The 132,746-nt window shown below is 42.2% G+C and overlaps 2 protein-coding genes and 1 non-coding gene across 11 annotated transcripts; 2 read left to right on the top strand and 1 right to left on the bottom strand.

Moving 5' to 3' along the window:
• Nucleotides 1-62,751: 62,751 nt before the first annotated feature.
• On the bottom strand, nt 62,752-117,670 carry ZFX (zinc finger protein X-linked). 9 transcript variants are annotated; one of them, XM_042973714.1, is made up of 9 exons: nt 117,600-117,670; nt 100,177-100,328; nt 94,179-94,267; nt 90,735-91,304; nt 69,228-69,377; nt 68,865-69,008; nt 68,344-68,493; nt 67,669-67,809; nt 62,752-66,824 (listed from the first exon to the last, which is right to left on the bottom strand). In XM_042973714.1, exons 3-9 carry the CDS (start codon nt 94,237-94,239, stop codon nt 65,641-65,643), a joined length of 2,400 nt encoding a protein of 799 aa, XP_042829648.1. In that variant the 5' UTR covers nt 94,240-94,267; nt 100,177-100,328; nt 117,600-117,670; the 3' UTR covers nt 62,752-65,640. The 9 variants fall into 9 exon arrangements, with proteins under 9 accessions (XP_042829648.1, XP_042829646.1, XP_042829652.1 ...); XM_042973712.1 differs by lacking the exon at nt 117,600-117,670 and adding an exon at nt 117,047-117,412; XM_042973718.1 differs by lacking the exon at nt 100,177-100,328 and having other exon boundaries at nt 117,600-117,622.
• Nucleotides 116,154-117,014, top strand: LOC122235254 (basic salivary proline-rich protein 3-like). The gene has a single exon (XM_042973931.1). It carries the CDS (start codon nt 116,154-116,156, stop codon nt 117,012-117,014), a length of 861 nt encoding a protein of 286 aa, XP_042829865.1.
• A 12,568-nt stretch (nt 117,671-130,238) lies between the features above and the next one.
• On the top strand, nt 130,239-130,340 carry LOC122235576. The gene has a single exon (XR_006213628.1). It is a non-coding gene; the product is annotated as a U6 spliceosomal RNA (small nuclear RNA).
• Nucleotides 130,341-132,746: the final 2,406 nt, after the last annotated feature.

The following is a 132,746-nucleotide window of genomic DNA, read 5'->3' as shown; positions in this document are numbered from 1 at the left end:
CAAAAATGATTGACATGAGATCAAGAAACAAAAAGAAGATAATAGCAAGGAAGTGTGATGTAAAGAAGAGAATATCAATGTGATGGGACAGGGAAGACGTTGGACATTTTCTCTGCTTGATTTCCTCTACTATCACTTCTGGCCAGCCCTCCCCACTGCTCAAGCTGCTCTGTAACCAGGGTAATTTATGGTCTCCTTTCACAAAACAACCGTCTCAAGGATGTCGGCAGTGAGCAAGACCAGCTAAGACTTTCCTGTGTTTGAAGTTGAGAGATAAGCAGTTGGCTCCAAATGAGATCTCATTTGTAAACATAAAATAGACTCTGCATACGGTCCACGGTTCCTACTGAACCCAACGTCATCCTTTATCACTCTCAAGAAGAAGCTTTAAAGATCTGAGCATTTTGAGAGCCTCCACCCCTGCTGTCCTCCCAAAGTCAAAAAATTCCCAGGCTATCAAATGCAGGGTGTGGTAAATTACGCAGAGGGCCCAATTCTTCATCCCTCCCCATGTCCATATCCTTTGCCACGTCATCCTGTAGGGCCCTCCGGCTATAGCAGTCAGCCAGGTACGGAGCCTGGGATCGTGGGGACCAGTGCAAAACAAAACTGCGGGACCCCTCGTTCAAAAAGTAGCAAGTGAGGGCCATTACAGCTGCTGAAATATATAGCTTTTTCGTTTCTTCCACAGTCCGTCTTTCTCTTTCAACATGTCATGGCATTCTTTGCTATTTCATGTCATTCTAAATAAAGAAGAAATTTTAATTATTAGCATGAATTTTACAGTTCATCTTTATATTTTGCAAGAAGGGACACTTGAGGCTGGGACATCCGCGCAAAGGGCGTGAGGCAGGCACCCCTGTGCAAAAATAAATGTGCTGCGTCTCCCCTAGGCTGAGAATTTCTAGAGTATGGACACAGTGGCGTATTTACCTTTGAACTCCCAGAGGTGGGCATGGTGCCCGGTAAACAGTAAGCGGTCAAAATGTATTTAGGAAAGAAAGAGGAGGAAGAAGAAAATGAGTTTGAAAATCAGTTTTGCTTGGGAAAATGTCAAGAAATTGGCACAAATATCACTAGTGAGAATATAAAATGGTGCACCCACTTTGGAAACCAGTTTGGCGGGTCCTCAAAGAGTTAAACATAAAGTCCCCATAAAACCCAGCAGCTCCACTAGGTACACACCCAAGAGAACTGAAAGCACATGTCCACATAGAAATTCGTACATGAATGTTCACAGCAGCGTTATTCGTAATGGCCACAAAGTGAAAACAATTCAAACATCCATCAACTAATGAAGGGATAAACAATGTGGGTTCTATCCATAAAATGGAATATTATTTAGCTATAAAAAGGAATGAAGGGGGGCGCCTGGGTGGCTCAGTCAGTTAAGCGTCCGACTTCAGCTCAGGTCATGATCTTGCAGCCGGGGAGTTAGAATCCCGCACCGGGCTCTGTGCTGACAGCTTGGAGCCTGGAGCCTGCCTCCGATTCTGTGTCTCCCTCTCTCTCTGCCCCACCCCTCTCGTGTTCTGTCTCTCAAAAATGAATAAACATTAAAAATTTTTTTTAAAAAAGGAATGAAGCTTTGACACCTGGTACAACATGGATGACCCTTGAAAACACTACCCTAAGTGAAAGGAGCCAGTCACAAAAGATTATATATTGCATGATTTGGGGACACCTGGGTGGCTCAGTCGGTGAAGCATCCAACTTCGCCTCAGGTCATGATCTCGAGGTCTGTGAGTTCGAGCCCTGCATTGGGTTCTGTGCTGACAGCTCAGAGACTGGAGCCTGCTTTGGATTCTGTGTTTCCTTCTCTCTATGCCCATCCCCCGCTCATGCTCTGTCTCTACCTCTCTCTCTCAAAAATAAATAAAACATTAAAAAAATAAAAGATTACATATTACATGAAATGTCCAGAATAGGTGAATCCATAAAGACAGAAAGCAGATTGGTGGTTCACAGGGGATCGGCAGAGGGGGGAATAGGACTGACGGTTAAGGGGTAGAGAAGAGAGTTCCTTATTAGGGGGATGAAAATGTTTTGGAATGAGATAGTGATGATGGTTGCACAACTTTGTGAATACACCAAAACCCACTGAATTTCAGAAGTTTTATGGTACGTGAAATATATCTCAAATTTAAAACCACAGTTCTGGGGCGCCTGAGCAGCTCAGTCAGTTGAGCGTCCAGCTCTTGATTTCCCCTCAGGTCATGATCTCAAAGTTTGTGAGATCGAGCCCCGCACCGGGCTCTGCGCTGACAGTGCGGAGCCTGCTTGGGATTCTCTCTCTCCCTCTCTCTCTCTGCCTCTCTCCTGCTCGTGCTCTCTCTCTCTCAAAATAGGTAAACATGAAAAATATTTTAAAAAACACAGTTCTGCTTGGGGGGGGGTCCATTTCTTTTTTAAAATTGCTTATTTATTTATTTTGAGACAGAGAGAGCAAGCAGGGGAGGGGCAGAGAGAGAGGGAGACAGAATCCCAAGCAGGCTCCATTCTGGCAGCACAGAGCCCCATGCGGGGCTCCATCTTGTGAACCGTGAGATCATGACCTGAGAGGAAATCAAGAGTCAGACACTGAACCGACTGAGCCACCCAGGCGCCCCAGGGTCCATTTCTTACTTAGTGGTGTGACCTTTGAAAACTTATGTAACCTTTCTGAACTTCAGGTTCCTCAACTATAAAGTAGGAAAAAATAATACTTAACACAGAACTGTTAGTGGAGATCTAGTTAGCTATTAAAGGGAAAGCAGTTTGCACCAGTCTTCAGGCTCTGCTCTTACCTGCTGCCCTCAGTATCTGGTGGGGTTGTGTGTGTGTGTGGGGGGGGTCTCTGGTGAGATTCAGGACAAAAGCATACAGTGGAGTCCCTCACTCACCCTCTATCCTCAGGGGAGTAGAATGTGAAGGAACATTGAGCCAGGGAGTGGAGTGGTGAAAGTTATCCTCCTCCTCCTGTAAGCTGGACACCACTCCTTGGGAGGGACTCTCTGCCTTAGGGGGACCAGGTGAGACCCCAGGGGAAAAAAGGTAGGACAATGCGTCCCCAATTTTGGCTGGTCGCTAGGCTGTAAGGGGCAGAGTAATGGGGTTTCTGGGGATTTCCGCTTGGTCTAGCGCCTTAATGGGAAATTGTGTGAACAGCGTGCCTGATTTCTTGCTGGACCCAGCCATTCAGCAGGAATACAGTTTCAGGGAGGAGAGGGAAGCCTCAATGTCTGGCACATCCAGGGCTAAAGAGATCCCTGCGGCACTCCAGGCAGCAAGGAATACCTGCTCAAACAGAACGATCTTGAATTGTATTTGTTCAAAATAATTTAGTGAGGGTGGGTGGTATTGACAAGGAGTGCTTTCATATTTCCACCAGGGGGCGCTGTCTGCCTCCTTGGTGGCCACGTCCGTGTTGTAAAGGAAACAGACGTGGAGTTAACTTGTACCATAGGACCAATTTTTTTTAAGTTTTAACACCATGAAAGTGACTCCCCAGTCTACACTTCTAATCCTGAACTTCCCTCCAAACACTGGTCCTACATTTTCAGCTTTCTGCTTCCTATTTCCACCCGGATGTCCTGCTGACACGGAACTCGCTATGCCCCAAACCCAGCTCACCAGCCTCTCTCTCAAATTGAGCTTCTTATCGTGGTGTGTGGACCGAGGACAGCTAATTCTGTTCTGCAGAATGTGAACTGCAACAGGATCTCTGGCTGAAACCTGGTCACACTGTGCCTACCGCGTCAGGCACTCAGGAGAAAGCGGTGTCTTTTTCCACTGTGCGCAGAGGCACCGGAATGGCTTGCGGCGGTCCCGGACACCACAGGCACCTCTCGTGCTCAGCCTGGCCGTTTGCGTGTACGCGCTTCTCTCTGTTCCACGTCTGCCGCCATCCCTGAATGTCAAAATCATAGTTTTGTCCCTGAAGAGCCATCACGATTGTTGCCACTGCCATAAAACCTTCTCTGGACTACTTCCTCTCCTGCACTCCCACCACCCTTAGGTCAACTCTTCTCCCTCTGAATTTTCAAGGCACCTTACTATACTTTCACTGTGGCATGTGCCCTTTCTGCCTGGGAGTCAGCTATTGTGTTTTATTGTGGTAAAAGCCGCTTCACATTAACCATCGTAACCATTTTAAGTGCACCGTTCAGGACTGTTAAGTATATTCACACCGTTGTGCAACAGATCTCTAGAACTTTTTCATCCTTTGATACTGAAACGTCATATATATGTTAACCACCAATTCTTCCAGCCCCTGGTAACCACCTTTCTACTTTGTGTTTCTATGATTTTGGCTACTTTAGATACTTCATGTAAGGGGAATCATACGGTTTTTGTCCTCTTGTGACTGGTATCTTTCCCTTAGGATAATGTCCTCGAGGTTCATCCGTGTCGTAGCATATGACTGCATTAACTTGTTTTTAATTAATTTTAATATTCCATCATAGGCATAGACCACATTTTCTTTATCCATTCATCTGTCCGTGGACATTTGAGTGTATTATTTCTGCCTCTTTGCTACCACGAATAATGCAGTGATAAAGACGGGTGTGCAAACAGCTCTTCGAGATTCTGCTTTGGATTCTTTTGGATAGGTAGCCAGAAGTGGGATTGCTAGCTCATAGGGTAGACTTATTTTTAATTTTCGAGGACCCTTCATACTGTTTTCCATAGCAACTGGACCATTTTACATTCCCACCAACAGTGCATGAGGGTTCCCACTTCTTCATGCCCTCATCAACAGTTGTTATTTTCCATCGTTCTTTTGATAATGGCGCTCAGCCATTTCAGTACAGGTGGCTGGGTTAGTTTCCTAGGGCAGCTGTAACAAACGGTCACAAACTGAGCAGCTTAAAGCAACAGAAATGTATTCTCCCATAGTTTTTGGAGCCTAGAGTCCCAAATCAAAGTGTGAGCAGGGCTGTTTCCCCCCTATCGTCTCCCAGGGAGAATCCGTTCCGTGCTGTGCTGCTGCCTTAGCTTCTGGCGACTGCCAGAGGCACTTGGCAATCCTTCGTTTGTCGCTGCATGAGTTCAGTCTCTCTCCACTCCCATCTTCATATGACCATCTTCTCTGTCATCTCCTTTTCTCTTACAGACACGGTCCCTGGATTGAGGGTTCACCCTGATGGGGCAGGGGACACAATTCAACCCACTACAGTTGTCATAATACACTGAGCGCCTTGAGATCAGGATATGATCAGGATCATATGTCTTGCCCACATTTGTTTACACCCAAGTGTCCAGCACAGTGCCCTAAACACAGTGCTCAATATGCTCATGGAGTTCACAGTTGGCTGCACTGGTGCTCAGTCAGGTGATGGATGCCGTCTAACCTGTTGGAATGACACCTAAGGTGGTCAGAATGCAGTCAGAATTGGGAACTGCACATCAGGGATTCGCACACCCCACAGGAACTCGATCATCATCACCCCAGATAGGACTTTTAAAATATAGTGCAGAGGGTGGCTCAGTCGGTTAAGCGTCTGGCTCTTGATTTCAGCTCAGGTCATGATCTCATGGTTCGTGAGGTTGAGCCCTGCATCGGGCTCTGCGCTGACAGAGTGGAGCCTCTTTGGGATTCTCTTCCTCCCTCTCTCTCTGCACACCCCTCCCTGTCTCTCAAAATAAATAAATACACTTTAAAAATAAATAAAATGGGCACTTAAAACAAATAAAATAAAATATAGTGCAGAGAACTCAATGAAAAACCACTCATGGCTTCATAGCCACAGAGCTTAAGTGAAAAACTTCTCCCCATTCTTGCAAATAAATCCCAGATGAAGCCTGGCTGGCCTTGGGAGATTAAGGTAAACTTGGCCAAAACCCCAAGTTTCACAGTGAGAGTCCACAGCCCTCCCCCCAAGTCCTGCAAATTCTCAACTCCCTCCTTCATGGTTCTGACTTGTCGTTCCTGTGTGAGTGTGTGTGTGCGCGCGTGTGTGTGTGTGTGTGTGTGTGTGTGTGTGTGACTCCTTTCCTTTCTAAGATTCAGACGCTTTGCCAGAAGCTGTGCAAGATCCCCAACCACCTCCCCCACCCAAGCGGCTCATAGGTTTAGAACTGGGCCGAAGGTTTGGGGGTTACACACTGCACCCCCAGTCTTGGGCCATCTTGCTCATTCCACTTTCTCCTTGTTTTACTTTGCTCTGTCCCTTCCCTGTCTGGTTCGAAACACAAACTCCTTTCCGGTCTCATCCAGGCAGTTTTGCTCACACTCCCTCCCCCTGACATCTCGGCTTTACTCTAAACAGGCTTATTTTTGTAATTGAAGGAAGGCAAAAAAAATTTTCTTAAGGCAGGCAAGCAGGCAGAAAATAAAAGGTGGGGAGGGAGGGACTGGGACCTTCTAAGAGGAATTCTCATACCAGCCATTAAAATAATATTATTTTTTCTTGCGCCTTATAAATATTAATAATAAGTAAAAATTGGAAGTTCTTGGAAGAGGGAGGGAAATTTAACAACAGGCTGTGGTCCACTTGCTGTAGACTTCCCCCAAACCTTGGCCTTCTTGCCAGAGTGAAGCAATTCTCTTCTTAAGTTTACATTTAATTATAATTGCAACTGTCATGATGATTAAGCCTCTCCCTTTGTCATTGTCTTTTCTTGGCATCATTTCTTTGGCTCAGTTTGCATGCTATAGACCGTATGAATCACAGCGAATCTGTGCTTTTTAACTGTGGCGAAACCAGAGGCAGCTTTTTGTTTATTCCCAGAATCCGTTCCAAAACAGCTGTTAAATGTTCATCCTTGGTTTTGTCATCTTATTTCAGGGAATCGTAACAGCGGCATCTTCTGTTTCCAATTCTCCTGAAGAAAGAAGCAAGTTGGTGTGCAGTGCGTAGGTGCTAGTTAATGCCTTATTTCCTCTCATTTCCTTAATCAGGAAATTTCATAGTTCAGCAGGGGCAAGGTTCCCAGGAATGTGGTTCTGACCTCAACCAAGCTGTGTGAAACACTTGACCGTGAAAACAGCTTGCTCTGCAAGCCTCTGGGTGTTCCAAACCGAGAACGACCAGAAGCTTCCATTTGACAAAGTAGTGAGGAAAGTTTGTAAATTTTTCATGGTTAGTGATGGTTCCATCTCCAGGAGAATCAATCAGCTGAAAAGCAATACATTAAGTCATAAATCAACTGGTAGTCTGGACACAAATTGGCTGGTGGGTTTCACTTTAGGGAGATTTTCTTCTGAAAAACTGCAGTTGAATGATGGACTCAATACCATGTGGTATGAAAAAGCACTCAGAAAAATCAAGACAAATTGTGCCTTATCTGGGTGCCAGACGTTGCTTAGTTTGGGGTCATTGCTTGAAGGCTAACAGCTTACCAAAATGGCCATTTTTAAAATGTGACGAGCCATGGTTAAATTGCTTTTTACCAATGGTTTTCACCCCATAGCTATACATTGGAATTACCCAAGGGGAGTTTTAAACATATACTGAGAACTGTTCCCTACCCCAAAGATTTTGAATCACTGGTCTTGAATGAAAACTAGACAGACATTGGTCTTTTTAAACTGCTCTCCAGGAGATCTCTAGCGTGCAGCCAGGACTAGAGCCAGTGCTTTCTGAACCACAAACACCTTTGAAACCTGTATGTTGTGTATGGGGTGGGCACAGTGCAACTGCGCACACTGCCGGAAGTCAACTGGCTTTACACTTGCCTGTCTTTTATGTAGAACGTGTTCTCCTTCCATCAGAGATAACTTAGCCCGTGACAAATAGCCTTTGGCAAGCCTCACATTCATTTCTGTGTGATTTCATGTGTGTGTGTCTCTCTCCCCGCCCCGCCCCACCCTTCTACACCCCCCTCCCCGGAGGTGCAAACCTAATTTTCAGCCCAAACCGTCTTTTAGAGACTGAAAACCTCCCAAGCCAGTTCAGACTGCCCTGGCGGACTGGCTTCTAGAACAACATACATTATCCCCTGTTCCAGTGAGTATGATTCTCTTCCCCTCCTCAACCTCCAGAAGGGAGGAATCACCAAAATGTGAGCCCTTGCTAAAAACAAAACAAACCAGGGGTGCCTGAGTGGCTCAGTCGGTTAAGCTTCCGACTTCAGCTCAGGTCATGATCTCAAGGTTTGTGAGTTCGAGCCCCGCGTCGGGCTCTGTGCTGACAGCTCAGAGCCTGGAGCCTGCTTCCGATTCTGTGTCTCCCTCTCTCTCTCTGCCCCTCCCCTGCTCACACTCTGTCTCTCTCTCTCTCTCAAAAATAAATAATAAACATTAAAAAAAATTAAAAAAACAAAAAAACAAACCAACCTCTGAATATACCAATTTTCCAAACTGGTCCTTGTCCAGTATCCTCCATTTCAGGAAATGGCCCCTCCACTCTACTCTCTTTTTGAACCAATAAGTGAGACTCAGACTTGATTCTTGCCTTCCCATCTTCCCTCACATCTGATCCCTTGCACTCCCCCCTCCCATTCAATCAGCTCAGTCTCCAAGACAACTCAAATTTATCAGCTTTTCACCACGCCCACTTCACTGCGGGTCTAGCCACACCCATGGCCACGCCCTCAGCTACCTGCTAGTATCACACCAAGTCACAGTCCCACCTCCGCACTGCATGGCCTCCCACCTACGTTAGCTTCTGTCTCTGCTTTCAGCCCTTCAAGCCATTCCAGCAGCCACAGTAATGTTTTCATACGGTGGTTTACAAACCACTTGTCTGCCGAAAGCCGTTCTCAGGCGCTGTGCATCTCAAGTGGAGTAAAATCCAGACTCCTCACCATCACCATGGGATCTGGCCACTGCTGCTGTGTCCCCACCATGAGTTGGGTCCCTCTCCCTCTCCTCACTGGATCCAGTCACGCTGGTTTCTACCCATTCCTGGAGCATAACAGGTTCTGTCCTTTCTCTGGTGCCTTGCCTGGCTGCCTCAGTATCCCGTCAGTCGCCCTTTAAGCGACCGTCTTCAAAAAGGCCTTCCCTGCCGATTTTATCTCTGTCTTAGTATCTGACGTATTTCCTTGCTAGCAATTATTTACCTGTTGGTCTGTCTTCTCTCTCCCCTGACTAGAACTGAAGCTCCATGAGGAAAAGGACTTTCTCTGATTCACAAGTGTGTGCCCAGCCCCATACACCATGCCTGGCACACAGTGGGAACACTTCCGATATTTGTGGAACCATTTGATGAACGACTGGAAAGAGGAGAAGGAAGGGACTGGGCAGTACACGTATCGGAAGCAACGTACCTCAGCATGATTAACACTTGATTGCGGCTTTTGAGAAAAGGAATGTCAGCTTTTACTTAATGTGCCCACTCTGGCCATTAGCTCTTGTCGACACAAGTATCACTCAAGTCATTCTTGTAATTTGCACCAATTAGGGTTCTAGTTGCAAGTACAGAAACCAACTTCAGCTAACCTAACCAAAACCACGAATCCATTACAGGGCTTGTGGCCTGCCTTATGGAGCCTGAGCACTGGCGACAGAAAGGGACTAAGATCAGGAAACAAATTCCTGGAAAGCTACGGATATTTCTCCTTCTCTTTCTTCTCTCTCTCTCTTTCCCCCTCTCCTGCTTTTCTCTGCACAATGTCGTCTTTCTTGTTTCTCTGCAGGTCAGCTTTCGGTGGTTTCTGAGCTTGTGCCTCTCTCCTGTCCTAGCGCCCAGGTGGAGCTGGGGTCTCATGGAATCGCACCTCCGAATTTCCTGAGAGAGAGATTCTGAGTGCCCCAGCCCGGGTGAGGTGCTCAACCCCAGACAGTTGCCAGTAGCCAATGAGATAGGAATCCATATGCAAGGGCTCCCGCCACGGGTGTTGCCTTGAAATGCCCCAGGGGGTGAGGGAGTTTCAAGGGACAGCTCCTGGTGGAAAGGGGGAATCGCCGGCTTTCGGGCCTCAAGTGGTCTTCAGGGCCCCGCTCATCCTCAACTCCTCCTGGCTGTCTCTCCACAAGCTCCTTACAAGCAGGCTGCCTCTGGAGCTGGTTCTTTAATGCCTGGCATAGTACGGGGGAGAAGGAAGGGAAGAAGAGAAGCATTTTCATGCCACAGAAAGAGGAGACTTCAATCAGGAAAAGAGTATTTTAAGCATCAAAGCATGACATGTTGTTTCTAAGAGGAGAATTAGGTTAAGAGAAGAACACGTGCATATGAAGTATGAAAGCTTGGTGGATTATTTTCAGTTGTTGCCTTTGAGTTATTTGTTCAAGCCTAATGACTCAGCCAGTGAGAGAGTCTTTTTTTATAGGATCAATCTTACCTTATTGCTCAAAAGGCAAGTCCAAATGATAATATATTTCTGCGTAAATGTTGCGTTGACGAAGCAGCCTGTGTCCCTGTCCTTATGCTCCCTTTTATGAAGCATCGTCTTTCAACACTGACACTTGAATCTATAGAAACAGACCCATCAATATATTTGAATAAAACATAAGTGGTTGACTTTGGGTGTGAGAGTTTAAGGTCTTATGGAAGAATGCCATGCAAGATAGAACAAGAGACGTATTGAGGAAAAGTCTTCCTTAAAGGCCACATGGTATATTGCTCAACATTCCAGCTTTGTGGCCTAAGGATTCAAACCCTGGTTTCTGCCCATTTTCTAGTTGTGTGGTCCTCAACAAAGTATTTCATTCCTTATCGTAAAACAGGAGGAGTAACAGCACTTGCCTCTGAAGAGTTGGGTGAGGTTTACTTGTATGAATGGATCGTATCACTTAGGGATTGTGCTGGACTGCAAACGATAAAAGCCCTGACTAAATAGTAGTGTCTGCAGCATTATATTGTATACCTGATTAATTATATGGGAAAATAAATAAGTAAATAGTAGCTTCAGCAGACCATTCATTTTTCCCACTCACTAGGAAGCTTAGGGATAGGGACTTGGGTAAGGGGCTGACAGATTTCCAAGCTGAGGTCTTTGCAGCTCCTGTGATCTTTCTTGCACGATCCCAAGATGGCTGCCATGGCCTCAGCCATCATGTCCATATTCCTAACAGCACAAAGGAGGAAGGGGTAGTGATTGAATCAAGAGAACAAAAACTTTCCCAGATGTCGAAGTCAGCACAGGCTAAGTGCTGTGACAAAAAAGGCCACTGATCAAGGGATCGACATGATAGATATTTACTTCTCACTCTTGCCAAGGTCAGTTGGTAGCAGAGGGTAGGGGCTAGGGGTGAAGGATAGGATGTAGCTTGGCTCAGTCCAGTCATGCAAGAACCCATTTAGACTACAGGGCTTCCAGGGTCCTAGTAGGCATGAATGTCCTTCCAGCAGACAGAGGAAGACAGAGCGTGGGGAAGTGTGTAGAAAGGTTCATGGGTCAGGTCTAGACTGAGGTACTAGATTTTTGTTCACATTTGATTGGCCAGATTTCAGTTATGTGGGTCCACATGAATATAAAGGGAGCCAGAAAATACAGTCCCAGAATGAACACTTCTTCCCAGCAACATCTCCGTGCCATGGACGGGGAGCACGGATCTCTGGAGGAAGGGCCGTCTCTGCCACATTGGAGATCCATAGCAACTTCTACATAGATTGTATTGCCTAAAATTATGGTACTTGATCACCACTGCCTGCAACAAAGCCTGGGAAATGTAGCTTTCAGCCAGTACGATTATAACCTCGGATAGCTTGAGTTTCTTTTGATAAGAAAATAGTGGGTAGGCAACTAGCAATGTCTGCCTCATGTGAGGAAAATTCTTAACACAATGCCTGGCACTTAAATGTTCAGTAAATGCTAGCTATCGTCACTGCTAGGATAGCTTTCTTGGGGACAGATGTACTATCTGGCATAGCTGTATTTCCTGCTGTAAATACTTTGCTTGACATTCTGGTTTATTGAGTGCAGAAACTAGGGTCAGAAAATCTGGATTTAAATCCTGGCTCGGTCCCTTACTATCTTCTCTGAGCCTCGGCTTTTTGATTGAAAAAATGGAAGGGTTTAGACGTGCCCCACAAACTTGCTGTGTGGATTAGCTTAGACAATGAGCTCAAATGGGCCAAGAGCATCCTTTTGTACATATTATGTACACAATATTACAACTGAATCTCAAGTGGAAGCAACCCAAATGCCCGCTGCATTAGCTTCCTAGGGCTTCCATAACAAAGTGCCACAAACTGCGTGGCTTAAAACAAAGGGACTTATTCTCTCCTGGTTCTGGACGCTAAAAGTCTGAAATCAAGGGGTAGCAAGACCAGGCTCCCTCCCGAGGCCCTACAGGAGAATCCTTCCTTGCCTCTTCCATTTTCTGATGATGGCATGGTGATCCTTGGCTTTCCATTGCATGACTGCCCTTCTGCCTCTGTTCCCCGTGGTATTCTCCTTGGCATGCCTGTGTGTCCCTACTCTGCTTATAAGGACACTAGTCATATTGGATTAAGGGCCCACCCTACTCCAGTATGACCTCATTTTTTTTTTTAGTGTTTTTTCATTTTTGAGAGAGAGAGAGCATGAGTGGGGATGGGGCAGACAGAGTGGGAGACACAGACTCCGAAGCAGGCTCCAGGCTCCGAGCTGTCAGCATAGAACCTGACACGGAGCTCAAACCCATGAACCGTGAGATCATGACCTGAGCAGAAGTCAGACGCTCAACCGACCGAGTCACCCAGGTGCCCCCACTATGACCTCATCTTAACTAATTACATCTGCCATGACCCTGTTTCCACATAAGGCCACATTGTGAGGTACTGGGGGTTAGGATGTCAACATGTCATGGTGGGGGAAGGGGGCCACAACTCAATGCACACATAATATTCATTATATAATGAATGAATGAAGAAAATGTGGTATATCCACATAATGGAATATTCTTCAGCCATAAAAAGGAATGAAGTACTAATCATGCTACAATGTGTGAAAACATAATGCTAAGTGAAAGTAGCCAGACACAGAAGGTCATACCTTGTATCATTCCATGTGCACGAAATGTCCACCATGGGCAAATCTATGAGACAGAGAGCAGGTTAGTGATTGCTCAGGGCTGGGGGAGGGGCACTGGAGAGTGACCGCCAAAGAGTATGGGTGGGGTTTCTTTCAGTGGGGGGACAAAAATGTCCTCAAATCATCGGTGGTGACAGTCATGCGATGAAAATGCACAAATGAAATGCCGCCATTTTAAGTAAGTTTGGGCCTCTACCTTCAATACATTACATTTCCAGGGTCCGGAAAGAACCTATACATGTCATCCGACAAATGCTGCTGGAAAGCTGAAAGGAATCCTAGGTTAGGGAGGGAGAACACAAGACTTTGGGGGAAGGAGAAGGAGATTTAGCTGGCCAAGGGATTGGGGACAATGGACATCCACTGTCCTCTAATTTCAATGCTCTTTGCTCAGCATCTGGGAGTCTTGCTAATTAGGAATGCCATGAGTTCCTTGATCCGTAGCAAGTCCACACCCTGTACCTTGGCTCAGCCTGTAGCCCTGTCATCACTGACAGAAGTAAACCCACTATTCTGTCTTCCCTAAATTTACACCTAACGTTCTCTTCACAGGTCACCTTTGGCAGGCCATTCAAGGCCCTGTTGTAAGAATGTCCATGAAATTATCCCTGCAAGGCCACAAAATGATGCTAAAATTTGAGATCTCTATCCATATTCCCCATAGCACCTAAATATTCCAACTCTATTTCATCCTCCAGACAGGCGGGGGGGGGGCAGAAACTCCTTTTACACAGAGAGAGAAGGCAACTGAGAGCTGCTATGTTGATGTTGCATGCTGCCACATTCCTGGCCCAGGGCCAGGCGCTGCTGGAGATACAAAGAGGAATAAGACCCAGAACTTCCTCTCAGGGGTCTTTGAATCTGGTTGTTGACAGCGGTGGAGGTGGGTGAGGTAGAAAGAACTGGCCGGAACCAAGGTCTGTGACTCCAACTGTGTCCCTAACTACTCCTTGAGTGTCAGCCCTAAGGCCCTCTGCGGGTCTTGAAAGATTTCCCCACTTTCTCTATGTGCATTATTCCAAAGAAGTTTCTCTGGCTCTCTCTTCTCCATCCCTCCACCTCCACCTTTCAGTAAGTAATATTTCTTTTTGAGGTGACTCTTACCTGCCTCCCTCTAGCCCCCAAATCAGCAGGCCATTTCTTCTGTTTCCAGTCACCCCAAGGTTAAATACAAATGTCTGTTGCATTAACAGGAAGAAAATGGAACTGAAAGAAAGTTTGCCTAATTTGTAAAATAAAAATGAGTTTCGATCCCGGTAGCTTATGTATTATTCTTGTAAGGACTGGGTTTACATCGATCAGCTTTTCCATGGCAGTCGTGTGGAATGTGGTAAAGTTAGAAATGTAATTGTGTAGACATAAAAAATTGCATCTCTATAACCATCATCGGGACACTTTTCTCAAGACGCTATCTCGGTGTCCTTCAGAGCAATAACTATATCAATTGAGAATGTAACAGAAGCAACTTAAATGTTATGCCTCGTTTACTTCTGGTAGGGCTAATGTGCTTCAGAGCAAGACTATTACTCATGACATAAGGTACTCTCAGACAGGCTGGAAACGCTTCAAGACCATTAAAATAAAATGCCAGCCATTCCTGCTGTTCAAATATTCTTCAACTTCTAATTTAAGGCACCAACACCTAAGAATGTAATTGTGTTATTCTCTCTGATAGCTGGAATCTATCTAAGCCAAATGCCGGGGAATTATGGACTATTGGGGCTACGGGAGTCCAGAAGACAAATGAGGTGGGGAAAATGTGTTATTTTGTACCGGCACGTTCAACGTTTGTGCTCCGTTATCGTTTATGTGTTAAAATGTATTCAAAGACAAAAGCGCCTGAATTGTCTTTCTTCAGCTGAATTGAAGAAGAGGTTGGGGAAATGCATAAACCACCTCGAGATCTGAACTCAGAAGTCAGAAAGAGAAAGACTCACACACCTGTACTCAGAATTACTTTTTCCACTAAATTTTCTCTAGACTTGATTGTTCATTTTTGAAGCAGGAAGTTGTCTTCTTGATAAAGCAGTCCCACGCATCACCCCCTTCCTGGCCCCAGAAGAATTCACAATTCTCTCCCTGATGAGCAAGTGGACCACAGTTTGAAAAAGGCACACCAGATCAGAAAAAGGGCAATTTTAAAAGCTGATGCCGGGAAAGGTGATGCTTCCCCATCACATGTGGAAATTACTTCTGTTTAATGCCTGCCTTGGGAGGGGCACACGTTAGGCGCAGGGACCCCATCGGCACATCAGGGCTTTGACTGGGACACGATGCCAATTCAAACTGTCACACAGTGCAGGGAGGGAAAAAGCCTAAATCAGTTTCTATTCTTTAATAGAAAGCAATACTGTAGTTTAAATTAGCAAGGCACGGCTGAACCACTATTTAAAATGCGTTTGCACTGACATCCCAAGAAAGGGTTTTTTTTTTTCTTGTTTAATTGCACTGTCAGTGTGGAACGCTTTCACTTAAAACCATTCTGAGGTAGACCTTTTAATAGAAAGTGACAATTTAAATTGCCATGATAGCAGCGTAAATGGTGCTTAAAGTCATTACTAAACTCACGTCGCACTTGGCTCCACACCCGGCTTGGTAAAGCTGAAGGAAAGGTGGGGGGGGGGGCAGGGAAGCAAGTCACTAAGTGGTGAATCATTAATTCCTTTTATATTCTTTGTAATAACATCAGCTGTGATGAAGTCATCTGGCTCCCACTGGATGTGAGTACGTTTCTACTGAATTCCACATCGTTCCATTCTAACGTTGTCCCAAGAAGCGCCTATTACTGAAGAACTGCTGTAGTCACGGGCGCTCACTTCCCGGCTGTTACTTTGCTTTCTTGTCTTCAGGCCCACGGTCTGGAAGAGGGGCTGTGGTTTCCATTTGCTGGTTGGAATGGAGAAGTGAAGGTGTTAGATCTATTTCCTTTCTTTACTCTGCCTTGAGTCAGTCAGCTTCTCCAGGTAGTCCTTGGAAACAAGAGCTTTCGAGGGGCACTGTCCCCAGAGCCCAAGGTGTCATCGCGAGTTGAGGTCAAGGCCCTCTGAGTGGTGCCATTGGTCAACTGGTGCCATTCGATTGGTTTAACCACAACAACTGGGTGGCCAAACCCATGAGGCCATATCTGGGACCACAGGGGTGGCAGCACCATAGAATCTACTGGAGCCATGCACCTGGAAAGGAGCTCACTAGCAGGTTAAGGTTGAGTTTAAAGGACCGGGGACAACGGAAGGGATAGACGAGGAACAGAGAAGCCTGTGCGCGGGATTGAGAACCACTCGGTCACCTCAAGTCTCTCACTCAGTTTTCTCCAGTCTGAAAAAGAAGCCCCTAAAAGCGAATTCATCATTTGGTTGTCGGGCACAATAGTTCAACTAGTTTATCACAGAGTTACCGTGTAAAAATATGGTGTGCGTTCCTTTTTATCACGTAAACATTACCTCAAAGAGCTAACAACTGTAACTGGGCTCCCAGTAGGGAAATGTGCTTCACATTTTAAACATCAAACACTCTATCTAGGACAGGGTTTCTGAGTAGTTTCCTGAAGTCATACAATTTAAGGGCTCTGGGAATGACTGTACACCTTTCAAATTTATCTTAAATCAGACATTTAACGTTTCTGAAATTTCCATCACTCAAAATGGGAAGTGACCCTGGTGATCCTCGGGGGCATGACATTAGGGTCTTAATTTCAGGGGGCTGGGGATGGGTTATAGAGAGTCCGTGAAAACCATACACAGATTTGCGGGGGGGGGGGGTGCTTTACTAAGTTCATTTCTTTCATCACATTTCAAAGAACTTTATGAAGCGAAGACAAAGCAAAACAAAACAAAAACCTTAAGAACCATTAATGCAATCTTCACGAAAAACGAAAAAAGCAGAGAGGTGGTTGACTTCCAGGGGTCACACTGATAGCCACTGGCCAGGCTGCACAATCCCAGCCTCCGATTCCCAGCCCGACACTGCCTTTTTCGTTTTTTACAATTTCTCTTCCTTTTGCAGAAAGCTGCTTTCTTGGCAACCTCCACTCCCCGGAACACAACTGTCCCTGGCAGAGGCAAGAGGGGCCTCAGAGCCCCTGAAATTACTGTCGCAATGTTCACGCCTGTCGGCCCATGAAAGGAGGACCCGAGAGATCATGGATTTATTTACACCATGTATTCATTCATTTAACAAAGATTTATCCAGCTCAATATTTCTCAGTGCTCTATTCGTACCTAATTCTGACAAATTTTGTTATCCACCTTCAGAGAAAATAGCAGGAAGTTAGCTGGAAGAGGACCGCAAAAGGCAGAGAAATTGATCCGCAATTAGGAGCTACTCGCCCACAGCCTGACAGCAAAGAGAAAGCAAACATCCACGGTCGTGCTGGGAAGGCTCTGAGCCCTGAAGCGGACGGTAAATGGCTTCTCACACAGTCTGATCGCGAATGTAGGACTGGGCAGAGTTCGCTTTACAAAACTCTTTATGTAAAGGGTTAAAATGTATGCCGTGTGATGAAAACACACATCTACACAAAAACCTGTACACAAATGGTCACAGCAGCGCAATTCAGAATAGCCAGAGGGGAGAAAACAACGCAGATATCTGTCCGCAGATGAATGTGCTCTATCTATACAGCGAAATATTATGTGGCCATAAAAAGGAACGAACTACTGACACCCATTACGACGAGAATGAACCGTGAAAACATTACGATGAGTGAAAGACACCAGTCACAAAGGGCCACGTAGTCTATGATGGCATTTATATCAAATGTCCAGAACAGGCAAATCTATCGAGGCAGAAAGCTTAATTGTTGCTTAGGGCTGGGAAGGATGGGCGGTGGGCGATAACCAGAGGATACACGGGTCCTTGGTGAGGTGATTTACATGTTCTAAAATTGACTGGTGATGCTTGCACGCATCTGAATATGTTTTAAAACTATTGACTTGTACACTGTGAATGGGTAAATTGTATGCTGCATGAATTATATCTCAATAAAGCTGCTGGGTTTTTTTTTGTTTGTTTTTTTTTTCAGTGCACACCATACGAAGGCTTAAAACCTAAGCTCTAGCCTTGTGGAAAATCGCTTCTCCCTTTGGAGCCAAACTTGGAAATGTCACTGGTCTTAGGGAAGGGGTAACACATGAGGCTAATTCACAGCAGGTTCTTAATGACGTCCGCTTTTTTTATAGTAACAAAGGCAGCAGAAAAACCCATAGAACACAGGATGTGTTCACTTCACAGAAGAAGTATCAAAGAAGGGAGGAAAGAGAAGAGTTAGAAGGGAAAATACACACGATACACATACAGCACAATGTTCTGCCAGAGAATAAACTTGAGTTTTGGACTCAGTCAGCTAGTCACCTTAGCCACCTTAGGGAAGATGATACTCAGAAGAGGGAGGGGGGAATCTAGGATATAAGTAAGTTTACTATGTTTTGAAAGGCCAAGTCTTGTTGGAGGAAACTAACTGCTGATATCCAGAAAATGGAGCAGTTGGTCTCTTGTGTTTAAAGGGTCAAAGGAGACAAAGTGCCTGGTGCAACAGGGGATAAGGCAGAAGACAATCTAAAAGCCTCGAGAGAAGCGATGGCCCCTCTGTTGTCTTTGGGGACACTGGAGGAGCCCTTTGGCACCAGTGCCATCCCCAAGACTAGATAAAGGCCAATAACTGTGAGTGCCACAAAGCAGGGACACCTGGGCCAGCCTCGGGTATCAGGGCACCGCAGGGGACCAACTTGTGCGGCTGAGAGGACCGGATGCTAAGAACTGTGACCTACGGAAATCTATATGGCACGAGCGGAGTACCCTGGGGTGAGCCAATCACTGAGGAAGCACGACACCCCCAAGCCGGGCCCGGTAAACGTCACAGCAGTGAGGCCAACAGCAGCCATACAGGACTGGTGTTGCTTGTGACACCGGGAGGCAGCAAGAACCCCGGCAGCAATGCCAGCACAAGGCGACAGTCAGCTGGGATCTTCCGTGTGCAGTGAGAGGCCTGCAATGTTCTCGGACCACCTGCAGGGGCGAGGGGGAGCCAGAGAGCGTGATGGTGGACTTCTGGGCCACCTGACCCATGTGGTCCTGAATCCATCTTAACTGAACGTGGAAAAAAAAGAGACGGGACATGCTCAAACCCTTCAGTTTACGGACAAGTTCGTGCTGGTTACGACAGAATAATATGCCCTGGAAGCAGTACGGAAGTCTGGAATTATGATGTGTTTCCCCAAGCGTTATCTCACATCGTCCTCATGAAGTCCTGTGAGCAGGTAGGTGGCTGACATTATTCTCCCCAAGTGTCAGATGAAGAGATTGACGCTTGCCGAAGCCAAAAGAATTGCCCCGCATCGCATAATGAGTAAGCACCGAAGCTCTGGCTTCCACAAGGTATTCTGACCCTTAGTCCAGTGGGCCTCCCGTTACTCCATGATGCCCTCCAAAAAGGGGGGAATACATAAGCCCCCCACAACTTCAGGATCTTCCTGGCTCCGGACTGGAAGCAATGATCATAGTCCAGGGCCATCATTCCTAAGTGACCTCACTTTGGCCGCGGCTGCTTCTCTTGCTTCAGTCCACGGCACTCGCTCTAAGAAAACCTTCCTCCATGAGTGAGGCAGGCCCGGGCCTGTGCCCGGATCCACACACCCTGACCAAATCCTGCCACGTCTGCCTACCACTCCAATCGCTTGTGAACTCACCATGTGACGGACAAGTGGCCCCTAGGCTTTGTTTGTCAGCACGTCTCCGACATCAGTGCTGCCTCGGCCTGTTAAGAATGTGGGTCTTCCTAACTCGAGTGGAAGCTCTTTGACACTGGGGCCTTGTTTCACCTGCTTGTGACTCTCAGCAGCATCTAGCGCATAGAAGGAGCCCATAAACCGCTTTGAACTGTGCCTATTCCTTTCAAACACACAGTGGGTGCTTGGCAAATCCCTGTTAATTGCCTGGTTGGCAAATTGACTATTCTCCAGTCCAGTCCTGTGCAAAACAACAACGATCCTCAGCGCCTCCGCCCACGCTGATCCTTACAGACCTGTTTCCTCAGCCAGTGACACACAGATGACACCCTCTTCCTACAGAGTCACGGTTAAGAGCAGGGGTCCTGGGACCGCCTCGGTTCAATCCCCTATCAGTAGTGGTTGTGTGCCCTCCAACAAGCTCTGGGCGTGTTGCTTCCTGCCTGTGAACTGGGGACGAGGAGGATGATAATGGTTTCTTATCACTTAGGGTTGTTATGGGAATGAAGTCGGGGAGTCTGTGCTCAGAACTGTGACGGAGCACAGATGAGCACGGATATGCGCCGGATAAACACAGCCAGTTAAGCTTACGAGTTGGAATTGCACGGGCCCTGCCCAGACGGCGTATCCAGTAACCAACACCGGGGGCTTCTCTCACCCCCCTCAGCTGAGCTGCAAGTAGATAAAAAGCAGATTCTAAAACCGCCCCCCCAAAAAGAGGAAAGGAGGGTTTAACAACCGTTTTTCTGGGAATACCCCCCTCCCTCTTTAGATGGGGAGTACTCAGGGAGTACTGTGTGACTCGGTGGAGCCGTTAGAGTCACAGTGGGTCGTCGCATGCTTCGTCTCGGGGCAGCAGGGCACGTGAGCCTGGCAACGGCACTGGGAATTCCGTCACGTCGCCCAACTGCTCAAAGAGGCATAGGCTTGGGTGCGTGTCATTTCAGGGGTCCCGTCACTATTAGCCACCCATTCAATCAGTCATTCATACATTGATTCATTCACTTATTCATCTAGCAAATACTTATTTAGCACCACGTGGAAGACATATGATAAAATGTAACTGCTATGTTCATCATATACCCTTGATCCTCTGGAGTCCCCAAACGGATTGACCGACACATAGTTCACATCCTAGTCATTTACAAACAATAGATAAGATAAATGAGTAAAATGTGTGGTATTTTAAGACAGTGATATGCTAAGAAGAAAACATAAAACAGGGAAAAGGATACCGAAATGTCAGGGGATGAGTGCTGAAACTCTAGATAAGTTGGCCAGGAAACCAAAATCAGTATCCTTCCCGGTTCTCCAGAGAAACAGAACCAACAGGATGGAGACAGAAAGCATGGGAGATTTTAAGGAACTGGCTCACGAGAGTGTAGGGCTGGCAGGTCTGAAATCCGCAGGGCAGGCCAGCAGGCTGGAGTCCCAGGGAAGGGTCGATGTTGCAGTTTTGAGTCCAAAAGCGGTCTGGAGGCCGCGTTCCTTTTCCTGGGAGGACCTCAGGCTTTTTCACTTAAGGCCTTCAGTTGATTGCCCGAGGCCCACCCTGTTGGGGGAGGTCATCCAGAGGACATAACCGCCAGTTGACCCTTAAGCTGGACCTTGGCAGTCAGAGGCTCCCTCCCCTGTCCTTGGAATGTTTCTTCGGCTTACCGGTCCCACACTAGGAACCGGTTTCAAGGACACAGCCTTGAGAGTGTAAGGTGTTTCTGAGCCCATCTGGACTGGATGTGTGGCAGAATCCTGTTAGAGCCCCTATATAAACTTTTAACATTCTGGCAGGGGGTGTGGAGATCTTGTCCCATGGTGCCCAAGACAAGCCTGACAAGTTCCCTTGCTTATTAAACCTGCCACCCAAATGTAGAGTGGCCTGCCTCTTTCCTCAGTCTCTCCTTGCCCTCCTCATCCGGGGGCCAGTTCACAAACCAACGACACCCACATTGTGGAGGGTAATCTGCTTTCCTCAAAGTCTACTGAGAAGGGGACTTTTGAGAAAAAAATAATCAGAAAATGAGAGAGTGAGCCACACAATACCCGGGAAGGAGAAAAACAGGTAGAGTGAGCAGAACAGGGCACAAAGGCCTTGAAGTGGGAAAATGCCAGGAGGCGAGTGAACAAGGGGAAGACGACTGGAGAGGAGACCAGACTTGCAGAGGGCAGACCGCGCGGGGCCTTGTGGGTCTTTGGAAGCACTTCGGCGTTACTCTGAGTAAAATGGAGGGGAGGGTTTCAACGAAGGAATGATGGCTCTGACTTGGGCTCTGACAAGATTACTGGCTGCTGTGTGGAAAACGGGCCGCAGGTGGGCAAGAACGGCGGCAGAGAGCCCAGGCGTGAGGCTGTGCTGGTAACCCAGGACAGATGATGGGGGGGCTCGCGTCAGCGTGGTGGCAGTTAGGGCTCGGGAGAAAGGTCGAGGAGAAGTCCTTGAATTCTGGATGTAGTTTGAAGGTGGAGCCAGGAAGACTTGCTGGCAGACTGGACATGGGTTGGGAGCGAAAGAAAGGAATCAAGGAAGACACTAAGGATTTTAGCTCCAACCATTGGAGCTGCCATTACCCGGGGTGGTGACGTTCGCGGCAGTAGCTTGGAGTGCAGTTGTGTATAGCAAAGACTCTGGGCCACATAACGGGTTACCTAACACACAGCAAAGCGGAGGTGTCATACAGGCGGTTGGGTGTGCAGGTCTGGAGTGTGGGAGTGAGGCCCGTGTTGGGGATATAAATCAGCGATTAGCAGCATGCAGATGGTGTTTACAGCTCCGGGGCATTCCATGAAATCACCCAGAAAGTGAGAGCAGATACAAAAGAGCTCCCAGGAGTGAACCGCGGGCCACGTCGACACTTGGAAGTTGGGAAGCTAAGGAGAAGCCGACAAAAGGGATGAGAAAGCGTGATCAGAAAGAGAAGACCAGGGGCACCTGCGTGGTTCAGTCGGTTGAGCCTCTGACTCTTGATTTCGACTCAAGTCTCCATCTCACAGTTCCTGGGATCCAGACCCGCGTCGGGCTCTGCGCCGACAGTGCGGAGCCTGTCTGGGATTGTCTCTCTCCCTCTCTCTGCCCCTCCCCTGCTTGTGCTCTCTCTTCTCTCTCAGAATAAATAAATGAACATAAAAGAAGACAAAAGAGGTGAGTGGGGTATTGTGGGAGCCAAGGAAGAAAGTGTTTCAAGGAGAAAGTGACCAACATGTCAAATGCTACCGCTGAGGACTGCGAAGTGACCACTGGCCTTAGCAATGTGGGGTCGTTTGTGATTGGGGCAGTTTTGGTGGACAGATGGGGACAAGGCCTGATTGGGTGGGATCTTGGAAGAAGAGAAGCAGAGATCTCAGGGACTGGGGACGGATGCCACTGTAGTAGTTAATATAGAAGAAATAAGGGCACATGTATATGCTGATGGGAGACGTCCAGGAAGAGGAGAAAATTGGAGATGCAGTGAGAGAGAAGACTGCCGCGGCCATGGCCTTGGGAGGGACGGAATCTAACGCACAGGTGGAGGGTCTGTTCCCGGCCAGGAGCACAAACCAGTTATCCATGTTATCGGAGTGGAAGTAGATGTGGGGGGAGGATGGCCGTGTTGCCTGGACCATGCACTTCTCTTCTAATCCTGGCCATTTTCTTAGTGGAAGAGGGAGCTAGGTCAAGCTCAGGTCAAAGTGAACACGGAGGGCAGGGGGAGAAAAGAGGTCGAGAGTTTGAAGCACATTTTTTTTTTTTTAAACCCAATGCTGAATTTTGCTTCCATTTCTGTGAGTTGGAGGCAGGCTGTCTATCCAAGAGTCAGAGCACAGGACACATAGAGCCTGGAGCGAGCCAACCCAAAGGCTTAGGTCCATAGAAGCATCAGTGTCCACAGAAGGGAGGGGGAGGAGAGCAGAAAGGACCCCAAGATGCCTGCGGCAAGATGGGAGGCACCCCAGAAAGGACAAAGGGTACATCAGGTAGGAACTGGGGATACCAGTGTTTAGCCACGTCGACTAGTGTTAGAGCCCATTGTGAGGTCTGTCGGTGCCTCCAGAAAACAGCAGATGAAGAGCACTCCCTGCTCGTGAACATTTGCCGCCTTCAAATGGAAGATGGGACGTAGAGGGTCAAGTAGGGCCTCCCTTCCCCCACCGCTGAGTAGCAGCCCAGCTCCTCTGTTGACACTGAACGTGGCAGTGGGGCGGGCCAGGGGGCTGTTAGGAGGAAGGAGAGGGGAGGGCCCCGTTCCAACTCCTACACTCCAGTTCACCAGCGTGGTCCCTGGACCAGCGGCACGCATTTCACCTGGGAAACTGAGGAATGCAAAGTCTCGGGCCCCACCCGCTACGTGGGAGCCTCTGAGGGGAGGGCCCAGCGGGCTGTGTTTTACCCAGCTCCTCTGCTGTCCACCCGAGTTTGAGAAACATTGCTCCAAGGCAGCCGGGAAAAGTCTCTCTCTGCTCTTATCCAGTACTGCCACCTATTGGGCAAGCTCTCCAGGCGCTGGGAGGTTCATCTAAACTCGAGGGTTTCCTTTAACAGACTTAACTTTACAAAGCAAAACCAGAGAGCCGCCTTCTCGCGGCCCCTCACATTAGGTAAACACTAAGTTCACACGGCTGTGACAAATATATTGAAACTCCTATTTTTTGGGTTTTTAAAAAATAAAACATTTTGCGTTCACTTTCCACGGCGCAGTAGAACACATAGTCCTTCCTTTTCTCGTACTGTGCCATCATAATACAATTGCGAAGTCACGGTGACCACATTTTTCGAATGTGATAAACTAGACATATGGTGCGACTGAGCATAAATCGACAGATGGAGACAACATGACCTAATATTTGGAATTAATACCATCCTGGGAAATCTTAGAAGTTTGTTATTGTATCACAAATGAGGCCATCATTTCTGTGGTTTTGAGCACTCGAGCTCTTTACGGTTTTCAGTAGTTACAAAGAATAAAGCAGTAAGCACCTTCGCATAATAAACTGGTTTTTAAAGGTGATTTCTTTAGGATTACAATAAGAAAGTAAACTTTCTAGCCCAAATGGTATAACATCACAATGGTACCTAAAGAAAGTTGAAAGAAAAACTAGAAGGAACGCAAACATGTTAACAAAAGAATCAGTCAATTGTGGCGCCTTCATCACACGCTGCTCGGCAGCTGCCGTAAATCACATTTACAACAAGCTTATACCATCGTGTCAGGGAATCTGGTCCACGTTCCGGCCTCCAGTTATCTTGGGAACACCCTTCCCCTGTCGGTCCTGCCTCCCTGGTAGAAGCCAGAAATCTTGCTTTCTCAGCTCACGTGCAGATAGGTTCACACGTGATGTAGGAGTCATCCGTCACACGGACAGAAGTGAGACTTCGATTCAGAAGTGAGCATCGTGAACGGTCAAGAGACACGTGGCATGTGGCGCCGGCAGCCGAGGGTCCAGCTCCTGCTCCCCAGCCCTGAAGGTGCAGGCCGTGGCGCCGTGGCCGTGGTACTCACGGACCCCCGGTGGGACGGTTTCACCGCCACTCCCGGCTGAGAGGCCTGGAAGCCGGACACTCTGGCCCTCTCACAGGTTTGCAGACTCCGTGATTTTAACAAATCCCCTCTCTGCTTGTGTGCTGGCTCTAGTACTTCTGCTATAGAGCAAATCACCCCAAGGCTCAGTGGATTGTGTGGCTTAACGCAGAATTTCTCAATCTCAGCACAAACAACATTTGGGGCCAGATAATTCTTTGTTGTGAGGGGCTGTTCTGTGTGCTGTACAATGTTCAGCAGCACTCCGGGTCTCTACCCGCTGGATGCCAGGAACTGTCCCCTCCTCCCAAGTTGTGACAACGAAGCATAAGGTCTCCAGACATTGCCAAACGTCCCCTGGGGGGAAATCCCCTCCAGCTAAGATCGACTAGCTTCAAACAACAACGTATTGGAGAATGTCTTGGCTGGAAGGTTCTGGCTTGGGGTATCTAATGCGGTTGCAGTCAGATGGTAGTTAGAGCTAGGGGCTGGCTGGTAATGTTTGTCTTCTCATGGAGTCTCAGGGACCCTCCACATGGTTTCTCTATGTAGGCTAGTTTGGGCTTTTTCACCACATGATGACCTCAAAGGAGTTGAAGTGCTTACGTGGAAACTCAGCGCTCCAAGAGGACTGGTACCCAAAAGAACTGGGTAACGCCTTTTAGGCTCTAGCCTCAGAAGTCACACGGTTCCACTTCCAACATAGTCACAAGATTCGAGGGGAGGGGACAGAGACTCTGCCTCCGGATGGGAAGAGTGTCAGAGTTACACTGTAAGATCCTGTGGGATGGGAGATGGTGTTTGAAAACGATCTGAAAACTGAAAAACTACCTGAAAATCTGTCACGGTGCTCTACAACGTTACTCATCAGAGAAGTGCAAAGCACAATGAGACCCCCACTGCATACCCACCAGAATGGCTAAAAACAAAAAGATCGACAGCACTAGGTTCAGACAAGGATGTGGAGCAACTGGGACGATATTACTGACAGAATGTAACTCGGTATCACCAACCTTGGAAAAACTGTTATCGGCTGAAGCCAAACCTACGCCTAGTCTATGACCCAGCGATCACTTTCCTGGGCTCGGAACCCAAGGGAAATGAATGCGTATGTTCAACCAAAGGCACAAACAAGGATGTTCATAAAAGCTTTATTCGGCGTAATCAAAAACTGGGGGGGGAGACACGCGCATTGGGGCGCCTGGGTGGCTCAGACAGTTAAGCGTCCGACTTCAGCTTAGGTGACGATCTCGCTGTTTGTGGGTTCGAGCCCCGCGTTGGGCTCTGTGCTGACAGCTCAGAGCCTGGAGCCTGTTTCAGATTCTGTGTCTCCCTCTCTCTCTGCCCCTCCCCCACCACTGCCTCCCTCTCTCTCTCTCTCTCTCTCTCTCTCTCTGTGACTGTCTCTCTCTCTGCCTCTCTGTCTCTCTCCTTCAGAAATAAACATTAAAAAAAAATGTCTGTCTGTAGTGAGAGGTCTGAGAAAACTAAAACTTAAAAGCTTAAGTTACGGGAAACTGAAACCTAACCAAGCTTAACCAGCTTGTTCCGCTTCTGTACAATTGCTTGGCGCGCCCATGTATTCCTGATCAATCATTGTTGCCTGGCACATCCGTATATTCCTGATCAACCATTGTTACTGGCACATCCGTGTACTCTTGATCAATCATTGTTGCCTGGCACATCCGTGTATTCCTGATCAATCATTGTGATACCCGTACCCCCGGTTGTGGTCTGACCTAAAGGCAGGAACCAATCGAATACTGTTAAGTGTCCAACTTTAAACACCAACCAATCGCAGCTCTGTAACTGTGGAAAATTGCTGATTTCCCCATGACTTGTTTGTACCTGTCTATAAAAGGGGTGTAAAAACCTCTCTCAGGGCCTCTTGGCGTCACCGGCAACGGGGGCGCAGAGGTCCAGGTTCGAACCTGCAATAAATGACCCTTGCCGCTTGGCTTTGACTTACGACTCTGGTGGTCTTTTGTGGGAGGTTTCAGAACTTCGGGCATAACAGTAGGAGAAGACATGTATAAATTGGGATCTTCTCAAGGGGCTCCTGGGTGGCTCAGTTGGTTGAGAGTCTGACCTCAGCTCAGGTATGTCACGGAGCCCACTACAAATACTCTGTCCCCCTCTCTCGCTGCCGCTCCCCCAACTCACTCTCTCTCTCTCGAAAAAGAAATAAAACAAATAAATAAATAAATAAATTGTGATTTTTCTCATCCAAGAGAATGTTACACTGCAGGGGGCACCTTGGGTGCCTCTGTCGATTAAAGGGCCGATTCTTGATTTCGGCTCAGATCATGATCTCTCCGTTCGTGAATTCGAGCTCCGCACAGGGCTCTGTGCTCACAGCGTGCAGCCTCCTTCAGAACCTCTGTCTCCCTCTCTCTCGGCCCCTCCCTCACTCGCATACATGCTCTCTCTCTCAAAAAAAAAATAGATGTTTTAAAAAAGAATGTTATGCTGCAATATTAAAGGAGAAACAACTTATACACTGAACAAGGATGAATTTCAGAGACACTGTGCTCAGCAAAGGAAGTCAGACATACACATGGTGTAATTCCATTTAGATAATGTTCAAAAACAGGAAAAACTAATCAGTGGTGATGGAAATCAGAGGAAATGGTTACCTGTAGTGGGGGAAAGGGATGAATACCAACTGCAAAGAGACACAGAGAACTTCTGGAAGGCTGGGGATAATCTATATTTTGATCTGGGTGGTGATGACACAAGTGTATATATATGTAACAGGTAATTGGGACACTTCAATTCGTGTGTTAGTGCCCTGTAGGCACTTTATTTTATCCCTCAATAAAAAGTAGAAATAAAATTCCTTTTCTGCTTCAAGTAGCTACTGGATTCTGTCAGTTACAACCGAGACCCTCACCACTGGAAGGCCGGGTCTCCCGCCAGAGCCACCAAGTTCCTGTGTGACTGGATCCTCTGCAAATTAAGCCCTCTAGAAAACTATCTCCGCTCAGGATGCACCCAGGGGAATTTTCCTACAGAAGAGAGGTCCACAACCAAGCATTGTAACCCTAAAATATTAAAAACTGATGAACAAAACCATGTAGCTGTTGACTATCAGTCAGGAACATCCTACGCACAGCTGAAAGATAAATTAGGGTACAGAGAACTTCCATTGAGAAGCTTTCCCAGAACACAGTGCAAAGAGATAAAGGGAGGAAAGGAACAGAGGATGTAAAGACACATGGAGGAAAGATTCAGTAGTTACAATGTTCTCTTAAAGTTATTTCCAAAAGGAGATAATCGAAGCAACGTTCAAAAAATGGTAATAGTCAAGAAATTCCCAGAACCCAAACACAAGTCCTTAGATTGAGAGAGACACAGAGTGCCAATCGATGTTAAAAAAAGAACAACAACCACCCACATCTAGACAATGTGGCAAATTTTCAGAACAAGAAGGACAAAGCGATTGAGAGGGACAGCGAGTGCCAGTCAGCGTTTAAAAAATAACAACAACCACCCACGTCTTGACAATGTGGCAAATTCTCAGAACAACAAGGACCGAAAGATACTAGAACAAAATGACCTGAACAAAATAAGAATGAAATTGACATAGACTTTTCCATCAGCAAAACACATGCAGAACTTCGTGATAAATTGCTGATATGAAGTGATAGATACTTGGGAGTTCATTATATTATTCCCTCTACTTTTCTGTAAGATTAGACTTTTTCGCAGTGCAAAGATTTCTTCCGTTGTTTTTCCTTTTGTTGTCTACTGGAGGGTAAATATATTGGAACTTTGAATTCTGTATCCATTCATTATGTGAAAGATGAAGACAAAATGAGAACATTTTCAGATTATAAGGACTCAACTATTATCACACCAGATGCTCCAAGAGAACTTCAACGAGGAAAAAAGTGCAACTAAAACAAGTAAATGGGATGAAAGTGAATACGAAAAGGGTTAACATTAGGCAGGGAGAGATGAGGGACCTTCAGGGAGGCAGGCTGCAGCTGCAGGGGGAGGCTGAGGAAGCGGCAAGGGCAGCGGGAGTTTGGGGAAAGGAGGATGAGATCAACCTGTTCCGGACCCGCCCGGGCTGGATGCCGTGCATGGAGTCTCACGAACCCTCTGGTAAGGCCCCAGTAAAAAGTCAAGGACAGAATCCCTCAGCGGCTACCCCCTCAGGACCCTCTCACTCTTGGGCACTTTGTATTTTCCCTCAAGAAACTCGCTCGCTTTGCTCACTCTCTGTTGTCCGTGAGATTCATTCTTCCACTCCATGAGACAAGGACCAGCGTCTCCCCCACCCTCCTGTAACAAAAGGGGCAACGGAAGGCAAAGAAGTCCGTAAAATACGTGGTAAAACTAAATTATGATCGCTTATGAAAATGATGGTCTTTAACACCAAACCGTAACTAAATTCAAGATACATCAGCATGGAAGTCCTAGGAGAGTGAGGAAGGGGTGGAGTTGAGGGCAGTAAAAGCTTCTAAGGGTCCAACTGTGTCCAGCTCAGTCATACAGAAGAAAAGTGGCCTTTAGCCGAGTTCGCCTCACACTTGGATATGTACATGAATCACCGGGGCCCTTTGTTAAAGAGCATTTTCTCTTTTTTCCTTATTTGTTTGTTTGTTTTAGTTTAGAAAGACGGAATCCCAGGCAGGCTCCGCACTGTCAGCACAGAACCTGATGCGGAGCTCAAACCCATGAACCCCGAGATCTTGACCTGAGCTGAAGTCGGGACACTTAACTGACTGAGCTACCCGGGCGTCCCTAAAGAGCGTTTTCTGATTCAGCAGGGTTCAGGTAGGCCTGGGATTCTGCATTTAAAACATACTGCACAGACCACATTTTGAGCAGCAAGTCTTTAGGCTGTATTGTGGTTAAGGATTGTGCTGACTCAGGGCGAATAAATAGCTACACTTCCCTCGTTCTGTTTCAAAAATGTAAAAATGATAAACACAGTGTTTCAGAAAGTATTCCGGGACACGATTTGTAAAAATCACAGACCAGAAGCGAAGTGGAAACCCACGGCTGTTTAAGTGTGGGCCCTTAGAGACCAGGAAGGACCTGACCCAGGCAGTAAAGTCTGGAATTTCAACTCCAGCCGAGGAATAAGGAACCGCCGCATCCTCTCCCCCCACCCACAGTAGGGGAACAGATGCACTGAGCTCATGGTCCACCAGCCCTATCTGCAGGCTTACCAAATTCCACGTATCTGCTTCGGAGCAGAACTCGAAACAAACTGCACATATTGTGTGAGCTCCTGGTTTGGAACTGTGATATATGCCTGCAGGGCAAAAGCCCTGAGCCCCTGGTTTCTGTCCTCAAGACACTGGGCTGAAGCAATCTTAAAACCACTTTTCAGGGACACTGAGTGGGAAAGAAAACAAAACCAAAAAAAGCCTCCGTAAAGATGAACGTTCACAAAAATTTTTACAGGGGCACCTGGGTGACTCCGTCAGTTAAGTGTCTGGCTTCGGCTCAGGTCATGACCTTGTGGTTCATAGGTTCGAGCCCCCTGTTGGGCTCTGTGCTGACAGCGCAGAGCCTGGAGCCTGCCGGATTCTGTGTCTCCCTCTCTCTCTGCCCCTACCCTGCTCATTCTTTCTCTCTCTCTCTCTCTCCCCCTCAAGATAAACATTAAATTTTTTAATTTTTTACAAAGGCCACAATGAAACCCAGCACTGCAAAAGGAGGCCACATGTAAGAAGAGTCACATAAAATAAAGTAGAAATAATAGAACAATCTGGAAAGGATTTTAAAATGTGTATTTAAAATCAACAAAAGCAGGAGGTTATGAATCAAGAACAGATGAAAATCTTGAAAATTAAAAAACAAACAAACACTGACACCATTTTTGGAGGGTAGATTAGCCAAAGTCCAGTCAGGAAAAGAAAAATCTCTCTAGATACTTCCAACAGAGGGAACTTGATACAAGGAGTGTATCACACAGGTAATAGAGGAACCGAGAAGCTGAGAGGGGACAGTGAGGCATCCCAGAGATCAAAATCAGCAAGAGGCTGCTACCACGCCTGTGGCTGAAGGGACAGCAGAGAAGGCTGTGCTGTCAGAACCCAGCATTTAGAGCCACGTGACAGGAACTAGAGCCATAGCAGGAGCTGCCACAGTGGAAGGTGCAGCTTTCCGACAGATAAGACGGAGGCACAGAGGAGACACAGTCCCTTCTGGAAACACTGCCCAACACCCAAACAGGAGGGAAATTCCTCTCCCCGGAGGCATCTGCCAATACCTCCCATTGGCCAAAACTGCCCAGAAGGGATCATGGGATACATAGGTCCCTGCAATATGGAACAGGACAGAGTAGGGTGGGGAATGAATCAGAGAAAAACCGACAAATGACCAACGTAATGAGATCAACAGGAATGGGCGCAAAAAGGGGATTCGTCATTCAGAAGACAGAGCTGAGGAAATCACTCAGAGGCGGCGCAGTAATAAAAAGATTTAAAATATGAAAAAGTAATTTTCATTGAGGGGGATAGATTGAGAGGCACCAAAACCTATTTAATGAAAGTTCCAGAGAGTGAAACTAGAAAGAATCAGGAAGTAGCAATATTTAAGGAGGTAATGTCTGAGAATTTTCCAGAACTGCAGAAAGACAGCCCCTAGATTGAAAAAGCTATTTCCAGGGAAGATCAGCTGTATTCATGATACCATGAATCCCCATGAAAATAACTAAAGCTATGGGTAAAAATTTTTAAATCTTAGCGTTAAAGAAAACTAATAAAAAAGCAAGCAAATACCAGGCCAAAATTCAAGAGAAACCAGGAGCCTGTAGAAAGAAACAGAATTTCAAAGCACAGACTTACTTTTACCCCCAAGGGATTTGCTAATAAGGAACACTTGTGCTTCAATTTTAGCCGCTTAATGGGAAAATTTGGACATAAAACAACACCAGGGCCGGCCGAAGGTAGAGAAAGTAACAGGAGGCCTTTCCCATGTTAAACTGGGACCCCATTGGCTTGGAGATATTTAAGAGCAGAGAAAAAAAATCCTTCCCTGTGAGGTTGTGACCATGAACTTGCAGCTCAGGTTCACACTGCCTGAGTGGTTCTGGGAATTTAAAGCTATGTACCTGATTTAAAGCGGTTGCAGATTGGGGCTAAGCCAAGAAGAAAAAGCAAATGCAAAACTTTATTTTTTTAAGACAAGCAACTTCATCCTAGGCTTCAGTGAATCTCCAGCAAAATAATTTTTCAAGTACAATAAACCAGCATCAAGTAAAAAATAACCAAACATATAAGAGAACGAGTCACCATGAGTGGGAACCAGATAAAACAACAGAGTGCAGAATCAAACTTAGCAAAACATCAGACACAGATTAATTGGAAAAAAAGTCCTTACTGCATTTAAAGAAATAAAATACATGATTAAAAATATCTGCAAGAAGAAAAAACTACAAAAAGCGATCCTTACTGGTTTCTAGTGCTATTCTCCAATAAAAGGCATCAGGGCTCCTTGGAGAAACGATTGTTTCTAGAACTGGAGCAGGAAAAATACACAGTGAGCCCGGAGCACCTTGAAGTGCCAGAAAATAAGGAAGTGCTCAAGAAACGAAATGTTAAGAGTATCTCAAAGGAGCACAGGAGACAACCCGAAGGAGCCACGAACAGCCAAAGCTGGGACAATTGGGGCAAGAGAAACAAAATACAAAAAGTAGTATTGCATTATAAACTAAAGTTATATTTACGAAATAAATATCTATGAGTCCATAATGATACAAACAAAGAAAAAGTAATGGGGGAGAATAGACAAATCACAGAATTCCAAACAGTTTATGTAGATACTCACCCTCAAGGAGGTGAAGCTTAACTTTCTACCTCCTCTTTGTGGGCTCTGCTTTGAGCCTTGCTTCCACAAAGTACAGCATCGAAAGGAAGGAAAGGAACTTAACAGTGGAGCGATCTGGCAGGTGCTACCTCAGCCAGGTGACCAAGGTCAACGTGGCCAGAGAAATTGCGGAAACATATATTAACTACAAAGAAGAAACAGACAGTGGACTTTGCGACAAAAAGAACAGAGGCCAGAAGAAAATAAAGAGATAATTTCAGTGAGCTGAAAGAAAATAACAGCCAACCGAACAATCCATACTCAGTGAAAAAATATCCTTCGAGCGTAAATGTGAAAGAAGAGAAGCAGAACCAGGGCAATCCGGACAATGAAGTTTTTAGAGAGAGACACAGACACAGAATCGGAAGCAGGCTCCAGGCTCTGAGCTGTCAGCACGGAGCCCGATGCAGGGCTTGAACCCACAAACCACGAGATCATGACCTGAGTCAAAGCCGGCTGCTCAACCGACTGAGCCACGCAGGTGCCTCAAAAGAGAAGATTTAAAACTCTGGCAACAAAATTCGAAAGCGTAAAGAGGGGTGCCTAGGTGGCTCAGTCAGTTAAGCGTCTGACTCTTGATTGCGGCCCAGGTGATGATCTCACGGTTTGTGGGATCGAGCCCCACATTGGACTTCGAGCTGACAGCGCAGAGCCTGCTTGGGATTCTCTCTCTCCTTCTCTCTCTGCCTCTCTCTCTTTCTCTCTAAATAAATAAATAAACTTTTAAAAAAGTGTAAATAGAATCAAATGGGAATCCAGAACAAAAAAAAATAGTCATTGAAATTAATAACTTGAGTGACAGGTTTAACAGCATTATTATACACAGCTAAAGAGAATTGATGAACTGGAAGATAAGCCAGGAGAAAAAATATCCGTGACAAAGTAGAAGGGGAAAAAAGGAAAATATAGAAAACAGTGTAAGAGACATATAGGTTATGATGAAAAGACCTAACAAAAGGGTCGTAGAAGCCCCAGAAAGAACAAAGAGGCAAAATGGGACAGAAACAATATTTGAAAAGACAATAGCTGGCAATTTTCCAAAACTAATGAAACATACAAGCCATATATTCACGAAGCGCTGTTAATCTGAAGAGGGCTAAATACAAAGAAAACCACACATAGGCACATCATAGTCAAACTGCTGAAAACAAAAGCCAAAAAAAAAAAATCTTAAAAGAAAACACGCAAAAAAGACAAGTACCTTCAAAGGAGCAATTATGACACTGACAAATAATTTTTAACACAACAAGCGAGAGGAAAATGAAATGATATCTTCACAGTGTTGAGGGTCATTAGCTGCCCGTCCCGAATTATGTATTCAGTGAAAATACCCTTCGAAAATGATGGTGAAAAAAAAATATTTTCAGACAAGAGACTGATGGAAATCCTCACCAGTAGAATTTCCTTAAAGGAAATAGTAAAGAGTGTCATTCAAGCTGAAGGAAAATGATGCCAGATGGAAATTCGGATTTGCAGGAAGGAATGAAGTACAAGTAAAAGTGTAAATATGTGGGCAGTTCTAATATTGACTGTTCAATACAATAACAATAATTGTGGGGAGGCTTAGCATACACAACTGCAATGGCCTACGGGTCAGGGGCGGGGGTATGAATGGAATGTTCGAGGTCCTTGCATGGTCCCGGAAGTAGGCAAAAATACTGTTTAACATTAGATCTTAATCGATCAAAGACACCTGTTTAATCTCTATTACAACTACTGCCCAGCAATCGTACTCCTGGGTATAGGCCCCAAAGAGATGTGTAGACACGTGCACCACAGGAGAAGGGTAAGAATGTTCACAGTAGCCGTATTTGAGACAGCCCCAGATGTTGATGGAGAAAGGATCAATAAATTGAAGTCTGTTCATCCAGGGGAACAAAACAGAACGAGGGAGGGAGTTCCAGAGAGACTCTGACTGGAGGAGCTTGACAATCTCTCCCGGCATAGCCACCGGAATGAATGAATTGATTTGCTTCACTCCGTTTAGGATTAAAGGATTAAAAGTTCCAGGAGAATGAGTCAGCCTCACATACTTTACACAACACGCTGACACTTTGGCTCTACTGCAGTCATTAGAGGAAGAATCTGGCAGATGGAGCCTTCAGGGGCCTCTTTAGTTTCTGTAGCAGGAGTTCTGCCAGATCCTCAAGTTATCATTCCACCAGAGATGGTGCACACCTAGGGAATTGCCCAGAAGTAACCGTCCTTGCTGTTATAGGAAGGGATGGATCGCTGTGGGCTGGTGCCCCCTCCCCTCACAAAACAATCCATCCTTTCGGTCGCTCATTATTCATATAACCCATCTGCCCCTAGAGACGCTTCCCAAAATGCTGGGGTCTAAAGTAATGTGATTTTCTCCCTTGCAACATAGAACGCGCTCACTCTTCCCAAAGAGAGGCACACCGAAGTCTCCTCGGTTTCCGTATCCAGCTGCAAGAGAAAGATCTCTGGATCAAATCTGTTCCTCTTCTAATTCCACCACAGTTCTATGTTGAGAAAGGAGTGAGTCACAGATATGAGGAATTCTTTAAAATTCATAAATATACATATTTGGCAAGGAAGAAACTTTGAGGATCAGAAATGGTCTTGTTTTTGCAACTAGTTCTGTGGTTTCCCTCCTCCATCATGCAACCCTAATTCTTCCTGCCTTGCTGGCGTGAGATGTCCCAAACTTGAATTTCTCAGAGTCTATGCCCCTGTCAGTCCTGCCGGGTCAGGTGCCCAGTAGTCTTGCCCAGGGGGGCCCGAGTTCCATCCGTCCCCTGCCCTGCCCCCATAGCAACCTATTTTGTATGAATCAGAGGCGGTGGATTAAGCCAATATCATAAGCCCTTTGTTTTGCCTTCTCACAGCAATATGGGGACGAGGCAAGAAGTTTCTGCACCAGATAAGCCCAGAGGCTCTCTAGATTAACATCCCAGCTGAAACCAGTCGCCCTTCCTTCCCACAAAGGGAGAGGATGCGCGTGATCTCAATTTCTCACAGGCTCTCCCAGTGCTATCAGCAACGGGCAGCTGATGTTCTCAGAACTGATATGCGACCCCCCCCCCCCGGGGTAGCTGGCATCCAACTTCAAATCCGCACCCTCCTCACCTCCCCCAACCTCCCTCCCACACAACTGTTCTCCTAGAAGCCCTGTAAAAAAAAGGGGAAAAACCTGCCAATAAATATACAAAAGGATTTTCAACCTCGCCGATAACCAAGGGAATGCAAACTAAAACAACAAGAAGTCATTTTTCACCCATCAGAAGGGAAGATACGACATTTGGGCAAAGTTTAGGGCAAAGAGGCACTTTCATTACTGCAGGAAGTCTAACTTGGCACAGCCACTTTGTCGAGGAATATGGTGGTGTCAGTAAGTCTAAACATGCACGTATTATATGATTCAGCATCTGCCCTTTTAAGTATCTGCTCTAGAAAACACACTCTGGAATAGATAGACAGGAGATGTTCACCTTGGCATTGTGTATAAAAGTGAAAATCTGGAAACAACCTAAAGGTCATCAGTACAAGGTAAGTAAAATGTGGTCTTTTCATCACATAGCTAAGAATGAACTAGATGCCCAAGTATCAACAGGGATTTCAGAACTGGATGAGATGGTTGAGAGAAAAAAAAAAAAGCAAGGAGGAGTGAAAAAAGTGAACGATACCGATAGCAGTGTATCATTTTTGCAAAAACAGGCACATGTGTGTTTATGCATATACTTTTTAAGTTCTGGAAAGATTTACTCCAGATTCATAATAAAGAGTGGAGAGGTAGGGAACAGAGGGACTTAGATCAGGTTATTTTCAAAGGTGACTTAATCTTTATTTATTTATTTATTTATTTAACGTTTGTTTATTTTTGAGACAGAGAGAGACAGAGCATGAACAGGGGAGGGGCAGAGAGAGAGGGAGACACAGAATCTGAAACAGGCTCCAGGCTCTGAGCTGTCAGCACAGAGCCCGACGCGGGGTTCGAACTCACGGACCGTGAGATCATGACCTGAGCCGAAGTCGGACGCTTAACCGACCAAGCCACCCAGGTGCCCCAATCTTTATTTATAACATACTTATTTTCACCAGGAGAATGGGTTCATGTTTTATTCTTACAAGTGAAAATTAATAATAAAAATAACGCATGTTACTCTGGAAAGTCTACTTACCTTAAAATGCTCACTCGCTTGGTGTATGATGAAGACCCGCCTTTGGTGACATCTTTTATGCAGGACCATAGACCAAGGGGCCCTAGAAGCTTCCAGGAGTACTCCCTCGGAGATACAAGGTCTAACAGGCAAACCAGGCAGGCACAGCAGAATGTCTCCATGAGCTTTAAGCCAAATTTAAACAGGAAGCTTCTAAAGCTTTTGAAAATCCACCAAAATTAGTGAGCTAACAGTGGCCCTTAAATGACTTATCGACTGCTGCATAAGAAATTATCCCAAAACATCATGGCTCAAAACGACACTTATTACTACACAGTTTTTGTGGGTCAGGAACCAGGGACTCTCACAGTGCTGCAATCAAGGTGTTGACCGGGGCTGCAGTCTCATCTGAAGGCTCCGTGGAGGGAGGCTCCACTTCCAAACTTGTTCAGGCAGTTTGTTGGCAGGACTGTGTTCTTCACAAGCTGTTGATTGAGAATCTTGGTTTCAGTGAAGGCCTAAGTTTCTGATTGGTTGTTGGCCAGAGACTGCCCTCAGTTCCTTGACATATGGACCTCTCCGTGGTGTCGATCACAACATGGCAGCTGGCTTCATCAGAAAAAGCAAGCAAGACACATCAGACAGAGAGAGAGAGCTGTGACCAAGACAGAGGTCATAGTCTTTTGTGGCCCAATCTTAAAAGGGACAACTCATTGCTTTTGTCATATTCTATTCATTAGAAGCAAGTGACTGGAGTGGCATACTCAAGGAGAGACAAGCATCATTAGGATCCAGATCAGAAGCTGCTACCATCACCACATGGGAATTCTGTGTTGTGTTTATGCTGTGTTATAATGGGGCCAATAAGGGGGAAGGGGGTGCCCCAAGCATGGAGGAAATATTAGTATCCAAGAGTCCTGAAAGAGAATTCCTAGTGTTCGAGAGAATACTAGTAAATCCAGTAGATGGCACCCTTCACTATGAGCTGGTACATACTCCCTTGAGAACAGCATCTTCTGACACAGCCTACCCTGGAAATAAAGAGATTTAAGCATCCAACTAAATATTCTTATTAATAGGGATTATGATATATACCTATTGATGACCAATTTTCAAAGAAAAATAATACAATTCTGCTACATTTCAAATTGATTTCTATGATTATCTTTTTAAAATTCTGTTGCAGATTTTGGCATGTATGGTGACAAATTCTATCATAATGACATGTAAATTTTTTGTGTGTAAGCCAGGATCTGACTACGACTAAGTGAGCAGTCTTTTTAAACTACAAGTACCTCAATTCAGCATCACAACTGATAAACTCAACATCATGTGGTCGTTTGTGCCTAACAAAATATTGTACTTCCAGAAAAATGGCCATACCATCAATTAACTTTTAAGCCTTTCTTCACATGGTTAAAGTCTCTGGGTAACTATAAACATTAAGGGTCATCCAGCAGTGATTTTCAATCTATAGTATGTGACTTACTAGTGCATCAGAAGGGACATTCCCATGGGGGCTGAGCAGTCTTCTCGGTGGTTAATTTGACAACTACATGTGGAGTGCTCTCTCTCTCTCTCTCTCTCTCTCATACCATGTTCTCCAGGAGCTCGTGCTGAGCAGCGAACAGCAACAACGTGTACTCTCTGCATAAAACTCCCCTGGTAAGCCAGCGAGCCCCAGCAGAGACGCAGGCAGCCAAGCTTCCCCCACTCTGCTCCAGCCCTATAATCCTTGAAACAAACTTCGTATCAGACCAAGCATCACAGCCACACGAGCAGGAATTCTCAAACACAAACACAAACATGCAAAACTCAGAGAACGTTTGAGGGAATCCATTGCCATGAAGGACAGGCACCAAGCTCACCCAACACAAGAAACACCAGAGTTGCCTCTTGTATTTATGGCGGGATGGTTGTGTGTGTGTGTGTGTGTGTGTGTGTGTGTGTCTTTTTCCCACTCCATTTTGAGGAGTCTGAAACATCTCAAAGCTGAAATAATAGGAGGAGGCTTTTTTTTTTAAATGTAATTAAAACCTGAGAAGGAGTCACAAGCTCTTTCAGCATATTTAGGCTCAAGATATACACCAACAGGAAGTTGTCCTCCACAGAAATGTCTGATCGGTTTGTAACTATCTCTCCCGAGGGTCACCTCACCCCCATGAACTCTTCCGCTGTCCATGTCCACCCGCAGGACCTGAAACTTTCTCCTCCTCCCTCCAGGAGGGGAACTGGGTGGGGTACAGTATAACTGGCGGCCAATAATAGACTAATAGAAAGATCAAGGTATGTGGGAAAGAAGCGAAGATGTTGAAATGGTTCAAGGAAGTCGCTCTCTACTAGCGAAGAAGCGGACGCAGGCCCACAAGATGGGTGAACGGATGAGGACAAGCCACCGAGTTCTTCTTTAGACTCCATACGGCCTGGATTGTGAGGTGAAGAGTTCATCGTGTGTGTCTGGTTGGCTGAGGTGTGGGTATGCTGCATCTCTTCTCTCTCAGTCACTTACCAAGCTTTGCTTTCTCCTAAGGAGAAGACGAAGAGAGGAAAAGGTCGTGCACAGGGTCCTTATTGACCATCCCATCCCTTCCCCAACAAAGCAAAAGTCCTTAAGCCCAGACCGCATTTTGAGGTACTCTAAAGCCATCTTGGTGTTTCAAGGTGTGATATTCAGCTGGACTTCAGATTAAAACTTTTGTGTTAAACAAGAAAACATTTCCACCATAAATGTCAGACTATAGAAACAATGATGTTAAAGAACGGGAGTTGCCCGGATGCAAACTGCAATGGCTCTGACATTCACCCCAGATAGCCCAAAAAGTGGGGGGGATGGAAATTGTGAGACAAAGCGGCAAATGTCACAATTTGGTGAGGCGGATTTCTTAAGGTACCAGATCGGAAGACTTTGATCTGTGATTAGAGATGCCAATGAAATGGGACAAGAGCAGAAGCCACAAGAGCAGAGGGACTATGAGGTGATTGCCATGTTACGGGCGTTCATGGCCTCTAGGTCACCAAACTGGGTTTTTGTTTGTTTTTGAGGGAACAGGAGAATGGACGACGGCTGCAATCCATAGGCCCAGTTGATTAGCACAAGTTGGTGAGAAGGGGGACAGGCACCGCCTGCTCCTCCAGACCCTCTACAGCAGGGACCTCCTGGGAGAGAAGACAGCAAGGCAGGAAGGGCCAGAAGCACCAAGAGCAGAGCTTCTCAACCTTGGCTGCACGTTGGGTCACCTAGGGAGCTTTCAGAAAATACCAGTACCTTACTCCTCCTCAGAGATGCGCATCCTACCTGCTTGGGCCGAGTCCTGTGCAGAGAAACTTTTTCAGAGGATCCCAGGGGAGTCTAATGTGCAGCTAGAGTTGAGAACTTCTGACCCAGATTAAAAGCCTGTAATCCTAACGTATAGTCGAGATTTATTCAGCCATCTTCGTCTTCAGCTTAATCTTCAGAATTCTCACCACGGGTGAAGCTAGTCTGAGGAAGGGGAAAAGGTCATCATATCTGTTCTCCAAAAGCAAGATTAAATGACCAAGCTCTCACTGATCCAAGGGACAGAAGCGATCCAAAATACAAAAGTGGACCTGAGATCAGTAAGATCCCCAGGGTTTAGACAAAGCAGGATCCGGAGTCTGAGTAGGGCCCCTTCCCAAAAGTTCAGCTGGGAGACTCCACAGACTGATTTGACTTCAGTTGAACAGGATGAATCACGAAGGGACTGGCAGTGAGTTTTTAGCCACTCATACCCCAGCATTCGGGAAACCCAGACACACGGAGATGAAACCTGAAGTGCCACCTCCAAACATCGGGAGGATCTACATGGCCTGGGTTTGTTTCAAGTTGTTAGGGAAGACCGCCAGCAGCGAGCGGCCCGCAAACATAAAGATACCTCCTTGGAGAACGTCTTCTCGTTTTCACACAATATAGGGCAGAAACGGCGGGATGTGCTGCGCTCTGGCTCTAAAGTACGGGCAAAGAAATCATGACGAACTTGGGGTGAGGGGGTGGCTCAGTCGGTTGAGTGTCCGACTTTGGCTCATATGATTTCTCAGTCCGTGGGTTCGAGCCCCGTGTCCGGCTCTGTGCTGACAGCTCAGAGCCTGGAGCCTGCTTTGGATTCTGTGTCTCCCTCTTGCTCTCTGCCCCTCCCTAGCTTGTGCTCTCTCTCTCTCTCTCTCTCTTTCTCTCTCTCTCTCTCTCAGAAATAATAAACGAGGAAACTTAAAGAAAGAAAGAAAGAAAGAAAGAAAGAAAGAAAGAATGATGAACTCAGTCAAGCTCAGCATGGCCTGGCCTCCACAAGGCCAAAAAAGGAGTTCAAGTCACGTGAGCAGCAGAAGGATGGAGACTGAACTGGAGAAGTAGTCTTTGGATGCCACTCTCAAATACTGGGATTCTCTCTGCAGAAACTTGCAAATACTTCCTCGGGAAAAGCACTAACAGGGACAACAATTCTATAGAATAAGCACACACGGTCCTCCCTCACTGTGTTCAGTTTCTAAGGAGAAAGAGTCTTTTTCACGTTGCAGGTCTTGGGTTTTCTTTTGTTGTGGAGAATCCACAGGTAATGCACATAGAGATTTTTAAAAATATAAAGAACACGGAGATTCCAAGTTGGAAGAAGAAGAGCAATGCGTTGGGGGGGGGGCGGGATAAGAAGCTTTGTGGACTAGATATTTGAGGGGATTTGAGAGGGTTGGAAGAGATTTTCAGAGATCTCTTACCAGCAGTGTAAAGTTTATTGGGGAAGCAGCAGTAGGGAGGAGGAATATTTAAGATGTTAGGTAGGCATTAAAAACACATTTCCTCTTTGGTTTTTCTCAAGAGACCCAGTAAAGCTGTAAATTACTCATCATGAATGTTGGCTGCTGACCTAGATTTCTTTGGATAGATTCCTTGCAATAAATGGATCACATAAAGTCCCGCAAATTAAAATTATTAAGAGTAGATGTAGCACACAGAAAATGACTTAGAATTAATTAGTAATATCAGGAGAAAGATTAGAGAGGCTATCACATTCGTAAAACAAGAATTGGCTCTTCCGAAATAAACGAGTTAAAGATTGGAAAACAAAAAATTGAATATCAAAAAATACTCTAGCTGAAGAACATGTTTTTCTGAGTGACATTCTCAGAACACGGTACAAAAGGGGGAACAAAAGAGGTAAAAATGTGAAAGAAAAGTTAAGAGAACAAGGACAAATGTAGAAGAATCAGCACTGATCTAATGCAAATTCCAGAATAGCCAAAGGGAATAGAAGGGAGAATATAGTAAAAGAACTGAGGTAGAGATCCCCCAGATGTGAAAAAGAGACATGAGCTTTCATATTTAAAAAGCCAATCAAATGCCAAGTAAGATAATTTTTAAAATCTTTATCTGGATCTACTATGATGAAATATCAGAACACCAAGAATAAAGAAAAAACCCTTTAAATTCCCAAAGAGGAAAAACATATTGCCTTCAAAAGAATTGGGTAAAATGGTGGCAGAGGAACATCAACGATAAACTGAGAATTAACACTAAACTAGAAGTTATGTTTATAGAATGGAATGTGAATTTCAAACACCTTGATGAAGTACAATAAAGTAACTCATAAAACATGGAATGTACATTTTCTATTTCTGGTGATTGTAGATTAATTTTGTTGCATACAAACTCTTTCACAAAGTACAAGCAGAAACACCAGGTTAGATATTTTTCAAAATCTGTTTGAAGGTATCAGAGCCAATGCAGTGAGGACTTGAGAGCCAAGATAAAAGAGATGAGAAACATACAAAGATGAGACCAACATTCGCTGCTGACTTCTTTTCCCTTCGAGGCCTTTACTGATTCTAAAAAAGCAGCTGAAAGGCTGAGAAGCTTAGCAAAAGCAATGACTCATAGACTGAGGAACTGAGCGCTGCTTCCAATAGTCTCAAAGGGATAGGGGGGAAATTAAAGAGTTTAGGGTCCACTAAGGAAAAGGGACACTGATAAACACTCCATGTTTTCAGCTGAAATCTCTGAAGGGCCATATATTAGGAATAAGAATGAATCAGAAATGAAAAAGCCCTCAAAAAGACTTACTCCCAGCTTCAAATCAGTTTAATCCCTGATTATATTAAGGAGAATTGCCTCTCTTTCAGCTTCCAGCCTGAAGCTAAAATAAAACTATCCTGTAAGAAAATAACTCTACAGTGAATCAAATTATCCCTCTCTTTTTTTTATATACACAATGCCAAACATTCCATCAACAATTATTAGAAGGATTCTGGCCAAGATGGAGTAAGGGGATCGAATGTGCCTTCCTATCTGAAACAACCAAAAGATGGGGAAAAAAAAAAAAAAAAAGGAAAAACTAGGTTACAAGACGCTGAACTTTAGGCAACAAATGACAGTGATGGGGAGAACTGAGAAACAAGGTGATCGCTACAACTGCCCCATGTTACTCCCTTGAGTTTCGAGCTCCCAGTGCAGGAAAGGAGAATTCAGGCACAGCCTGGCAACCTCGCCACGTTGAAGAGACAGAGCTGGAAATCCAGGGAGATCCACATGGCGAGAATCTGCAGGAATGAGTTTCAGAGAGGAAACAACTGAAAACACCGAGAACTCCAGCTATCTACAGAGAGAGCCCCCTTGAGTATTCAGCAGAGTGCTAATCAGCACAAGCATGTTAGCAAGCTGCCCAAAGCCAGGGAAAAAGCTAAATGAAGAGGGACAGTACTTAAGCTTACACCAGGCCAACAACACTGCGTGTTCCCACCAACCAGACTGGACAACCTCAAAATTCACAGGAAATTTGGCAGAGTACTCAGAAGAATCTTAGGTCAGTTGTGGAGATAATTAACCCTAGACTAAACACTGTTCTGGTCCTGTCTAACAAATCTTAAAAGCAATACCTGAGAGGATCAAATTGTTTCCAAGTGACTTAACTGTGTCACAGAATAAAACTCAAGAATGTTTATAGGAATACAGAATTACCTGGCATTCAACAAGGTAAAATTCACAATGGCTGGTGTCCAATTAAGAAATTACTAGGCATGCAAAGAGACAGGAAAATACAACCCAAAATGAGAGCAGGGGCGGGGGGGATAAATCAACCAAACCAACCCAAAATGACACAGATGTAAGAATTAGTAGACATTAAAAGACTTATAACAGTATTTCATATGATCAGAAAGTTAAGACATGGAAGATATATATTTTTTAAAAGACCCAAATCAGCCTTCAAGAGATGAAAACTACGATGTCTGAGAGGAGCTTACACTGGATAAGATTAATAACTGATTAATAATAGCCAAAAATTTTCCAAATATGATGAAAACTATAAATTCACAGATCCAAGAAGCTCAATGACTCCCAGGCACGAAAAAAAACCCATGAAGAAAACCATTACAAGGCACATCATAATCATAGTGCTCAAAACCAGTGATAAAGAGAAAATCTTAAAAGCAGCCAGATAATTAAAACACATGTCACACAGCATATTTCTCTTTGGAACAATGCAAGGAAGAAGACAGTGAAGAAACATCTTTAGTGTATTAAAAGAATAAAAGTCCACCTAGAATTCTATGCCAAGTGGAAATTTTCAAAAATTAAGGGAAATAAAGACTTTTTCAAACTTACAAAAGCTGAAAGAAGTCATCACACAGTAGGGAAAGGAGAGTCTGTCCATAAATGATGTTGGGAAAACTGAATCTCAAAGAGATACCTGCACTCCCACATTCGCTGCAGCGCTATTCACAATAGTCAAGATATGGAAACAATCTAAGTGCCTGTAATGAATTAATGGATAAAGAAATTGTGGCACATGCACACACACACACACACACACACACACACACACTGGAACATTATTCAGCCTTAAAAAAAAAAAAAAAAAAGAAATCCTGCCATTTGCAACAACACGGATGAACCTGGAGGACATTAAGCTAAGTGAAATAAACCAGACACAGAAAAACAAATACTGCATGATCTCACCTACATGTGCGATCTAAAAAAGTTGAACTCATAAAAGCAGAGTAGAATGGCTGTTGTCAGGGCCTGAGGTTTGGTGAAGGAAATAGGAAGATTTTGGTCATAGGATACAAAGTTTCAGTTATGCAGGATGAATAAGTTCTGAAGATTTAATGTACAACATAATGACTATAATTAATAATACTGTATTGGGGTACTGAGCCTGAGTGGCTCAGTCAGTTAAGCATCCGACTGTTGACCTCAGCTCAGGTCTTGATCTCAGGGTTGTAGTTCAAGCCCCACATTGGGCTCCACACTGAACGTGGAGCCTACTTAAAAAAAAAAAAATACTGTCATCGAACACTTGAACTTTACTAAGAGAGTAGATCCTAAGTGTTTTCACCACACGCACACACACAAAGGTAACTGCGTGAAGTGATGGATATGTTAATTAGCTTGATTGTGGTAATCATTTCACAATGTACATGTAGATCAAAACATTACAGTTTCAACCTTAAATATGTACAATCTTTATTTGTCAGTTACACCTCAATAAAGCTGGGGGTGGAGAACAAAGGGAACAAAGAACAGATGGGACAAACAGAAAACTAGCAAAAGATACAGACTTAAACCTAAACATCTCAATATGCACATTGAATGTAAATGGTCTAAACACCCCAATGAAAAGGAAGAGATTGTCAACTGAGATTACCAACAAGACCCAACTATATGTTGCCTATAAGAAAGGGAGCTTAAGATATACCAGTCTTATAGTAATAAGAAAGCTGGAGTGGCTATATTAATTTCAAACAAAGCCTATTTCAGAACAAAGACCATTATGAAGAACAAAGAAGAGCATTTAATAATGATAAAGGGGTGAGTTAATCAAAATGGCATGCAAGTCCTAAACATTTCTGCATCTAATAACAGAACTCCATAATACATGAAGCAAAAACTAATAGAACTGCAAGGAGAAAAAGACAAATCCACAAATGTGGTCAGAGATTTCAATACCCCTCTCAATAATTTATAGAAGTAGGAAAGTCAGGAAGGATATGGAAAACTTGAACAAAACTACCAACCACCTAGACCTAATTAATTGACATTTACAGAACACTCCTCCAACAACAGCAGAACACACACTCTTTTCAAATATTTGGTAATTAAATAACACACTTCTATATAACTCATGGGTCAATAAAGAAATCACTGAGGGGGGCACCTGGGTGGCTCAGTTGGTTAATTGTCCAACTTCTGCTCAGGTCATGATCTCATGGTTTGTGGGTTTGGGCCCTGCATCGGGATCTGTGTTGACAGCTCCGAGCCTGGAGCCTGCTTTGAGTCCTGTGTCTCCCTCTCTCTCTGTCCCTCCCTGGCTCATGCTCTGTCTCTCTCTCAAGAATAAATAAACATTTAAAATAATAATAATAATAATAATAATAATAAAATCAATGGGGTGCCTGGGGACTCGGTCAACTGAGTGTTCGACTCTTGATTTCAGCTCTGGTCATGATTCCAGTGTCATGGGATCAAGCCTTACATCGAGCTGCTGGCTGAGTGTGGAGTCTGCTTAAGATTCTCCCCCTACTCTCTTCCTCTGCCCCTCTCCCCCAAGGTCTCTTACTAAAAAGTAAATAAATAAACGAGGGAATTAGAAAGCAAACTGAGCTATCTGAAAAAGGAAACACAGCATTTCAAAATTTGTAAGAGGACACTAAAATCATATTAAGAGAAGAAATGTTCAGGACTACATGCCCAAATTAGAAAAGAAGTAGGACTCAAATAAATGACTTTATTTTCCACCTTCAGAAACTAGAAAAAGTGGGGCACCTGGCTGGCTCAGTCGGTAGAGCATACGACTCCTGATCTCAGGGTTGTAAGTTGGAGTCCCACTTCGGATGAAGAGATTACTTAAAAAAATTTCTTTTAATATCAAAAAAAGAAACTAAAAATAGAAGAGAAAATTAAACCCAAATTAATGAGAAGAAAGATGATACACAGATCAGAGCAGAAATGAATGAAGTAGAAAAAAAACAAGAAAATAAACGAAACCAAATGCTGGTCTTCGGAGAATTTTAATAAATCTGATAAACCACTAGCCAGACTGATCAAGGGAAAGAAAAAGAAATCATCACAAGATATGGAAACCACAAGCCAACATCTGCCATGAACATAGATACAAAAATTCTCACCATCCCTCAAACCAACTTCTCCTCCCCACGTCTCTGCCATTGTTCATGCATCACCATTCAAGTCATCCCCAAATCCCGTTTTCTACTTCTCTTTTGCTCTGCTCCCATATGCAATCAGTCAACTTGTCTTCAATTTTCCTTCCGCACTCAGTGGTTTCCAGGCTGCCCCTCTTTCCCTTCTACCATCCCTGCTGTGGCTCAGGTCCTTCCTATCTCACAGCTGGGCTCTTGCGGTAGCCCTCGAACGGCATCCCCATCCGAATCCAGTCCGTCCAGGACACCTGTACACTGCCACAAACCAGCTCGACCTTCCTCGAGCACCATTTTGGTCACCACCTTGAACTGAGTGCCTTATGTCAACAAGCACTAACCACAGTGTATTGTACATCATCAGCACTCAAACATTATTTACTGAATGAAACGAACAACGAGTTCCTCGGGGCAGGGACCGTGTTGTTGTTTACCACTGGATACTCATGATCCAGCACAGTGTAGATAGCAGCACTCAATCAGTGTTTCAGTGAGTGAATAAACCAAAGGTTGCCACTGACCTACTCAAAGCTTTTCCAGGGCTCCCTCTCCCTATCGAATCAATGCTCAAACTGCTTAGTCTGGCATTCAATACACTTTATAAAATATTTCTGTGTTAGCCAAGGCCCTTTATGTTTTGAGAGATTAAAAATACAATTCTAAAGAATTTGCGCATGAGAAAGGGAATTTACTGGGGCACCTGGGTGGTTCAGCCAGTTAAGCGTCCAACTTCGGCTCAGGTCACCATCTCCCGGTTCATGAGTTCAAGCCCCGCATCAGGTTCTCTGATGTCAGCACAGAGCCCGCTCCAGATCCTCTGTCCCCCTCTCTCTTTGCCCCTTCCCTGTTCGTGCTCGTGCGCACGCTCTCTCTCCTGCTCTCTCAAAAATAAACATATTTTTTAAAAGTTGGTTTATTGGCTTGTGTAACTAGGAAGTCTAAATATCAAGAACAGGATCAGCGGAGCCGCTGGGTTCACAGTGGGCTATGGCATCCCACGATGTCTGAGGCAAGATCTTGGGGGAAAGTCTGCACAAAGTTAAGTGGAGGCTGAAGAGACAGAGAAGATGGGGAGCAGCGGGGGAGTGACTGATAGGTGCTTGAGGCAGATCCTGGAGTCTGCAATCCTGGGTCATTTGTGTGAACAGAGCAGGTCCACTTAAAGCAGCTTCGGTGGGTAATCCGCTGGTGGGTGTGAAGGACGAAAGGCCAGGACTGCTCGACCTGGGGGTGCGGGTGGAGCGAGGTGCTCAATGATGTCACACGGGGGGTACAGTTAGTCAGGAACTTCTACCCGGTAAGAAAGACATTTTCACCTGAGAATACATACCCGTCTCCCCACCCAAGTGAAAATTATTTCCTTCCTGTCAAAGAAGAATATCAGGGTTGCTGATGGCCCTGGATAACTTCCACACTCATATGCCTAAAATCAGGCACCCACACCAGAGGATTGCTCCCTGTGCCTTTCACTGCTCCGATTTCCTAGCTGTTTGCTTTTGTCAATAACATGGGGTTTCCCCAAATTCAGAGAAGAGCTGATGGAAGTCAGTCATATATATATATATATATATATATATATATATATATATATATTTGGAAATGTACGTGTCCCCAGGACCCAAAGCTAGACTCTGGGATTAGAAAACCAAGGCAATGAGGTTAACTGTAAACACTCCAGGAGTTTCTTCATAAACATGACGGGGTACTGCAGTTCAAAAGAAAATCCTATATAAATAAACATCACACCTTGTACAAAAATTAACTCAAAACGGATCATAAATCTAAATTGAAATTGTAAAACCATAAACAAAATAGGAGAAAAATCATCTTGACCTAGGGTTAGATAGAGTTCTTAGGTATGATAGGAAAAGCATAATCTATAAAAAGAAAAAACCCTGAAATATTGGACTTTAAAAATTTTTAAACTTCTGATCTGCGAAAGATGATGTTATTACAATCAAAAGATAAGCTATAGACCAGAAGAAAATATCTGAAAGTCACATGCCCAACAAAGGCCTGATACCCAGAATACATAAAGAAACTCAACAGTAAGAAAACAACAATTCCATTAAAAGTGGACAAAATGCATTAATTGATGCTAAAAGAAAGATACATGGAGAGTAGACATATTGTAAAATTCCATTTCTTTGAAATGACCAGAAGAGCAAATCTGTAGAGATGGAAAGTAGATTAGTGGTTGCCAGAGGCTGGGGGAGGCGGGGGGTAGAGGAAGCCATAAGGATGAGATTTCTTTTGGAGAGATAAAATACTCTAAACTTACATCACGGTGATGGTTGCACAACCCTTTGATGACACTGAAAGTATTGAATTGTATACTTTTTTGAGAGAGAGAGAGCACAAGCGAGCGAGGGGCAGAGAGAGAGGGAGAGAGAGAGAGAGAGAGAAGCGGGGCTCACCCGATGTGGGGCTCAAACTCACAATCCGTAAGATCATGACCTGAGCAGAAGTCAGAGGTTTAACCCACTGAGTCACCCAAGTGCCCTGAACTGTATACTTTAAATGGGTAGATTTTATGGCATGTGAATTATATTTCAATAAAGATGTTTTTAGAAAAATGTAGTATATTTGCAGAAAAAGACAAATGACAAGGACAGACAACAAAACAGAGAAATAGACCCGCATACGTAGGAATATCGTATTCTACATATTAGCCAGCTTCGCAAGTCAGGGAGCAGAGTATTGGTTTTTTGATGGGGTTCAACTTGTACCAGTTTGAAACAAACAAACAACAAAAAAAAACCCCTTAAACTGGATGCCTAACGCATACATATCCTAAAACCAGCTGGATTAAAGGCTCGAGTAAGGAAAGTCAAACCATAGAGCTTTTAGAAGATAACATGAGAGAATATCTTCTTCATAGTAGGGAAGGGAGGTCCTTCCTAAGACATAGAAAGCACTAATCATAATGAAAATACCTGTTTTACTACTTTATTTTTTTTAAGATTTTATTTTTAAGTCATCTCTACACCTAACATTGGGGCCCTAACTCACAACCCCGAAATCAAGAGTCTCACGCCCCACCAACTGAGCCGGCCAGATGCCCCTCAATTTTACTACTTTAAAAAATTGGGGGTACCTGGGTGACTCAGTCGGCTGAGCATCCAACTCTTGATTTCAGCTCGGATCATGGTCTCATGGTTCATTTGTTCAAGCCCCACATCAGGCTCTGTGCTGACAATGCAGAGCCTACTTGGGATTCTCTCTCTCTCTCTCTCTCTCTCTCTCAATAAATAAATAAACCTAAAAAAGTTTTTTAAATGAAGAACTGTTCTTCAAAAACACAATAGAAAGAGGTGAATGGCAAGCCACAGATCAAGAGAAAATATTTGCAGGGATTGTTAAATATCAAGGACTAATACTAAGAATATATAAAGGACGTTTGTGAATCAACAAGGAAAAGGCAAACAATCGAACAGAAAATGGACAAAAAAACCCCACCCTATACACCCTATACGTCACAAAAGAGGAACCACAAATAATTAATAAACATGTGAGAAGATACTCAGTATTATTCATTAGAAATATGCTAATTAAAGCCTCAATGAAATATTTTTTTTAACATGCACAAAATTGGCAAACTAAAGTCTGAAAATATCATGCTTTGGTGAGAATGCATAGCAATGAGAATTCTCATATAATGCTGCACATCTTTGCCAAAACTGTGTTTTCAGATTTTGCTGGTGCGAGTGTAAATTGGTCCATTTGGAAACAAAGCTTGGCATTGCATGTTAAATTTGAATAAGGTGAGATAAGATAATTGGGGACAATGGCAATGTCTGCTCTCATAATGCTCTAATTATTTTCTTTAATTATTATTATTATTATTTTTTTTTTGGAGAGAGTCTGAGTGGGTGAGAGGGGCAGAGGGAGAGAGAGAATCTTTTTTTAAAGTTTATTTATTTATTTTTTAGAGAGAGAGAGAGAGAGAGAGAGAGAGAGCATGCAAACAAGGGGAGGGACAGAGAGAGGGAGAGTGAGAATCCCAAGCAGAACCCGACGCAGGGGTTCCAGCCCACGGACCATGAGATCATGACCTGAGCCAAAATCAAGAGTCGGATGCTTAAATGAATAAGCCACGCAGCCACACTGAGAGAGATTTTTTTTTAATTTTATTTTTTATTTTTTAAAATTTACATCCAAATTAGTTAGCATATAGTGCAACAGTGATTTCAGGAGTAGATTCCTTAGTGCCCCTTACCCATTGAGCCCATCCCCCCTCCCACACCCCCTCCAGCAACCCTCAGTTTGTTCTCCGTATTTATGACTCTCTTCTGTTGTGTCCCCCTCCCTGTTTTTATATTATTTTTGTTTCCCTTCCCTTATGTTCATCTGTTTTGTCTCTTAAAGTCCTCATATGAGTGAAGTCATATGATTTTTGTCTTTCTCTGACTGATTTCACTTAGCATAATACCCTCCAGTTCCATCCACGTAGTCGCAAATGGCAAGATTTCATTCTTTTTGATTGCCGAGTAATACTCCGTTATATATATATATATACCACATCTTCTTTATCCACTCATCCATCAGTGGACATTTGGGCTCTTTCCATACTTTGGCTATTGTGGATAGTGCTGCTCTAAACATGGGGGTGCATGTGTCCCTTCGAAACAGCACACCTGAATCCCGTGTATAAATGCCTAGTAGTGCCATTGCTGGGTCGTAGGGTAGTTCTATTTTTAGTTTTTGGAGGAAGCTCCACACTGTTTTCCAGAGTGGCTGCACCAGCTTGCATTCCCAGAGATTTTTAAAAAAATTTTGTTTTAAGTTTATATCTTGAGAGAGAGAGAGCAAGCGGAGCAGAGAGAGAGGGGAGAGGGAGAATCCCACTGTCAGCTCAAAGCGTGATGCAGGGCTCCAAATGACAAACCGTGAGATCATGACGTGAGCCCAAATCAAAAGCCAGATGCTTAACCAACTGAGCCCCCCAGGCGCCCCAGGAAGGACACAAAATCTTAAGCAGGCTCCATACCCAGCTCCGAGCCCAACAAGGGGCTGGATCCCATGACCCTGGGATCATGACCTGAGCCAAAATCAAGAGTTAGAGGCTCAACTGGCTGAGCCACCCAGGCGCCCCGATAATGCTCCCCTTCTTGCTAGCTTAACAAGACTTAGAGCATTCCAGGAAGGAAAGATATGGGGAACGCTTATCCAGCACTAACTATATGCTAAGCATTAAGTTAAGACCTTTTCACATGCTTCTTTGAAGTTGAGGCAAAAGGGGTGTCCAGAATGCTGTCATTCTATGACACGAAACTTCTGGCTGAAGTTCCTTCTACTAAAGAGAAATATCTCAGGAGCACTCTTACTCCATCAGGACAAGCTACACATTTACAAAGATTACCATTCTCTGGCTTCTTTCTTCAAGAGACATTGGTTTCAAACATTTCATTTTTTCAGTACAATCACGATCACACACTAGGGTGTGAGAATAAAGGGATTTTTCTCGTCGGTGCCATTTTATGATGATGAGACAAATCCAGGAGATCTTATTTGTGAATCACAGGAATGCCCAAAGAAGCAAGATGCCAATCAGAGAAGTAATAAATACAAACATAAGAAAATTTCCTTCAGCTGAATAGGGACTTGAGTCATCCGGAAGAAAGGGCTCAACAAATAAACTCCAGACACGGTTAGGACACACGTGCGCACGCACACGCAAACGATAGATCCTGGTGAACCTTCTGAATTCCAAAGATAAAGAAAAAAATCATATATATACCCTTCAGGCAACAAAGGAACAGGCAACATATAAACAACAACAACAACAACAACAACAACTACACTAGCATCAGACTTCTCCGAACACTGAAGGTGGAAAACAGTGAAACATCTATGAACTCTCAGAGAAAAGGGACCGTGACCCGAAGTTCTAACCTCTCAACTAAGATATCATTTGTTAAGGCAAAGGAGGTATTTGGGGGTAGTCAAGGCCTCAGAAAGAATATACACCCACACAGCAGACATGAGGGAACAAACATGAAGTATACATCAATCCAATGACAATTTATTCAGCATAGAGATGTCACATGGGGAAAGATAAAATGACTAAGAAACAGCAGTAACAATAAATCCTGTGGTGTATTGTACACTTACATCTAAGTAGATTATGAGAACATGACTGAGATTTGTAATGTAAGAGATTAAAAAAAAAGATTGTTGAAATAGAAAACACATCAGATAAAACAGAATTCAAGATCAAATATGTTAAAGAGGACAAAAATGATGTTCTGTAAAAGGCACAGTCACGAAGATTACGTGTATGTAACAAAAATCTATATAGACACCAAATACATAAAGCAAAACTTGAAATCCAAGGAAACTGCATAAAACACCCTTATGGGGGTTGATTTTAATATTTTTTGAAACTTAAAAAATTAAGTAGTCAAAAATTACCAAGGATATAGAGGATTTGAAAATACAATCAACAAGCCCAATTTTACTTATAGATTTATACCAGATATGGAAAAGTAAACAGTATACTAATACAAAACCTATTATACCTCACCGAAAAAGAAAACTTGAAACATTCCCCCAAAATGTAGAGGTTATACACACCATAGTTTGAACCCAAACCAATAAGACTAGAGATCAACACTAAAGAAATTAATAAAAACTTTTGCTATTTAGAAGTTAAACACTATTGGGGCGCCTGGGTGGCTCAGTCGGTTAAGCGGCCGACTTCGGCTCAGGGCATGATCTCGCGGTCCGTGAGTTCAAGCCCCGCATCGGGCTCTGCGCTGACAGCTCAGAGCCTGGAGCCTGTTTCAGATTCTGTGTCTCCCTCTCTCTGACCCTCCCCTGTTCATGCTCTGTCTCTCCCTCTCTCAAAAATAAATAAAACGTTAAAAAAAAAGAAAGAAAGAAAGAAGTTAAACACTATTGTAAAGAGGAAACCAAAACTGACGTGTAGAGCTGTCTTGAAAAGTATGAAAAAGAACAATTAATATGCAATGGGACACAGCTAAAGTCATATACCAAATAAAACGTACAGCTTTCAAAAAGTTCATTTAATAAGCAGTGAAAATAAGTGAAATACGAAACATGAGACATTTTAACTAGATAACAAAATAAACTAGAAGAAAACAGGAAAAGAAAACTAACAACAATGCAAGAGGAGATTAAATAGAAAACCAAAACATACAAGGAAAAAACAAAATTAAGAGCCCTTTCTTTGATAATATCTGTAAACAGCTAAAACTCTGAAAACCTGTTTAAAGAAACAGAGAGAAAGGGTGCCCGGTCGGCTGTGTCAGTGGAGCGTGTGACTCTTGGTCTCAGGGTTGTGAGTACGAGCTCCACATCGGGTATAAAGATTACTTAAAAATAAAGTCTTAAAAAAAATAGAGAAAACAAAATATACAACATTCGGGGTGCAAAAGGAGATAAAACCAGAAGTGCAAGAGAATAAAATAATTATGAGAGACTATTGTGTATGTCTTTAGGATAATAAATTGAAAATCTAGAAGACTAGTTCTCAACCTTGGCTGCACATTGTAATCGCCTGACGAGCTTAGAAAATTCCTGATGCCTGAGCCTCACTCCCAGAGATTCTAATTTTGTTGGTCTGGGGTGTGGCCTGGGCCTGGGGGAGACAAAGGCTGTGCCAAGTGATTCTGATGTCCAACCAAAATCTAGAACCACTAAGTCTTTACAGGGCTTGGGCCATGTGGTCCGTGAACCAGCAGCATCAGCACCTCCAGAGACCTTGTGAGAAATGCGGAATCCCAGCCCCACCCCCCAGACCTACAGAATCAGGATGAGCATTTTCATGACATCTCCCAGGTAATGTATATGCACGTTAATATATGAGATGTACTGATCTAGAGAAAATGGAAAATTTCCAAGGGAAATACAGATACTAACATTTATTTAAGAAGAAAAGCTGATGGATTAATTAGTCAATTAACTAATGTAGAAGAGATCAGAAAAGTAAACACCTACCATTTATAATAAGGCATCAGACTCAAATGCTTTCACAATTGAGTTCTAATCCTTAACAATCAGATAATGCCTCCAGTTTTTAAACCATTCGTAACTATAGCGAAGTTTCCAAGTTCATCTCATGCAGCTAGTATTACATTCACATTCAAACCTGATGCCGTAGTGCAAAACAAGAAAACACCACAATTATGAACACAGATACAAAAATTCTAAATAACATATTACCCAATTTAAGCAACACTATATTTACAGAACAATAAACATTGCCTAAGTAGGGTACTTTTATCCTAGAAATTCGAGCATGGTTTAACTTTAAAAAATCTATCAGTGTAACCCAGTATACTGTATGACATTAACAAATACAAAATGAAAATCAAGTAACTATGTCAATCGGCGGCGAAAAGGCACGTGATAGTATTAGCAGTTCCTAATAAAATCTCTAAGTAAAAGAATAATGGAAAGAAATTATCTAGCCTTGGTAAATGCTACATTCCAAAACCGACATTATACTAAGTGGTTCAGTACTCAAGTATGGCCCTCCAAAGGAGCAATACAGAAATGACTGCTATACTATACATTATTCAGCATTGTTTTAGAAGTTCTAGCTATGATAAGACACAAAAAGGAAATAATTGACATCTTTTTGTGGTGACCACACGCACAGAAATTCAAGAGGCTAGTAAAGTGCAATTGGAATCGGGTGGATTCCAAGTATGGTGGATTCGCTGGGTACCTAAAAGTAGATAGGGGCACCCAGGTGGCTCAGTCAGTTGGGCGTCCGACTTCGGCTCAGGTCATGATCTCACGGTTTGTGAGTTCGAGCCCCGCATTGTGCTCTGTGCCGACAGCTCAGAGCCTGGAGCCTGCTTCGGATTCTGGGTCTCCCTCTCTCTCTCTGCCCCTTCCCCACTCACACTCTGTCTCTCTCTGTCTCAAAAATAAATCAACGTTAAATTTTTTTTTAAATTTATAAAAACCAATAGTTTTTCGCTAGACACGAGCAGTGTCTAGGTAGCCAAAAAATTATAACGTACTCATGACAAATATGACCTATATGAAGAAAGCAGTAGTACTTTATTAAAGAAGGCAAAACAAAACCAGAATAAATGGAGGAACATGGATGTGAAGACAGTGTGATACAAATATTAGGCTCAATTTAATACTAAAAATTCATGCAATTTGGAGCAAAAAAACCCAATTCAATAGGTCTTCTAAGGGAAGCTAGGTAAAATGACCTCAATGTTCCTTCGGAAGAATAAATGTCGACAGAACAGTGAAAAAGAAAAGGACTTGCCTTTTGATATTAGAGCTCAGCATAGAGTGCTGTGAGTAAAACAACATGCCAATGGTACAAGAATAACAAACAGATGAATAAAACAGAACGCACCTCATAAATAAATCCAACGTTATACATGAACTTGGTACGTACAATGTCATTTCAGTTCACCGGGGTCAAGGATGACCTACTATAATAATTCGCTCTCTAACCAAGAGAAAAGGGAAACTAGGCCCCTTACCAAATAACATATACCAAAATAACTTTAACTGTAGAGAAGCCCAAACGAAATTAAAACATCACAAGAAAATCTAGGTGTGTATTTGCAGAACCTTGGGGTAGAAAAGAACTTTTTAAGTAGGACAAGAAACCCTAGGAATCATAAAAGGGGGAAAATAAATATATCTGATTACACAAATATTACAGATAGCAGGATAAGCCATAGACTGAAAAATTGTGCAGCAAGTGTATCAAAAAGCTAACAGGCCCCATGTTCAAAGGACTAAATAGGAAATGGGGCACAGCATTTGAACAGGTGATTCATAAAACTCAAAGGGCTATTAGCCATGTGCAAGTCTTACTTAGCTCCACCAGGAAATCAGGTCAAGGCTTACTGAAACAAGGATGGCATCTAGGCAGAGAGATTATTTTTGTATCCATGATACTGGCCCAAACAGCCAGTGTTTGTGAGACTGAGGTGAGCGGCTACAGCCTGGAAAACCTGAACATCCAGCAAGGATTTCTTTAGCATTTGCTACATGCCATGTTGTTCTAGGTGAACAACAATGAACAAAACAGACAAAAGTCCCTGCACTCCTGGAAATTACATTCTAACCAAAAATAATTTGCCGATATCTAGTAACATTTTCAGGGGTGCCTGGGTGGCTCAGTCGGTTAAGCATCCGACTCTTAATTTGGGCCCAGGTCATGATCTCACGGTTCGTGAGTTCAAGCCCCAGCGTCGGGCTCTGCGCTCACAGTGCAGAGCCTGCTTGGGATTCTCTCTCTCTCTCTCTGCCTCTCTCTGTGCACCTCCCCCCTCACAATAAATAAATAAACTTAAAAAAGAGCACATACCCTCTCACTTAGTAATCACATCATGGGGGAATCCACCCTACAGATATTGAAACACAAGTATGTAAGGATTATATGTACAAGGACAATTATTCCAGCATTCTTGTAGTGGCAGAAAACTGGAAACAACCTAAATGTCCATTAAAGGGGAATGGTTGACCAAATTATGGTGGGTTCGATCTCTGGAGAGTTATTCAGCTATTAAAGAGAATGAGATAGAGTTCAGTCCAGTGTCCCAGAGAGATGGACATGATATGTTAAGTGACATGCAAAGATATGCAATCTGACTTTGGTCAAAGTGTGAAATCTCTGCTTCACCTGCTCTCCCAGCTTCCTCATACTCCCTTTACGTTATCCATCTTTATACGGGTTTGTATGAGTATAGAGGGAAGACACAGTCTGTTAACTATGACTACCAAAAGGAAATGGTTTGCAGAAAGCGTGAGGGTGAGCTCAAGGTTGTCTATAAAGACACATACTCATTTTGTATTGTATAACACTTGTGACAGTAACAGGTATTTTGCAACTGGAAAACCCAATAAAATTAAAACTCAGTACAGATATTCTTTAAAAGACAGTATGTTCATCTAGATATGTCTCTTGAGGGAAGGGAAACAAAGCAAAAATAAACTGGTGGGACTTCATCAAGACTAAAAGCTTCTGCAGAGTGAAGAAAACAATCAACAAAACTAAAAGGCAACCTACTGAATGGAAGATATTTGCAAATGACCTATCTGATAAAGGGTTAGTATCCACAATATCTAAAGAACTTGTAACACTCAACACCCAAAAAACAAGAAATCCAATTTAACAATGGGTAGAAGAGGGGCACCTGGGTGGCTCAGTTGGCTAAGCGCCCGACTTCAGCTCAGGTCATGATCTCATGGTTTACAGGTTCGAGCCCCGCATTGGGCTCTGTGCTAACAGTTCACAGCCAGGAGCCTGCTTCAGATTCTGTCTCCCTCTCTTTCTTCCCCTCCCCTACTCATGCTCTTTCTCTCTCAAAAGTAAATAAACATTAAAAAAAAAAACTTTTTACAAAATGGGTAGAAGGCATAAACACACATTTTTTCAAAGAAGACATGCAGACGGCTAACAGACACATGAAAAGATGCTCAATACCGATGATCATCAGGGAAATACAAATCGAAACTACAATATCACCTCACACCTGTCAGAATGGCTAAAATTAACAACACCAGAGACAACAGGTGTTGGCGAGGATGCGGAGAAAAGGGGAACCCTCTTGTACTGTTGGTGGGAGGGCAACCTGGCGTAGCCACTCTGGAAAACAGTATGGAGGTTCCTCATAAAAGTTAAAGCTAGAACTACCCTACGATCCAGCAATTGCACTACTAAGTATTTATCCAAAGGATACAAAAAACACTAATTCAAAGGGATACATGCATCCCTATATTTATAGCAGCACTATTTACAATGGCCAAGATGGAAGCAACCCAAGGGTCCATCAATTGATGAATGCATAAAGATGTGATACGCACACACACACACACACACACACACACACACACCGGAATATTATGCAGCCATAAAAAGGATGGAATCTTGCCATTTGCAATGGCACGGACGGAGCTAGAGAGTATAACGCTAAGTGAAATAAGTCAAAGAAAGACAAATACCATATGATTTCACTCAGGTGGAATTTAAGAAACAAGACAAATATGCAAAGAGAAAAAATAAGAGACAAATCAAGAAATAGACTCTTAATTATGGAGAACAAACTGATGGTTACTAGAGGGTGTGTGTGTGGCGGGGGGCGGGGGGGATTGGTAAAGTAGGGGATGGGGATTAAGGAGGGCACTGTCATGATGAGCACCGGGAGTTGTAAGGAAGCGGTGAATCACTATATCGTACACCTGAAACTAATCTAACGCTGTATGTTAACTAACTGGAATTAAAATTAAAACTTTTTAAAAAACAAAAAAGATAGTATGTTCTAGGTAATGGGACTGAAAAAGGAAGGTGTTTTACTGTCTTCTCAGTACCATACCGAATTTTCCATATTGCCTCCATAAAGAATGTGCACTAAAAATTTTTTAAAGACAACCAATAGATATGGAAATAGTTGATGTTTGAAATGAAAATTCCTGAACACAGAATCGATGCTGCGGTAACGAGACAGATAAAGGATTCCCATGTACAAAGACTGGAAGAGAACAAAGATGAACCCCCTTAAACAGAGCAAGTGGCATTGTGGGTGATCGTTTTTCTAAATTTTGTGACATGTAATAAAAATAACTTGTGAAGTTATCTTTGAATAAGCAAACTTGCCCTCGAAAAGTTAGTTTTCGGAGGAAAAACTAAAGCATACTGGCCTAGAAGAAACAGGAACTAAATCTTTAAGTCTGTCACAACAACCACCTGAAGAGGGGGCAAATAAAAGTTTACTGGGGAAAAACAACAAATATTTAAGGCTAAAGGTGAGAACCTCACATTCCGCTAGTGGGCTAACGCCAGAAGGCAACCCAGAGTTGGACTAACCCTTCCTATTTTATGAAGATGGCATGAGGGGACTTCTCTGCCTTCTGTGAGTCCTGGCCTAGGAGAGCTGGCGGGCAGTGGGGGGGGGGGGGGGTGGTGTTGCTGCAGCCATTCTGTCCCACTTGCTCCATTTCTCTGGTGGGAGACCAAGCAGTCTCAAGGGCTCCGAGTGACTTCGAGTGCCTGGCTGCATCATTCGAAGCCTAAACTGAGGGGGACGAGATTTGGCCTCTGTGTCCCTGATTCGATTTTACCAGAAGTCACACATTGAACTGGTGTTGTACGTCACTTCCCAATGTGGTTCGAACCCAAAGAGGAGAATGGGTATCATCAGAGCCCCCCAAACCCCAAGACACGAATGCAACAGCGCTCCTTATCTCAAAGAAGCTCGGACAAAAGGAAATGGCTTCTGAACGTAAAGCCAAACACAACCATAAAGGAGAAGCAGAAACTTGCCTCTCTTGAGAAGCGTAACAGGGGTGCAGTTAGCTATTCTGTTTTCATCGACGAGTTTAGGTACTTCTGCGGTCATTCACATGACGGGAACAATAAAGGCCACCGAAAACCCCTAAGCTGGTTTTCCGCAGCCAAGTATCACGGCGGCTTTACAGTATCAGCAGGTCACAATGCCAAATCCTTCGTGCCCACCAGTATCAGCAATACAAAGAACACGAGAGACCGTGGGAATAGGAAAAAAAAAAATAAATAAACGAAAATAATTCTTGAGGTTGACCTCAAACTTGGTAAACTAAGAATTCATGAAAGTCAAGAAAATGATATTAAAGTCAGGGTAGGTGCAGATGCTATAGTGGTATCTCATCGATGCTAGAAATGCTGAATGGAAGGGGTCACATCACTTCCAGTTTGAAGTGTTGGGGACTTATTAACTTTGTGATTTAAGCCTCCCCATTTGTGTGTGTGTGTGCGTGTGTGCCTTGTCCATAGCCAACACTCCACTAGGGTAACTTAAAACAAAATAGGAATTTATTTACAACAGCAAAGATGTCAAAAATAACAGAAACGATATAGAACAAATCCAAGAATTATTTTATGAAAAAGGCAAACAATATATACACAAGAGATAAAATAAAATTCAAAAGGGCAAACTTAATTTTGACCTCATCAAAACAGCTGCAGAATGTGGCAAAGTGGTTTTTCAGGTATGAATTGCGTAAGTAATGTTGGGCCAATTAAACACACACACTTTTCAGCTTTTCTCTCTTACTGGCTTTGTCTTCTTCCTCTGAATCCTATTGACCTTTGAGGACTGTAACGTAGGGGAGGCCATCCAAGATTTACAAGTATAGGCTGTTTACACGGGTACTGAAAAAGATACGCTGTCTGGCGGGCTCGCACTTTTTAAAAAAAGGTAAACCAAAGGTATAAGCGAAGTCCCATCTCACCCTCCCTGCATATTTCTGGGGTTGTGTGTGTGTGAGAGAGATCGCCTTGCCCTACCACACAAAATGTTGCACCAGGAATCCTTCCAGCTCCTCAAGTGCTCTAAAATGTTTTCCCCAACTTGAACGTGCATCAGAATCACTCAGAGGGCACAGTAAGACACAGATCACTGGGTCTCGAGCTCCGTTTCCCGATTCGGTGGGTGTGGTGCGCGGCTGAGAACTTTTATCCTTAACCAAGTCCCGAGTGATTATGATGCTGTCAGTGCTGCCAGACCACACTTCAAAAACCACTGCTCTAAAACATCACCCCTTTAGGATTTTGACCAGTCACGCTTTTCCCAGAGAACAGAGCAGTACATTATGCGACCGCTTGGGATCAGACTGGTAAGATGTTGTCTACCAGGCATTCCATTACCACCAAGTTTTTCACACGCCACGGTTTTGTGTGACTTATGGATCTGGACAGTGACACCATGTTCTCTTGACCATTTACCTCAAGTTCTAATTATTTACTATTTCAACTATCAGGCAAACACTTGTACCTACAATAGTTGAAGATCTGAAGGATCTCGTCTCTAAAAAGAAAGATGGCTTGCGACGCCTGGGTGGCTGTCGGTCGGTTAAGCGTCCGACTACAGGTCAGGTCACGATCTCACGGCTCATGGGCTCTGTGCTGACAACTCGGAGCCTGCAGCCCGCTTCGGATTCTGTGTCTCCTCTCTCTGCTCCTCCCCTGCTCGTGCTCTGTCTCCCTCTCAAAAATAAACGTTAACAAAATTAAAATAAATAAAATAAAAAATAAAAATCAAAGACGGCTCAAATCCATCTGTCACTCTCTTTGAACTCCTGGTAGCTTTTACCTAACATCTGATTTTCACATGACACTGGCCGTTCTCTAGTACCTTAGCGTCTACTAACTAAAGCACTCCAAACTTGACACAAAGGTGTCACTCGAGAGCAGGGCTTCTCTGCTGTGGAGGTGAGGACAACACCCAGGGATTAAATGTGCTGTGGGTTGATGCTGCAATGAACTTTAAGTGCTCTCAAAAACAACTTTATGCAGGGCAAATTCACGTCAGGGGAACCGGAGAATGCTAATAAAACAAATCCCTTATGAAGATAAAAGAAAAAAAAAAAAAGAACTTCAAGGACATGCTCATCAAAGGACTCACCAATCACCTCTTAAGTTCTCTGCTATATGACTTGCAAATTCGCAGGGCTCAACTAGTATGAGTATTTGCACTGAGTCACAAAATTCAAAGCAATCAAGCATTTTGCATTCCACTGTTACATAAAAGGAATTAAGAAATGGGGAAATGAAAATAATCCACTGCTTTTGATGTTTATTAGGTTTACAAAAACTGTACATTTTTTTCCTTAAGAAAAAGCATTAACTTAGTACTGGTATCAAATAGACTAAACATCCATTAACAGGAAAATATTCTGATTTTTATTTTTGCACGTTATTCTCAAGTACACAATTACAATAATGTCACACATCCCTATATGATTTTCTTTTTATGTATTTTACTTTTTTTACAAAGTGTACAGAGGGAGGGACATACAATATTTAATAGGATATTTCTACAGAACAATAACTTATATTATGTCCTTGTAAAAATCTGTACCTCTTTAAAACATTTAACTGAAACATCCATTTTTTTTAGCTTTGCTAATCAAAATTGTTTTAAGAATTAAAACTAGGTTGTAACTAATGTCAGTACATAACAGTGACTACAAGTTCATTTTCTCTTTATACAGACAAATACATCTTATCATATTCACTTGACCAAACCCTTAAATACCTTTTAAAGGTTTCAATATTGTGCTTTAAAAAGAAAATAGCTGTGTATGATTCCAGACTATGTAAGAGAAATATAAAGTGTGTACAGTGTTGTGTTCTTTATCTTTCAGTTTATTTAAAAAAATATAGTTAAATGACCAATTCTTTATATTTTCTGTACTAATTTTACAGCATGTTTTAAAGTTAATAACTTTCCACTTTCACTTAAGTGTTTTCTTTTACATGACTTCTGGGAAAAAGAAATTAAGGGAGATTTTAAAGGTTCTCACAAAAAAACAGACAGAGCTTTCAAGAATAGTACTGCAGGGCAATGAATCACACAATTGTAAGTTACGCTTAAAAAAAAAAAAAAAAAAAAAAAGAATGTTTATGGGGCCAAGAGAGCACAGGAGCTCCCGCTGGGATAGGCCCATGCCTTGGCTTTAACTGGCATTCAGGTTGGAGTTCATACCAGCCTAAAGCACTTGATTTCCAAGTGGATGAAATCAATCTAGCACTTCAGAGGCTTGCCAAACACCAAATATTTAGATTTCTAACCCTATAAATAGAATTCTTGAATACAAGTATCAATGGCAAAGAGAAAGATGAAAGGTTAAACCCGAACAGCACAAAGGGGAAGGAGCACCATCATGAAGTGGCAAGGCAGCTATCAGGTGGGAAGCAAAGTCCTTACTAAATCTCCTACAGCGTGCCGGATACTCACATGCTGACATCCCATCTAAAGGACCCCAAAAACTGTTCTGCATTTTCCAAGATCCATCTTCGCATGATCCAATTCTAAGTAACTGACTTCAGTGTATGCGCTTCTGAACTGATTCAGAACTGTTTAAAAAATACCAACTCTCAAAGAAAAACAAAACCGTGAAAGACTTGGGGATGTTCCAAATAAGGCCTCAGATTTTCCTCACGCACTTAAACACACCTTTATCTTCTAACCAAAGCCAATTTGAGTGTTCAGGTTTTTAAAGTTTGCTAACTGTAACTAAGACGTAACAGAGCAGGCTGGACCTGCCAAGCGGAAGTCATCATTAGCACCCAATCTCTGGGACACGGAGCTGTGGCTTCCTTAATCCCCCTTCACTGGGTGACAGACACAGAGTTCCCTCAAGAGTTTCTCTGAGAGAACGGGGGGAGTTCTGCCTGGATGCTCATTAGCTTTTCAGAAAAATATAAAGGCATGGAGCTGAAGTTGTATGAAAACATTCTATCTAGAAACATCGTAACGTCTATTTTTCAATTACCAAAGATATTTAAAAGAAAATACCTTTAACTCTTTAAAAATACTAGTGTCCTTATTTTCCTTCTAATTCTTCACCTGAGTAGTCTCTCTGAAGAGCATGATTTACAAAATGCTCTCTCATGCATCCCTGCATCTTTCGTGTTATTGTAAATTTAATACTTTTCATTATAGATCTTAAACAACTACTACTGGGGTTGTGTGTATAAATATGTAAAATAAGCAATACACACAGATACATGTTCTCTATATATGTGCATATATATAATTCAGGGTACATTTACATATATAAAGTCGCAAAAGATCCTACAAGCCACGAATTACCTCAAGGAGATTCCAAAATGCAGTCCTCGATAATCTCATTTGTAACACACAACCATTCCGAGACAGAGCAGCACAGACGGAATAATCAAAATACAACATGATCAAGCCAAATTTGTCAAGGAAGTTTTCTAGAAGTCTGCTATGCTGACAAAAGATGTAAATACACCAAAGAAAGCCCCACCCCCACCCCCTGCAAAAAGTACAGCTTGTCTGCTCAACGAAATGAAAAGTAAAGACGAACCCAGCCACTGTTCTTTCCTCAGCGATGCCCGGGTGGCAAAAGCTCAAATGGAAACTTTCACTGTCATGTGGTCTGAGAAGAGCAAGCAAGACAAGTCAAGGACTTCCATGTTAGGATAATTAGACCTGACTGTAAAATCTCCCGTTTATGTTAATAGATGTCTCTGACAATTTTATTGTGAGAAATTCATGGGGAAAAAAAAAATGAGTCAACACGAATACTTTCAGAGTTACCAATCTAAAGTTACCTTAACTTTAAGTTAAATGGTCTTAGAAGAGTACCATCAAGGTAAGCAAGGTAAATATTTAAATAAATATAAAACTTGTAAGATAGAAAAATCCAGTATAGCATCAAGGATTACTTTATTAAAAGCAACTTATTTGTTGCTGCTTTCCCCCATTTATTAAACAAACTGAATAGAATTCAGAACACACTATTAAACAAAATGTAAAAAAAAAAACCAACAAAACTCAACTAGAAGCAATAATTCTATTTGTACACAGCATAAATCAATATACAGTATTGTATGTGAACGAGACTGACTGGCTTTAAAATGAGATTTCTGCTTCAAGGCCAACATCTCCATAAATGTCTGTAGAAGGACTATCAGGGCAGGCCAACCTCCTTATGATGTCGCATTATGTGCTGGTTCTTTTCTGAAGGTCGTCGGAACCCCTTCTTGCAGTACTCACAACGGTGAGGATAGTCTTTCGTATGAATGGAGATAACGTGCCGTTTAAAGCCCGAGGCGTCTGTAGTGCTATACTCACAGTACTCACACTGGTACACTTTCCTGCCACTGTGTGTCTTCATATGCTTTTTAAGCTCGTTCTGTTGCCTAAATCCCTTTCTACATCTCTTACACCGAAACGGAAGATCTTTTGTGTGAACTGAGAGAATATGGCGACTTAGAACAAATGGATCTGCAATCTTAAAGTCACAATGTCTACACTGGTGCATTTTTTTACCCTTGTGGGCAGCCACGTGTTTCTTGAGTTCAGAAGGCCTGTGAAAGCCTTTATCACACATGTCACACTTGTGGGGGTAGTCCTTCGTATGGACTGAAATTATGTGTCGTTTCAAGTCGCTCGAGTTCGAACTCTTGTGGTCACAGTGCAAACACTGGTGTGTTTTGCTTTCTTGGTGGATAAGAGCATGTTGCTGCACCTCTTTGGTATCTGAGAAAGTCAGAAGACAGATGTCACACTTGAATGGCATCTCTTTACTATGCTTAGTTTTTACATGCGTTTTCAAGTTAGAAGAGTCTGCAGACCTATATTCGCAGTACTGGCACTGGTACGGCTTCTCCCCAGTATGGATTCGCATGTGCTTCTTGAGCTCTGACGGGTGACGAAAACCTTTACCGCACTCCACGCAAATATGAGGAAAGTTCTTGCTGTGGACCGCCAAAAGGTGGCGATTCAGTAAGCCTTGTTCAGCTGTCTCGTATTCACAGAATTTACACTTGTGCATTTTGTTGGCTCCTTTCTCCTTATGCACCATTTTGTGAGTAAACAAAGCCCCAGCGTGAGAGAAATGCTTCCCACACTCATCGCATTCGATGGCCTTCTCGGCCTTGCTGGTCAGCTTGTGGCTCTCCAGGTGGTTGTGTAAACTTATCTTCTTGTTGGTAGTGTAATCACAGTCAGTACAGCGGTACTTCTTCTTGGTAAGGTGTTCGGGATGGTTTTTCATGTGCCTTTTCAAAAAACCTCTGGACTTAAATTTTTTCCCACAAATCATGCAGGGATAGACAGTCAATGGATGTCCATCAGGGCCAATAATTATTGCTAAGAAAGGAAAAGAAAGGAACATGAGTGATCAAACCAAGTTCTGTTTTGGTTTCTTCAAGCATTCAAAGTGTGCGTTCTGAACATCATTAAGCAAGTGTTCCTACGTTAAGCTATTGGCTACTTAACATTCCTTCTGCCAGTTTTCAATGTAAGAGAGACAGCAACCTGGTCATAAAGAGAACCCTGGTCTGAAAACTTCATTCAGGCTGACTGTACCAACCTCAGTCCCTCCAGTTTGAAAAATCAATCAATAAATATGTGACTCCTACCAACTAACGACTGGAGCTATATCGCTCGGTAGAAAGTTATTTTGAAAAATAAAGTGTCGTAATCACAATTCCTGCTTTGCCGATTCCAAAAAACGTAATTTTGTGTCAACTTACAGTAGAGCTTAAACCCACCTATGAGAAATTTCATATGCAAATTGCCATACACAAATAGACAGGAATAGGTCACATGAACTCGAGTACCCGTCCTCCTGCTCTATAAAGTATGCCTACTTTATGCTAACAGAATCAGATTCTTTGTAGTCATTGAGTTTTTAAAAGAGTTAATGCCTGCGACATATTTGAGGGATTTCTTCTCATTTCCACATAAAAATCACCCACGTTTTGAATTTTTTTCCCATCCATGTTCGATCCATTCCTTGTTTCTTTTTCTCCCAGGAAATCATTCATGAATATCACTGAATTCTTAAAATTATATTTTCAAATTCAGTACACAGAAGCTACAATGTGGTCTAGCAGCTAGAATGCCATCACAACACCTCCGTGGACACACGCTAGGGTTTCATCTGAGAGCTCGCAAAGCACGCTGCGCTGTGGAACTCATGTGCCCTCACCTGTTTGGTACTGCCTGGAATCAGGTCTTCTCCTTTTCTTTGGTTTTTGTTTAGCCAGTCTGCCGAGCCCAGCAGACTCATCTATGTGCAAGAGGGCACTTGCAGTGCCATTCCGGGTTTCAATTCCATCAGAATTATTACCTAACAATGCGCATTAAAAAACAAAATTATACAGTATTATAAATTATAAAAAATTAGGGATTCTTTATTAACTATAACAATGAAAAGTAAGCCATGATACTCATGAATGACAGAGAGTCCCCATTCTAGGTAATGGGTTGTATGACCACGTTCATTATAGTGAGACGGTAGGAAATGCCTAGCTTCCAGATCTAAAAAACACAGGTCAGCATTGTGCCCCATGGACTCCCCTGTCGTCTCCCCAAACTGCAAAGTCATGAGCCAGATACAATCAAGAGGAAAAGTTTCGGCTGGAAAGCCTGTGCACTTCTTGCAGTACTCCCTTCTACGTAATAAACACATGAAGGAAATTCCTGTTAGAAATAAAGACAAAAAGTAGACTTTATAATCTTCCTCTACTTGTGCTCAAATCAAATAACCCTTACAGGGCACTGGTATTTCGTATTTTGGAACCCTAGGACAACAGGCACCGTTTCCAGGCATGGAGTCATGTTCACGAGCCAACGGCGTCCAAGGAGCTGCTGAGCGACTTACCGTAAGCTGCCGCCCACGCTATTGGCATGAAGGTCTTGATTTCGTTGTCGTCCATCTGCTGCTCGTGCACGGCGGCGGCCGCCGCGGCAGCAGCGTCCTCCTCTCCCACGATCACTTCCATATAAACTTCATCAGCGATTTCAGCAACATCTGAATAGGAAGTGATATAAACCTTTGTGACCGTGTTTACAGAGATGGCAGGGGAGACGTCTGTACTCAGATTCGGTGAAGAGGCAGGTAGAAAGGCCCAAACGTTACACACCTAGAACACAGCTTCCACACAGTCGTGAGCGGTCAACAGATACTTGCTGAATGAACCCTCCTCCATTCCTTGGCTTTCACCCTAACCCATTTTTAAAGCAACATTCGAAGCGTACGTAGAGTCGCTGATACTGCCCCTGGGATACGGCAGCATAATAATCTGTACAGTAACGCTACTCGTTTCCTTCAAATTCTGACCAGATTTAAAGAGGGCGCTACAGAAACAAAATTTTTCTCCCACAAAAAGGGCACCTACTTACTTAAATCTTCGTCTTCTTGCTGAGAGTCGTTGACAGTCATATAAACCATCTTTTCCCTTGGCACACGAATACTGCTATTCTGATCAAGTAATTCAACTCCGTGGTCATTCTCAGGTTCACTCTCCACAATGTCTACGGTGCCACCTATCAGGGAAGACGACAGCTCCGAGAATTTATCTGAAAACTTCATTTCCATCCGGGTGACTTACTACATTTTACAGACTTTTCTCCCCCTACATGGAAATCCTTGCTTAAAAGTTATCTTCCGAATAGGTTTCAAAGGTTCTCAATCCAGACCACCCAAAAGTCACCGGGTTGAAGCGGCTGATCCGGATGCAGGTTATGCTGAAACTTTCCTCTTACCTAAGTCATCCTCTCCAGGGTCGGCTTTAAAAATGTACACCTTGATGACTTCAGGGCAAGTGCCATCCACTTTACAAGGATCGATTTCCGACTCTGCATCCATGGTCATTCCAGAGGAACCATCGTGTTCTATTTTGCCAGCATCATCCACTGAAAACGCAGGGAATGCATTACAAATAACAATAGCAGATACTTAAAAAAAACGTTACCGTTTTTAAAAGTCTTTTTTACGAATACAATCTCTAACATGAGTCATATGAAACTGGATAATTTTCCCTAGACAAGTAGACACGCGGGCACGGTGGGAAATGTGGCTGTCTGCTAAGCCAAAGCTGGGGTCACGGAGGGCCTTGTGCAACCAGGCAGAGGAGCTCAGAGACTTGACAGTGGTAGGCCAGAGGTTTCTCAATCGGGTCAGATGTCAGTATCTCTTAGGGAACTTAAAAACACAGGCCCCAGCCCAGAGGCACTACAGAATCAGAATCTAGGGGTGAAGCCAGGTATGTGGGCAGATTTAGAGATTCTGATCAGAGACTTTTAAGCAGAGCAGCGACAAGGGCACAGCACCATTTTTGCTACACCGCGCTGGCCTTTAGAAAAGTGGATGCAAAGGGATCGAGACAAAGCAAGGATACCACTTGTGAGTCTACAGCAATAAGGCAGGCAAAGGATGACGAGGCCTCGAATCAGGACAGAAGCAGATGGGGAAGAGGGCTGGACATGAGCCCCGTCTCAGAACTGAAACGGCAGGACTTAAGACCCAAAACTGAACATGACAGAGGAGCCAAGGATAACTATGGGGTTTCTGATTTAGGTGACTGAGTGACTGGAGGAGGAAACGTCAAGAAGGACCTCTCTTCCTGCATGATTCATTAATTTAAGGTCCGGGAGGTAACATCCCTAAAAGCTCTCAGAGCTGGTGCCTGCCCCTATCCTTTTACATTCCCAGCACCCTCTGCTTGTTTCTCGCAGAGTATGCAGTTCACTGTATTCACTCTCAGGGATCTTCCCCCATCCCTCCGACTGACAGAGCGGAACCTGCCATTTCATTATTCAGTCTTTCAGGACCGAGTCTGGTGATGGTGGATGCTCAGAATACTGATGAACCAATGATTCAGTCGACGAGATGTGTGAGGTCAGTTGCTGAATATTGGGAGTCTGAAAGGCTGAAGGCTGACACAGATTTGGAGCCACCAAGTCCGTGTCAACTAGCCCTGAGATCACACGGTGAGGACCTGCAGTGTGAGTGGAGAGGGGCAAGGATATCCTGAGGAACATCACGGTTTAAGGGAGGGACCAGAAGAGTTCACAAAGGAATCCGAGAGAGAAGGGAAAGCCGGAGAGGTTGGTGGAAGATCACAAAGGAAGCTAGGGAGTTATAAATTCCAAGAAGCCTAGTGAGGCCCATGGCAATAACGCAGCGTGGGCACGACTGAAGGAGGAAGGTCTGTACTGACCACAGCAACCCGGAAGTCACTCCTGCTCCCGGTGAAAAACAGTGTAGTGAAGGCTAGATGGGGTCAGATTAAAGTGGAAGGTGTGCATTTCTTCAAGAAGTCTCATTCTAAAACGGAGAACAAAGGGGCACTAACTAGAATGGGTTGCAGGGTCGAGGACTTTTCTGTTTAATTAATAAAAATACCCAAGCATATTCAGTCTGTGGGAGCAAGTACAACAAGAAGCTGAAGCCAGAGGACACGGCAAAACTTGTGGATCAAGATCTTAGAGGAAAAAGGGAAGATGAAACTGGAGGCAAAGATGAAGAAATTTCCCTTAGACTGGGGGAGCAACATGTTATCCTCTTGAAACTCGAGGCGGTAAACATGGATGCAAACGGTACGTTTGGGGGAAGGTACGTTAAGAGGGAAGGCTGTAGTGTCGGAAGCTGGAGGAGTTCAAGGCTGATGGCTCCAACTGTGGACATGAAACTGCAGGCAAGGGCTGCAGTTATCAGTGAGAAGATGGCAGACTGGGTGAAGAGCTTAATAAGTTTGAGAAAATGAGCTGATCCGGGACAAGCTTCACAATATGAAGGTTCAAAGAGATCAGCTGGTTAAGCTCTTCGTGGTTTAAAAAAATAAAGAGGGGCACCTGGGTGCCTCAGTCGGTTAAACATCCGACTCTTGATTTTGGCTCAGGTCATGATCTCACTGTCCTGAGATGGAACCCTGAGCAGGGCTCTGCACTGGGCATGGGGCCTGCTTAGGATCCTCTCTCTCTGCCCACCACTCTCTAAAAACAAAAACAAAAGACAGCAACAAAAAAACTCCCAAAACCAAAACCACAAAAACAAAGAAAGGTTCCCTGAACTCTGCACATAACTACCTAAATTCCAGTATCTTGACTATGCTTTATAAAAATGGTTTGGAGGGAGAAAGATTTGGCATTAAGACCTTATTTCTGGCCTGGTATGTATTTACCCTTTTTCAAAGCTAAATATTTTTATGACATACCCAGCTGACTGAGCCAAGGCTATTTTCTTAAAGGGAGCTTTGGAATTTCAAACTGAGGTAGCATTAGAAGGATGAAGATCTCACCAAACTCACAGGAGAGTCCTGAGTAAATCTGTTACATCTTCAGAGAAATCATCTCTGAACCCTTTGATGCTGTTAACGAAGCTTGCCCTTCGTGTGTCAAAACTGATTTTAACAGGTACTGGAAAATCAAATGTCCTTGTGTTTACAAAAAACAAGGTCAGGCTAGCTGTTTTGCACAGGTTAGTTTGTTGGTATTCACAAGAGAAGATGTTTGATGACTGAGAAATCTAATCATTTTGGAACTTGCAAAATGTCATGTATTTAATTTACCTATAATCCGGAGTAAAAGACCTTTCTGTTTGCTTTCATAAATGTGTGGGAAAACACATTTGAAATATACAGGCTCACCTGAGCCAAGCAAAGCTATTCTATTATCAAACAAAAGCAGAATTCACCTTCAGATTTTCACCTTGAGAATCTATCCCACTAACTCAACTTAGGAAATTATTCTGAATATGAAATATTACAGAAGTGATTTGTTAAAAAAAAAAAAAAAAAAAGAAAGGCCCACGTCGATGGTTCTGTTAACTACTCAAACTTTCCCTGTGATTTTAGAGCTACCATTAAAAATGCATTTCTAAAACCAGACAAAGGTGCCTTTGATAAAACTGACTCATCATACGTATGATTTCTGCCTAAGTGCCTTCTTCTAATGTGGTAATGAAGGACTAGAGCTTTGGTACTAGGCCAAAAGAGAAGAGCATAATTTCTGGAAATTAAGACTACTTCTAATAATAACTACCATTGGCATGACATTTTGCTATTTCCTCATCATTTGTATGTACTGTTATTTTGATTCTTACCTTTTCCAGATAGAGAAAAAAAGACTCGGAGATGGCATGTGACTTGCCCAAAGTCAGTGAGCTAATGAGTGAGGGATGAGAGAAGAGGCGCCTATCTTTAGAACCCGGACCTTCATTTTCATCTTCTGATTCTTTTAAGACATGTATGTTTACTGTATAAAATTTAGAATTACAACAAAACAAAACGCCAATAGTCCCACCAACCAGTTCCCATCACTATGTTAGTAGATTTTCTTGGCAGTTTTTCTAGTTTTGTTAAAGCAAAATTGGCATCACAGTTTCCTCAAGCCTTACATAAGAATAATCTTTACATCTCATCCGACATTTTAAACTTCAAAACTGAGAAACATGGGACTTATCGACAATCTCATTAGTAACAACAAAACTATAGCAAAATGTAGGCAGTATTTTATACTGCCTCAAAGGAGCGTCAGTAAAATCTCTCAGAGACCGAAAATCGAGGATGTTTATGTGCAATGTTAATAAATAGTATGGTGTCTAAAAACACAGTTCGTTAAGATTTCAGAAACCCAGTACTTTCTGGAAAAGAAAAATTACTGGGGTGGGCGGGGGAGTACACTACTTCAAGTCAACTGTTAAACGAATGTTGATCTAATTAAAAAAAATCCCCCAAACTAAACTGATAAACAATCTACATAGCAAGGAAGGATGGTGGTTGTGACGGAGAACGGGAACATTTATGGACCCTGGACCTCATGGCGAGCATGATGATAGGCCCTTAAAATGTCCCATTTACTCCTCACAAAAACCTTACGAAATAGGTAATACTGCTTTGTCATTCTCACCTAAGTTTCTAGACAAATTTCATTACGATATTTGCCAAAATAGAAAAACTTGTGATACTGGATTGCAGCGGAATTGCATTTTGTACAAATGAACATAAGAAAAAAAGATCTCTTCACCATTTGATCTCTCTCTTCCTACGTTTCCTACCAAATACCCCTAGACACAGCCCTTAGTCAGCTTCCCTAAAATGAAGATCCAGTCCCCTTACTCTCTAGCCTACAATGGTACCCCATTTCCTACCAAATAAATTACAAACTGCACAGTCTAGCCACTGACCTCTGAGCAAAGCAAAGTGCCTTCTGCCTTCAGTCTCATCTCCCCCAGGAGCCCCGAGAAAACCTCAAGTGCCCTGAACTTAGACAATACGTTATTTTTCTATTTCCATTCCTTTATGCTTCTTGTTCTGTGCTATATATATAATTTCTTGTAGAAATTATACAGCTTACTATTTAAGAAAAGTATTTTTAAAATACAAAAGGAAATAGGGGCGTCTAGCTGGCTCAGTTGGAAGAGCATGTGACTCTTGATCTTGGGGTTCTGAGTTCAAGCCCCACGCTGGGTGTAGAGATTACTTAAAAATACAACCTTAAAAGGAAATAAAAATGTGACCAAATCCCACCACCTAGTGGGGCACCTGGGTGGATCACGTCAGTTAAGTGCCCTACTCTTGATCTCAGCTCAGGTCTTCATCTCAGGGTAGTAAGGTTGGGCTCTGCGCTGGGTGTGGAGCCTACTTAAAAAAAAAAAAAAAAATCCTACCACCTAGTATTATCAATTTACAGATCATTCTTTAGACATTTCCCTATGCATATTTATAAATAAAAGGAAGAGCGAACGGATATTTTAATGAAAATTGGATACTGTAATATGCCCTTTTTTATTAAATTTTGGAGAGAGCGCACACACGACCAAGTGGAGGAGAGGGGCAGAGGGGGGTGGGGGGGGAGGGAGGGGGGGAGGGAGGGAGAGAGAGAGAGAGAGAGAGAGAGAGAGAGAGAGAGAGAGAGAGAGAGAGAGAGAGAATGAATCCCAAGCAGGCTCCATGCTCAGAGCAGACCCCCACATGGGGCTCAATCTCACGACCCTGGGATCATGACCCCAGTCGAAATCAAGAGTCGGAGGTTCGAGGGACTGAGCCACCCAGGCGCCCTTTTAACGTGGCATTTTTAAATAAAAATTATTACAATTTACTTGAAATCAACACCAAGACAAATCTAATTCCACGGTCTATCCATTCCCTTGCTCTCCCATCCCTTGCCCTACCCCTTCCTTTCATTTCATCATAGTGGCTTGGCAGAACCACAATCTAGCCTAATTGCAATTTTCCTCTACGCCTCTCCACCAGCACCTATGCAGCTAAATCTGACCAGAAACACACATGCACTCTCCCATGCATGCACGCACACTGGTTTCACTTTAAATTCATGACCCTGAACCTGAAGCGAACCTCTCCTGCTACCTTCCCTCCTGTTTTCTAAGTCTGTCTCCTCAAATCTCTAATTTCACCTCCCCATTCTCGCTCTCAGTTCATCTTCTCACTTCACTGAGAACTGAAACAACTGGAAGATCCACTAACAGATCTACCCACCTACCCGGAACTAAACCCGGCATGTTCCCATAGACAACTCACCTGTATTCCCAGCTAAAGCCTGCCCCCCTCTCCCCCACACCTTCTGCTGGATCACTTTTATCAGCATATAAACAAACTATTCTTTGTCCCCCTTTAAAGCAAAAACTCTGGATCCCATTTCTCTAATTCTTGTTATTCCATATCCTCTAAACTCACTTCAGCCGGGACCATGACTTGACCAGAAGTGTTCATCAAGGTCACCCGTTCTCTGCATTCATTTGACTCTACTTCACTTTCCTCACTTGGCTTCTAGGACACAAGCTCTCTGGTTTCCTCCTCCTTCACTGGCCATACCTCCTCAATCCTTTTCAGGGGCTTCCTCTTGGCCTCTTAATGTCGTAAACCTCAGGACTCAGTCTTGGGTCTTAGTTTATTTACAATCACTCCTTTGGCAGTGTCACTGTTTTATAGCTTAAATTTCACCTATCTGCCAACAACTCCCAATTTTGCATCTCCACTCTAGTCCTATCTCCCAAACTCAGATTTGTACGTGTCAAGTCTCTGCTCAAATGTCACCTTCTTAGCAAACCCTGGCCACATTTGCAACCCCAAATCCTCCTTATACTCTTTTCTTCTCCCATTAAGGTATCACTTATACCATATCACTTATTTATGTCAGTGTACCTCTGCTAGAATATAATCTCCAGGAGGGGAAGGCACGGACATCTGTTTCGTTCATTGATGTATCCCAAGTGCCTACAATACAGTCTGACATACAGTACAGAGACAACATTCATTTCTTAAATATATGAATGCTGATCTTCGAGTAAATGTTTTGCCATTATACGACTTCTTAACCTTCTAAAGATAATATACTACAAAAACATTTAGAGTCATATTTTGCTTATAATACATGAATCAATTTTAAAGCCAGTATCTGCTGTCATCCTACTATGAAAGATGTGGAAATTAACACACTGACATACCTCCACTTCCCAAATATTTTATAGTTTGGTACTAAGTGAATGCCAATACTCACTACCAATCCTTTTATCAGTTTCTCCATTCTACGGTTCTAGTGACTGACCCTTCAGTTTGCTAGATTCATTACCAAATAGGGTGGGCTGTCAAGAAGGGCTAATGGATACTACAGTTCCTGAGTTCTTGAATACATGAAAATGTCAGTCCGTGGCCTTTACTTGAAGAACAAATTGGCTGGCTATAAAATTCTTAAGTTACATTTTCTCAGAACTTTGTAGAGTTGTTCCACTGTCATCACACACTGAGTACTTCTGTGTGCATGTCATTATACTCTTTATCCTTAAAGTTCACTAAACGTCACTACTGATTATGACTTGCTAGTTTTATCATTCTGTTAATTTCTTGAAACAAGAAAGATCTGATCTTTATTTTAGGAAAATTCGCTAAAAGATTCTAATCTTTATGTTAGGAAAATTTCTTCCATTGTAAATATTTTTGTATTTCACTGGTTGTTCCCTTCTTTCAGAATTTCACTTGTGTCTGGCTCCTTTACCCGTCTCCCGTATCTAGCCATCTTCTCCACATTTTTGTATCCTTTTTTTCCTTAACCATTTCATTATTGTGATTTCCTAAAGCTGGGTCCTCTGCCCATGCTTATTTACGGAGATATATTTATTCTTATAGTTGCTTCTATGGTGGCTTTTATCTTGATCATATTTTTATTTTTCTCTTTAACTTCTTTCTGATTAGTTTACTTTCTATCTGCCTCATACTGTCTTGTAATATATTCTTTGAACTTCTGCATCACTTCTTTGACTTTTAAAAAAGAGAACATGTTTTTTGTAATTTCATTGAGCCTATACAGACCAGTGCTAACCAATAAAACGTTCTGCGATGATGGAAATGTTCTACATCCATATGTGCACTAGCCACATGTGATTATTGAGCACTTGAAATGTGGTTGGTGCAACTTAGGAACTGTATACTTAATTTTATTTAATTTTCACTTAATTAAACTTAATGAGCCACATGTGGCTAATGACTACCATATTGGAACATACAGGTTCAGACAGATGTTGGGGTATACACTTTCTGTGTTTGAAATTTCAGAGATTCTTCTTGCAATATATTAAATAGAAGTATTTCAGAGAGCTGAAGAACATGATTCTTTAGATTTAAAGGGCTCACCATGCATGAAAACATAATGCATGAAAAAGACCTACACCAAACTAAGCACAACTGTGTGGTATTTCATACCAGTAGGGATAAAGAGAAGGTCTTTAAAGCTTTCAGAAGAAAAAGAAACACCTACAAAAGAATGAGAGTCAAAATGGCATCAGGCTCCTAAACTGTAACACTGGATGCTAGGTGACAGTGAAACATGGCATCACACGATCTCGGGGAAAATTCTTTTTAACCTAGAAGTCTGTACCTAACCAAATGATCAGTCAAGTATAAGGTAGAATAAAACTTTTTTTAGTATACAATCTATACTCCTTAAGAAGTTATTTCAATATGTGGTCTATTACAATAAGAGAGTAAGTCAAGAACAAAGGTGGCATGGGGATCCAGAAAACAGTGGATTAATCTCAGGAAATGAGAAGGACATTTTCAGAAAAATGTCTGCATGACATTAAGCCTAGAAAGCAACTACTTCAGAATGGAGCTGAACGAGAAAAAGCTTCGAGAGGAAAATCACTGGGAGAAGGAGGACTCAAAGAAAAAAAACCTAAGAGGATGGAGAAGTAGGTCAAACTTAAGGATATATTTCTTAGAAGGCACAAACAATTCAGAAGGAAATCCCACGCTAGAGGACAGAATCAGTCTCTAAGACAGTCTAATTAAGTTTGAAACCTATAAACCTATGGACCAGTATCCACAGGGAAGACAAGGATTCAGTCACAAAATCCCAGCCTTCCAGAACTAGAAGCTACCTGTAAATCTTGGAACAGGTTAATGTGAAAGAAAAATAAAGACAATTTCACTTCCTAAATAATTTACTTCAAGGGACAGACAGTCTGAATACACAAATCTTTTCCCAAGTTTTAACAGGATCCCCAGGCGTGAATGTTAGGATTAACATCAAGGAGGGAAATCGGGCCTTTTAAGAAGAGCTGCAGTCAGTATTGCTGTGGAAGAAAGAAGGAATTTGGTTCTCTGAATCAAAAGCCTGTTCTAACTTACTCTGACAAGTCCAACAGTCTTACTACTTAATCACTTCAATTGTTAAACCTCTAAACCCAAAATCCAATCAAAAGAAAAAATTACAGAATAAAAGCTTGATACCATTCAACGAGTCCTAAGACTGCCTGTGTGGGCGGGTAGCTACTTAATTGGTAAAGATATCACAGATGGGCAGTTCCTCTTAAAAGGATACTTGAGCTCATAAGCAACTGTTAGGTCCCAGACACTGTGGTGAGTGGTGTCCCTCTCTTTTATCATGAGATCAATCACAACAGCCTGATGACAGGTGTTTTGTCCACCTTACGGATGGGAAACGAGAGCCCCTAAAAAACTAAGTAACTTGCAGGAAGCATTCTGCTGAGTAAGCAAATGTTCTTGTAGGTAAATACACTTAGAAGTTCACTTTTGGACCTCCCTTTCTTAGCTTCCTCCTCAGGAACCCTTTCTGGGGTTAAAATCCCATCTTATTTTTGTTATATAGCCTATAAAAGATTTCAGAGAATTAGTTACAGTCTGATCTCCTTTTTAATTCTTGAAACTTTCCTGGACAGGTTCAAAGGTTTAATGAAATTAGCCTTAATCTGTAGAAAGGGAATTAAAGGATCAGAGCCATTCAAGCGCCCGTCTTAAGTCACAGTGATCTCTAGCATGGTGTTGGAGATAGAACTAATGAAAAATATTTGCCAAAGTGCACTACTAAAATGGCACTAACTAAACCTAGTTAACCAAGAACTGGCTTCTTAATTCCATAAATTCAGGGGGGAAAGAAAGGAATGACTATTACAATCCCACCCCGTGCCTGCCTGCCTTTGCCCAGGAATTCCCTGATGAGACAACAGGAAGGTCTCAAGTAAAGCCAGTCCTGAGTGAGTCCTGCCACCCTGGTTGATGCCACCAACGGGAGAGACTCTGTGTGGACAACAATGACCAGAGTTACTGACAGGCAGGCTCCATGCTGGGTGCCCGGTACATGGGATCTCTGATCAGCCCACAGGTCAGGTAGTAGGACTGCCATCTTACAAATAAAAAAAACCAAGGCCAAAGAGAAGTCCGTAATTTGCTCAAATTCCTACAGCTAGCGAGCAGCAGGGCTGGCGTCCATATGGAAGGATGGCTGGCTCTAAGCTGCAGGCACTGATTCCACTGCTTCTGAAGCACTGAAGAGCTTCTGGAAGATCCTCAAACGAAAGGCACGTTCTCTCTCTCCCTCTCTCCACCTCTCTCTCTTCCCTCCCCAACCCCCATCATCCCACAAAGTAACCACAGATCTGTTCAAAGGGCAAGCTATTGGACAATTTTGTCTAGGCTGCAAGCAGATAAACAATAAATAGGAGTCAGGAGGCCAATCTGAAGCTCCAATTGCTTCTAAGGCTTTCAAGATACAGACTTTTCACCCAATGTGATTTTTGGTGGGGAGAGGGGAAGACAATATATTTGCCTTACTTGAGGGCTTTACAACTGATACAAATCTAACTGACATCCAGACTGAACAATAAACTGAAAACTCTTTAATTCCTTAATTTTGGTGATTTCAGAGTAAGTTTCAGAGTACCCACAGTAAAGACTATAGTTTTAGATGGATTAATAGCAATCTTTTTTTAATTTTATCAAAACAAGCTTAAAGCTTATTCAATATGTCTTCTTTATTTTTTTTTTTAAGAAACATTTCTCTTTTTTTTTAATTTTTTTTTTTAACATTTATTTATTTTTGAGACAGAGAGAGACAGAGCATGAACGGGGGAGGGTCAGAGAGAGGGAGACACAGAATCTGAAACAGGCTCCAGGCTCTGAGCTGTCAGCCCAGAGCCCGACGCGGGGCTCGAACTCCCGGACCGTGAGATCATGACCTGAGCCGAAGTCGGCCGCTTAACCGACTGAGCCACCCAGGCGCCTCTCAATATGTCTTCTTTAAATAAAACTTTTCTCACATTTCAGAAACATTCCCAGGAAGGTATGTATTTTTTTAAAATTCTAAAATTTTATTCTGTGGCTTACCAAATGGTTTGAGAAACAAAAAAATGACAGAGTGCATATATAAAAATAATGGTAAGATACATAAACGTCCAGCCATCAGCCCACAGAACAAAGGAATAAACGACTATTTTACCGTCTCCTATGCTAATAGCCCTGAGAATCAGTAAATAAACCATCAGATTGCACTAATTCTCAGAGTTTGTGCATTAAACACGGAAGTTTGGATTTATTTCTTCACTCATTCCCGGAATCACTTTTTACTGGAAGTCCACCACGACCAAAAGTTGTACTTAAGTAGGAGCTAACATCAGACCAACTGGTCAAAACACCTAAACTAGGAGGTCAGGGGCACCAAAGGGACATCGATATGTAGCAGCCGGACAGATCTCCAACATGTCCACACATGCTCCTCCTCTGGTAATTGTTTTGCCATCTGCCTAGCTGCACAAGCCAGAAACCAGAGAGTGAGCTTTGAACACTCCCTCTTCCTCAAGCCTACATTTAATCCAAATTCTACTCCCTAAATATGTCATGAACCAGTTTCTGCCAAAATCTACTGAGAGAACCTTATTTCAAAGTATTGTCACTGGTTTCTTACCTGAACTACTATCATCTCCCGTGGTGCAGTTTTTGTTTCTGATTTTACTCCTGTCTGCTTGCTGTCAACAATGCCAAGAGGATGATCTCTCTAAACAATCCACCTAACCACGTTGTTATTAATCTGCTTACAACCTTTTAACAGCTCCCCACATCAAAAAGGTAAAGCAGGCTTCTTAGTGCATTCAAAGGCCTTTATTTTGGGCCCTGCCTATTTTGCCAATCTTATTTCTCTCCATTTCCTACATTCTCTTTGCCAAAGTTGTCATTTGCACTCCAAAGAGTCTCTGAACACTCCAAGATCTTTCACATCTCCTTGCCTTTAAATATGCCCTCCTCCCTCCTCTGTGACATCCCTCCCTTAGTCACCCGTTCATCCTTCAAAATGAGCTCACCTCAAATTATTTTTTAAAGATGTGATCATGACATTGTTTCATTTGCTTAAAAAACCCTTGTCTTTCAGATACATATACTGAAATACCTATGAATGGAATGGCGTGTGGAATTTGCTTCAGAACAAGATGGGAGGGAAGGAAATGCACAGGATTGGAGATGAAATATGTTGACTTATGTCTTCAATCAAGCTTTCACAGAACTTTGGTTATACACCATTATTATGGTTTATTATTATAAATAATGCTTTCATAGGGATGCCTGGGTGGCTCAGTCGGTTGAGCGGCTGACTTCAGCTCAGGTCATGATCTCGTGGTTCATGGGTTCGAGCCCCACGTCAGGCTCTGTGCTGACAGCTCAGGGCCTGGAGCCTGCTTCGAATTCTGTGTCTCCCTCTCTCTCTGCCACCACCACCCCCCCCGCCCCCGCCCCAACACTCTAACATGAATAAACGTTTAAAAAAATAAATAAACAATGCTTTCATAGCATGTAGCTCACTCATCTACCAAAAATTCCCCCACTATCTTCTTCCCTTAGTGCTTCCAAAATATTTTGTACATTCAGTTGTGCATCTTTTCACAATCAACAGTAATGATCTGTTTCTGTTTGTCTTCCCTCCAGGACTGGACTCTAAATAGCCAGAGGCTTTCACTGCTTATCTCTAACAGCTACCAAGGTTCCTAGCTTATCGTGGCTGGTCAATAAATGTTTTTGAATGAATGAAGGCACAAGGAAAGTAAACATGGACAAGAGTAAAAATAATAGCTTATGTATGATTCCTTTTCCTCATTTAAACAAAGTTGAAAGAAAAGTAACATTTAGGTAGAAAACCAATGGAAGAGGGTTTGGAGGCTGTCTGCACGGTTTCTACCATGAGTTAACTAATAAACTGAGCCCCCTTGGGGCTCCTGGGTGGCTCAGTTGGTTGAGCGTCCAACTTCGGCTCAGGTCATGATCTCGCGGTTTGTGGGTTCGAGCCCCACGTTGGGCTCTGTGCTGACGGCTCAGAGCCTGGAGCTTGCTTCAGATTCTGTGTCTCCCTCTCCCTGCCCCTGCCCCCCACTCACACTCTGTCTCTCTCTCCTTCAAAAATAAATAAACATTAAAAAAAATTTTTTAATATAAAAAAAAGAAACTGGGCCCCCTAAATTATTGCTGAAATTGGGTATTCAATAATAAATTTTAACAATCACTGAATTCTGTTTGCCTCTTCCATCCACCAGTAAGCACTATTTAAGCCAAACGCTACCGCTCTGTATTAATACCTTTATATACAGACATATATAAATACACACACATACAAACATGAAGGAAGGCAATATGAGAGTGAAGGGTAGACAGACACTTTGAATAAAACACACTTGATTTCAAATCCTCCACCTAATGCCAGCTGGATGTGTAACTTTGGTCAAGTTACTGGAACTGTTCCTATTACCCAATCTGTAAAAAACAGTGATAATACCAACATTATAAGGCTGTGTGTAAAGAAAATAATATATACTAAGTACTGACACACAGATACTATCTATTGAAGGTTTACTATCACCTATTTTTATTGTTACCAACTTGTTAACAAATCTCCAACTAAATAATCTCTCTTGAACTAAAAAAGCTTAAATTAAAAAATATTTTTTTAAGTCGTCCAAATTGGCTTCATAACAATCAAACCGCAAATACAGTCATAAATATTTTCCCCCTGAAAAGTGAGCTTTATTAACAACAAACCTCACCAAACGAACTTAATTCCATCTTGTGACAGAAATGCAAATTGACTCCAGGGTCATTAGAAAATAGGTCTGATGGGCTTGAAAGCATTTTGCACACATTAGCACCTGAGCTCTTTCCGTGCAATACTAATCCAAATGCACGTCATTACACATATGCCACCAGACCAAAAGAGTTTAATAAGCATTAGTTAAGAACTAACCAATCTAATGACGTATTAACATTCAGCGTTTATACAAGCAGTTGCATATTGTAGAAAATAGTATTCTGAATACAACTTTATCTTAGTGAAAACACCTTTGGCCTTGAGAACATAAAAACAACTAAACTGGAGAGAACACAGCTATATATATTACTACTCCACACTCAGTGTCATCAAATACTTTTATTAAAGTTACGGCCTGCACAAAGTAAAATTTCCAATTTTATAATCAACATGTTAAAAGCGATGACATACTTTCATTTAACCAAACTAGTTTAAAGGGTTCTAGGCTTAAATTATTTGCTCGAGTTTTCTTAGTTTAGCTATTTTTAAACTGCTTAAAATAACTGAAAGCATGCATTTTATTAAAATGTACACGAGAAAAGAAGCATCATATAGGTTTACGTTAGAAAATAAACTCTCTGGCCAACCGTCCAGTTTTTGGCAGGAAGGATCCGATGCTCCAGAGGCGTATTAGTTGTTTCCTTTGAAGTTACTATAAAAGACAGACAGACAGACCCCAAGTACCCTTGTTTTCCATAAGAACACATAATGTCGCCATCACTTATTAATTTTGTTACACCTTTTATGACCGAATTAAGCATTTTTGCCTGAGCTTTAAAATTTAGACTTTAATATTTAGGGTAGTAAATTGTGCAAATTCACTACCCACTCTGACAACATGGAACTAACATAAGGGTAAACATACAGATCAATGAAACAGAGTTAAGAGTCCAAAAATTAATCCCTCACATTTACAATTATTTTTCAATAAGAGGGCCGGAAACATTCCATGGGGAAAGAACGGTCTTTTCAGCAAATGGTGCTGGGACAACTGAATATCCATATGCCAGAGAATGAAGTTAGCTCCTTATCTACCTCACACCATCAACCAAAATAAACTTAAAATGGACCTAAGGCCTAAAGATAAGAACCAAAGCTATAAAACTTTCTTAAAAGGAGACACAGGTGTAAATCTTCATAACCTTGGATTAGGCAACAGTTGCTTAAATATGACACCAAAAGCTTAAGCAACAAATAATATATATAATCGGACTTCATCAAAATGTAAGACTTTTGTTCATCCAAGGACACTATCGAGAAAGTGGAGGCTATTGGCAGAATGGGAGAAAACATTTGTAAATGATAGATCTTATAAGAGATTTGTATCTAGAATATATAAAGAATTCTTTCAACTCAATAGTAAAAAGGCAACTCAATTTAAAAATGGGCAAGGCATCAGGGCACCTGGGTGGCTCCGTTAAGTGTCTGACTTCGGCTCAGGTCATGATCTCACGGTTCCTGAGTTCGGGCTCCGCGTCAGGCTCTGTGCTGACAGCTCGGAGCCTGAAGCCTGCTTCAGATTCTGTGTCTCCATCTCTCTGCCCCTCCCTGGCTCATGCTCTCTCTCTCTCAAAAATAAATAAACATTAAAAAACTTTTTTTTTAAATGGGCAAGGTGGACATTTCTCCAAAGAACACGTACAAATGGCTAACAAGACCATGAAAAACTGCTCGACATCATTAGCCATCAGGGAAATGTAAATCAAAACTACAACAGGATATTGCTTCACATCCACAATGATGGCTATGATTTAAAACAAAACAAAACAAAAAAGACACTATTAACAAGTGCTACAAAGGGTGTGGAGACACTGGAACCCTCATACACTGCTGGTAGAAAAAAAAAAGTGCAGCCACTTCGGAAAACAGTCTGGCAGTTCCCTAAAAGGTTAAACATAAGAGTTACCATACGATCCAGGAATTCCACTCTTATATATATATATACACACCCAAGAGAAATGAAAACATATGTCCACAAAAGTTTGTATGCAAATGTTAATATTACAGATAAAACAGCCGAAAAAGTAGAAACTTACAAATGGACTAAAACTTACACCCAGACAATGGAGTATTCTTCAGTTATAAGAAGGAATGAAGCACTGACACGTGCCACAACATGAACGTTGGAAACATTATGCTAAGTGAAAGAAACCAGTCTCAAAGACGATGCATTATAGGATTCCATTTACATGAAATATCCATAATATGCAAAGCTATCCAGGCAGAAAGGAGATGAGGGGTTGCATAGATTTGGGAGAGACAGGGAGAAAGGGTTGATGGGAATGATAGCTAAAGGGTATGGAGTTTCTCCTTGGGTAACAAAAATTTTTTTAAATTAGATGATGGCTGCACAAGTTAGTGAATACACTAACAACCACTGAAGTGCACTTTAAATGGGTGAAACTGTATGACATGTGTTACATGATGTTATATGTGTTAAAGCTGTTACCAAACAAAGTTTATTTTAACACATATGTTGAATCTAGGACTAGAAAGGAATACCTAGCTCCTGGTCATCTTCTACCTAACTGTTCTAATTAAAAGACATGGGATATGTCAACAAGACCTAAAGAATGACTTCTTGTTGATCACGTTAATATAAGAGGCACCCAGAGAATATTTTGCTTCCTGCAGCTGTTGTAAGGCAGTGCCTCACTCATGATCACCAGATCTTCTCCAACTTTCCCTATTGTACAAACTGATGTTTAACAAAATAGCGTCTTGACTATGCAGCTGCAAAGTGAAACTCTGGGAGGCTGAAGACCACTGCAAAGAAATAAGGGATGTCTGGCAGCTGTCTTGGATTAAAGGAGAACTGAAAACCAATTTGGTTAACAAGTCGATGACTCAACATTCCATCTCTCAGAGACCCAGAAAACTCAGTACCACCATATCTAACCTAACCAGAACCAAGTAAGAACCACTAGCTTTCGGGAGGGAAGAAATATTATTAACACCTTAGATATGGCATGGTACCCACAGACTTTCAACTATAGTCTTTATATATTCAACAAATATTTATTTCATACCTATCTGCGTTGGGTTTAATGGAGAAGATACATAAATGGCCAAGATGCAGTGGATAGTTATTGTACTCAGGAAACAGATCATCAAATTTAAAAGCCATCTTAACATCTAGACTGCAAAGACGAGATAAAGAGATCATCCTGGCCTCAAAGGCAGCTCTACTGTGACAAAGGACATTTATGTCTATATACGCTATTATGACAATGTACATAATGAGAATTGCTACTTCATCATCATTTTATTTTTTATTTGTTTTATTTATTTTGAGACAGAGAACGAGCACACAAGCAGGGGAGGGGCAGAGAGAGCGAGAGAGAGAGAGAGAGAGAGAGAGGGAGAATGAGAATCCCAAACAGGCCCCACACTGTCATTGCAGAGCCTGACGCGAGGCTCAATTCCACGAACAATGAGATCATGACTTTAGCCGAAATCAACAGACGCTTAACGGACTGAGCCACCCAGGTGTCCCCATCATCATTTTAAATGAGACCTTCAGAGCCAAGAAATCTGCCAAGATGGAAACTAAAGACTTTATAAAGCTGTTTATTAAGCTCTTAGATCCAATGACTTACTGGAATTTTTGAAGAGTATTTAGTTTCTGGTCATGTTCTTTGACCCGTAAAGTGATGAATCAACATCACAGCAATTCATAGATACTACCATCTCTCACCATGTTATGAAAAGCATTAAAGTGGACTGCTAAAAATGGCATCTGTGCATTCTCTATCATGGAGAAAATCAGGCCATAGTTCCTCTATACGCTTACCACAAAGCTCTTGTCAATCATAAACTTCTGAAATCAATTTAGGTTTTAAGAGAAAATGCAGCACTGGGAGGCAGAAACAAGAGAAATGCTAATTAATTCTAAAGCATCCAATTGGTTTGATTCTGAAGCCAATAGTAAATTACATTTTTAACATGACCACACTTTGAAGGGAAAAGAGACGATGGTGTGGAAGGGAGGAAAAATGAGTCAAGAAGTGCCTGCGTAATAGAGAAGACAAAAGACACAAGCAAAAACAAAAACAAAGACGTCACCATCTCTAAATCCAATTTAAAAGCAATCAAACCATTTCATTATAGTAAAATAAGGAGATTAGGTAACGTGTGTGTGTGTGTGTGTGTGTGTGTGTGTGTGTTCTTTGTATTCTTTGAGCTTGGATGTGACATTCTATTTTAAAAGGAAAACAATAAATTATCACTATGTTCTTAAAATACATATTTATATACATATATAAAATATACAAAAATACACAACAATAGCAGTTTGTGTCCATCCTTAAGAAACCCAGGGCCTAAAAGAAAGAGAACTGTAAGGTTTTTAATGAAAATTTTACAAGTCTGGACTCCGTAATACAATGTAAGAATCTAGTATACTATGTCAATCATTACTAAAGCAACTCCTGTTTTTTTGTTTGGTTTGGTGTTATGACATTCTTGGAGGGATGAACTTCCTAGAAGAGCAATAAAGGCAAGAGACAGTGAGAGAATGCAGCTAAAGGTCATACCAACGCTTTGCATTTCACTCCTGAGAAAACGAGTTTAAGTGCAAAGAGAAGTCAAGGAGAAAACCAGGAGGGCTTTTCTCCTGAATCTTTCATCTGGTCCTCTTCCCCTCATCAAGCACAATGAACCCAACTCCTTACTTTCTCCAGCCTTGCCTCTGGGTTGCCTGGTCTTGCAGAAGAAAATCTGGCAGTGATACTTAAAAAATGGCATTTTCATCCTAAATGCTGCATCTTACATACAAACTTCAGACTTCCAACCTCAGCGGGCCACTCAAGGCAGCGAGGCAATCTATCCTTTGAGTTCTTAAGCTTCCCGCCCTGGTCCCTCCCTGTAAGACTAAGGTTTTTCAACCCTTCGTCTCTCTTCTTCAGCTTTCCACCCAACCTCTGCAGGTCCTTCGTATCAGCAGGTAAATTTGCTACACAAAGAAAATAGCTCCCAACATTCGTTTTTTTTTAAACATGCTATGTATTTAAAGGTTTTATTTTTAAGTAATCTCTACACCCAACGTGGGGCTTGAACTCACACCCCGAAGATCAAGAGTAGCAAGCTCCACCGACTGAGCCAGTCAGGTGCTCTGCTCCCAACATTCTAAAGCTTCTTTTACTGCCTCTGTCTCAGAGGAGGGGCCTCACCGAACAGCCCTCCACTGCTGCCCTGGACCTCATTCCCTTCCCCTTCTCTGGAACTGCTCCATCTGGTAGCCCTTCCCTTATCTTGAGTCTCTCTGTCCAATGGTTTGTGTCCTGCACCTGTAAGCCTATAAATATATGCTCAACACACTTTCACCATCCAGCCAAACATCAAAAGCTGTACTCCTGCCTCTTTTGTCCATTCACCGACCAAAATGGCCATTTATAGAAACTGCTTCACCTACTTCACTTCCACCAACTTCTCAATCCATTACAGCTCATCTCTTCCATCTCCACACCACTGGCCCATGCTTTATTGAAACTACTGCAATTAAGACACCAATGAATCTCCTAACTTCTTAACGAAACAGCTCCTCTCTCTCTTCTCAGCGACTGACACTTCCAGGAATTCTTTTCATCTTTAACAGTGTTAAAAACACTCTCTAAAGATTTTCCTCCTCCTTCTCTTCCCAAAACCTCCGGATTTTCATGGCCTCTTCTCTATCTACTTCTTAAATACCCAAAGGATCCATATTCGACACTCTTATTCTACAAGCACTCTCTGAGGAGGGCGCCTGGGTGGCTGAGTCAGTTGGATGTCTGACTCTTGATTTTGGTTCTGGTCATGATCTCGCAGTTTGTGGGATCGAGCCCCACATCGGGCTGTGCGCTGACAGTGCAGGGCCTGCTTGGAATTCTCTCTCTCCTCTATCTCTGCCCCTCCCCTGCACATGTGCACACGCACTCTCTCTCAAAATAAACGTTAAAAAAAAAAAAAAAAAAAAGCACTCTGTGAGGAACCACCACCCATTTCCACATATATCTATATGCCGTTGTCCCAAATATCTTCCTGTAGCCACAAACTCTCTCAAAAGCACCAAGTTCATATCATCAACTGCCTAGGAGAAACATCCACCAGATTGTCCCCAGCAAGCAACTCAAACTTCTAACAGGTCCTAAATCATGATCTTCCCACCAAATCTCCTCCTGCTTTCAGGTAACAGTATGACCAGGCACCCAATTCCCCAAGGTAGAAACCTTAGGGTCGTCCATGAATTCCCTTCCTCCCTCAGATCCCCACCCCTATTCCGTCACCAAACTTCTCTCATTTCATTTACTTCCTAAACTCTCTTGAATCCAGTTCCCTCTTTCTGTCCCCATTCCTACGAAGGTACTTAGGATCTTCTTATCTCATAAACGAACCATTTCAACTACTCTCTACCGCCAGTCTCTCCCTCACCATATTCTTATTCTGTATAACTACCAAAATTATCTTGCTGAAATAAATTCAAACTTCAAACAGGCCACCGTATTTTTCCCTGTCAGACTGGCAAAAACTAAAACAGAAAATAATACCCTGTGCTGGTCATTTGTTTAAGGAAATGGACATTCTCATAAACTTGGTGGGGGAGTTATTATTAGGCAAAATATTGAGATACTATCACCAGACTTATAAATGTGTATACCCTTTGATCTCGCAATTCTATTTCTAAAAATTTGTTCTATCAAATTAACCAGAAAGTACACAAAGATATGTCCCCCTCCCACTCATGCCCTTCTTCACCTGGTAAAACTAGAGCTCATCCACGAGTTCAAAGGTCAGCCATTCCCTCTCGTGTCCACAGCAACTTAGTCACACCTCTGCATCACAGTGCAACCTATCTTTCTCTCCTGTAGTATAAACTGTAAGCTAAGAACAACGGTTTTCGGTGTTTCTTTATCACCTATCCATATCTGCACTACTTACAACCACGTCTAACACACGGTAGGGGGCCCCAATGCACATGTGTTGAATGAAGGCATTTTCTTCCTCTTCACACAAAGAAGTCGGATTTCCAAAATCTGGAACTTTTAAAAGGTACGTCCTAAAATGCTGGTGGACTCCAATATATGCTTACGTTAAATTCCTGTATTATAACAGGTATTCAAGCAAAGCAAATAGTCTTGTGAATTTATATAAGCAAATAGTCTGTGAGTCTTTTTTTGTTTGAAGCTTAGTTCCTAAAGGCATGAGTATCCCCATACTGGGTCAGAACTGTGGTCTGTCCAACTGAGGATTTTCTCTCTGAAAATGGTACCAAGAAATATGTTGTAAGACACAGCTATCCTTCCCGACGTTAGGTTACAAATGTACAACTGTGTTCTATAATACCTGACTTTTCTTCAATAACCTACCATGAGTCCATCATACTTGAAATCATGTTTTGGAATCACTTAATGTTTCGATACTACACCAGAGCTCTTTTCCATGCTATCTGTTATATAAATAGCATTCTACATGTACGTAGAGTAAGTACATAAGTAGCACTCTACGTCCACATACAAGAATGTAAGGAGTTTGGTTACGCATGTTTTTCCAAGTTGAACTCCTTTTAAAAAGTTTCAAGAGGATTCCTAATCCTAATAAAGGCTTCTAACAGCCTAATCCCATCCTTCATGATTTCAGAAAGTTCAGTTCTACTCCTTTCCGTCCTTGTCTTTCTAGACTGAAGGAATCTCATCTTTCTATTGTGTCCTTACAGAGAAACGACTCTTTACTCTGCACTATTTCACTTCTCTTCATTTTGAGTCATGTTACAGGATCTAAACTGAAACAACAATGTAGTTAGGTCTATGAGATTTACTTCAATTTTCTAGAAGTCAAGAGAATTTCACCCCTGATGTAAATGAGGAAAGACAGCCTTCAAAATACCTTTGACAATCACTGTACCCCAAGACTTACAGGAAATCATAAGGTAGTCCTCACAGTTGCTTTTGTCATCATCTTGCTGGTCCACAGGGATCCCATTGGCATCTATGACTGCTTCAGAGCCACAATCTGCTACCAGTACTTCTTCGGAAACGACATCCGTTGTCAGAGGATCGGTGACAATTTCTGCTTCTACTACACTGTCATGAACGACATGTTCAACATGTCCAACATCAGACACATGTATGGATTCACTCGTCAAGACATGTTCTGGCATAGACATTGAGGCTGAAGTAATGTCGGAAGCCAAAACATCATCTGGGACCGTGCAATGTGCTAAAGAAACTTCTTCGGTTACATCTGAGTCCAGCACTTGCTCTGGAATGATGACCGTTTCAGATACATCTGCTTCTTCCATGATATCGGGGCAGTGGACATCTTCTATAACAACATCCTCGATAACATCTTGGATAACAACAGAGTCTGGGTCATCAGGAACAAAGTTATGCACAGTTATGTCTGAATCCACAACATCTGAAACAAAAACAGTCTCTTGTACTTCCACAACAATTTGATCACCATCCATGTGTGTAGCATCAGCTCCTTAAAAAAAAAAAAAAAATTAAAACCACAAATTTCAGGTAGGTGTGCAAGTCTACCTCAAATAATGTAAATGTTATTCGATTTCTAGCAGTAAAACAGACTAGTTCCACAGTTTTCTCAAACATTAATGTAGATTAAAGAAGAGGGAATCTATTTTTGAATCATATCAGAACAGAAATTTTTAATACATGAACTTTTATTCTCATCCCAAATCAAGTTAAGATAAGGAAATACAGAAAAACTAAGCAACCGAGCCAGTCACACACAAAAAAATTCATGAAAGTCAAATTCTAGGCTCACTAAAGTTAAGCTCATATACACAGGTACTTAAGGGAAGATTATAAAAGTAAGTGATGTAACTTCTGGTGGCAAATACACCATTTCCCTTGATTATATGAGTTTTTCATTTCTTTTTCCTTCTTGCTCTCTTTCTCCTCAATATTTTTTCTTCTTTCCATCTCTCACAAGTATTTTTTAATCCATTTTTTGTCCTTTCTCCCCCTCTGTTCTGGAATAATATCTCACCAATAACCTCTATTTATGACTATGGAAATTTAGAAATTATCCTCTGAATCTAGGATATAAAAGGATTGGGGCATAAATGAAAAAGATGGCCAGAAGGCCACAGTTAAGAAGAAAAGACAACTGGTTAAGGAATCTCTGTGGACAGATGAAATGCACACAAGCGCAGGTGCTCTGGAGTGATGGAGGCCAAGGTCAACTGGAGCGGTGCCTGCCCCCACTTCACCAGGGTATTCCAGCTCTATCCAGCCTCCTCCTGTCCCCCCCCGCCCCATACCCTAACTCCCCAGGCAGCTCCTCAGAATATAAGAAACCTTACTCTGCAGTTAAGGAATGAAGGTAGAAGGTTGAATCAATTGAAGCCCAGTGAGGTTAAATGACTTCACCAAGATCACACCGTTTGCACAGATTATGGTGCTCAAGAAATATTACTCTGAATGAATGCCACAAATGGGAATCGAAAACAGATATCCTTGCCAGAAACTAACATAAGATAAAAGAAAACAAATCCAGTATCTTGGATCCTAGTGTAGGGAAAAGCAAAGTTTTATCAAAGTCTTACCTAAAACACCATTCTGTCGACTAGTGCTTCTGGATGGGACTCAGACCAGGCTGAGTCCAAGCAGCTGTCTAACTCAATGGCTGTGTGTCACTGGCCAGGCCCTCAAAGACACATGGCTTTGTTCAACCAACACAAATGACCGGCCAGGGCCAAAAGTACCATTAAAAATGTAAGAAATCTTAAAGCCAGTTAATATCCATTTTAATCACATCCAAAAATAATAAAACAAATATGTCTGCTTTAATTTCTATAGCACTTCTACAAAATGTTCCATACTCATTTGTTTCCCATATTTTCAATATTAGCACCAGCAACAGATCACTGTAACCTCCATTTTGCAGACATGAGGATGAGAGCATTTAGTGGCAAGAAGACTGGTTACAAAATCTAAATCAGAGAACAGAGTTTGGACACTGATTTGTTTTGTGACCTTGGGCAAGTCATTTAACCTCTGACTTTTGGTTTCCTCATCAATAAAATGAGGACAGTAGTATCTGGCATGCATACCTCACAGGACTGTTGTGATGATCAAATGGGAATATATGGGAAGTGTTCTGAAAAACTGTAATGAGAGGTTTCATTATTATTAGGACATGAAAACGGAGGCCCTGACTGATTAAGTGACTTGCTCAAAGGTAAACAAACACCCTAAGTGTTACCAACCAGGGCTAAAATGGAACAGCCCTTCAATCCACCACTTAGCCCATGACCCAGGCTTGTCTGTGGCAAGATTAAGCCAGTAGAGAGTGCACATTTTTCTCCAAAGAGCCTAGTCTCTCTTTAAAGCACAGTAATTATACTTCATGTTCTAATGAAGAATTATACCTCTGCACTGATCATTATCAAAGTGAAGTTACCAAATGTGAACTAAAAGACTATTCCAGGTTGTTCAGAGAAATACATATACCCCTGCTGGATTTAGAGACTTAAGAAAAGTTAAAGATTTAAAATCATTAATATTTAATTTCCTGATAAAGTTAATCACTATTTCTTTAACATACTGCACTATGATCATTTCAAGTCCAATGGAAAACCAGTCAACGTTTTATTTATAAGGGTAGCTAGCTAGTGTGATATAAAACCATTTTACATTATAAAACCTAGCAAAATCACTTTACAATGTTATACAGTTGGAATCATGGGTAATCTGAAACTGTGAATACATTTTTTTATAGTATTAGAACTTCATGAATTTATTATTCCTTACAGTTTGGAGCGTGAGGTAAGACTGTCTTCCTGAAGCAAAGGGCTCCTTTTGTCCCCTTTTGAGAGACAGGGTTGTAAAAGTAGGAAAGGGTCACAATGCGCAGGGCCTGAGGTTTATACGTTACCTGCTGGGTCATGAACGGAAAATGGAGAAATGACACAATCCACATGTTATCTTATGATGAGTGTTTTAACTGGTGGGCTAGACAAAAGAGACTAAGGGTAAGGAAAATAAAAGTTACCGCAAACTAAGAATGAGATGACGGAGGCCGTCCATGTGGCAGAAAGTAGAAGGAAGAGATGTAAGCAAGGGAGAAATAATAGGACTCAGTGCTGGAAATGGGCAAGAGATTAACTGAAGAGGACAATGACGTTTTGAGACCGCTGCTGTCAAAGACAAGAATAGGAGTGTTGGTTATGAGGGAGCCAGGTTTTTAATGAGGGGAATAAGAATGTGTTCCCCTTAACCAATGGAGGCCAAAAAGATACGTAAGTGTGAATATCAACGGAAGAGTCTAGCAATCCGTCCACTTGATAGCCAACTCTGAACGTGGTAGTTGGAAGCGGAACAACCCGAGTTATACCTGTTGCATCAAAAAACGAGTTTGGCTCTTGTGGTTGTAATTCAAGTCCATCTTCATCCATGGCCTTTGATTCTCATCAGTCACAGCTCCTAAAGCAGAAAAAAAGGAAACCAAGCATGACTTTTTTTGTATCACGTATCAAAATTTTCACTGTGATTTATTTCTGAAGCACTCAAAATTATGTGAGAGATGAACATCTATCAAAAATGTCTCTCTCTAAAACAAAAGGGAACTAACTTAACTGCTTGTCCAGTGACAAGGCAAGGCAGATGAACAAGTCAGCTGCGCCTGGTTTTTTTAACTGAGATACTCCTTACATACATCAAGTATATAAATCCTGATGAATTCTTACACATGCATAAACCTGTATAATCACTACACAACCCAGACCAAGATCTGGAACATTTCCAATACCCCAACACTCTCGTCTCCTCTCAGTCCATATATACGCCCCATATTCCCACAAGGGTAAAGAGGTTTATTAAAGTTCAACCAAAACACACTCTACAGCTTACTGGGGGGAAATTTCTGCACGATTTTCATACTGCTTCTCTATATTTAATGTAGTCTATCTTTCAACCAGTACATTAAACCACCGTAAAAATCCAAAATGCGTAACTGTAGTAATAAACAGCCTTTGGGAATTCTGCCTAACTTACATTGACCTCTCTCTCTCTTTTTTTTAAGTTTATTTATTGACTTTGCGAGACACAGAGAGAGAGACAGCATGAGTGGAGGGAGGGAAAGAGAAAGAGGGAGAGAAAGAATCCCAAGCAGCTCCACGCTATTAGCGCAGAGCCCCACTCGGGGCTTGATCTCACGAACCTCGAGATCATGACCTGAGCAGAAATCAGGACTCGGTGGCTTAACCAACTGAGCCACCCAGGAGCCCCCTACATTGACCTCTCTTAACTGACCGTCCAATCTAGGTAAGTAAATTTCCACAGTGTATTTATACTCTCCTGGCCAGAGTTGACTGGCACTAGCTACAAAATGGTAAAAGTAAGTTCATCTTTGAGCACCATAAAATCAAAGTCCTATCCCTGAGAATCTGAAACCATGAGCAAGGGTCAATCAGTCTTCTCCCCACTACCATCACCCACCCTTGCTGTAACACAGGGGCTTGAGAAAGGCCATTTCCAACTACTGCTTAGCCTAGTGAGATCACATTTACAAATAAAAAATAAACGGAATCCAGTGAATGCCCTGAGAAACAAAGTAGAAGGACCAGGGAGGGGAAGTTTACCAAAAGCTTTCTAGCTCCTGGTTCTAGACTTTTCCGAAGCACAGCTACAGGACCTTGTCTGCCTGGGGTTTTTGCAAGACATCCCAGTAACCTTAATGTTCCCTTTTCTACTTAAGCCCAAACCTACAACAATAAAAAACTTAACCAATTAAAGAATACACTATCTAGCACTAATCGCTAATCAGGGATTGTGGTCTACTCATATTCTAAGTATTACAGAAACCTCCTCCCCCACTGATTTCCTTATCTCTCTACTTTCCCTTTCTAATCAACCTAAATGGTACTATTAGACATCTTTCTTTTACCTTTATCATTTTTCACTGATGATGTAAGTGGTGAAAGCTTCTTACTAAAATTTCAAATAACAGAAACAAGAGCCCTTTTTCTTTTTTTTATTTAAGTGTATTTATTTTAGTACTCTCTACACCCAACGTGGGGCTCAAACTCATGACCCCAAGATCAAGAGTCGCATGCTCTTCCAACGGAGCCAGCCAGATGCTCCAAGAGTCATTTTTCTAAAGCATCAGCTAGATGACGTCATTCCTTGGTTCAAAAATGTTTAATGGCTCCCTGCTGCTTCCAAATAAAGTTCGCACTCTTGCCATCTTCTAAATTCCATACCTAAACAATCTTTCCCTCATTCTGTCCCCTACCTTCAAGTACCTCGCATGCATGCACGCACGTGCGCGCACACACACACACACACACTTCAGCCAAACAAAAATGTCCAGTGTCCTCATAAGACCCCAGCTCTACACTGAGCTCAGGGTTTCTTCTACCTAGAACACCTTTCCCCCAAATCCTTTCCCTCACAAAAAAAGAAAAAGCTGAGGGGCACCTGGGTGGGTTAAGCGTCCGACTTCAGCTCAGGTCATGATCGCATGGTTGGTGGGTTCGAGCCCTGCGTCTGGCTCCACGCTGACAGCTCAGAGCCTGGAGCCGGCCATGGATTCTGGGTCTCCCCCTCTCTCTGCCCCTCCCTCACTCACACTCAGTCTTTCTCTGCCTCTTGAAAATAAACATTAAAAAAAGTTTTTTTTTTTTAAAGAAAAAGCTGAAAATAATCTTTCCCTCCTCTGAATTTCTACGGCACTTTTACCATTTTTCTCTGATTTTACCTGTTTGCCATAAATAACTATTTACTTATATAGATCTTATTTTCAGACACTAAACTTACATATAAATATTTCTTATTTATATACCCATGAGAAACTCAAATAACATTAATGTAATAAATTAATTTTCAACATATCAACTCTGAGAACCTTTCTATTCATTTTCAAGGAAGGACATGTTTCATGTTATTTATTCAAAATGCTTCAAATTAAAAAGAACAACAGGGGCGCCTAGGTGGCTCAGTTGGTCAAGCATCCGACTTCGGCTCAGGTCACGATCTCACAGTTCGTGGGTTCGGGCCCTGTGTCCGGCTCTGTGCTGACAGCTCAGAGCCCGGAGCCTGCTTCAGATTCTGTGTCCCCCTCTCTCTCTACTCCTCCCCTGCTCAGTCTCTCTCTCAAAAATAAGCAAACATTAAAAACAAATTTCTTGAAAACAACAAAACAATCTTCAACTCTGAAAAATGGAAACTTGTACATGCTTTGAAAAAGTTGTCAACTGCTCTCTCCCCATTAAAATCACCCCGGCCATAATGCTTTCTCTTCTTCCCAATTTAATAATGTAATTACAAAATGATAAAGTGTAAATTAATCTTCTAAACATAATGCTATACTACTACTCGAAATGAATCCAATTAAGAGGGCAATAAATAGCATTTGTTAAGGTATTAAGGGCCCTCCTACCAATTTCCCTACATAAACCCACCCCATCAGCTCTAAGGATTCTCAAGCTGCACACGAACTCCTGTGCTGGGTATTCATCCTCCTGGGCTTTTCTCTCAGAGTCTGACAGATAATCAATCCCCCAGGTTCTGAAGCTCTCTCCTTCCTCAGTGTTCTTTCCACCCTCCCGGCCACTGGCTACTCTGCCTTCTGGCTCCTCACCGCAGCCTTGCCCAGCCCTCTGCCTTCCACTTTTATGCCACCGTCTCAACTACCATTTACACAGAGGTGAGTCCTCAAGTCCACATACTAAGGGCAGCACCTAACACTCCCACCAGACCCTCTGCGGACTATTTTCACCAGGATAGGACCCTGCTTTCTCCTGACATGACCGCTATGGCCTTTTCCTTCCTCGCTGCTTAAATTCAGTCAGGTTGTCAGACCTTCATTTCTTCTCCACAACCTCTCAGGAATCTGTGCCTGTCTTTTTATTCCCACTGTCACCACTCACTCTCAGCTTCCTATTTCCCGATCCCCCCCCCAGGGGATGAAAGCCCTGCTTTGTATCAGGGCACTCCCTTGCTCAGAAAGCTTCGCACTTCCCCCATATGAAAGGTGCTCTAAAATACTAACCCTAGCTACCACAACAGACTTATGCGTTATTTATTCCCATCATTTTATATCATATCCGTTTCTCTTTACTTATGTTGAGAGAGAGAGAGAGTGAGCACGCACCCTCCCCCCACCAAAAGAGCTGGGGAGGGGCAGAGGGAGGAAGAGAGAATCTCAGGCAAGCTCCACACGCTGTCAGAAGGGAGCCTGATGTGGTTCTCGAACCCACAAACCCGAGCTGAAGTCAAGAGCCGGACGATCAACCGACTGAACCACCCAGGCGCCCCTCCATTTATTTTCTAACAGATACTCTGGCCCAAATGGAGGGTAATCCACTCACCTTATTTTGACTTAGGTAAGCAGTAATTGTTTAAACAGTTTTGACTGCTTCATTTTCCTTCTATTTTGTCATTACAAAAACTCCAATGAGGAAAAAACGTGTTTTTACTTCTAAGCAGAGATGACTGTCCTTCAACTGTGTAACCCCTATGTGGTTAGAAGTAATTCTCTCTGACAACCAGAATGAAACCAACGTTCTTAGAACAGAACCTACTCAGAAGAGTTCTCAGGACTGTGATAAAGTCTAAGAGTAGGGAACAGGCACAAATAATGTAACTGAAATTGTTCCTACCTTTGCTGCAAGAACCAAGCCCAGAGATCACTTGAATTTGGAGAATTCAAACCAGAATAGTTCACAGAACCAAGACTAACAACTTGGAGACATACTAACATTTTGTCTGATTATCAAATGTCCTCAAAATACTTCTGGGACCCCACTCTACCTCAAGCTCAGTAAAATATTCCCTTCCCAGTTGCAGAAGTCATGATCCTAAACATGGTGTGGAAGAATTCACAATAGAAAAACATACAGTTTTAAGGGAAATCATGGGTTGAGAGAAACTCAGGAAATTCACAAAAACTTTCTTTCATTCCTTAAAATAAAACAATAAAAATACCATACCAAGTTAATAGGTATAGCAAGGGCATTTATCGATCTTAAATTAGTGATAATGAATATAGGACATTTCCCTTGTGGATCTCTTGATGCCTAGACACTTTGATGATCTCCCTCGTGGGCAAGTTAAAAGGGTGCTTACATGTAACTTCGCTTTTTGCAGCTAATACACATACAGTAATTACTTTTCTGCTTTCGGCCTCCCAGAAACTCACTGCCTTTTAATTTTATGACTCAACTCTAGTCCCTCTCCCTAAGTCAAACTCAGAGAACCAGTTGTACTTACATATTGGAGATGAAATTGCTCAAGCTGCAGGAAAGGCAAAAACCTGATCTGTCTCTAAAAGAATTATTATTATTATTATTATTTAAGTAAACTCTACCCACAACGTGGGGCTCGAACTCCTGACCCTGAGTTCAAAAGTCACATGCTCTATCAACTGAGCCAGCCAGGTACCCCTAACAGAATTTTTCTTAGAGTGAAAGTGGAACTGGTGAAAATTTACATTTCAATCTTCTCTCTTAAGTTACATTTCTTTCCAATTTTTCCCCCATGTTGTTTGATGTTGGCCATTTCTTCAGATACCTAATTTTCTTTTTTTTTTTAATATTTATTGATTTTGACAGAGTTCGTTCATGTGAGTGGGGGAGGGGCAGAGGGACAAAGAATCCCAAGCCAGCTCCTGTCAGTTCAGAGCCAGACAAAGGGCTCCATCTTTCGAACTGAACTCTAAGATCATGACCTGAGCTAAAATCAAGAGATGGACACTTAACCAACTGAGCCACCCACATGTCCCTGGATACCTAATTTTCACGTGTGGAATTCTATTTCACTTCTCTTACCAACTCAACCTTTAAATTTGTCTCTACGCTAGCCACTCGTAAATTCATCAAGTCCTCTATTTTCACTGCTACCTCTCTAACAAGCTCTGGTGTCTTATATCCAGAACCCAACAGGCCCTTCCAATCAAAAGACTTGAACCCTTCTAAGGTGCGTCTGGCTGGCTCAGTCATAAGAGCATGCAAGTCTTGATCTCAGGGTTGTGAGGTCAAGCCCCATGTTGGGCATAAAGATTACTTGGGGGGGGGGGGGAAGGCTCGAGTTTTTCTTGAACTCAAGGAATTTTCTTCTGTTGTTTCTATACTTTCTTCCATTTTCTCTGTTCATTCATATTAGAATTTCTACTGTAGGATGCAAGGACTCCTAAAACTAGCCTCCATGTTACCTTAATTTTCCTCTCATATATTCTTTGTACTACATTCTCAGAACCCCTCAACTCTTTCTTCTAAGCTAACTACTTTGATTTTCACTCTATCTACTGAATTTTATCTAAAAGGTCATATTTTAATATCAAAATAAACTTTTTCACAGCAATCTTTTCTCTTTTAGTGGATACAGTATCTTACCAAATGTCTCTGAAGATTTAAAGTTAATTCTGTATTCTATATTAAACTGTCTCCTCTGCTGTCTCATTATTCAGTCAGTTGGATTTGGTGCCTCTCTTTCAGGCTGCTGATTTTCCTCAAAAGCATGATTCTTCTAGGTTGTCCATTCATATCTGTAGATGAAGATCTAAATCAGTTACATTCTGATAGCTAGGTTATATTTACCCAGCTCAAGTGAGAATCTTCGCTTGCAATGAACCTAAATTATGACCACATTTAGAGGTCTAGAGTCTAGAAGAAGGAGTCCAAGGAAGACAAAGGAGCCATGCAACCAGCCAGGCTTTTTTTTAACGGTGGGCAAGTATCCCATCTTCCAGGTACTGGAGGTCTGCCATCCCTCAGGATAGCCACAAGCTACCTAAAGCACTGTTCCTTTTTCCCCACAGGACCTACTTTGGAATTTCCTATGGACGACTTTGCAAATCAGAAAGTTGAATTTCTGGCATTCTCTCAGGAGGAAACCCACACTAGAAGACATCTATACTAATAGGTAAATGACTTGGCTTTTCATACCTTTAATTATCTGGCTGTGCCCAAGGCTTGCTCCTTCTCCTAGGACATGCCTGCTTTTGACACTGGGGATAATGCAGAATATAATTTTTGGATGGTCCTTCCAACTTTCTGAACAAGGCCACTAAGCTCTCTAGGGTTTTGCCATGAATTGATTCCCAAGTGCTTTATTCAACCAGAAATTTATCATACTTTGGTTTGCAAGTAGCATACCTATCAGGTTCTTTTGTTTCCCTGAATTTATTTTTCTATTTCTTCCTCAATGTGATTTTGAAAGGGCAAAAAAAGTAAATTGTATGTTCTCTACTCTATCTTGAATTTAAAGTCATTATGAATTTGTATCAAATAAAACAGCATGCAAATATATAAAAACAAAAAACTATGAGACAGAAAACAAAAATCAACAGTAGTGACAAATTACAACTCTTATCGACCCCTGACAGATCAAATACTCAAAAACTAAGGAAAGAGATGTATATAATTAACAATATTAATGTAATAGCTTCATTTCACATTCCATTCCTGAAGAAGAGAATACTTTGTTTTCAAACAACCTTGCCCACCCTCTATGACAAGAAGAGGAGAAAATGCATGCTGTTGTAAATTGCAGAGCCCAGGCCTTCCGTGTCCTGTCCTACTTGGAACTTTTGTACACTTGCTCAAAATTTCAATGCCAAGGTTTTGTTTCAGACTAGTTGTTTCCATAGAATCATTTTGAGCCAATAAATTTCAGTTTTGTTTAAAGTCTAAGAGTTTGAACTTTCAACATCTATTAAAATTTGATCCTAAAATGACAAGCCTTCTTACCGCCTTATTTTTCCAAAGCCCTTATTCGTGCTCAGACTAAGAGTTGCCAAAGTACTTTCTGAACCTAGTTGCATTGATGTGCTATCCACACTAAGCACTAGTTTTTAAATGCCTTTGCCTGTAAGACTGTAGCCTGACGTGAGGAAATGCATATACCTTCTAACTAGTTTTCCGTACATAAAGCGGTACAGTGTCCTTAAATAAACACTGCCATTTAACACATTCAATAATTCATCAACCCATGCTCATTACACAACAATCTACTGTATGGGGTGGAAGGGGATGGGCAAAATAGGGGAAGGGAAGTAAAAGGTACAAGCTTTCAGTTATAAAATAAGACAAGACATGAGGGGTACAACGTCCAGCATAGGGAATTCAGTCAATAATATTAAATAACTTTGTACAGTGACAGATGGTAGGTAGATTTATCTTGGTGATTACTTCATAAGGTATATACATGTTGAGTCACTGTATTTTAATACACTGAATATATTATACTACATATACTGAATACACTGCAATATACGTAACACAGTAGAACTAATATAACACTGTCAATTATACTTCAATTTAAAAATAACTTATAAAAACCCTTTTCTTTGGATCGCTCTTCTTGATTTTGTCATGAAAAGCATTTTTAAAATAGTTTATTAACCTTTGCTGAGATTTTGAACAGGAATTCAATTCACATATTTCCTCGAATTAAGTATTCTGCCTTTAGGTGCAGGTGTACTGGAGTCGAATGTGTCAAACACTTGATGTGATCAAAGGATAAGACCGTTTTCTGACATGATATGAAGTGGAAATTAATTTAAACTATATTGTACATGGAATAGTTAAACTAAATAAAACGGTAGGGGGGACTTTTTTTAAAGGTTAATTTCTGTCAAATGCAGTTCATGAAGAAAGGCTTGTATTATCAGAAACTGTTTCCTCCACTTTTCCTTTTTCTTGCACCTGACATTTCCCCCCAAACTGGGCATTTAATACCCCTTTGAACTAACTGATCATTCCCAAAGTTGTTAACTGAGTAAGTGCTTTTCTTACCAAACTCCTTCTTAATGAGTAATGTCTCCTTATGTTAGAAAAATCTTTCTGATAATGCATTAGAATTTGGGTTTTTTTGGATTAAAGCAGTCTTACTTTCATTTTACTTCATTCAAGCTAACAAGGGCTTTTCTTAGTTTTCTATTAACTAGTTGTATAAATCATGTATCACCGCTTCATAGTTTTATTTTTTGAGAGAGAGCGAGCACGCACGTGCGCAAGCCAGGGACAGGCAGAAAGAAAGAAAGAAAGAAAGAAAGAAAGAAAGAAAGAAAGAAAGAAAGAAAGAAAGAAAGAAAGAAAGAAAGAAAAGAAAAAAGAAAGAAAAGAAAGAAAAGAAAGAGAAAGAAAGAAAAGAAAAGAAAGAGAGAAAGCGGGGGGGGGGGGGGGGGGGAGGATCCCAAGCAGGTTCTGCACTGTCAGCACACAGCCCGATGTGGGGCTCAAATTCAAACTCACCAACTGTGAGATCAAGACCTAGGCCGAAACCAAGAGTCAGAAGTTTAACCAACTAAGCCACCCAGGTGCCCCTACAGCTTCATAGTTTTTAAGCTATTTTTAATAAACTATGAAACTTTAAAATTACAGCAACTTGACTAATATGGACTCTACTCTTTCCCTCACCTGAATGATCACATGCTTGTTAATTGCTTTTCCTAAATACATTACCTTGGGTCTGTGAGGTTCTGTAAACTCAGCAATGATACTAACAAATGTTCACAGTACATGTTAAACACTGGCAAGAATATAACACCAAGCTTTTCAACAACTATAACAAAAAAAATTTTTAAATTGACAGTCGCAGAATCAGGGAATACTGATCTTTTGTCAATGCAATCAATAGTATGTTTTGCACCCATAACATACTAAATCCTTTAATAATTAAAAAAAGAGAGAGGGAGAGAGACCAGGCTAGACACCACAGGCACTGGTTTGCAATACACCTACTTTTTTCTCATTTATTTTTTTTTTTTACAAACCCCTGTGTTGCAGGAACACCCGCTTCTTATATGACTAAGAATGACATGCTCCACTGAGTATCAGCTCCAGGTTAAGTATCAGCAACATTAATTCCATGATCATTCTCTGGAACAAAGTTAGGGAGCCAGCTAATTGATACTCCCCACCCAAAGGAACCCAAACCTGGCTCTTTCCAGGAGTATAGGGAGATAGTAAAATACTACTAAATAATTATCTAAAGCAGGGAGTGGGGACTGAAAGCACAAACATACATCATTTGAAATGATAAAGAAGAAAAACACAAAGAAAATGAAAATTTTCTAAGAAAATCTTCTATAATTCCAAGCTACCATATTGAGGGGAAATATGTTATCGTTAATAAAGGAAAACCCAATCACCATGAAATTAAGGAGAAAACAACTTTAATTTTTTTTTAACATTTATTTTTGAGAGACAGAGAGAGACAGAGAACGAGCAGGGAAGGGGCAGAGAGAGGGAGACACAGAAGATGAGGCAGGCTCCAGGCTCCGAGCTGTCAACACAGAGGCAATGCGGGGCTTGAACCCACGAACCGTGAGATCGTGACCTGAGCTGAAGTCAGACGTTTAACCGACTGAGCCACCCAAGTGCCCCTAGGAAAAAAAAATTTTTTAGTTTTTTTTTTTTAAGTTTATTTATTTATTTTGACAGAGAAAGAGCACAAGCAGGGGAGGGGCAGAGAGAAGGAGATAGGATCCCAAGCAGGCTCTGCACCATCAGCACAGAGCCCGACGTGGGGCTCAAACCCACGAACTGTGAGATCATGACCTGGGCCGAGATCAAGAGTCGGACGCTTAACCGACTGAGCCACCCAGACACCATCCCCCCCAAAGAATTTTTTAATAAAGGAGAGTTGTCTCTTACCCTTTCAAAAAGCTCTAGGTTTTCCCCAAAGCTATCTGAGCTATGCCAGGACAGAGGAGAAAAGCTTTCTTGATTCCTTTTACAAAATTTTACCATTTTTAAAACCCCTAACAAAAATAATGTAATCAAACTACAAATTTGATTAATTATGAATCTCAAGTGAAGTGTTTGTAAATGTGATCCATCTTGTAAAAAATATGTATGCGCTCACTCATGCACATGCACCTTGACAAAGCATGGTTAGTCTAGAATTCAAAGACAGAGCCAAATAATGGCCTGAATTAACAAGTTAAAAAAGGAAAAACCTAATTTTCTCAACAGATGCCAAAAAGTTGAAATTCAACATCCATTTCTGTTGTTGTTATTTTGTTTTTGGTAGTATTCTCTCCAGGTTTCGACAGGGTAGAAATAATTTTAAACAATGAGTTAGGATGCCTCCTTTTTTTGTCCCTTTTTCATTTCCCATACTCTGAGAACATCTATTTTTTTTATTTAAGGCTATTCAGTCAAATTGGAATAGAAAAACATTTTAACAGTTAAAAAATACAATAGGAATGAAATACAAATACATGCTACAACATGGATGATCCCTGGAAAGAATATGCTAAGTCAAAGAGGCCAAACACAAAAAAAACACATAATAAATGTCAAGAATAGGCAAATACATAAAAATGGAAAGTAGATTAGTGGCTGTCAGGGGTTGGGAGTGGGGGTAGTGATTGCTAATGTACACAAGGTTTCTTTTGGGGGTGATAAAACGTCCTAAAATTACTGGTGATGATTTCACACCTTTGAATTTAATAAAAACCACCCAACTGTACATTTTTAAAGGGTGAATCTTATAACAATTTTATAAATTATAAACCACAAAGGAGTATATGCAAATCTTAAACTAGTTCATGTTACATGTGTTTTTGGATAAGAGAATGATGTATCAATTTATACAAAAAGGCATGGATTAAAACTAAGGTAGAACACTAAAAGTATTTCTTCTAAAGTCAATTAAGACAAGGATACCCATTATCACTCTTATTAAGATTATATGGGAACTTATAACCAATATGATTAGGTAAGATAATAAAATGCAAAATATAATTATTATTTGAAAGAATTAGACTTATTTATACATGATCTATCTAGGAAATCCAAAAGAATCAACTGAAAAATTACTATCAGTATGATTTCATAAACTGTGCTGGTACAAAATTAATATACTTGAAGACAAAAGCTTTTAAATCCCATTGATAAAAATACTTGAAAACTCTAACTGGGGTTAAAAAACACAAATAGGGGCGCCTGGGTGGCTCAGTCTGTTAAGCGTCTGACTCTTGGTTTCCTCTCAGGTCATGATCTTGTGGTTCATGGCTTCGAGCCCGACAGCAGGCTCTGCACTGACAGTGCGAAGCCTGCTTAGGATTCTCTCCCTCTCTCTCTCTGCCCCTCCCCCACTCACACTCACTCTCTCAAAAAAAATAAAGAAGATGTTTCCATTTAAAAAAACACAGATGGGGTGCCTGGGTGGCTCAGTCGGTTAAGTGTCCGACTTCGGCTCAGGTCATGATCTCGCAGGTTATGAGTTCGAGCCCCGCGTCGGGCTCTGTGCTGACAGCTCAGAGCCTGGAGCCTGCTTCAGATTCTGTGTCTCCCTCTCTCTCTGACCCTCCCCCATTCATGCTCTGTCTCTCTCTGTCTCAAAAAAATAAATAAATGTTAAAAAAAAAAAAAAAGAAACCAATCTTGCTCTTCAAATCTACAACTACATTGTCAGCTAATTTTTGACAGAACAGGAAAGGATATCCAATGGGAAAAAGATAGTCTTTTCAACAAATGGTGTTGAGAAAACTGGACAGCAACATCCAGAAGAATGAAACAGGACCACTTTCTTATGCCAAACCCAAAAAGAAATGCAAAATAGATAAAAGACCTAAATGTGAGACCTGAAATCACAAAAATCCTAAAGGACAACACAGGCAGTAGTACCTCTCTGACATGGGCCACAGCAACTTCTTTCTAGATATATCTTCTGAGGCAAGAGAAACAAAAGCAAAATTAAACTGTAGAGACTTCATCAAAATAAAAAGTTCTACACGGCAAAGGAAACAATCAGCAAAGCTAAAAGGCAACCCATGGAATGGGAGAAGATATCTGCAAGTGACATACTTAATAAAGGATTAGTATCCATAATATATAAAAAACTTATACAACTCAACACCCAAAAAACAAATAACCCAATTTAAAAATGAGTAGAAGACATGAAGACACTTTTCCAAAGATGACCCACAGATAGCCAACAGACCCATGAAAAGATGCTCAACATCATTCATCACCAGGAAAATACAAATCAACACCACAATGAGATAGCACCTCACACCTGTCAGAATGGCTAAAATCAATAACACAAGAAACAACAGGTACTGGTGACAACGTGGAGAAAGGGGAACCCTTCTGCACTGTTGGTGGGAATGCAAACTGGTATAGCCACTCTGGAAAACAGTATGGAGGTTCCTCAAAAAGTTAAAAACAGAACTACCCTATGATCCAGCAATCACATTCGTGAGTACTTACCCGAATACAAAAATACTAATTCAAAGGGATACATGTATTCCCATGTTTACAGCAGCATTATCTACAATAACCAAATTATGCAAACAGCTCAAGTATCCACTGACTGATGAATAAAGATGTGGTGAATATATATACAAAGGAATATTACTAAGTCATAAAAAAGAATGAAATCTTGACATTCGCAATGACATGAACAGAGCTAGAGAGTATATGCTGAGCAAAATAAGTCAGAGAAAGACAAATACCATATGATTTCATTCATATTTAAGAATTTAAGAAATGAAACAAATGGGGGGGTGGTGAGGCAAACAAGAAACAGACTCTTAACTATTCGACCAAACTAATGATTACCAAAGGGAAGGTGGGTGGAGGGGTGGGTTAAATAGGTGATTGGGGATTAAGGAGCACACTTGTTGTGATAAGCACTAGGTGTTGTATGGATTTGTATGGAAAATTACTGTATTATACACCTGAAATACTATATTCTATTATTTAACCAACCGGAATTTAAATAAAAACTTTTAAAAAATCTTGCTTTTCAGTATGATGAGTCAATAGTATCAATTTTCCCTTAATTAACCTCTACATTCAATCCAAATCCCAATACACTTCTGTTGTAAATCAGGTGACCTTATATATGTAGGTCTACTTTCAGACTACTCTATTCCACTGATCAATCTAGCTTTGTGCCCACTGTTTTAATCACTATAACTTTATAATAAACTTCGATATATAGTAGGGTAAGTCTTCCAACTTTTTATTCAAGATTGTCTTTGCTATCCCTGGCCCTTAACATTTCCATATAAATTTGAGAACTGGTATATCCAAAAAGAAAAAAAAAAAAAAAAGTCCTGTTGGTATTTTGATTGGAATTCCATCAAATCTCTACATATCATAACTGATGTCTTTATATAATATTGACACTTCTCATCCATAAACTCTGTTATTTCCCATTATTTTAATTCTTCATTAAGTTCTTAGTAAGGCATTTTACTAAAGATCTTAGTATGTTTTTATTTATAGTATTATTTATTTACTTTTGAGACAAAGAGAGAACACGAACAGGGGAGAGGCAGAGAGATACAGCAAGACAGAGAATCCCAACCAGGAGATTGACGGCACAGAGCCCAACGTGGGGCTCAAACTCACAAACCGTGAGATCACAACCTGAGCCGAAACCAAGAGTTAGACGCTTAACAGACTGAGCCACCCAGGTAGCCCAGTATGTTTTTATTTAAATTCCAGTTAACATACAGTGCAGTGTTAGTTTCAGGTGCACGATACAGTGATTCAACACTTCCATACAACACATGCTACTTCACCACAAGTGCACTCCTTAATCCCCATCATCTATTTAACCCATCCCCTCAGGTAACTATCAGTTTGTTCTCTACAGTTTAGAGTCTGTTTCTTGGTTTGCCTCTCTTTCTCTCTTTCCCCTTTGCTTATTTGTTTTGTTTCTTAAATTCCACTTATGAGTTAGATCATATGGTATCTGTCTTTGACGGACTTATTTCACTTAGCATAATACTCTCTAGCTCCATCCATGTCGTTGCAAATGGCAAGATTTCATTCTCTTTTTTTACAGCTGAGTGATAGGTACTGGCTTTTAAATTTGATTTTCAAATTGTTTATTGTTAGTATAGACAAATACAATTAATTTTTGCATATCGATCAATGCTCCCCAATTATAATGCAGTAAAATCAGAAATGTCCCACGATAAAACAGGGGAAAAAAGAATCCCATAAATTTGAAAACAAAGTTCTAAAAAATTCAGTGGGCAATAAGAAAATTATGAAAATCACAATATATTTAGAATTAAATAATAAAAATTAATTCACGTCAAAATCACAGCATCTGGTTATAGTTCAGAGGGAAATTTATAGTCTTAAAGGCATATAAGAGCACAGATTAAATATTAATGAGCTAAATCTTCAACTTAAAAATTTAAGATATCAGAATAAATGCAAATAAAATAGAGTGAAAGAAATATTAATCATATTGGCAGGAAGAGCAAGGATCAATAAAAGAACTATTTGGAAAGCCTTAATAATACAATCAAGTTACTGGTAGTACTGATCAGAAAGAAAAGAAATAAATGAAATTAATATTTTAAAGTCATTAGAGAAGCCTATATTTTATACCAATATATTGGAAAATGTGTATTTTTCTGGAATATTGTTCATTTTGTATAAATAAACAAAAAAAAGAAAAGCCAAAGTGACTTACCACCATGAAAGTATTACTATATTAAAAACCAAATCAGAAAAGACAAAGGTTTCACACATGAATTCTAACTTTCAAGAAACATAGTATCTCTATTAAATACAACTTGTTTCAAAAAAATAATTCATCTTATCAAGTTAGCATAACCTTGTTATCAAAACAAAACAAAGACTACATCAAAAAAGACAGGTACATGGCAATGACAAAGGGATGCCAATATCCAGGGAATCCAAAGACAGTTTAAAATAGGAAATCCATTAATGCAATTTATCACACCGATAGATGCGGCAAAGGCACTAAAAAAATCAACTCCCGTTCGTGACGAAAACTCTGAAATGGTAAGAAGATAAACTAATAAATAATAACTAGCCCGTCCAAAAACAAATCAATACGGTATGGTATTTGATGATAAAATATTAGAAGCACTCCATTAAAGTACCTAGACAAGGATGCCTGCTACCAATGCTTCCATTCAACACTGTGCTAAAGGCATCAGTCAATGCAGTTCCAAGAAAAATAAAAAAAAGAGACACGAGGCAGAAAAGTCATGGAAAAGAAGAAACAAAACCTTCATTATTCACATACAACTACTTAGAAAATATAAAAGAATTAGAAACTATCATTACTCACACATTTCAGTGAATCTAAAGATACTACCAACAAGAAGTTGCATCCTTGTTTTACATACAAAAAAAAAAAAAAAAAACAAAAAACCCTGACAAACTGATGCCGTACTTTGTTATTTAGAATGTTCAATTTAGATTGAGGCCATTCTTTTAGACTTAGACATATTTTATCAGATCCTGCACATACATAGAAAAGTAGAAGCAAAAAGAAATTGGTAGGGTATTCCTAAAACTTCACATTCAGGGTCCTACCATGGATTGCTCTTCTACTCAAAGCCAGTCAGTCTTTCTCAACAATAACGCCCTCTGTCAAAAAAGCGTTGGTGATACAGCACTTCTTAAAATGCTCCATTATTATCTATAGGATATTCTTTCCAGTCAGACATCCACTTCGCCATTTATTCTGCCTTCAGTTGTACTGTCTGGCATGAAATAACACCACAGGGTACACGCTCATTTAAGTGGGGACAAAATGAAGAGTCCTGACCAAGTATGTGCACGTGTAGGCAATAACAACTGCATCGGACGACTGCTCGAACAAGAGTGTTTATATGGTGATCTACATCTACTAAAAACCTATTTTGATTTCAGAAATGCTAAAATGTAGAGGGGAAAAGGGCATCTCATAATCTATAAAACATAGTAAGAGAGAAGATCAGCAAGGTCACATGATCAATACATTTAAGTCTGCAGTGTTCGCTATGCATTAGCAGTAACTAAATAAAAATATTAATTAGTAACAAAATCCTATTCACAATAAGAACTGTGTAGTATCTAGCAAAAAAAAAAAAATCAAAAGTTGTGCAAGAGTTTTATGAAAATCACCAGACCATGCTCAGATTCAAATCATCCCATTTCCACTACTTAGCATATATGTATCTATACATTTACTCTATAAATTTGATGGAACTACAAAAATCCAATAGTTTTTCACAGACATTGACAAACGGACCCAAAAATAAACAAAGGAAAGAGCTTTAAAATTTCTGAAGAAAAAGAACCTATTATAAAGAAAAAAGAAAAAAAGATTTAGTTATAAAGCTATCATTATTAAATCAGAGTGGCAGAGTCAAACAGACCAATGAAACCAGAAGAGACAAACGAAAAACGGATGTGTCTACATGAGACTACAATAAATCTCAGGAGTTTCATTACGAATCAGGGGACAGAAAGGCTCAACGAATCCATATTAAAAAGATAAAATTAGATTCCTACATCACACAATAGAGAAAAAAAATTCCAGAAGAATTAATGACCTAAATCTGAAAAGCACAGCATGGGTATGACTTCAGGGTAAGGGAACAATTTCTTACAGATACAAAAAACATAAGCCATAAACGAAAAAAAACCTGAGAAGACTACCTTCACCTTAGGAAGTCCTACACAAACAAGCTAAAAAAAAGCCACAGACTAGGAAATGGTATTTTCAGGATGCATAATTACAAATCATTAGTATTCAAAGTAGAAAAAGACTATCCATCAACCAAGGAGAAAAAGGAAACAATCCAATAGAAAAATGGACCAAAGATACGCACAAGCAAGTCACAGAATATTCAAATGCCCGATAAATACGGGGGGCAAAAAGCTCAGCCTCGATAGCAATCTAAGAAATGCAAAATGAAAACAGCAACGAGACACAATTTATACTCAACAGATTGGAAAAACTTGCAAAGGCTAATCTTTTGGCAGTAGTCTGGAGAAATACAGGCTCACACGCAGCTGGTGGGAGTGTCAGATGGAACACAATTTGATGATTAGGCAATTCCCAGTAAAGTTGACAAACGCACACTTTTGAATGTAGCAATTCTACATCTATAATCTCCAGAGAGAAGAACCCTGTATAAGGATGCTCACAGCAGCAACGTTTGAAACTGTACAAAACTACAAACGACATAAAGGCCCCTCCGTAAGAATAGATAAATAAAGCACAGTGTATTTATACATTGAAATATATGAACCAGACTGGTAGCTTTCAAACTTCTTGGTCTCAGGACCCTTTTTACACTCTTAAAAAATGAGGACCCCAAAGAGGTTTCCTTTATGGGGGTTCTAGCTATAGATATTTACATTAGAGATTAAATCTGAAATTTAAAAAATATTTATGAATTCATAAAAAATAACAAGCCAACGGTATATAAACATAACATTTAAAAATAGCTGTTTTTCAAAACCAAAAAATTAGTGAAGAGTAGCATTATTTTACATTTCTGCAAAGCTCTTTAAAATAGGCTTAATAGAGAACAGCTGGATTCCCATAACTGCTTCTGTGTTCAACCTATTATGACATCATGCGTCGTGCAGCCTCTGTACAGCACTTGTGCGGTGCACACAAGAACGCAGCCAGAACAATCTCAAGGATCCCTGGGAATTCCTACAGCACACTTTGAGAACTGCTGAACTAGATCCACGTACAAAATGGATAAACCTCAAAAACGGTGTTAAGTGAAAAAAAATCCATGAAATGACACACACAGTCTGATACCATTTATGTAAAGTTAAAACACAAAAAGCTATACCTGATACTGGGTTTGGTACATATATATCGGGACAATCGTTACTTCTGGCAAAGAAAAGACAGGAATGGGATGGACACTCTTTAAACGGATCTGTGAGATTTTCTTTCTTCAAACAAAAAAGTTACGAAGCAAATATGTAATAAAATATTTAAGATCTGTTAAATCTGAGTGACACTTGCTTTTCAGTAGTTCTGAAATTTTTCACAATTTAAAATTTTTAAATATATTTTTTTAAATCCTAATGGCTGTATATCCACTCCCCAGCTAGTTTTCCTTAAGTGTTTACACTTTAATAAATGTTACAAGATACCTGGATTTTTATAAAAAAGTTGTTTGGAAAAATAATCTGACAGGAATAAGAATAGACTGGCCATATTAACCGAACAGTTAAGGAGCGGGGGTTACCCAGCTCATGTGGTGTGCCTTAATATGTATACTCCTTGTGGTCAAGGGACACATGGACTAGATGCTTTAATACTTGAAAACTAATCAACTACAAAGTTTTCTGCACCCAATAACCGAGATAATTGTTTTTAGAGGCAATGACCATGTGCCAGGTACGGCTGGAGGAGAAGAATAAAAGAGAACCTATCTCTACATTCAGAGTTTAGGGAAAAAATGACAAAAATATAAACACACAGTTAAAATATAATAGCGTTAAGTAAATTTAATGCTAAATTAAAGATGTCCACACTGCTATATGAGCTAGAGAAGAATGAGCCGGGAGAAACGACAGTGCAATTAACAAAAAGCAAGCTAGACAGCAAGACTTGTTTGAAGGACTCTGGGCTAAGAAAAAGAAAGAAACAGAAGATTTTCTATAAACAGTCTAGACATCTACAATATACCAGATAAATCTGGTTTCAGCCACGTTGAGACAATAACATACCTGGGTAGGAGATGGTCAGCAGGCAACTGGAAATGCTAGATGAGAAACACGGTAAAGAACACTGAAAACAGGGGCGAAGATTCAAGAAAAAGGACAGAGGATCGACCTTGAGGGAAATCCCAAAACAGAACACAGAGAGAGCACAGACAGAGAATTTCTGAAACAAAGAACACTTTTATTTGATACACCCGATGACATGCTGTGTAAGTTTCTCAATTTCGGAAATAGTGGATTTAGGAATAAGTGCGATGAATAGAAATAAAAGCAATGGCGAAAGGAACAAGAAGACAAGCGAGGTTTTTTAACATGAGCAAACCTAGGAATGTTTCTAAGGAGAGGGAAAGGCACCAGCAGAGTTAGAGGGCAATGATGCAAGCGAGCAGCAGAATCACGGACAGAGCCCTGAGGACAGGCCTGAAGGAGGCCAATTCTTCCTGCAGCGAAAGAATGCGAGGAAAGCCTAGGTAGAGACAAGAGAAGAGCATGCAGTGGAAAGGAAGGAAACTCAGATGCTTAGATCAGACTGTTGTCTATCTTTCTGGTTTAAGTCAGAGATTAGATAATCTCTGCAGAGGCTGAGGGGTTTCAGGACGAGTTGAAGAGTTTAAGAATAAAAAAAGTCTTGAATCGCCAGTGTGCACAAACACAAATAACACAAGTCGTCAGTGACAACTACGATCCCAGATGGGGTTAAAGAGGAAGCATTTACAAAGAGCAACGTTGACAGAATTTTTTTTGTAATGCTCTGCGGGCACGTTTTTAAAAAAGGAACCTTGTACCTATCTGAAATATACACATAAATTAAAGACTAACACCTCATTTACCCAAAATGGTTGGGTAATAAGGTATTACACCAGTTTTCCAGATCATCAAGGTCTACCCTTTTAGGCAAAAACATTTTCTATTTAACAGTTTCCAATAGAAATCCTTCGGACCTACGTTATTATCTGTCTTTTTAACCATGCAACTTGAATCTCCTTAATCTTAACCATCCACTCATGCTGTCCTGGAACACCTACTGCTGCTGTACTGTGTGCGCAGCTACACAATTTTCTCTTTTTTAGAGCTCTTCCACGTCTTTCCCAGCTGTCCAGACATAAAGCAACCAATTCTTCTTCTAAGTTTATGTTTATCCTTACCACCTCAACAACCACAGCCCACTTGCTTAGCAACTTGCTTCTTGTTGGCCTCCTACAACGCACTGTTTCTCCAACTTTTCTAAACCATGGCCCCTTATGATAAACACCAGAATCTTCAGTTCCCTCCCGTCCTCTCACGGAGCATCACTGCTATGACCTCTTGCAGTCCAGGAAAAACAAAAAACTGAAATAACTTTCTAGTGAATACTTATGCTACCTACAGATTTATATCATAAAATTCTAGGAAACACATTCCGCACGTGTGCATCTAGGACAGTCAGATATTAATCAAAACATGAGAAGGCTTGGCTTAGCAAACAGTCCAAGTCCCATATCCAACAAAAGGGTAGTTACTCTCACCAAGGGGAAGAACAGGGGTTGCAAAAGGCCATCTGAAGGCTGCTGCCTTTTTAGTAATCTTTCCTCTAACCTAACTTTTCAAACCGACTTCTTAAAAAAATTACCATGAGAATACTTACAGGTTCATTGCTTACCTTCGTCAAGAAACCCAGAGCACTAGTGCTGCAATTCTCAACCCCGGTATGTGAAAAGTTAGAAACCTCTCACTCTTGTTTACTACAGAAATTGTAACTCAGAGCAAGAAGTTATTTGGAGCCAGAAGTGAGGACAGAAAAGAGGAGCAGCTGTTTAGTACAAACGGATCAGTTAAAAAGTAGCAAAACTGGCTGGCTTAACTTCTGAAGTCCGGATAATCATTCAGGCAGTGAGAACAATGATCCACTTGCTACTCTCATTATTTCCCAACCTGGAAAACTTTTCCTAGTCCAGTGGAGCCGCTAAGTGAACACAAAGCCCAGCTCAGGTGTGTCACCACCCTACCTGAGGGCTTTCCTGCCTCCCCTGTCATATAAGCCCCTCCACCTGGCAAGCAAGTCCTTCCACCTTTTCTAGCCGGGATTCCCACCACCCCCCCTACCTTCACCATCTACTCCTGCCAAAACTTCCCCCCTCCCCAAATTCTTGCTCTTTTGCGAAGAAACTTCACCCTTGAAATGCCCTTTCCCCACCCCCACCTGTGCCTAACAAAGTCCTACCCATCCTTAAGTAACCTCAATACGTCACCTACTTGAGGAACCCTTTCCTCATGCTCTAAACGGAAACCCTGCCTTCCTCTGGAACCCCAGTAATCGGTTGCACCTTTTACGCCAGCACTTCAGTGCATTTCACCTCGTCCCATCCGCCTCTGAACAACGAACTTCTTGCAGCCACCGTCTGCATTACAAGAACCTTTCTAATCTTTCTTATCACTCAGCAGCACAGTGCATCACTAACACTGGGTTCTGAGTTTACGGGGGAGTTGTGCAGTATGCAATCAAACGCCCTTTAAGGGACGAGATGCCACTTAAAATTTTTCAAATTAAATAAACTAACACACAGGACAAGCACATGAACGATACTGCACCAAGAAAATTTTAAAAACCTGTGTCCTTCTTGCTCCTCAAAAAAAGTTCACACCAACAGATCACTAATTGCTTAGACGCCCCCTGTGAAGAAAGTTGTTTTCAAATAAGCGAGTTGCAAAGACTCCTTAAGAAACTTATTCCTCCGTTTTCGTGCTGTGCAATTTACACTTTTCCCCCTACTGGATAAAACAGTTGTGAGAACTCATTTCCTATCAAATTTTATCTTTATTCCTTTATTCAGATACTCGAGAAAACATTTGAGCGTTGGAAAACAACCGCATCGAGGGCACCATGATAGCCACGTATGACATGGCGTGAAAATAAAATGTCGTGGAGTTCCATTTGCCGTAGTGAGCCCAGATGCCTGAGCTGCCACCCGTCCCGACGGCCCCCCGGGTGGCTACAGGAGGAGAAAGGCGCGGGGCCAGGAACGCTGAGGGACGAGATGGCCGCCTGCGGCAGCTCGGTTAAAATGCAGCGGAAGCAGCAACCAGTCACGGGGCTGCGGCAGGCAGGGCAGCAAGGTGGCGCTGCCGCCGAGCGCCTAGAGCCTGAGCGCCCATCATGGCGGCAAGGGCAATGGCCGCTGTGGGGAGCGAGCACGCCCCCTCCGCGCGCACACGCTGCCGTGCCGGGCCTCGGGGGCCCGTCACCGGAGCCGCCGCCGCCGCCGCCGCCGCCCGCTCTCCGACACCCCCTCACGGGCTGTAGCGGAATTTTCTCTTCAGACGCCGCCTTCAAGATGGCGGCTCCCCCTCCCGACAACCCCCTCAATCGTCCCCTGCAGCAGGCGCCGAGCCGCCGCCATCTTGTCCCCCGTCCCTCCCCCCCTCGCCGATATTTACATAGCGAAAATCGGCCCGGCCGGCCTGCGGCCTTCACCTCACGCCTGCAGCCTTCGCCTCCTTGCCAGGCCTCGCCCCCGCGCGGTGCCCCAGGCAGGCCGCGGCGCCGACCCGACGCCCCTCCGCCGCCTCCCGGGCCACCGGGCGACCCTCCCCCAACCTCCGCCCGTTCACGGAGCGCGCCTCCGCCGCCGCTCGGGGCAGCCGGGCTCCTCCCCGGGCCTAACTGCGGCCTCCTCGGGGCCTGCTCGGCGCCACGCGCCGCACCGCCCGGCCTAGCGCGGAAGGGCGCCTCGCGGGCCGCCGACCAGGCCGGGACCAGGCCGCTGCGCGCGCGCTAGGCCCCAAGGCCGCGGCGGCGCCCGGAACTCACCGGACGGGCGTGCGGGCGGTCGGCGACGGTGGCGGGTGCTGCAGGCCGGCCTTTCTCTGGAGCACTGGGCCGGGCTCCGGCTGGTGGGGCGGGCGGAGGGAGGGAGGAGGGGCCGAGCTCGGAGCTGACAAAAAGCGGCCCAGCTCCCCGGCACGGGCCCGCCGTCAGCACGTCACGTCACCGCCCGGGAGAGAGACCCAGGAAAATGCGGAAGGGTAGATAGGCCCCCTCCTCCGCCCGGTGTGTCCCCCTGGCGCCCCGGGTCGGCGCCGCTCACGCTCCGCGACCGGGGAGCCCAGTGGCCTCGCTGCGGCGGGGTCTCCGGCGGCCGGAGTCTCCGTGACAGCGCCCCCCTTCTTTCCACCTCCTCCGCGCTCCCGCCCGCCGCCGCTACACACGCGCCGCTGCCGCCGCCTCGGCCGTAAAGCCTGCGCGGGGCCGCGGTCCGCCGACCCCGCCGAGAGGCAGGCGGCCCGCACCCGACCCGGCCTAGCCGCCCCCCACCATCTCCCGCGGGCCTCGGCCGCCCCCCGGGCCCTCCCCGGGGACCTACCGCCTCTCCGCGCCCGTCTTGGCCGAGGCGCCTGCTCGAGTTGTTTGCAGGCCCTCAGACCCCCGCCCGCAGTAAATGTGTTTTCTTCATCCCTGTGGCTGGAGAAGATAAATTTAGCAACCCCCGCCGTCCCCTGCCTTCGCTTAAAAAAAAAAAAAAAAAAACTCTTTGAAATAAAATGAAAATAGGCTTGCCAGTCTAAATGGGTGTGTGGGCACGAGGAGGGGGAGAAGGGTTATCTCCAGCTACTACCAAGCCGTCTATTTTTTTTTTTTTTTTAAACAAGCATTCAGTCAAAGGACCTAGCTGGTGTTATTAGTTTGCGGGAAAAAAGGATGAGGAAAAGGGTTACCTTTTGAAACTGGTTTCGCACATTGCAATGAACAGGAATTTTTAATGTATATTTTCTATATATCTGTATTTCAGAGTTTGGGAGCCTATGAAATGTAAGTCTTGTGTAATTGTTTCATAAATAATGAGTTTTCCACAGTCTTAATATAGAGAGGTAGTAGAATTGGGTATGGATATTTTTTACAAACTACTTAAGCGCTTAAAGTTTAAAAAGATTTAGGAGAAAAAGAAAACTATATATTTGATTAAACAAGGGTTTATCAACTCCAAGAATGTCTATTTTGTGTTTTCATTAGTTTAAATTTTTATGCTCTTTCCATTCTGAACTTGGGACCCAAACTATGTTTACAAGTTACTAGTTAAACGTTAAACAGTGTAATCCTTACGTTAATCCAGAATGTGACATGTTTTCTTCAGTTCACTAAATGTTCGACAAAGAGATTTTTAAACAATAAAGAACACAAAAGTTATCAAACAAATAGCATATTGGTGTGAAGCCTCTTTAAATACAGAGGCCATGTATTTTAGGTTCCTGTCATAACTTTCTAAAACTCCCACAATGCAAGTTGTCCATTCCCTCAGACATTTTACCATTATAAAATCCTTTCAAGAAGAAAAAACAAAGGTATAATAACAATAAATCTCTTTGAGAACGTACTGGAAGGCAATTTTCCTCTCCAGGCTTTACCTTTGGTTTTTCTGAAGAGATAAAATATCCTTTCAAAAATGGTGAATGACAGCGTGTCTTCACCATTTATAGAAAATTGTATTAGGTTGTGATACAGACTGTATTCACAGAAAGGTAAATAAAACTAATATTTTTTCAAGTAAAAAAATGAGAAATATCTGTACACACTAATACAATTTCAAAAAAGGGTTGATAACCAGTGTTTAAGTACTTTCCAAGGGAGTCCATTAAATGCTATGGTATGTCAAGAATGGGGTCTCATCATCGTGAGAACAGCAGCATGAACACAAAAATCTAATGTCAGCATTCTTATTAGTTCTTCCATAATCACCATCAAATGCTTCTAAGAACGCCAGTATAAAGCACTTCAGAAAGGAGTATCAAGGAGGGTAAATAAAAAAGAGGTTTCCTCCATTTAAAAGTCCAGAAGTAGTTTAGGTCTTCAGACTTTTCAAGAGCCCTTTCAAACATAAGACACTGTTAACTTTGATGGGAAACAAGGAAAGACTGCCCTAGTTCTATTAATTATAGTAGATAAAACTTTACTGCAGTACAACAAATATTCTGTAGATGATTGTACAGATGAGCTCAACTCTTTTTGAGTTGTCAAAAAAGGGAAAGTAATTTGTACTTCAAATCCATTTATGGAAGGCCATAAAGATGTGTATGATAAAAATCATTTTCCTAGAAATACACTCAATATAAAACACTCATGATAAAGTGAAGGAGCAAAGAAGGTATAAGCAGCAGAGATCAGAAATTGTTCAATGTTATTATAACATATATAGTTTGTGGAAATGTTCACAATAAGACCCGCAGGACACCTAAGAGCACTGAAAGCATTTGGTAATCAAGCAGTGAGTGGTGAAGGACTTGACACCTTGCACTTGAATGACAGCCTATCTTGCACTGATACTTTTGTTCAATGTTTTGGTATTTGGGACCTATAGAATTCTGGACACAGGGAGTAAAAATACGTGGTGCTTGCCCTGGGGGAACTGCAAACAAGGAAGCTGTGTGTGGCAGAATAAAAACATTCTTAAGTGCTTTCATTTTCTCACTTAAATAAACACACAATAGAGGGAAATTTTATTTAGGTAGATGGAGAGCAGAATATTTCAAAGACGTATGCTGTGAATACAGAATAGATGGTTTCAACGCAGTCACATGGATTTTGGTTATGTGCTACAATTTATTTGTTCCTTCAGAGCTGTTAATGTATATCAGATAGTTAAAAGCATCTACTCAAGGTTTTGACAGTGTTTTAATAACTTAACTAAAATCCCTGACATGTTTATAGGTCCTGGAGCCAAAAATAATACAAGGCCTTTCAATCACTTTTCCCAAGAAAGATTAGTCGAAAAGAAGCCATTAAAAAAAAAGAAGAACAAGAAGAAAAGCTGTTGATTTTCACTCCACATCACTGACTGATAGAAATCCAAATAGGAAACAATAAATTATTGGCTTAGAAAATAGAGACCTTCTTGAATAAAGTTGTAGTAACTCATTATTTTATATCCCAAAGGTTGAAAAATATTTACTTTCCCCTAGAGAGGCCCTGGTTTTATTGAACCAAGCATGCCCTATAAAAATGAACCATTTATCTGATACTTGATACTTAAGTCATACTTATCTTAACATGAGCAAGTTGCATCACGTTGGAATTCAGCTGGCTATAATTAATGTCAAGTAAGAATTTTTAATCTGAGCCTTTAAGCCACACACCCTCTCCAAGGGAAATAATTTTAAAATAAACAGTGACTGACAATTAGGTGATTTTCAAACAGTATTTTTTTCACACAAGTCATTAGTTGAATAAGACATTGCTTAATTACTGAAAGTCACCAATAGCCAAATTCTCATGGATTATAAATCACAGAACACTGCAAACAAATTAGCTCCACTACAAAGGTGAAAATCAATATGTGAGGCCCAGAAACAATGACCCGTCTGGTGCCCAGACTGGAGCCTCGATATACAATTTTCCACTAAAGGAACCAAGGTTTCTGGGAGAAATGACTGATTCCTGGGCTGAATCAGAAAAGTACAAAGTGAACTAGGCATATCTCCTCATAACAGAAAGCAAGGAAAGAAAATGTCAGAGCTTACTAGGGGTGTGTCAAAAGTTCTCGGGGGGCCAATTTAAAGAGGCTCTAGTTGGCTAAAGATGAAAATATTTGAATGTCAAAATAATAACTGCTATAGGGGCACCTGGGTGGCTCAGTTGGTTAAGCATCCAAATCTTGGTTTCGGCTCAGGCCATGATCTCACGGTTTGTGAGTTCCAGCCCCATGTCGGGCTCTGTGCTGACAGTGCAGAGCCTGCTTAGGATTCTCTTTCTCTCTCTCTCTCTCTCTCTCTGTCTTTCTCTCTCTCTCTCTCTCTCTCTCTCAAAATAAATAAACTTTAAAAATTAAAAAAAAAAAGAATAACTGCTACGGAATGAAACACATCAAGTATGTTTGTGAGTTTATAATCAGACTTTAAAAATGATCAATTGCACAGCTTTGTGAATGCACTAGAAACTAGTGAACTATACAATTTAAAAGATTGAATTATATACCATGTGTATTATATTTTGAATTTTTAAAAATGATCACCTTTGGAGAGTGGTAGAGAACCAACTCATTGTTTTGCAAAAGTAAAGGGAAAGATGAAGCACTTATCCTAGATGAACTTTCCTCAGGCTAAACAAATAGCTGATAAAGGGAATTTTCTTTTAATAATTCTGCTAATATATGAAAAAGACTTGATGGAATTAGAATGTCACCATTTTGCAACCCCTAATGAATTCATGGATCTAGGCAATGACCATCAATGGCTGCTAACCAGAGTGACAACTAGACATATGCCTCATGACGAAAGTACACAAAGCCAGCACCTAAAAAAATCATACCTGAACCTGATCAACTCTTCAGTTCTAGTTGCCAGTTTATAGGTAATACAGGGAACAGAGAAACATATCGATGAAACCTCAGGGATGCAATCAACAAAATTCAGATGGTGAGAAACACTAGAGGACCTGCTTTCTTCAACAAATAAATTATAGCAAAAAATTTAAGAGGAAACCAGTAATAGATAATAAAAGACTTAAAAGAAATTATTAATGGGGGCATCTGGGTGGCTCAGTCGGTAAAGCGTCCGACTTCCGCTCGGGTCATGATCCGGTTTGTGAGTTCGAGTCTCGAGGCAGGCTCTGTGCTGACAGCTCAGAGCCTGGAGCCTACTTCAGATTCTGTGTCTCCCCTCTCTCTGCCCCTCCCATGCTCACGCTGTGTCTGTCTCTGTCTCGCAATAATAAATAAATGTTAAAAAAAATTTTTTTAATAAAAAAATTATTAATGAAATGTACTGTATGAACTTTATTTCAATCTTGATTCAAACAAACGAGTGTACAAAAATGATGAGACGATTAGAGAAATGTGAACACTGGATTATTGTCAATGTGAACTGGATATATACTGATATAAACAAATTACGTTAGGTGTAATGATGATGTGATTATATCTTCAAAAGGGTCCTTACCTTTTAGAGATAAATTATCAAAATATTTACAGATAATATGATATGCTACTGAGGAAAGACCTATACTCTGAAAACTATAAAGCACTGATAAAAGAAACTGAAGATGTCACAAATGGAAAGATATATTGTGCTTATGGACTGGCAGAATTAATACTGTTCAAAAGTCCATACTACCCAAAGCAATGGGTAGTATGGGATTCAATGCAAGCTCTATCAAAATACCAAAGCATTCTTCATGGAACTAGAACAAATAATCCTAAAATTCGTATAAAACTACAAAAGATTCTGAATAGCCAACGCAATTTTGAGAAAGAGGAACAAAGCTGGAAGTATCACCATCTCAGACTTCAAACTATACCACAAAGCTACAGTAATCAAAATCAAAACAGTACAGTACTGGCACAAAAAAAAAGACACATAGATCAGTGGAACAGGAGAGAGAGCCCACAAATAAACCATTCTTATAAGGTCAATTAACCTAAGACAAACGAGGCAAGCATATAAAATGAGGAAAAGAAAATCTCTTCAATAAACGGTGCTGGGGAAAATGAATAGCTACATGCAAAAGAATGAACTGGACCACATTTTTATGCCATACACAAAAATAAACTCAAAATAGACCAAAGACTGGGGCGCCTGGGTAGCTCAGTTGGTTGAGCATCCAACTTTGGCTCAGGTCACGAACTCGTGGTTCATGAGTTCAAGCCCCACGTCAGGCTCTGTGCTGACAGCTCAGAGGCCTGGAGCCTGCTTCGGATTCTGTGTCTCCCTCTCTCTCTGCCCTTCCGCTGCTCATGCTCTCTCTCTCCCTCCCTCAAAAAATAAACATAAAAAAAATTTTTTTTTAATGGACCAAAGACTTAAACATGAGACCTAAAATGATAAAACTCCTAAAAGAAAATATAGGCAAAAATCTCTTTCACATCAGCCTTCTCAAAATATTTATAGATATGTCTCCTGAGGCAAGGGAAGCATAAGCAAAAATAAACTCTTGGGACTACAACAAAATAAGATTTTGCACAGCAAAGAAAACCTTCAACAAAATAAAAAGGCAACAGAATGAATGGGAGAAAATATTTGATATTTGATATATCTGATAAAGAGTTAATATCAGGGGCGCCTGGATGGCTCAGTCGGTTAAGCGGCCGACTTCGGCTCAGGTCACGATCTCGCGGTCTGTGAGTTCGAGCCCCGCGTCAGGCTCTGTGCTGACAGCTCAGAGCCTGGAGCCTGTTTCAGATTCTGTGTCTCCCTCTCTCTGACCCTCCCCCATTCGTGCTCTGTCTCTCTCTGTCTCAAAAATAAATAAATGTTAAAAAAAATATTTAAAAAAAGAGTTAATATCAAAATATATAAAGAACTTATACAACTTAACACCAAAAAACAAACAAACAAAAAGCAACCAAACAATGTGATTTAAAAAGGGGCAGAGAAACTGAGCACACATTTTTCCAAAGAAGACATACAGATGGCCAGCAGCCGCATGAAAAGATGCTTCACATCACTAATCATCAGAGAAATGCAAATTAAAACACAATGAGATACCTTATATCTGTCAGAATGGCTAGTATCAAAGAGACAAGAAACGACAAATATTGGTGAGGATGTGGAGAGAAGGGAACCCTTTTGTGCCCTGTTGGTGGGAATGTGAATTAGTGCAACCACCGTGGCAAACAGTATGGAGGTTTCCCCAAAAATTAAAAATAGAAATACCATATGATCCAGTAATTCTACTTCTGGGTACTTACCAAAAGAAAACAAAGATACTAATTTGCAAAGATATATGCACCTCTATATTTATTGCAGCATTATCTTCTTTAATTTTTAAAAAACATTTCCTTTATTCAAAAAAAATTTTTTAATGTTTATTTTTGAGAGAGAGAGAGAGAGAGACCACAAGCATGCATGAGCAGGGGAGGGGAGGGGCAGAGAGAGAGGGAGACAGAGGATCAGAAGTGAGCTCTGCTCTGATAGCACAGAGCCCAACACAGGGCTCAAACCCACCAACCCTGAGATCATGACCTGAGGCACAGTCAGACGCTTAACTGACTGAGCCAACAGGCGCCCCTATTTATTTTTTTAAGTAAGTTCTGTGCTCAACATGGGACTTGAACTCACGACCCCAAGATCAAGAGTCGCATGTTCCACCGACTGAGTCAGCCAGGCGTCCCTGCAACATTATTTATAATAGTCAAGAGATGGACTCAACCTAAGTGTCAATTGATAGATGAAAGGATGAAGAAGATGTGGGAATGGAATGGAATATTACGCAGCCATACAAAAGAATGAGCGCTTACCACTGCAGCAACAAGGACGGACCTAGAGGCTATTGTGTTAAGTGAAATGAGTCAGACAGAGAAAAATAAATACTGTATGATTTCATTTATATGTGGAATCTAAAAAACAAAACAAATGAATAAATAAGCAGTCAGAAAACAGAAAGAGACTCATAAATAACAGAGAACAAACTAGTAGTTGCCAGAGAGGAGGTGGGTGGGGGCATGGGTGTGATAGGTGAAGGAGATTAAGAGGCAAAACTTCCAGTTATAAAATAAGTCACAAAGATGAAAAGTACAGCATAGGGAATATAGTCAATAATCCTGTAATAACATGGAAAGGTGACAGATGGTGATTACACTTATTGTGGTGAGCATTTGATAATGTACAAACTTGTCGAATCACTATGTTGTACACCTAAAACTAATGTAATATTGTGTGTCAATTGTACTTCGATAAAATGATATGCATTATTCTCTTTGTGTATATACTTGACATTTTCTGTAGCGAGTTAAAAAAAAAATATGGGACGCCTGGGTGCCTCGGTTGGATAAGCATCCGACTTCGGCTCAGGTCATGATCTCACGGTTCATGAGTTCGAGCCCCGCCTCGGGCTCTGTGCTGACAGCTCAGAGCCTGGAGCCTGCTTCAGATTCTGTGTCTCCCTCTCTCTCTGCCCCTCCCCTGCTCGAGCTCTGCCTCTATCTCAAAAATAAAATAAAGATTTAAAATTAATCGATTAATTAAAAAAAAATAAACATACAAAGAAAAAATTACCTTCACATTTCAAAGAATCTTTGGAGCGGGGCAAGTATTACAGATACTTGTTGCTTCCCTTGTTGCTTTTCTGTGGACCTTATAACAGCACTTATTTTTAAAAACCATCAGCATAATTAAACAATGAAATCAACTAAACCACATATGATTAAGAAAACAGCCCTGGTTTTCAAACTTGCAAGCAGTATCTTGCTAAAGATGTGGGCTGCTGGCTCTCAATTCCTAGAAATTCTAATTTTTAGTAGGTATCGTATAGGGCTGAGGAATCTGCAGTTTAACCAGGAGCCTGGGTGATACATAGACAATTGGGCCACACACCAATATACTTTAAGAAACATTAGTACCTCTGGTAAATGCCTCTTTGCCCACATTTATAAGAGTTTTTCTTGGATTATAAAGAAGTAAAATTGCTGGATATGGCACATTTTCAATATTACTATCCAAAATGAATGTACTAATACATATTGCTTCCAGTAGGAGGAGAGAATTCCCAATTCCCCGTTTCTTAGCCAACTCTTGATGTGCTCATACTTTCTAGTTTTTGCCAAGAACATAACTACCTTACAGAATGATCTTTCAGTTAGCAACATTTGCTAAAGCAGCTCTTGAAAAATCTGCCACATTTTGAACAAAGGCTCCTTTTCAATGACATAATGACTTTTCACCCCAAAATTCGTTAACTAAATATGCTAAAAGAAGTGATAATTCAACATTACAGTTTAAGGCAAAAGTATTCTCACCAATTACAAGACATAAGAATTCCTCAGCAGAGAATCTCATATGGAACAAATTTGAATTGTGCTCTATGTTTACATGAACCACAAATGTTTTTTGCTTGTTTTTGAACACAGACATCAAGCAAATAGAAACAAACATCCCAAATTGAGAACAAAACAGGAAGAAGCAGCTGGCAGAAATGTGGAAAGTTTCATAACTCTTGAAAAGGTGAAGGGAGCCGAGGACACGGCAGGAATGTGACGGAATAAAATTAAGGTTGCAATGAAGTGTGAATTGTGCACGTAAGACTCAGGCGATGGGCAACGGAGTCCCCAGTTTATGGTCATGAAACTCCACATGAAAATGCAGTAAGAAGTAGTCAGAGCCTGACATGATCTGGTCTGGTGAGGAGTTGGGAAGGTTTTCCCCGTAAAGAAAGACCCCGTGAGTAGCCAGAAAACAAACGGATTATGAATCAAAGGGTTACCGAGTCCCGTGCTCTGGAGCACAGCCTCTGCAACTTTAAGGCGCACACAACCCCCACCCCGCACCCCCCCCCAGCCCCCACCACCGGGGGCGTCGTGAACGTGCTGTTCCGCTGCAGCAGCGGGGCCAGGACCTCCCGGAGGCTCTGCATTTCCAGCAAGCCCCTAGGCCGGGCCTCTGGGCTGAGCAGCGGGGGTTCCTGGGATCGCCCGCGCGGTCGGTGGCTCCTCGCGCTGACCGCTCAAGCGTGTCGCTGAGAAGTCGTGTGCCGCTGCCAGAAGGACAGTGGGCCGGGCGAGGGGCAGAAACTCATTCCCTAAGCGGCCGGGCCGGGGGCGGCCGGTGCCTTGTAGGCCCTTCCAGGGCCTCAGGGCCCAGGAGGCTGGGAGGAAGCCCTCCGGAGATCAATACCGGCACCCACGTCCCCGCCCCCGGGAACTCAACGTTCGGAGGTGGGGAGGGATGGTAGAGACGGGGAACACAGACCGTCGCCCACAGGCAGGTGCTCGCCGCTCCTAGCCAAGAGGCGCAATAACGAAAGCTCGTCGGGGAACCAAGGTTTTCCTAAGCTTGGGGAAGATCTCTCTCTCTCTCTCTCTCTCTCTCTCTCTCTCTCTCTCTCTCTCTGTGCAGGCTGAAAGAGCTCCCCGCACTTCGGGGAAAATCACCTACCCACGCACAGACACAGTTGGCAACAATCTGTAACCACAACTTGGAACTACAAAAAGCCCCGCAACCACTGAGGCGGGAGGAAACCGTCGTTCGCTGAGGGCTCAGCCCGTGTTCTGCACGCTACTCGCGGCTCTACTGAATTCTCTCCCCTAAACCTCACGGCTTCCAACCAAGCCGCGCGCGGCGCCCGCCTTGACGTCGACTGGCCTCGGGAACCCTGAGCGAGTCTGGCGGGAGCCCTGTGCGCTCCAGCCGCCTCCGCTGTCCTCCAGCCCTTGCCGGAGCAGACGGGCGCCTCTGGGCTCCCCGCGGCCCAGTCACCCTGGACGAAAGAGAGTGTGTCTTCGGTCTCGCCGCGGAACCGCTCGCTCGGTTGTCTCTCTGCCGCGTGCGTGCCCTCGGGTCGGTGGCGGAGGCCGAGAGGCCGGAGTGAGATGACTGGCCAGAGGCTGAGGCCGCTACGGTTAGAAGCCCTGGCAGAATGAAAAGGTCGGAGTGAGGGAAAACGAGCCGATGGAAGGGAGGAAGGATGGCTTGGCCAGCATGTGCAAAGGGCCCAAGGCGGGGAGGCCTAGGACTTGCCCCGCTTTACACACGATGCGGGCAAGGACTGCAGAGGTCAAGTAACTTGCCCAGAGTCACACATCCAGAGCTCTCCACCGCTAGGCTAGAAGGCAACAAAGTCAGTTTGATGTCAGGCTTCTCTGCAACATCAGTCTTCGGAAGAAAATGGACCAACAGCTAGGGTTTTTAGAGAACAGGGTTATACCGGAGGATTCCTACTCGCGGCCAAATGGTCTTTTGCAGTAATGGCTGGCAAATCCTAAGCACACACTGGCAGGCACTCTTCTAAGTTTTAAGAGGGCCTCTGCATTACTACACCTGATCTGCCAGAGGGGATGATGACACATGTTGCAAGAGGGTAACTGGGTAGGGATAGTGGCCCGTACCCTTCTTACCGTTCTTCTCTGGATATGGAACCTCTGCCCTGTGAGCAAGCTGGAGCGGGAGTGATCAGGTCCCAGGACTAGGGCCAGCGGCGCATGCAATAGAACTTCTGTCCCACAGTGGAGGCTGGACAGGGGATGGAATCTCTCTAATTCTCCTTAAACCTACCTGGATATATAGGTTCTGCAACACCGTTGGAGGTGATGAGAGATGCTGGTGGCCCGCCTTTCCTGGAGGGAAACCGTAGTCCTAGATTGGGAGCTGGGAGGAAATGGAGCCCCATCTTTTTGGCTGCATCTTACAAAAGTAGACATTCCATCACATTGATCTGGGAAGTAGGAAACAGTTTGTGGCACAAATGTCACAGACTCCCAATTAAGTAACAAGTTCATTGCTGAAGTTTTACTAGTAGTAGATTTTCTTGGATAAATGTTTCTCTATTTGCCATATGTGCTTAGGACAATTCCAGAGACTTTAAATGGTTGAGTTTTTTAAACAATTTTCACCAGTTAAATGGTTGTTTCACTGGGGAAAGTGTCCACCAACCTCACCCCCCCCCCCCACCGTTGTGGAAGTCTGGACCTCAATCAGGTTTTTTTTTAAGGTGCAAAATAAGTTTATTTGATAGTATTATATAAACTCATGAGTCAAACACATTCCATGTGTGTCAATCCACTGCCGTTTTTAAATTTTATTTAAATTTTATTTTTTTAATTTTTTAATGTTTCTTTATTTTTGAGAGAGAGAGAGAGAGAGAGAGAGAGAGAGAGGAGAGATGGAGTGTGATCAGGGGAGAAGGAGACAGAGAGGGAGACACAGAATCTGAAGCAGGCTCTAGGCTCTGAGCTGTCAGCACAGAGCCTGGCACAGGGCTCGAACTCATGAACTGCAAGGTCATGACTTGAGCTGAAGTGAGATGCTTAACCAACTGAGCCACCCAGGTGCCCTTATTTTTATTAGACAGAGAGAGAGAGAGAGAGAGCAAGCAGGGGAGAGGGGCAGAGGGAAAGAGAGAGAGAGAGAGACAGAGAATTTTAAGCAGCTCTAAGCTCAGCGCAGAGTCTGACATGAGGCTCAATCCCACGACCCTGGGATCATGACCTGAGCTAAAATCAAAAGTTGGATGCTTGGGGCACCTAGGTGGCTCAGTTGGTTGAAAGTCCGACTTCAGCTCAGGTCGTGATCTCAAAGTTTGTGAGTTTGAGCCCCACATCGGGCTCACTGCTGTCAGCCTGTCGGCGCTGAGCCTGCTTCAGATCTTCTGTCCCCCTCTCTCTGCCCCTCCCCTGCTTGTGCTCTCCCCCCAAATAAATGAATATTAAAAAAAAAGAGTTGGATGCTCAACCAACTGAGCCACCCAGATGCCCCCCCCACACACTGCAATTACTTTTATTGATGCTCAAATTATCCTATGACTAGGGGGAACTTCTTTATTTTTTTTAATTTTTTTTTCTATTTTTTTTTCAATATATGAAGTTTATTGTCAAATTGGTTTCTATACAACACCCAGTGCTCATCCCAAAAGGTGCCCTCCTCAATACCCATCACCCACCCTCCCCTCCCTCCCACCCCCCATCAACCCTCAGTTTGTTCTCAGTTTTTAAGAGTCTCTTATGCTTTGGCTCTCTTCCACTCTAACCTCTTTTTTTTTTTCCTTCCCCTCCCCCGTGGGTTTCTGTTAAGTTTCTCAGGATCCACATAAAAGTGAAACCATATGGTATCTGTCTTTCTCTGTATGGCTTATTTCACTTAGCATCACACTCTCCAGTTCCATCCATGTTGCTACAAAGGGCCATATTTCATTCCTTCTCACTGCCACCTAGTACTCCATTGTGTATATAAACCACAATTTCTTTATCCATTCATCAGTTGATGGACATTTAGGCTCTTTCCATAATTTGGCTATTGTCGAGAGTGCTGCTATAAACATTGGGGTACAAGTGCCCCTATGCATCAGTACTCCTGTATCCCTTGGGTAAATTCCTAGCAGTGCTATTGCTGGGTCATAGGGTAGGTCTATTTTTAATTTTTTGAGGAACCTCCACACTGTTTTCCAGAGTGGCTGCACCAATTTGCATTCCCACCAACAGTGCAAGAGGGTTCAGGGGAAACTTCTTTAAGTTGGCTCCTGAGTCCTTTTGATATGACCCTAACAGTTGTTGACAGCTTTCTTACTGTCAAAATACTGTGTACTTTCTGTTCACTTTGGCAGTACAAATACTAAAATTGGAATGATACAGGGATAAACATGGCCCCTGTGCAATGATGACACACAAATTCATGAAGCATTCCATATTTTTACAAACCATGATTTCAGTCATAAGTCGAACCTAAAAAACAAAACAAATGAACAAAGAAAAAAAGAGAGACAAGCCAAAACATGGACTTTTAACTATAGAGAACAAATTGATGGTTACTAGAGGGGAGGTGGCTGAGGGGATGGGTTAAATAGGTGAAGGGGATTAAGAATACACTTATTTTGAGAGCACCTGGGCGCCCCAGTCAGTTAAGCATCCAGCTCTGGATTTCGGCTCAGGTCATGATCTCACTGAGCATCAGGCTCCGTGCTGGGTGTGGAGCCTGCTTGGGACTCTCCCTCTCTCCCCTTCTCCCTCTCCCTCTCCTTCTCTCTCTCCCTCTCTCTCTCTCTCTCTCTCTCTCTCTCCCTCCCTCTGCTGCTCCCCAGCTCATGCACATGCTCACTCATGCACACACTCTTTCTCTCTCACGCACAAAAAAAGAGTACACTTATTTTGGTGAGCACTGAGTAATGTACAGAATTGTTGCATCACTATATTGTACACTTGAAACTAATATAACTGTATGTTAACTATACTGGAATTAAAATACAGTTCATACATACAGTTCAAAATACATACATACATACTGTGTACATTACCCACAGAATGCTTTTGAAAAACTGAAAAGTCACACTTACCAGTATCAAAAGGAGTATATATGGCTTCCAAAGAAATGAAGAAGATAAAAGCAAACACTCAAAAGGGAAAAAGAAATTTAAAATTCATAAAAAAAATTTAAAAATAAGGAAACATTAAAAATAGCATAAATATATGACATTTATAATAAAAAATGTATTAGTGATCATGATAAATATAATAGAATCTACTCCCCTATTAAAAATTAAAATTCAGGGGCGCCTGGGTGGCTCAGTCAGTTAAGCATCCGACTTTGGCTCATGTCATGATCTGACAGTTCATGAGTTCAAGCTTCACATCAGGCTCTGTGCTGACAGCTTGGAGCCTGGAGCCTTCTTCGGATTCTGTGTCTCCCTCTCTCTCTGCCCCTCCCCCACTTGCACTCTGTCTCTCTCTGAGTCTCAAAAGTAAATAAAATGTTTAAAAAATATTTTTTAATTAAGATTCATGGGGTGATTGGCAACTCAGTCAGTAGAGCATGTGACTGTTGATCTTGGGGTTGTAAGTTTGAGTCTCATGTTGGGTGTAGAGATTATTTAAAAGTAAAATCTTGGGGCACCTGGGTGGCTCAGTCGGTTAGGCATACAACTTCAGCTCAGGTCATGATCTCGCGGTACATGGGTTGGAGCCCCATGTCGGACTCTATGCTGACAGCTCAGAGCCTGGGGGCTGCTTCAGATTCTGTGTCTCCCTCTCTCTCTGCCCCTCCCCTGCTCTCATTCTGTCTCTCTCTCAAAAAATAAATAATGAACATTAAAAACAATTTTAAGTAAAATCTTAAAAAATAAAAAGATAAAAATAAATAAAAATTAGTATTCACAAATTGGATTAAGAATTCTATTTTATGTTATTTAAATGAAACACAAAATGAAACAAAAATAGTAATGTAAAGAAAGGGGAAATATAGAAAAGAAATGCAAATTTAGAGGAATCAAAGATGTACTTACATTAGTACAATTTGACATTAAAAAAATGACCTTGAGGAGCGCATTGGTGGCTCAGCTGGTTAAGTGTCCAACTCTTGATTTAGGCTCAGGTCATGATCTCGCAGTTCATGAGTCTGAGCCCCACACCGAGCTCTGCGCTGCCAGTGTGGAGCCTGCTTGGGATTCTGTCTCCTCTCTCTCTGCCCCTCTCCTGCTCATGCTCTCTTTCTCTCTCTAAAATAAATAAACTTAAAAAAATAAATAAAATAAAATTACACTGAAATTTATAAAGCCAAAATATGAAGAAGGATAGAGACTCACTTAACAATATGATTAATAAGTCTCATTTTAATAGATTCCTGGAGAGACACATGTATTGAATAGTAGATGATATACTGTTTTTGTTTCCTAGTGCCCATGCAGCATTCGTAAAAACTTGAATATATAGTTATACTAACAGTGGCATGTAAGCAGAGTTCAATTGCTAAAGAAGATTCACAGGACCCAAAGTGACAAGGCTTACAAATGTAAAAAGTTTATTACAGGGGAAGGACATGTTACAGCAAGAGCACAGAAGTCAGACTATACATCCCAGCATATGGCTCACAGCAGGGCCTGGTGAGGCCAGGTGCAGTCTCCTATGGTCTTCTTGTGGTCCTACCAAACTGCATTCATCTCATATCTTCCCTGCCCCAACCCTAGAATCAGCCATTTCTTTAAGGAGCCCTGAATTCTTTTATCGGAGAATGGTATTTAGAAACAAAGATCTGGGGGCTAGGTGTGCTCATTGCTGCTGGCACGTCACTGATTCCAGACCACTGCAGAAGCCAGAGCCAGAGCCAGA

This window comes from Panthera tigris, chromosome X (assembly GCF_018350195.1).
Source record: "Panthera tigris isolate Pti1 chromosome X, P.tigris_Pti1_mat1.1, whole genome shotgun sequence".
In the NCBI taxonomy this organism is placed as follows: Eukaryota; Metazoa; Chordata; class Mammalia; order Carnivora; family Felidae; genus Panthera; species Panthera tigris.
Note: the sequence above shows the minus strand (reverse complement) of the source record. Positions and strands in the feature narration are given on the sequence as shown.

Bases quoted from the DNA above. Each gene is read 5' to 3' on its own strand.
- ZFX (XM_042973714.1), bottom strand. From the start codon at position 94,239: ATGGATGAAGATGGACTTGAATTACAACCACAAGAGCCAAACTCGTTT. The intron at 69,378-90,734 runs GTAAGTCTTGGG...CTGCGTTTTCAG, and splicing joins GGACTACCTTATGATTTCCT to TGGATGATGCTGGCAAAATA. The intron at 69,009-69,227 runs GTAAGAGGAAAG...CTTCCCTGATAG, and splicing joins CCCTGGAGAGGATGACTTAG to GTGGCACCGTAGACATTGTG.
- LOC122235254 (XM_042973931.1), top strand. From the start codon at position 116,154: ATGTCGTGGAGTTCCATTTGCCGTAGTGAGCCCAGATGCCTGAGCTGC.